Genomic DNA, 144179 nt, shown 5'->3' with positions numbered 1-144179 from the left:
ATTGTGGTTACATCCATAAGTAGCTTGGTCCATCTTTACTCCATTTCATATATGTCCGCGGATCCGCATAGCCCTCGATTTATGTGTTATTTATCCATTCTTACTTTTTTTTTATCTGGAGATAACTCTCTTCAATTATTCCTGGGATGGGAGGGAGTAGGTCTTGCTTCATATTTGTTAATTCATTTCTGGTTTACATGACTTCAGGCAGATAAAGCAGCTATAAAAGCTATGCCTGTCAATCGAGTAGGTGATTTTGGATTAGCTCTTGGGATTTCGGGTTGTTTTACTCTCTTTCAAATAGTAGACTTTTCAACCATTTTTGCTTGTTCTAGTGCCCCCAGAAATTCTTGGACTTCTTACAATATGAGATTGAATGCCATAACTCTTATTTGTATTTTACTTCTTATTGGTGCTGTTGGGAAATCTGCACAAATAGGATCGTATACTTGGTCACCCGATGCTATGGAGGATCCCACTCCAGTATCCGCTTCGATTCATGCAACTACTATGGTAACAGTTGGCGTTTTCATGATAGCAAGGTGCTCCCCTTTAGTTGAATACCCACCTACAGCTTTGATTGTTATTACTTTTGAGAGCCAATCTTCGTTTCTTGGTGGAGAAGGTGTTTCCTTATGGGGAAGATCCTCATTAATACACGTATTTTGTGAGATCCTTTCCTTGTAGAGACTTCGCTGATTAGGGTTAGTCTTAGGGCACAAGAAATTTCCATATGAGGTTCCTTGGAGACCACTTAGGCCACGTAGGTGCCTCGTGGCTTCACTACCCATCTCCCTTGTGTCCGTCTTGTTGGAGTCTGTCCGCTACGAAGAGTCCGTCCACCATCCTACCCTTCCATCCGGGACACGATCCCTTCTACCAGTTACTTGACTATCAGTCCTTTTAGACCGTCCCTTTTCTTAACACAATTGCTTATGACTGACTCAATTAATTGGATCCATCTACCTTGGGTTTTATCCCCTTCAATTTCAATTTTTAATGTGTTAAAATAGAAGATCTAAAAGTTGATACATGAAATTATGTAAAAGTTAGGTTTTAATTTTTACAAAACCTAGCTTTTAGATCTTCTTTACTCTTGATTTTTTAGTTCTTTAAATTTTGAGATGAGAGAGACATAAAAGGGTAACAAAAAAAAAAATTTACCCTGTTTTTAACAGAGGTGGGTAATAGGAGGCAAACGAAGCTAACCCCAAGGGCATAAAATGCCAATTTTTAAACCACAGTTAGGAAAAGTTTTTTTCGGGTAAACCATAGGTGGGCTAAGTGTAATTTCCCCATTTTTTAAAGAATTACTTATTATATGAAAAAACTCAAGATCTTCATCAGATCTATACATATTCATTTATTATGCTAAACTTATCTTGGTGCGTGCAACATACAGTGTAACCTTTCTTGTGTTCACTATTGGGTTCCAAATAATATTATCACAAAAACTATTAATTTAAAATAGCAATCACACGCAAGAACACAAATATTTAGGTCGAAAACCCTTTCTCCTTAAAGGGAAACACCACAGGACAAATTTCGAATAATTTCATTATTATTAAATCAATTACAATAACTCTTATGTATTTCTCATGGTTAAAGAAAAAACTCTCTTATTTTTATTTACTCTCACACACACTACTCAAAGGCGGCAACACTTTACTCTCTTCTTTCTATTTTTCTTCTCCACGCATAGCTCTCTCTCTTGGCTATCTTCTTTTTCTCTAAGCGGCTCCCTCTTGGCTACGCTTTCTTTTCTCTTGTGTGGTTTCTTCTTTCTTTGTTTTCTATTCTATATGCGGCACACCCTCGTTGTTGCTCTCACCAATTCTTATGGTGCACACTAGTCCTTGCTTTTATAAGCATGTCTACCGCCCTACATGAATCCTAGGAACACATGGATTCCTAACACTAGTTTAACTAGAATTCTTGTCATGTACGTGGATACTTGTTTGCCAACTTTGGACAATCCCATTAGAAGCTCTGGCCTTATGTGGGATGGATCAATGTGCGTTGATGCACCCAACAATCTCCCCCTCCAGCCCACCAATGGGAGGAGATCTTCATTTTATCTCTTCAATTTAAATCCACGATAGTCAAGTCAACACAAGGCTTGACCTTCTTCATTATCTTCACTAGCACTAAGAGCACCTCATCAATGTTAACACCTTTCATTCTCAAAGAATTCATCTCATCTTGGATTTCCTTAATCCAATTTCTTGGCTCCCCCTTATTAGAAGCCCAATTATTCTCAAAGCTTACAGTTCGAAGTTCTCCAATAGTCCTCTTCTTATGAGGTTCATCAATCTCTAGTTAAGGATATTGCTCCCATTGCTCAAGACCTCTATGATCTTTCACTTCATCATCATCTCATGTATTTTTAGCATCTTCATATTCTTCATCACCTATTACTTCCTCATCTGAAGCACTATTAGGCAATGAGAATTTCACCCTCTTGACATCATCACCATCAATCCCAACTCTCATCTTTGGAGTCCTCAAAATCTTTAATCTCATTGAGCTTCTTCTTACAAGTCTTCACATGAGTCTTGTACATACCACTGCAAGCATGTCCTCTTGCAACAACCAATGGCCCATTAGTAAGTTTCCATCGTCCATTACCAAGGTGGTTACTATAACCCGCTTGATCCATAGCCATTGTAGAAAACACATTCATCCTTAAATCTGGAACATGTCGCACATCATTCAACCTTGTGGTGCTACCAATATTGGTTTCGATGCGCACATCACCAATTCCCACAATTTTTTAGTAACTGGAATTACTCATCTTCATTGTACCAAAGTCTCCTACTTTGTACATGGTAAACTACCCTTTCTTAGGGATAACATGGTGGGAGGTATCAACAACCCACTCAACATCATTATTAGCAATATGCTCACACTTTTGCTCTTCAACAGAGAGCACCACAACGTCCTTAGCAATACAGCAGCTGTAGTATTTTTCTCACTATCATTCTTTTTATCTTTGCCTTCAGTTTATTCTTTATTCCAATGCCAACAATCTCTTCTTATGTGACCCTTTTTCTCACAATAGAAGCATTCTCTAATTTCCTTAAACTGAGATCTATCTCTTGATTGTGACCTACTTTTAAATTTTCAATCATTAGGTCCTTTACTTCTACCTTTGCTTTTGTTCTCCATGACAAAAGCTTGATCTTGTACATTGTCTATATTTGCATCTTTCCTACGAACCTCTTCACTTAAAATCAAATCTCAAATATCATCATACTTGAGTTTGCTTTTCCCTGCAGAATTACTCACTGTCATTCTCATAGCTTCCCAACTATTTGGTAAAGAAGCCAAAAGAATCAATGCACGAACATCATCATCAAATTCAATTTCCACCAAGGATAATTGATTTGTGATTGTATTGAACTCATTCAGATGCTGCGCTACAGGAGTGCCTTCCACCTTCTTCAAATTAAATAACTTCTTCATCAGATGCACCTTGTTGTTAGCTAACAACTTTTCATACATGCCAGACATAGCCTTCATCAAATCCACTGTGGTATTTTCTTTCACAACATTGTATGCAACTGATCTTGATAGAGTTAATTGAATAACTCCCAATACCTGTCTATCAAGAAGGTTCCAGTCTTCATCCTTTATAGTTTCAGGTTTCTTCCCCAAAAGAGACAGATGCAATTTCTTCCCATAGAGATAATGTTCAATCTGCATCCTCCAATATCCAAAGTCTGTTCCATCAAACTTCTCAATTCGTGAAGCCTTGCCTTCTTCTCCAACCATTGCTTCCACTTAAACCTTAACTCTGATACCACTTGTTGGGTCCTAAATAATATTATCACAAAAACTATCAATTTAAAATAACTATCACACACAAGAATACAAATATTTACATGGAAAACCCTTTCTCTTTGAAGGGAAAAACTAGAGGACAAACTCCCAATAATTTCACTATTATCAAATCAATTACAATAATTTTTGTGTATGTCTTACAGATAAAAAAATAAATAAATAAATAAATAAAAACTCTCTTGTTTTTCTTTACTCTCACACACACTACTCAAAGGCGGCAACACTTTGCTCTCTCCTTTCTATTTTTCTTCTCCTCACATAGCTCTCTCTCTTGACTATCTTCTTTTTCTCTAAGTGGCTCCCTCTTGGCTGCACTTTCTTTTCTCTTATGTGGTTTCTTCTTTCTTTGTTTTCTATTATTTTATATGCGGCACACCCTTGTTTCTCTCACCAATTCTTATGCGGCACACTAGTCCATGCTTTTATAAGCAAGTCTACCGCCCCACATGAATACTAGGAGCACATGGATTCCTAACACTAGTCTAGAATTCTTATCATGCACATGGCTACTGGATTCCTAACACTAGTTTAACTAGAATTCTTGTCATGTACATGGCTACTTGTTTGCCACAACTTTGGACAAGCCCATTAAGAAGCTCTAGCCTTATGTGGGCTGGATCAATGTGCGTTGATGCACCCAACATTCACTTCCCTATCTATACTATATATAAAAACGGAGGCCTTTAGCATTAATTATGATTGCATCCTGTTGAGCCAGGTAGGACTCCATGCTTAGTCTTCTCTTAAGAAGCTTAGCCGTGTCTTCTTCTTCAAAAGTTAGTGGTTTCAGATTGCCAACCTCTCTTTCTTCTTCATTAAATGGTTGTTATTACGTTCGAGTTTTCTTTTATTAACAGTGAAATGAACCCGTTTTTATTAACAGTGAAATGAACCAGTGTAAGGGTCGTTTTCAAAATTTATCTGAATTGAAATACTCCCCCCACACCCCCCCCCCCCACCCCACACACACACCCCCTTCCCCTCCCCTCCCCACCCCTCTCGGCTTTTCTCATCATCAAAGATTTGTCAAGAAAGCCATCAAATGAGACTGCACAAAAAAAAAGAAAAAAAAATGACAGATGATTACTAGCCAGGAAGAAAGAGAGAAAGAACTTAAAGGCTAAGAAAGACAGTCACAGATACAATAGGAGCAATCTTCAAAAACTATTAGTGTTTTTTGGTCAAAGATTCTTTTTCTTTTTAATACAAATGTTGTCTCTCAATTAATATACAATTTTTAACCCTTTCATTTGCTTATCCTACTTGGAAAATTAACTTCCAATTGACCACAAGCATTGAAATTTTTCCTTTGCTAAGTCTTGCATCAGTTTTGCTACTTTTGGGATTTTTTTGTAGAAAAACTGATCCTTTTTTTTTTTTTTTTGAGGAAACTATTGGTTTCATTTGATAATAAATGAGTTGTTTTGGTTTTATGCTCCAATACATTTTTTTTGAGATTTGGCTGTGTTAAGATTGGACTAATTGTTTTTATTGTTGGTGCATGCCAACAACTAATTGATTGGCTTTCAACTACATGTCAGAATTTGTTATGGTATTATGAGAAGGGGAAAGAATGGTATGGAAAATATAATTGACAGATTGGCTTGAAGGCATTGATGCTTTGTGGTTGTAGTTCTTTTATTGACAAGGTTTGAGTTCAAATTAAAAATCCAGTTTTGAACAGATTGAAGTAAAGTGAAAGATGTATCTTCTTGGTAGGCCATTTATCATGAATTCTATATGAGCATTGCTCAAAACATCTGCCTCTCTAAATCGGAGATGTACCTGGAAGTTACAGTAAACAAAAAAGAAATTGTAAATCTTCTCTTTACTTTTTTTTCTTTCTTTCTCTCGGGGTTAATAAGGAGAATTAGATTTGGTCACATGTATTTGGAGTACACTAAAAATATCTAAATTTTTTATATTCTTATACCATTCCTGCATTATATTATTAACATGTGCTTTTTACAATTTGCTCTAAGAAATTTGGGCAAATTTTAACAATGTAGCTGACTATTCAACACTTGGACTATAACATGCTTCTACCTTGCCAGTCTTATTTTTGTTTTTCTGTCCATTTATTAGGAAGACAATCCATCTTTTCTTTATTTAAATATTTTTTGTATAGAAAATCCAGTTATCTTTGTATAGCATTACTGAAATTTTGAATTAAAGACGAATGTGTCGGTGATCAAGTCTTCAATTCTTTGATTATTGATATTACGAACATTGATATGTTTGGCTTTATATATATTTTTAGAATTAAATTTGTTAGAAACTGAAAAGAATATGGATGGACACCCAAAGTTGGCATATCCTTCTGTATACCTCAGATTATAACATCTAGGAGATATGGAGTAATGGTTTAGACTGTTACTCTATCCCACTAAGTCCACTATTCCACTCAATATTAATGGAGTGGTGTGTATATAAATACCAAGAGTGGTACCCATTGTACAAAAAAAACGAATTCCATATTTTTCATAGTGTTTACAGAGTGTTGTGAGGCTCTTAGATTGTGGGTTATGTTTGCATCACTCTAGTAGTGTGCAACACTGTCAGAGAAACATTTTTGGTTCGTGGGTTGCACAAACTGGAATTCAAAACGTATTTGGATAGCTGGTCTACGTGGAGACTAGCCCTAGACAGCGTAGAATAATCTCAAAGCTTCTGTGTGATCATCGGTTTAGGCCAAGAGAAATATGTCGAAAAACCGATTACTTATATTCCGCTGCAAGTTTCTATTTCTTACATTGGTATCAAAGCGTTCATAGGTTGTTCTCAATATCATAGGCATATATGATTAGTTCTTAATACGTTTTATACTTCTGTGATATGCTATGAATTTCTATGCACCTCACATGGCCTTCAATGACAAGTTTTGATTCTGAGCATTTCGTGCCTTAAAATTAATATATGTTGTTTATATTACATGTATTAATATCTACCTTAAGTTTTGTAGCAAATCTCTAAGTGTGCCATGAGATATAGTTTCACAAAGCTTAGAACACCGAAACTTTAAGGACAAAACTGCTCTTATATGATTTTTGTTTTCAAAATATGATTTCATATTATGAATCTATATGTTATAAGCTTTAAATCGGTATATGGTACGTTAAAAATGGACTTGAAATGAAGAAGATATAAAACTTTGAAACTCATGTCTGAAACACATTTTTTTTTGCTGAAAAAAAAATTTTTGAGCGGAGCGGATGAAGGTTGAAGACAACATTACGTGTTTCACTTTTTTTTATGGGACATCACGTGTTTCACTTGCCAAATGGGCTGGAGTGATAGCAAATTAAAATATATAATAATAATAATAATAATAATAGTAAAGAAGAAGGAGGTCCCAATTGCTTCTTAAACACCTATTTTTTTTTCTCTTTGCTCTATTAGTGTGCACTGCTCAGTGTGCACATGTGCTCTGTCTGTTCCACCATTATTTAAATAAATAAATAAAAAGGGGTTTCACAAACAGTTTATTTCCTAAATATATTAGCATGACACGTGAATGGTGTTTAAATATCATGACGATTCGTTCTTCTTACATTTAAAGGGCTGCTGCAATTTACTATTGTTGATGCCGCTCTTTATTGGTGGTGTATATATATTTTTTTAAGAAATATTTAATGATATGGGATTGATTGATTTAAATTATTTAATTCTGTTATTATTTCTTAGTGAAATATGGTATTAAAAATATTTACACAACGTTAAATATTATATTTAACACGACAAAATAATAATTATTAAAGCAATAATTATTTCTTAGTGAAATAATGATATGTCTATATGATTTATTTTCATGAGTTTAAATTGTGATAGCATGTTTGGCTTAATAGTTAATTGATAAAATTGGTGAATTATTTTCAATACATATATTTTGTAAATATGTTTAGAATTGAAATATGGAATAATGGGAGTATGGTTGAGTTGCGTTATCTCTCATACATAATTTTGCACGAATAGATTAAAATTAAGCTTAGTAATAAACACTAGTGGCGCAAGAGATGATTAAGAAGCTTAGCGAATTTTCGATCTTGTGACGTGTGTTGATTATCTAAGTTCATTTTAGATCGAACATCAAAATTTTTGAAATGTGTGTGTAATGTCCCATTTGTGAAATTTTGTAGTGAAATGGCTTCCAAAGGTATAGTTGCTAATCTCAATAAAGGAGAGAAACTGGATAGTGAAAATTACAATATTTGGCACTGCAAAATCCAGTATGTGCTAAATGAGCAAGAAGTCCTAGAGACTCTAACTCATTCGTTGAGTAAACCCGATGAGGGAAGCACTGAGCAACACCAACGTGATCTTGCTGCCTATGAAAGTTGGCGCAAGAATGATTTGTGTGCACGCTTTACAATGCTAAGCAGCATGCACAATGACTTGATTGGTGAATTTGAGCAGTATACAACTGCACAAGACATGTGGAAAGCTCTAAAACTAAGATATGGAGGGACATCAGCCACTAGACTGCGTGGCTTAACAATGAAATTTGATTCATATAAGATGCACTCTAAACATACGATGAAGCAGCATATTAGGACGATGTCCTCCATGATTCGAGAGCTCAAATCAGCTGGAAACAATCTTACTGACGAACAACAAGTCCAGGCAGTGATTCGTTCACTACCAAGTTCATGTGAGACGATGTGTCAAAACTTGACACATAATGAGAACATCAAAACATTTGATGATGTGGCTCGTCACTTGGAACTTGAAGCTGAGCGCCTTGAAGCAACCAAGCCGATTAGTTCTGTGCACATGGCTGAGACTAGCTTGCGTAAGGCATCTAGGCCTAAACGCAAGCAACCTGATTACGCTCCTGGACAAGAGAGACCTAATGGGCCACCGCCTAAGAAGGCTAAGTTTGTCAAGCGCAATACTAGAGGAAAGCGCACAAAGAAGGACAAGTCTAAGTTGGCTTGTTATAATTGCGGAAAGAAAGGACATTTTGCTCGTGAATGCACTGAGCCATCTCACCATGTTTTTGTAACTAGTCATGTCCTTGTTGCTAATTCTGCTCCTATGTGGACTATAGTCTCAGCGGCAATAGAACATGTAGCGGGAGATAGAGTGGGATTTGTGGAGTACTGCCGGATTGCTATTGGGTGTAAAGACATCAAGGTAGGAAACAGAGCTAGCGTGGAGGTACTTGGAATTGGTACCTACAAGCTAGAATTGCGAGGTGGTCGCACTTTATTGCTCCATGACGTGTTGTATGCTCCAGAGATCCGGAGGAACTTACTTTCCGTAGTTACTTTGTTAAGACTTGGTTTTCGGTTTATTTTTTAGAATAATTATGATTTATTGCATTTGGGAACAATTTATTATGGCTGTGGTTTTATTTCAAATGGTTTTTTAATTTTGGATATTGAATATTATAATAATGATAGTTCAGTTTTTTTTACTTCATCTGATAATGCTTCTGATAATTCAATTATATGGCATGCCAAGCTTGGTCATATAGGGCAAGAAAGGATGACTAGGTTAGCTAGAGAAGGCCTTATGGGCAATCCCGCTAAGGTCACTTTGTCCACATGTGAACATTGTCTTGTGGGAAAGTCAAAAAGAAAACCATTTGGAAAAGCCACAAGGGCATCTTTTCCATTGCAACTAATACACTCTGATATATGTGGTCCAATGAATGTGAGGGCAAGGCATGGAAGTTTCTACTTCATCACATTTATAGATGACTATACACGTTACAGTCATGTCTATTTGATTTCTCATAAGTCTGAGACTTTAGATTGCTTTAGACAATACATGAGATTGGTTAAGAATCAATTAGACAAGAGCATTAAGGCTCTCAAAACTGATCGTGGGCGTGAATATCTATCTGAGCAATTTAAGGAGCTCTATGATGAAAAGGGAATTGCAAGGCAGTTAACGATGCCTTATACACCGCAACAAAATGGTGTGGCGGAAAGGAGAAATCAAACATTGCTAGAAATGGTTAGGTCAATGATGGTGCAAGCAAACTTACCGATTTCGTATTTGGGGGATGCACTTTTGACTGCAGCTTATATACTTAACCGAGTGCCCTCTAAATCAGTATCTTCCACACCTTATGAACTATGGACCGGCAAGAAACCTGACTTGAATAACTTGCGGCCATGGGCTTCAATAGGTTATGTTCACAATACTTCTCATAGACATGGGAAGTTGGGGCCTAGAGGAAAGAAGTGTATCTTTATAAAATATTCTGAGCATTCCAAAGGCTATGTGTTGATAGGTGAACAACCTAATGGAAGTGTAACTGAATTGGAGTCATGTGATGTTGATTTCATTGAAAGTGAATTCCCTAACATAGGTGAGGTTGAAAAGAACTTAACTCTTTATGAAATGATGGATCAAAAGGTAAGCGCCCCAAGTAGACTATTAGAGGACAAGGAAGAAATTCCTGAAACTCCTAGAGACAGTGGGAGCGACTCACAACCTAGTGGGAGCACACCACTAGAAGTTGATCCACAACAACCTCAGCCACGTAGAAGCAACCGTGGAAATATTCCTCGTCATCGTTTTAGAGATTGAAGGGGAAGCTTTCATGATTGCTTCACAGGATGATGATGAGCCAAAAACTGTGCAATAGGCTTTCTCATCTTCTGTTAATGATGAGTGGATGAAAGCAATGAATGATGAAATGGAGTCTATGAGGACTAATCAGGTCTGGGATCTGGTAGACCTACTGTCAGGGCGTAAAGCAATTAGGAAAAAATGGGTTCTTAAAATCAAACTCAAGGCGAATGGGTCAATAGAAAGGTATAAAGCTCGATTAGTGGCAAAAGAATACACCCAAAAGGAGGGTGTTGACTATGAGGAAACCTTTTCTTTGGTTATGAGGTTTGCCTCTGTTCGACTCATTCTGGCCATTGTTACAAACTTGAATTTGGAATTATACCAAATGGACGTTAAGACAGCTTTTCACAATGGAGAACTAGATGAAGAGATCTATATGGATCAACCTATTGGCTTTGCGACCAAAGGTCAAGAGCACAAAGTGTGCAAACTTAAGCGATCCATATATGGTTTAAAGCAGTCATCTAGACAATGGTATCTGAGATTTCATCGAGCCATTCTATCGAATGGGTTTACGATGATCGAAGAAGATCATTGTGTCTACGTAAAACGATCCAAGGGAAGTTTCATTATTTTGTCATTGTATGTCGATGACATATTACTGGCCGAAAATGACATGGAGATGATTATCGCCACAAAAGGGTGGTTGTCCTCTAACTTCGAGATGAAGGACATAGGTGAGACCGATTATATTCTAGGGGTTAAAATCCTTAAGGATCGCTCAAAGAAAATTTTAGGTTTATTACAACAAACCTACATTAAGAAAGTTCTTAAGCGTTTCCAAATGCATAATTGCAAACCCATAGATACTCCAGTTGCATAAAATGAGAGCTTAAGCCTTGATATGTGTCCTAAGACTCAAGATGAAAAAGAAAAGATGGCTCGTGTTCCCTATGCTAATGCAGTTGGAAGCTTGATGTATGCAATGATGTGTACTCGGCCTGATATATGTTATGTTGTTGGATTAGTCAGCAGATTTCAGTCTAATCCAGGACTTACTCATTGGAAAGCTGTCAAGAGGATATTAAGGTATCTAAAAGGAACAGCGAACTACGTCCTTTGTTATTAGGGTTCAGATTTGCGTATGATTCGCTATAGTGATGCTGATTGGGGTAGTGACCTAGATGAATGCAAATCTACATCTGAATATGCTTTCTTGCTAAATAATGGCGCCATCACTTGGAGTAGCAAGAAACAACCCTGTATAGCATTATCAACTATGGAAGCAAAGTATGTAGCATGTTCAGTAGCTGTTCAGGAAGCAGTTTGGTTGAGGAGGTTCTTTCAGAATCTTGAGGTTGTCAAGGATGCCTCGGATCCCATTACGGTACATTGTGATAGCATGGTAGCACTTGCCTATGCTAAAGATTCTAAGTATCATGGTAGAACCAAATACATTGATATACAATATCACTACATTCGAGACATGGTTGCTCACAATGAAGTGGTTCTAAAACACATTTCTACAAGCCTCATGATTGCTGATCCTCTTACAAAGCCTATAGGAAGGGATGTCTTTCAGATTCATGTTAGGAGTTTAGGGCTACGTAGAATATGATGATATGTTGTTTTTAGTTACCATTTATTGTACTTTTTTGGGTTATTTTGTTTTAAATACATATGATGTTATTCAGTTAATAATATGTATGTTTACACACACATATACCATATGATGAATTCTGTGGTATGAAAGGTATGTCAGCAGGTTTAGGTCGGCTTACTCACACGAGCGATCGCCTCTGGCACTTGAGTAGTGAGCAAAGATGAGACATTGTGTCATTCAATGCTTATGTAGCATATATAGATGGTTGACACAAACAGATGTCGCCTTAGTTGGGACTAAGATGCGGTCTATAATATATTTATCTTGATTAGACAGTACATGGATAGCCCATGATCCATGTAGCCTGTGGTTAGCCAAATGCGAGAACTTATTTGATGCCTGAGGTGGCAAGCGAATAAAGGACTTGAGTTAGGCACTTGAGTAGCGACTAGACTAAGATTTGTACAGTGTATTGAGTTAAGACATATGCTCTTGCTTAAGAGAACTCCACCGTAACATGTATTTCATACTACATGTGCTTGCTTGACCAAAAGCGGAGGTGAGAGAATAAATCCCTGCTTCTTCACCGTGTGAGTCCCATGGATCTTTCATTAAGATCCTACTTATGCCCTTGTTACTTTTGACTATGTCATGAAGTTGAGGTTTTGATGTCTGCTACTTTGGCATGTTACCCATAGCCATGTTGGATTCAGTCTAAAGGGACATTGCTGGGAAAGCGATTGGACTAAAGTTGAAGGACATAAGTGCAAAGGGAAGACTATTTTTTTAACACATCCTTATATTTGTACTCATTGTCAACAGGTTATAGCGCTTAAGGTAGCGAAATAATCGTGAGTACATTTAGATAGTTATGATGGATCAAGCATAAGTCTGAGTATTAAACTCAAGAGGGGTTAGAGATGCTTGATTCGATGTGTTAATATATGTCTAGGGCATAACGAGACATTTTAGGGATGTTGCTATGCTGGTCTTGGTATAAGATTCAGTATAGTGCTCCCAAATTTGTTTTTTTTTCAAGTGTGCTCGGCAATCGTACAACCTATTTGCCAGTATGAACGCACTGAGAAACACATTAAGAGATGGATAATAAGGCCATGCCACAGTGGATGAGTGGGAAATGTTAGAAACTGAAAAGAATATGGATGAACACTCAAAGTGGGCATGTCCTTCTGTATACCTCAGATTGTAACATCTAGGAGTTATGGACTAATGGTTTAGACCGTTACTTTACCCCACTAAGTCCACTATTCCACTCAATATTAATGGAGTGGTGTGTATATAAACACCAAGAGTGGTACCCATTGTACAAAAAAAATGAATTCCACATTTCTCATAGTGTTTACAGAGTGTTGTGAGGCTCTTAGGTTGTAGGTTATGTTTGCATCACTCTAGTAGTGTGCAACACCGTCGGAGAAACGTTTTTGGTTCGTGGGTTGCACAAACTGGAATTCAAAACGTGTTTGGATAGCTGGTCTACGTGGAGGCTGGCCTTAGATAGCATAGAACAATCTCAAAACTCCTGTGTGATCATCAGTTTAGGCCAAGAGAGGTACGCCGAAAAACCGATTACTTATATTCCACTGCAAGTTTCTATTTCTTACAAAATTGATTGGAAGTGGAGAGGTATTCAATGAGGACCTTTTCCAAATGATATATGTTAACGATATAGTAGCCCAATAGTATAGGCTCAAGCTCTACCTACTTTGTGTCCTAGCCAAATCTTATACTTGTACCACAAGCCTATTAACCATAGATAGTGTATGGTTAGTCTAAGATTTAGCCTATTATAATACCCATAATGAGTTCATTGTAACACATGATTTGTATTTAACTCTTATAATAAAGATGTAGTTCTTTTTTATGTTTCTTTAGCAATTTAGATATGAGATTTACAACCAAAAAAAAAATCTGCTAGAACTACTCATTTCATTTGTTTGAATGATAGCAGTTGCTACTTTTACATTTTGCAGCATTCTTGAGGATTTCATGCAATATTATGTATCATATATCTTGCATAAAGTTAATTGTGGGTCATCTGGAGGCGTATATTAATTAGTTGCTGATCTTATTGATGGCACTATAGCCAAATAGAATTCAGAGTTGGTGAAGGAACTTTATGGGGGGGGGGGGCGGGCGCGGGTGAGGAAATGGTACAGATTCTTAATCCACATCTCCTTAAGTTTTTGACTTCAGATCAGGTTGTTATGAAGTTAAAGGAGATTATCAACTAATCTGTCCCAATGAAGACCTGTTAAGTTAATAGGCCAAATAAATTAAATGGAAATTTCATAAAATTTGGAACCTCAAACTTCCTTTTAAGGTTATGACTTTACTATGGAAGATTTGCTCTGATGGTCTTCCTGTTAAGGCTGAAGTGGGCAAGGGAATTGCTTTGATTGAAATCTTATATCCATTATGCTCCTCTAATACTAAATCTCAAGACCATCTGTTCTAAGGCGTAATTTTGCTAAAGCTCTTTGGTATAGCTTAAGTAGAGGGCTTAAAACTAATACACTAGGTGTATGAGTGATTTTGCAATAGAAATGCTAACTAGATTGATTCTTTAGAATTTATTACTTCATGTGCTGCATCATGTGGTCAATCTGGATTACTAGAAATGAAGTTGTTTTTACAAGGAAAATTGTTTCTCTGAATCTACTTTAGCTATGAACAGAAGGTGCTTTGTTGGCAAGAACAGATGGGGGGAAATATGGTAGTAGGGTGTCATGACGGGGAGACACAAGACAAAAGCTAACGACATGCATCAAGATCAGAGAGCTATTATCAATTCTGCAGCGAGGCAATTCAACCATCATCTTCCTTCTGTTGAATAACATTGTGGTGGAATTTTGCAAAGGCAACAAAATTCCCTGATGGATGCCTCATTTTCTCTTTAGTGACGTGAGACAATTTAGTTGGTAAATAGATATAATGGCTTTTAAGTAGGTCAGACTGTGTTTTCTAAGAGCCCCATCAGCTAGCTACTTCAATTTGCTTTGAATTGAAGTAATTTGCTACTATATTATTATATGATATATGTATGTGTGTCTAACGTAGACTGTTTGTACGATTGTATCCTAGGCCTTCATGCTGATGGTTACAATCATTCCATATCATTGTAATTTTGAGATGAATGTTGTATATATGACCAATTTCTTTAAATCTATTTTGTCAACCTTTATTTGAACTATAATTTTTTAATCCATTTGCCTTCATGTGATTTTACCATTGAGCAAAGTGATTTTTAATATCTTACAAATTGGGTTTTAATTATTTGTGAATTGGTTGAGCATTTCTTGAAACTCTGATCATGAATTGGGGTTCAATTACTCTTTCATATTAGTTCAATGGGTTTCAGTTACATAATTTGTGATTTTAGTTTGAGGAAGTTTTTTGATAATCTGATTAAGAGTTGGATTACTTATTATGTGAAAATTTTAAAATTATTTATGAATTTTGATTTGCAACCAAATTTTTTTTTTTTTGAATAATATTCATATTATTTCAATGGGTTCAATTGCATTTTTTTTTTTAAAAGAAGAAGTTTCTGTTTATGTTTTTTTTTTTTTCATTTAATATTTTATAGAAAATTGGATATCAAAATTGTCATGGGGAAGAACTCATGTTTTCTTTTCATTTCCTTCCCTTTTTATTTCCAAGCTTCCGTGTGTGTATGAACATAACATTAGATGTCTACATTGTAAGATAATTATTGGTCATATAATTTTGCCGACTAATTGAATCGAATAACAAGTGGGTGGTGCCAAGAACAACTAGATGTGGCGGATTAGTTTTATTTTGGAGAAACTCCGTCAGATTAGATGCGGTGGATTCTTATAGATACTATATTGATGCGGTAATCAATGCTGGTGGGGATGATGAATAGAGATTTATTGACTTCTATGGTGAACCAAAAACAGCAAGAAAAGGTGAGGCATGGGAGAAACTGAGAAGACTTAACCGAAGCATAAACAAACCATGGTTATGTGTAGGGGATTTCAATGAGATTATTGGTCAAGATGAAAAATTGGGGGGTACCTTGCAAAGCCACAATCAAATGCAGTTATTTAGGGAGGTAATCAATGAATGTAGCTTTATGGACATGGGGTTCGTTGGCTCTAAATACACTTGGAGCAAACATTTCGATAATGGGGTGTCTATTTGGGAGAGATTAGATAGGGGCTTGGCGAATAATAACTAGTTTCTGAAATTCCCAGAGGCCAAAGTACACCACCTTTCATGCAACACTTCGGACCATTTACCCCTGTTTTTCAATCTGTTTGGTTTGGAGATTCCTGTAAGGCACAAAATATTCAGGTTTGAGGAGATGTGGTTGTCTGATTCAAGATGTGGGGAAACCGTAGAAGCAGCATGGAGGCATTTGGAGGGACAGAATTTTGATAACATAATTTTACAAAAAGTGGCAAAGTGTGAAAAAGACCTTACCTGGTGGAATAACAATTGTTTTGGGAATGCCCGAAAAGAGTTGGAGAAAAAAAAAAGAACAACTGGCAGAAGCAAAAAGAATAGCAATGGTGAGTGGAGATAATTTTTTAGTTCAAAAATTGAAGGGTGAGATAAATGTTTTGCTTGATAGAGAGGCTAGAATATGGAATCAGAGATCAAGGGTCTTATGGTTGAACAATGGGGACAACAATACTAAGTATTTTGATAGCAAGGCCATAAAGAGATTTTGAAGGTATTCTATAATGGGTATTCAGGTTTAGGATGGAAGTTGGGTGGATCAATTGAGGGATATTGGACAATGCTTCATTCGGTACTATACTGAGATGTTCACCAATTCAAACCCTCCAAGAGTTCAAGAAGCAATCCAAAATATTCCTCCAATGGTGACCGAATCCATGAATGCTAATTTGGTTGGTACTTTTCATGAGTGGGAAGTTGTGGCGACCCTTAAGCAAATGGCTCATTTGAAGGCACCAGGTCCCGATGGAATGCAACCCTTGTTTTACAAGCACTTTTGGCAAACGGTTGAGGGTGATGTAAACAGTTATATCCTCTTATGGCTTAATTCAGGTACTCTACCTTCACCTGTTAACCATACTTTTATCACTCTCATCCCTAAAGTTGATAGTCCTGAATTAGTCACTAAGTTTCGGCCTATTAGTTTGTGCAATGTCTTGCATAAGGTGTTTTCAAAAGTTTTAGCAAACCGCTTGAAAAATTCTTACCAACCATTATTATTGAAAATCAATCAGCTTTTGCGAAAGATAGGTTGATATCTGACAATATCCTTATAGCTTTTTGAGACCCTACATTGTATGAAAAATTATAAATCCAAAGGAGATGGTTTCATGGCGATAAAATTGGATATGAGTAAAGCCTATGATAGGGTTGAATGGGGGTATTTGGAAAGTATTATGAGGAGAATGGGTTTCTATGACAAGTGGATTAATCTAATGATGATTTGTGTTAAAACAGTTACTTATTCGATTTTGGTGAATGATGAACCCCATGGGCTTATCCAACCTACTAGAGGGATTAGACAAGGGGACCCACTATCCCCCTTCCTATTCCTTTTATGTACGGAAGGACTGCATGGGCTTATCACAAAAGTAGCAGCTGATGATGATTTGAGGGGCTTTTCTATATGCAAGGATGGTCCTAAACTAACCCATTTGTTCTTCGCAAATGATAGTTTGTTATTTTGCAAGTCAAATGAATCATAATGTCAAAAAATTCTAAATTTGTTGGATATGTATGAGGCAGCATTGAGGCAGAAAATAAACAAGGAAAAAACAGCACTTTTTTTCAGTAAGGCGACTCCTTCGTCAATGAAAAATGCCTTAAAAAACCTTCTTGGAGTACAAGAAATAAATTTTTATGAGAAGTATTTGGGGCTGCTATCTTTGATTGAGAGGAGAAAGCGTGCAAGTTTCAATTACATCAAAGTAAGAGTTTGGAGAAAGCTACAAGGGTGGAAGGGAAAATTACTCTCACAAGCTGGGAGAGAAGTGCTCATTAAATTTGTGATTCAAGCCATTCCAACTTTTACAATGGGTTGCTTCAAATTGCCAATAGGGTTGTGTCATGAAATTGAAGCCATGGTGAAAAAATTTTGGTGGGGACAACGTGGGGAGAGAAGAAAAATTCATTGGATCCAGTGGAAGGAGTTAACAAAATCCAAGTTTGTCAGTGGAATGGGCTTCAGAGATTTAATCCTATTCAATGATGCTCTACTTGCTAAGCAAACATGGCGCCTCCTCAACAACACCGATTCTCTCTTCCATAGAGTCTTCAAAGCAAAGTTCTTTCCAAATTGCTCTATTTTGGATGCAAAGGAGTCAAAGGCAAGTTCTTATGCATGGAGAAGCATCCTCAAAGGGCGAGATATGATTCTAGAAGGCACTTGTTGGAGGGTTGGCGATGGAAAGTCCATCAAAATTTGGTAACACTGCTGGCTACCTACAAAACACCCAACCAAAATTCCATCCCCTATCCTGGATTTAATGGAAGAAGCAACGGTGGAATGCTTGATTAATCAGAACAATAGAACTCGGAATAATGAAATGATTGATGGGATTTTTGCTCCACAAGAGGCGGAATTAATCAAAAGAATTCCCTTAGCAAAAAATGCAGCCAAAGATTCAGTGTTTTGGCCTAGAGTTGAGAATGGGCAATACTCTTGCAAGTCCAGGTACCAATTTTAAAAAATCAAGGTGCTGGTTTCGCTCATCCAGATCCACCAGACCCTGCTCAATCTCTTTGGAAAAAAAATCTGGGCTCTTGATGTTCCAAACAAGGTGAAACACTTCCTCTGGTCTGGCGTGCCTGTAGAAACACTCTACCAACGAAATGCAATCTGGTTCGTCGACAGGTGCTCACTGATCATCACTGTGACAGGTGTTCAACATCTCAAGAAGATATGCTTCATGTACTTTGGTCATGTCCCGAATTGGATGGGGTGTGGGATGCTACAGAATGGAATTTCAGGTCTTGGGTACATTTCCAAAACTTCAGGGAGCTACTGAACTAGATTTTTTATCATGGCAAGCGACCTGAAACTTTTTCAGTGACAGCGTGGTGTATCTGGCAGCAGCGAAACAAGATGTGAAATCAACAGCCCCACCATCCTATTGATCGGCTGTCTCGGGTTGCTGCAGAATGGCTCGCTGAATTCGTTGTTGCCAGGCCAACCACACGTATACGGACTGCACAACCCAGAGGCATAAAGTAGAAGACCCCTCCTCCTAGTTCCTTCAAAGTCAATTATGATGGAGCTGTTTGTACAAGCTCAAATTGTTCAAGTATAGGAGTTGTTATCAGAAATCATGATGGTTTGGTTATCGCGTCACTTGCTCAAAATCTCAGTCAAGCTTACAAACTGGTGGAGATCAAAGTTATGGCAGCAACCCGAGCCATTGAGTTTGCCGCAGAAGTTGGTGTGGATAGAATTGTGATTGAAGGGGATTCGAGTGTGGTTACGGAAGCATTAAGGTTCAACAATGCAGGATTAGCATCATATGGTTAACTCGTTGAAGATGCTAAGCTATTAGAGAAGAGCTTTTCAGAATTATCCTACTCTCAAACAAAGAGAAAGGGTAACAAAGTGGCACATGGTTTGGCGAGATTAGTACTTAACTTGTATGGATGGAGGATGTTCCACCATCAATTTCTCATTTTATTCAAACTAATTTTACAGTTTCTTTGGAATAATATAAATGAACTTCTTCTTTCTCAAAAAAAAAAAAAAAAAAAAAAAATTGAATCGAATCAAGTTTTTTTTTTTTTTTTTTTACTACCTCTGTCCCATTTTATTAGGCCTGTTTAGAAAATCTACATTTTTAAAGAAACATCTTTCATGCATTGTTTTTTACATAAAAATGTACAAGTTTCTAAAACTACCCTCCCTAATTTAAACTTTAGCGAATGAGAGGTATTGATATATATACATATATATATATATATATATTAATAGCTAAAATTCAGAGAAAATCTAATTAAATTTTAATAGGATTCTCAATTTTGCACCACATGTCCGATTTAATTTTTAATTTTGTGCAAAGTGAGTATTGGCTGTAAAAATTGAAAATTCCAAGTCCAATTAGATTTTAAATTGAATTTTTAATTGGAGTCTAATTTTCCGCCATGTATCCATCTAAGTCTTTAATTTTTGTTGTAAGTGAATTATTAGGTGCAAAAACTGAAGAGTCTAAATCCAATCAAATTCTATATATATATATATATATATATATATAGAGAGAGAGAGAGAGAGAGAGAGAGAGAGAAACCATTACATATTTTAGAAATTTATGGTTTAAAAAAAAATGTAAACTAATATCATGTATAATTTAAACCTCTTCTCAAAAAAATGTATAATTTAAACTGTATTCTTGTGATTATTTTTAATTGTATTCATATATATACTTGAGACTACACACTAGTTTTAAATAAAGTGAAAATTATATTAAGAAATTTATTTATTGACTGGAATAGAAGCATCACTCACATCAAGAATGCTAAAAAAAATATAGCATTTAGCAACTCAAAACACTATTTATCTATTTTAACACCCCACTTTATAATATACCCAATATCAAAAGTTTTATATTTTTTACCACTTCATTCAAATATTATTTCTTTATTATTTTGTAATTATTTTTTAATTTCAATCTCATCTCTTCCTCTCTCTCTCTCTCTTTCTTCCTCTCTCTTTTTGTACGTGTATCTCTCTTCTCCCAAACAAAAACACCCAACCCACTGCCACTAGCCACCACCGCCCAAACCACACCCACTACCACAGCCATCACCATCGCCACCCACAACCTCAACCCTCAACCCCCCAACCACCAAAATCACAAACAAAAAAAACAAAAAAACAAAAAAAAAAAACCCAAAACCAAATCATAACCCCAAAATCAAATCACAAACTCAAACCCAAACCCACACCCACACCCACTACCACCAGCCACCCTAGCCATAGCCACAACAGTCACAACCATCACCAACGACGACGAACCCACCCATACCACAACCAACAAAAACCCACCCACAAAACCCAAACAACCACCACCATTCCACACCGATGACCTACACCGATCTTCACGCTGATCTCACCTCGACATTGATGCCCACGCTAGTCAAAGAGTTTCAAGCTTGGGTTTGGTCTTAGGCATGGGAGAACGGAAGGGATGGGTTAAGGGAGAACCAACTAAAAAGATGTGGAACAGGGTTCAATGTGAGAAAGAGAGAGAGGGAGAAACCTAGAGGCATGCTTGAGGGATTAAATAAATATTTGTTGGCAACTCACTGTAGCTAAGTGTCAGAATTTGTAACATTTGAGAGCTTTAATTTAGTAGGTATTTTTGTGTGTAGGTTGTTAAATGGCTTTTTAGCATTTTTAGCACTCTTGATGTGAATGCTAAGAACACTAGCATTGGGAGTGTAAAACCCCAGGTTGCTATTTTACAACCAAATTCACTAAAAACTCACTGCATCGGGGCATGTAGTTGTAAAAATATATGCCACCTTGATACAGTAAGTTTGCATATTTGCAACTTATTGTAGTTGGGTAGTAAACTTAAATATTATTATTTTAAGTAGTGTGTAGGTTTGGTAGAGAGAGAGACAGACAAAAAGGTAGAGAGATGGAAGAGTTGTATTATTTTTTATATTATTTTTTGGTATAATTTATATTATTTTAATGAGTTATATTTAAAAATAAAAACTGAGATGTTAGATAAATTGTAAAATGAGATGATAAAATAAATAAAGTAATGTTTGAGAATGTAAAATATATATTTTTTTACGTCCTCTATTGCTAGTGCTCACAATTTAGTACCGATAGGGTATATAAATATAAATTAGGCCTCGAGAAGAGGGATAAATGAAAACAGATTAAATTAATAGCTTTTTTTCTTAAAGAGCTTTAATCTATGGTGCGTCCATTCTTAATATAACTTTTTACCATCAAATCAAGATATCACTTAATTTATGGTATAGGGGTGATCAAACTCCAAATATCTTATTTGTAATGACAGATTCTATTGAACCACAATTAAATTAATAGCTTGACTTCGTAGTGCTGTGCCACTCCAATCCAAACAATTCATTAAGATAAGTTCTGGGAGACACCAGTGGTCGGGCTTATCAAATATCAACGACTTTGAATTTGAAAATAAATACTCACCAATTTTTGACATTTCAGCTACTGTTCATCGCTATTCGATACATAAAGAGAGAATTTTTTTTTAAATTCAATTTCTCACAGCCCCTCTCTCTCTCCCCTTTCTTTCTTCGTCCGACTCAGTCTGTCCCTCTTCGTCATACAACAATCACCACCAAATAGGCGGAGTTTCTGGTGGGCGACGGCGGTGGTGGTGATTGTGCAGTCAGATCTGGTGTTTTAAGTGGTGTTGCGATCTGGGTTCTTTGTGGAAGTTGAAAGGAGCAGCGAATAATAATAATAATAATGTCAGACAATTTACCTGAACTCTCCAGATCTTTCCCTGAAGAAGCGATCATGTGTGACTCTCACTCTCTGCCTCCAGAAATCCTACTCGATATTATCATACGACTACCCATCAAATCCATCATAACTTGCACCTCTGTTTGCAAAACATGGAAATCTCTAATCCAAAACCCTTCTTTCATTTCCGACCATCTCCGCCATTCCACCACCAAATACCTCCTTTTCAGCCTCTACTCTAAGACCGCCTGGCAAGTATATAGAATCCCCCACGAACAAGGAAAAGAGCACTACGCATTGCATTGGGACGACGACAACCGAGATTTCAATGAATACACCAAGTTTTACTTCCCTCTTCTCCATGGTCAGGTGAGATTCTGTGTGGTGGGTTCTTGTGACGGCCTCATCTGCCTTGCCAATTATACATGTTGTGACACTTTCATCATCTGGAACCCTTGCATCAGAAAGTTCGTCCAAGTGAGTAAAGCTCTAGCTCTACCCAATATCCCACCATTCAGATACAGTGTTTCTGTTGGGTTCGGAATTGATTCCAAAACCAGTGACTATAAGGTGGCGAGGATTCTGAGTTTTCGAGATAGAAAAAGCGGGTCTCCACCCAAGCTTGAGGTTGAGGTTTACTCACTTGCCACTGCTGAATGGAAAACGCTTACTACAGCCTTGCCTCCCACAAGTACTGAATGCTATGGTAACCCACATGCTTCTTCTGTCAATGGGGCTCTGCATTGGGTTGCTTCCAGAAGAACTAAAGACAATATGCTTATCAAGTTTGTTATGGTACTCGATTTGGAGGATGAGGTTTTCAGTGAGATAGCGATGCCGAAATTTGCCGAAAATGAACGTAACTTGCCCTCAACTATTTCAGCATATGGGAATTCCCTTGCCTTGTATCAAGAGGTTTCTATGAACTATCTCAATATATGGCTGATGAAGGAGTATGGGAATGCGTCCTCGTGGACCAAAATTGTAATTTTGGCTGATCAAGGTCCCAGATATTACAGACCAAGTGCAAAAGGTTTTAGGAAGAGTGGTGAGGTTATATTGAAAATGAATGACACAAAATTCATCTCGCGAGACCTTGAGACCCAAGAGATTAAAGATATTGGGAATGCTGGATATTATCATACTTATGTTGATTATTATGTTGAGAGTCTAGTTTTGAATGACAAAAAATCCCAACTGTGCAGTTACTGAGAAAAATTAAAGAGGAACAACAATAGGCAAGGTAACATTCTATTTTAATTCTTATTTTTATGATTTTCCATTTTGTTATTCATATATACTTGGCATTGATTATGATTTGGATGTGAATATATATGACACTGTTCTTTAAATTCTTATTTATGATTGATTACCTGAATTGAGTGGCTTTATATTTAAAATAGATAACTTATCAGTTATCTATGTTATAATACTTGTGAAACAAAAAACAAAACAAAAAAACTAACTGTTTCATGTTGGTTATTAACTTTTGCATGCTTAATTGTCAAGTGCTTAAAGATAAATGGATTGTGTGAATTTCATGTTTCCTACCACTTATAAATTACATTTTATAGATAGATGTACTCAACTTTTTCTTTCTTGATAATGTTATGGTGACCTCTTTTTAACTTCATATTCTTACACTTTTACTGAATGTTCTTCATAGATTTTTTTTTCCTTTTAATTTAAAAAAAAAAAAAATCTTAATTTGTTACTTATCAAAACTAATCTTAATTTGTCAATAGTGATCTATTTATGCTAAAGATATTTCATACACATTTTAAATCTTCCATTCCCACATCTTATTGAAAACATTCAAAAGATCAATGTTCATTGACAAACCAGCTATACGGTGGTTATTGCTTGCTTTGGATGTTTAAGAATTGAAAATGACTTGTTTATGATCCTCGTCTTAAACTATTTTTGTTATCTTAAGTTCCTTTGCATAATTTAAAAAAGAATTTTAACCCAATAATGTAGTTATGCTTAGTTTTATTGTTTTGTTGACTCTATTTTCTTCTGTTGTTTTTCATTTCCGTCTTTTAATTGGTGATGAGTTAGCATTTTCTATCACACAATTATACAAAGTAGAAGTAAAGGGTCAACTGAACACTAGTGGAAACGATAAAGAGTAAATCTAGGTACATATAAGACTCAACTTCAAACTACCATACTTGCAAAGAAATAAAACTTCGTCCCATAAAGGTCAATGTTGAATGTATGATCTTTGTCCAAGTAGCTTCCCAAGGTCCAATGCTAATCATGTTTAATGGTTTATGCCACCATTCTTGTAACCATTTTCATGAATCCCTTTATTTTATTTTATCCAACCATGATATACTACAGTTGTTTAAAGGCCATTCTAATAGCTTCTTTTTTTTTTATTAGTAATAGAAATTTTATTGATAAAAAAGTATTTCACGTTCACGATGATGAACACAAAGTACTTGAAACAATTACATGCAAATCAAAAAGAAATTCTAGTCGAATGTTGGAAATCAAGAATGGAAGTTCATTGCATAAGACCCCAAATCTGAGACCACTCAAACAAAGTCCCAATTAGCAAAGACTTCAAATGATCTAGAGGTCTCACAATATCTTCAAATGTGTTGGTATTGTGTTCCTGCCAAATTAACCACATTAGACAAGTTAGTACCAAATTTCAAATATTTGAAGAATGTTTTCCCAACCAATTCCTCCATGCAAATAGAAAAGATGCAACCGTCTCCAGCATTACCCACTAAATCCCAAACATCAAGAAAACTTCACTCCACAACACGAGCAAAATGACAGTGGAGCAAAAGATGATCCACAGTTTTCCCATCACAACAACACTCTTACCTTTGATTTTTTGTTTTTTCCTTGAACCAATCTTGTCCCATATTCATATTACCTGCAGGTCTGACATTGGAAACTCCAACTCAAAACCTTGCTACATTAGTCCTTGGAGATATCACAACCAAAACACACATAATATCCTTATTATAGTTTTCTATCTCTAGTGAGGCGCTCGTTTTGAATAGCCAGCCAAGCTATATAAGAGTACTTGGTAACAGGCTAAGCATACAATATAAGATCTCATACCAGTTCACCATAGGTAATCTGTGTCAAATTGCATTCCATATTCCTGTACTTCTAGACCTCCCTGACTTTCTAGGTTTCCAAATCACTGTATTCACAATTAGCATTTAGTTGAACATTGCATTTTTGGACCTTTAAAGAAAATTAAATAATTGCAAAAACAGAATTAATCTAAATCATATTCACAACTCAGCTCCAAATGACAATGTTGTCTGATCTTGTGGTTGGCCAAGACCAGTCTTCTCCTTCAATGATGCAGAAATCTCTGCATGTGATACAATTAAGGTGAGGTAAGATATGTTAAATTGAAGAACTACATGATCATCATTTGAGTTTTAATCCTAAGGCCTGTACCATCTTTATCCCTCCCCTTCATTATCTAAGTTGAGATCTTGGAGCCAGGACCTGAGAACTGTATAAACCTTACAAAAATGAACTTTTAGTGATCTCATCCTTCATATATTGGAGATTGTAATGTATTTACTGATTTGAGGACCTTATCTACCTTACAAAAATCAGTCAGTGTCAATGCTGACGTCTATCTTTAGAAATTCTGTTTTTTTTTTTTTTCCTCGCAAACGAAACAGAGGGGATTGCTTCAAAATTTTTTATTTATGTCAAATTTCCAGCTGTGTAATTTCTGTTCTAGATGGTTCTATTGTTTTCTTTTTTAAAATCCAAGTGCCTAGTTGTGAATCCACTGAACTTGCAATCCTTTTTTTAGTTGTTGCCTTTTCATCTGTATTTCATAGGTTGCTTGTATCTTCTTACTCATTCTTAGATTCTGTCTCAAATGCATATTAGTGAAGCCATCAATAGGTATATTGATACTTAAATTAATCATGAAGAAAATGAGGAAGCTCTATGTACATGGATGCACATTTTTGTAATTCAAGTTTCACTACAAGATGATCATCATATCTGTACATATCAGCTATTTTGTGAAACATATCTTGGTGCATGCAACATACCATGTATCCTTTCACGTGTTCACTTTCCTAGCTAAAGTATATATAAACATGGAAGCCTTAAGCATTAATTAAGATCACATCCTGTTGAACCGCATAGGACTCTGGTTCTGCCTTCTCTTAAAAAGCTTATCTGTCATTTCTTCTTCTTCTTCTCAAAAGTTAGTCGTTTCAGGTTGCCAACCTCTCTCTCTTCTTCATTGAATGGTAGTTTTTACATTCCACTTTCTTCTATTAAAAGTGAAATGAACTGGTGTACGGGCCATTTTCAGAATCTATCCAAATTGAAATAATCCCCCCCCCTTTTTTTCTCTGGGCTTTCTATTCATCAAAGATCAGTCAAGAAAGCCATCAAACGAGATTGTACAAAAAAAAAATTGATATGATTACAAGCCAGGAAGAAAGAGAGAAGAACTTAAAGTATAAGAGAGACAGTCACAGATACAGTAAGAGTAATCTTGAAAGACCATTAGTGCTTTCAGGTCAATGATTCTTTTTCATTTTAATACTAATTTGTGTGTGTGTGGGGTGGGTTGGGGGGGGGGGGGGGGGGGGGGGGTTTGATGCTGCAATCGTGTTTATGCCACCATTTTTGTAACCTTTTTTATTGATCCATCTATTATTACAGTTGCTCAAGCCATTCTAAAAGCTTCTTTTTTTTCTTTTTTTTTTACTAAACTCTTACCTTTGAATTTTTTTTCCCTTAAACCAAACTAGTTCCATATCCATATTACTTGGTAACAGACTTTGCATTCCATATAAGATCTCATACCCATCCCCCACAAGCAATCTTTGTCTAATTGCATTCCATGTCTACTTCTAGACCTCCCTGAGTTTCCAAGTTTCCAAATAACTATGTTCACAAGCCCCTCAAGGACCATAAAATTGAAATATTGGTCCCTTAATGAGCCATCTATCACCTTCCATTGTTCTTCCCTTTCTTACATGGAATATTTCAGTTTTCTGGTTGTTGAAGAGGCAGTACTTAACAGCTTAATTTCTTGATTTAATATTATTAGCAAAAGAGATTGGTTTTTTTCTTTTTATGGTTGGTGTGTTTGTGAGACTCCTAGTTTGGTTAAGTAATGGAATTATAGTAGGGTATGCTTCAAGTTTCAACTGTTCAATACAAAACAATGTGGAGGATTCTTTCAAACAAGAAATATAGGTTAAATAGAGTTCATCTTTTAATTATAGTACTGAGATCAGGGAACTCCCTCACTAATTGGTATCAAAAGGAATTAAATTCTTAAAATTCATTTAAGCTAATTTCACTATTTCTAATTGACCAAGTTTGATCATTGTGGGGTATGTTTCTGTGGCTGTCTCTTGTTTTACTGAAGGATTTTGAATCCCATATTTATGGGAGGAATTTTCTTACATAAAATATCTTCCAACTTTTTAAGCATAGAACAGGGAACTCCAAATCTGCTGCAATGGTCACAATCTGGACTAAAATTTGTGATTTTTGAGTGAGGTTGGCTTTCATTTTTATATAAATCAGTCTCTAATTCAGTTTATGATGTAAGCAAAGCCTAAAATTTTCTTTCAGTATTATAAGCTCCACTAATGAAGTGGTGCTTGTCATTTTAAACCCAAACGATAGCAGAGCGGAGGTATTAGTAATGAAATTCTGTAGTGGGACTAGCAGTAATGGTGGAGAAAGTGAAGGTGGCTTATCTGTTGGATGTGACATGCAACCTGTGTTTGTCTTCTTCAGTCTTCCTATAATTTTCAGAAGCGACCAAAACATGATGGACCTGGCTGTAAAATACTAAACATACCCAATTAGCCTTGTTGTGTAGATGCCCAAGGCACTTTTAAATGTGTAATTGATGATTCTCATATGGAGTCTGATTTTCTTATCAATTGGGTGCATAAAGTTCAAACTCAATGGAGATTATCTTGAAATTTATTGATGTAGTGAAGCATTTTTCTCATATAATAACCTGATCTCTCATCATCCCAAGCTCTCCCCTCTTCTGGATTTCAATTTTATAATGTCATTCTTTATGTGATGTATATAGTTTCTTTGTTTCCCCTTTTTCTTTGTATATAAAATATATAAGTGAAGTCTCATTTCAAGGTGGTTTCATAATATCTTGTTTTTGTATTTGCAGTGGGGGCTGTGTTTCCTGCTCTGTGAACTGGTAGATTTGTATCAACTAGTATATGCTAAGAATGATTTATTACATAAATTTTCTTGCTTGTAGGGGTGTTTTGATTTTCTTGTTTGATAAAAAGAAATTCATATTTTTTTTATTTGTTAATAGGTTAATTTTTCACCGTATATGTCTCTTATTGATCTTCATATTCTGTTTGTTAACTAGCAGTTGTTTTATGATCTGAATTTCATACAACTATACAAGTCATTTTCTTGATCTTCATATTAGTACTTATCTTAATCTCTGAACAGGTGCAGTTGTTTGCTTTGTTAGATTAATTTAACTCAGATTTCAAGGCTTATAGTGAGACATCTTCTCAACGAGGGGAAATCATGATAGCGCTTAAAGCTCTCAACTGTGGCCCTGTTGACACTGATAAGCTTTATGCAGTGGTGATGGCAACAGAAGCTTTTGATGAGCAGATGCTTGCAACTACATATGATCATTTGGTTTATGATGAATTAGCAGGAAGATTCTTTTGGGTTTAAAATGCTAAACTGTGAAAATTTTGGGTAGAGAACTTTTTCACCAAAAATGGCGGTCACCAAACTTCGTTAAGCATTATGAAACAATGTTAATGGTAGTATTATGGCTATATATTAGGGAACAATGTGTCTTTTGAATATACTTGGATGGTGGTAGTATTTTGGATGGTTATGTGTTAAACCAGGATGGGAATGGTATAATGGTTGTGTTATGGAAGAATTTTAAGTGTTTGGATGATTATGAATTGTAACTTAGATGGTGGTGGTATTATTGTTATGTATATGTATTACAAATGCTTTCATTTTACCTAAGTGTGTCAAAGTATATGTTTCAGAGGTAGAAGTGCAGTCAATCCATATGCCTTGTAAAAGAAAAAGTACTTTTTGGGATAAATTTATTTGTTATGTATCAATATTTATAGGTATTTTTGAAGTTTTTAAAATATTTTACAACAAAACAACAGAGTCGTAGTTTCCTATGAGAATCAGTTAAGCCTCGCACAAAATTCGTGTTCAACCTATCTGGTGAATTTAGCACTTTTCCAAGCAATATGGTACCTTGCATGGAATGTACGGTTGTGGCGACTGCTTGGATAATAACACAAGTTGAAATCTTAGTTAGAAGAGCCAAGATATCTAATAGGGAAACAAAGATATATTTTCCAAGGTTTGGTCTTGTGTTAAAAGTTAAAACCAATTAGATTACTCAATTCATTGCGCAAAGTCACGCTAACATTTAGACTTCCTTCAATTCACTTTTCTAGCATACATTTCACAAAAGGTATCCAACACCTCTTGTCTTATATTTATTTAATGTTTTGATAGTTCCAGAGCTAATTCCATGTATGTTGTGGTCGACAATTTCAAGTGTCGTATTTTTCTATTAGTATTTAAAATCAATTAAATAAATTTTTTTAATTTATAATATAATATTTTCATTTAGAATCTAGTATTCTTGTCTTATTGACTTTTGAGATGCAAAATTACTAACTAATTTTTTTTGTATTAAAGTTCCCTGACATTTGCTTTTCAATTGATACATGACTAATTCAATTTATTGTTTCTTGTAATATAGTTGATTTTAAATAGTTTTTTATCAAATTTTATTTTGAAAAACTTATTTTTGTACTATAACAAGTATTGTAAGTAATATTTTGTAAGAAGTACAAGTATCTTTAAAAGAATCCAAAGAAGTTTGTTGATACCCAAAATTTGAGGGTTTTACCAAGCCCAAAATCAAGAAGAAGCCGGAGGTCTATGAATCTACAAAGGTACCTAGACTAGCAAACTACGATAGCCTCAATAATGGGTAAGAATAACTAACACAATGAGGTTGGGTCCCAGCAACAAAATCCAAGGAGAAAGACGACATCCATGATACATGGAGAGAGGCCAACCTTTGGGAACCAGACATGGTGGTTCAGCGGAAAAGAGCTAACCAACTAAGGAATTTCATGACCAACGCACACTTTGGTGGGATGATCACTCCACAAGTATAAGTACTTGTTGGATGTGGGGGCAAGAGTCGGGGTTCAAGTCTCTAAGAAGAAACTTCATATACATATACACTTAAATTAAGTTAGAGTAGAATTTTATCTATCTCAAAAGAAGAAGAAGAAAAAAAAAAAAAAAAAACCCTAAGGAATTTAGCAAGGGAATTTTCTTTATAAGGCATCTATGCCATTAATGAGTAAAGCCCAAAATTTGGATAGTCAATGTCGTTTCTACTAGACTGGGGCTAGAAAGGCCACTTCATCTTGTCCCCACAATTCTACAGGAGGAACCATACTCACAAGTATCACACCATTGGCCATCTCAGAGAAAAACCATTATATTAGGATAGGACGAAGGGTACTTTCAGAGTTAGAGAGCCCTAATATCAAAAACGGCAAGAGTGGTTGGTAGGCAGAGATAGCTCTGAACTTCACCAATACAAAGGAAAGAAATAATCCGTGGACTCGGAGCTATCACGTGGTCATAGTAGTAAATTTTCTACTCGAGATAGCAATAAGATGTTAGTGGACTAAATTCTATTGTAAAAACTCAAATTTTTTCATAGTAGATCTGTTTTACCTTAAAAATAACTAAGTTAAATCTTCCCTAAATTTTTTACCTGTTAGGTTTTCCCAAGTTATCATATCTTTATATTCTATACTTTTCCGCATTATTTACATAATATGATTTTATTGTGTTAATCTAGAACTGAATAATTTATCTAAATAATTACTTGGCTAAATAACTAAGTTAAGAGTCTAAAAACGTACAACAACAAAATCCATAGCATCAATAAAACTAGAGGAAGTCATCATAGGTCATAAAGCAGAATAAATATAAACACAAATTGGGAGGCCCAAATAGCAGTCCATGATTGCAAATGGATCTAACCCATCACCATTGGACTCAGGAAGATACGGTTTGGTAGGAAGGGGAGGTTAATTTAATTTCCTGTTTCATTCGTAAGAGCCAATAACAGCATGAAAGCAAAAACAAATGATAAAAATTCACAGGTATATTCACAAAAAAAAATACCATACTCAGAGAGAAAGAAACACTTCTCTACAAACTGCTTTTGCTCGATCTCGACAACCGTTGACTCACTGCCCCCAAAACAGAGACCCATGAGGGGGTTAGAGAAAAGCAATTTTATACTTCTCTGTTTTTTAAAAATTATTTACCTGAACGAATTGTACATTGTTTTAAGTGATCAATTTCTTTTATTAATTGAAAAGTGATTTTACATTGTAATCCATACAGTTTATAAAACTTCAACTTGGATTGCATCTGACGTTCATTGAAGAAACATGATATTCACATATATCAATTGATTGAATATAGCTAATAATACGAGTATTAAGCTAGCTCAAAGCTCATATAGAAATCATCAAAATATTTATTCATATGGTTACCATATTTCTGCACTAAATATTAAGAAACTTACAACATTTAGTTACACTACTACCAAGTTTGTGCCACAACACTCCAAAGCTTGTACCCTAGGTGATTAAGGAATTGAAAGTACATGATTCTCCACTGCTTGTACAATAGTAAGGGGCCCAACACAACCCAAAACCCAACCACAAATCCAAGTGCCATGCTCACATAAAACCAATCCAGCTTAAGTGGATGAAAATGCTTGCTCCATTTGTTTTCAAATATGGGTTTTACATCCTTTATAGTACAATTATCAATAAGTGGAGGTCCACAAAGTTTGTTTCCAAAAAAACTGGACTCATTGAGGCTTTGTAGCTGAGTGCCTGAAGGAATTCTCCCAGTTAAATTGTTGTTTGACAAGTTCAAGTGACTTAAAAATGTCAAACTTGACATACTTTCAGGAACTTGACCTGAAAGTTGGTTTACTGAGAAATCAATAGATTCTAATGATCTCATATCACCTATATTCTCAGGAATCCTTCCAGTCAAGATATTAAATGACAAATTCAATGATTGTAATCCTGTGAGACTAGTCACTTCTCTGGGGATCTCTCCAGATAAATTGTTCTTGGAAAAATCTATAATTTTTACCATTTGAAGAATGGTGGAATACTCAAGAACTTTTCCCTTAATCACAAGCAATTCACTTTCGAAAGGTATAGAATTATATCCTAGTGACTGCTGATATAAAAGAAAGGGATAATTTGAGCTGTGATATGTGGCTTGGGTCATAGAGCTAAAATTGTAAACACATTTAGGTATGCTTCCAGATAGCTTATTATTTGAAAGGTCCAAGATTTGAAGTGAAGTTAGAAGGCATAGTTCTTTCGGAATGTAACCGTGAAAATTATTTGAGTGAAGGTTGAGAATCACCAACTTTGACAAATTATATTCCATCCATGAAGGTATGCTTCCAACAAACTCGTTCTTAGCAATATCAATGGCCACCAACTGTTCACAATTTTTCAAAGATAGTGGTATTTTTCCAGAGAATTTGTTGTCTTGTAGGTGCAAATATGAAAGAGCAACCAAAGAACCAATGGATATTGGGATACTACCAGTAAAATTATTGTTTCCCAAATTTAAGGCAAACAAACTTTGCCACATCTCCCAACAATCACTTATTTCTCCTGATAAGAGATTTTTTCTAAGATTGAGAAATTTCATATGTTTGACCTCATTCATCTTGTAACACAAAAAGTGAGAAATAGATCCAGACAATTTATTGTCAGAAAGATCGAGAAAACTCACATTAGGGGATATATAAGGTAATGAACCTATGAATTGATTAGAACTCATATCAATCACTGATGACATGGACAAAAGCATTGGGATATGTGGAATATTTCCATGAATGTGATTGTGAGAGATATTCAGATAAGTAAACTGAGAAGACAAGTTCCAAAACAAATGAGGAATCACATCTGAAATCCCTGTGTTAGATATATCCAAAAACTCAAGATGCTTTTGTGAACAAAACCATAAAGGAAATTTTGGCCCTAATATCCATGATCTCAAATATAAAGCATTTAGTTGAAAAGGAGGGACCCATTTGTCACTTACTTCTAAAGTCAGCCGATTTCGAGATGCAACAAGTGTTGTTAGTCTCATTAAATTGGCAAAATGGACTTTAGATACTACACCCTCCAATATATTTGAATCAAGATTTAGATACTCTAATTTGGATAGCTGTCCAAAACATTGAGGGAGAGTTCCATTAATTTGATTAGTCTCAAGGTTCAAGGATCTCAAAGATGAAAGATTTCCTATAGACCATGGAATTGGACCTGAAATTAAATTATACCCCAAAGACAGCACAACTAGATTTTTAAATTGCCCAAGCTCATTGATCAAATGCCCAGAAAGTCTAGCATCATTCATTTCTAAGGTCTCTAGTCCATGTGAAACACATCTTGATAAACTTTCTAAGAGTTCAAATATCTTTTGATTCCATTTGTTATATGAAAATCTAATTTCTCTTAGGTTGCAGAGATTACCCAAAGATCTTGGTACCTTTCCATTAAGTTCGTTGCCGGAGAAGTCTATTCTAATGGCAGATGTTAGGTTTCCAATGGCACTAGAGATTGTACCTTGAAAATTGTTGGAGCCAAGGTTGAGGAATTCAAGATGACTAAAATTGTACAACCAATTGGGAATTGAAGAGTTGAAGAAGTTGTAAGATAGATCAAGGTGCCTAAGTGAAGTCATGTTCTGTAGATCAATAGGAATTGAACCATGAAACCCAATGGAAGATAGATCAAGAGAAACCAAATTATGAAGACCAAAGACCCATTTTGGAATCAAGTTGTTTTCTAAAGTGGTGGATGAAAGATCAAGGGTGGTGAGAGATGAAAAATTAGTATTGGGTATTAATGGGGTAAAACCAAGGTAGCAACCTGACAACCACATCTTTAACAAGGAAGGGAGTTTGTTTGTCACCTGTAACCAATCAGAGGCTTGGCTAAGGTCTACATAACTCAAATCAAGGTGTTGTAGTAAAGGAAGACCAGAGAGCCATTGAAGGCTCAGGACATATAAATTATAGCCATAATTACCTCCAAGATCAAGATAGTACATATTTGAGAGATTCCCAAGTTGATGAGGTACCATTCCTCCAAATCTTGCATTGGAGAGGTTAAGATAACTTAAACTCCCCATTGAACCGAGGAATTTGGGAATTTGAGTGCCACAAAAATCATTGTAGCTAAGGTCCAAGTAAGTCAAATACTTCAAATCAAGTAGAGAAGGATTTATCTTACCAACAAGCCTTGACCGCTTATAAGCTTCTAATTGAGCTCCATATTGATCATCAGTTGTAAACTGGTCATCCGAAGGAGGAACGCTTCTGAGATGGAGTTGGTGGACATGACCAGTAAGGTTGTGGCAGACAACTCCCAACCAGTGACAACAATCCTCATCAGTTGTAGCCCAAGAGGCAAGCCGGTTCGAAGGATCTTCAAGGTCTTGCTTGAACTTGAGAAGTGCTTGTCGCTCACTTTCAATGCAACGAACCTCAAACTCACCGCTGCAGAGCTTAGGATGAAGAGTCACTATAGTGAGCAACCAAAGGAAAAGGGTTAACGTAATGGCTATTGATCTCAAGGAACCGTCCATGACCATGCTTTCAAAAAATAAATTATTATGATTTTGTAATGTGATAAACGTTACTTATGGAATGCTTATTTATAAGAAACGCAGTGTCTTTTAGTATTGTGTTAAATCGGATATTTTATGCTTTAGTTTTCTTCCACAAATTACGGATTGACTCTGTAAGTCTTGTAGATGGACCGTCCATTAGGTTCATTTGGAATTTTGGATGCATACAAATTTTCAAACTTGTGAAACTTGTAGCGTATTTTAGACGGGAATTTGATTGGTCATTCAAATATTCAACAATCTTTAAAACGGAATATGCCCCATTGTGACTTAAATCTCTGGCTATTACTACAATGATTGTTTAGCAACAACGTTTAAGGTGTGATATCACTACTTGGAACTTTAGAACATATAGTATGCTAAAATTACATAATAAATAATAATAGTATATTGTGTGGAGTTTAGCTGGATCTTACTAAAATGTAGCAAAGAAAAAGGGGACAAATTAAATTTTATGATATCGTAGGCAAATACTCATTATTGAAATTACAATTATGCTGGATTGAACTAATTTTAAAGCTCCAAAAGTAAATTATCATTAACTTGACTGATCAATGGGCTGAATTTCATGATTTCAACCTGCAATTGCAAAACAAATTTATTGCATTGGACGTCAAGCTGCAGCTACAAATTAGTGTATTTGTAAGTGAATCATTGTTTACTATACATGGGTCAAGCATAGTGCATTGAACTTTGAAATGCAGGAGCAGTGTTAATTTTATCATCAAGAAAATCAAAGTTCATGAATGCGTGAGTGTCAAAATCTAAAATACTTTGACACAATGATTTTGATATTAGTGTTTGTATCTTGGAAGTCTTCCTTTTGCTTGGCACAATTTTCTCAGAAAATATTTAACTAGGAACAAATTTCTTCCCATGTATACTAACGTTGAATATACTCTCTCCTTCTGTTAATATATTGTGGAAATTGTCATTCAAGTTAATTGAAAATGTGTAATGTTCTTGCCTAGAATCTTTCCTAATCAGTACTAGTGTGAACAATTCAACATGACATTGGAATTTCCTATCGTATACAGTGGATTTGTTTGATATTGTGAAATTGCTTTAGCTAGCTATTGAAACATCTATGTAAGGTTGAATTTAATCAACCATCTTATTGGCTTTATTCCATGTCAAATTTGCTTATAATTTAGCAATTAGTAATCATGCGTTTAGGTGGGATTCATGTAAGGATAGTGTGTGAGAGAGTGTGAAGAAATACTCAAGACTGTGCAGTGAAGCAAGGACTCACGGCTGGATCTCGCGGGTGGCTCGCGGCTTGTAAGTCGCTAGATGATGCACACAAGTGAAGCATGCGGAGAAGCTGAACCGTCATGCCAGTTGTAGCACTATAGGACAACAAGTCCAAACTGACCATTCAGTTAGCTCACGGCTTGGACTTGCGACTCAGTCAAGTCATGAGGCTAAGTCACCAGTCCACTCTATTATACTCTTCGCATTCCTTTCTCACTCTAGTATAAATACCCCTTATACCCACGAAATATTGAGAGCTTCCAGAGAGAATTTTGAGAGAGAAACCCTAGAGGAAAACAAGATCGACTCATCCACAATCTTTACATAGTGACTTTTCAAATTCCTCAACTCTCACCCTCTTCATTGTTACATCCTTAAGAGGTATATTAGCCAAAACATTTTCTCACCATACCCATATCTGTGAGAATGTTATTTAGTGCTTGGGAAGTAGTTAGGAAGGGACCAATTCATATTGGTTGATGCTATGAGTTATAACGGAATCCAGTAAGCTAAAGAAGACAAAAGTTCGGCGTAACCTCGTTGGAGCAAGAAGTTTGAAGGGCTTGGGTACATTGGGCAGATTAGGCTTGGAGGGTCTTCTGCTGTTCATATATCCCAACTTCATTTTTTAGTGGATTATTTACCGCTTGGAGGGCGACAGAGAGGTTTTACGCCGAGGGCTTCAATTTCCTCTTCGATAACACATCGTTGTGTTGTCCTTGTGTTTGCATCTCTCTTTCCTTAATCTTTGTCATTTAATTTCTGCTGTAAATGTGATTTTATTTGGTTTAGATTGTTTATCAATTTTGTTATAAGTTTATGTTCATTTTCCGCACATATATTGTTTTATATTAAGTTTGAATTGGTAATTTGTAAATTGGTGGTCTAAGCGTTCAAGGTGTTTTATACACTATTTGAACAATCAATCTAGTATGAGTCTAACCAGTTCTAAAAGTCATGTGCTTTACTAGTAAAGAAGTGAAATGATTATTAATCAAAATTGTGATTATTTTAGGACCAAAATTGAGATTATCAAAAATGCATTTTATGAACGTGTCATGGATGAGAGCAAATTTTTTGATGTTAGGTAGTAATTGGCCTCCTGTCTTGAATTCATTGTAGGCACTACTGGTCGTTTAACTAATTTCAACATAATGTTTTGATGTTAGGCGAAATGAAGTGGTGTCCTAGTTATTATGTTTAGCCCAAGAGGCAAGCTGGTCAGAAGGATCTGTAAGGTGTTGCTTGAAGTTGAGAAAGGCGTGTCGCTCGCTTTGAATGCAACAAACCTCAGAGTCTGCAGTGAGCAACCAAAGGAAAATGGTTAGAGTAAGGGTTATTAATCTGAGAGAAGCGTACATGATGATCACGGTTTTAAAGAAATAATTGATAGTGATTTTATTTATGATGTAAATGCTACTAATCGCACGCTTATTTATAGTAGCCATCCGAGTCTTGTTCTGCTGAATCTGATAGGTCATAGGAGTTTCTTTCAGCTTTCGGGTTTTTTAATTTTTAATGCTTAAAATTTTAAAATATATTATTATATCGAAGACTAGATGTCAAGCACGGGGCTGAGTTTTAATTTATTAATTAATATTTCACAGTAAGATGGAGTTGAAAAACAAATTGGGTGCGTTGAAAAACAGTTTTTTGGTTTAGAAATAGTTATAACAACACAAAAAATTGTTACAATATTTTCATAATTGTTGAGTTGTTAGTGTGTGTATATATTTATATATATATTGAGTTTTATGTAGTAATCATGTTTGGGAAGTTGAAATTGTGATATAAGGTGTTATATATTTATATTTGTTACTTAGAGAACACTAATATACTAGATTTTAATCTTCTAGACCTATAATTTTATCTAACAAAAACTTCAATTGTACATATGCATTTCCTTATCTTGTTATTATTATTATTATTATTTTAATTTATCTTCTTGCCTAAAAGGGTGTTTATTAAAAACTAAGTAAATTAAACATCATTGAGACATATAAAATATAGGATAATGATATTCATTATTATTCTTAGAAGTTTTTAGTGAATGGATATTTCCTTTAGAAAATAGGTTATAAAAAACTATCATAGAAAAATTGATATTTCATATGTTAAATAGTTGCTCTAAGTTTGTGTGTAATCAAAATTTTTATATAAACGAGATTAACATTGTATGACACATATTTTTGAGTATATGATGTCATAGTACTTTAGATAGAAGCTCTGTCTTAATTTTTACAATCAAGAGACAGCATGTAACTTGCACGTGCCACCAAAACTAGTCTCCTTAAAAGTGATGTGCTTTATGTGTAATAAGCAAATGAGTCCAATTGGTTGATTAGGAAGAAAGTAATCAAAATGAAATTTTCATTCAGAAAAACGTAGGACCAATTATACACCGCCTTCCCTAATACATTCAGTTTGTAAGAAAATATTCATTCAAGAAATAATCAATTGGGATAATAGTAATCCCAGATTAATATAAATTTTGGAGGAGAAGTCAGTCATCTTATAACTAACAAGTAAGTCCTCTCTTGGTGCATTTCGTTTTGTTTTGGACTAAATGTGGGGTTAGGAGTGGGAGTCTAGGAGAGGCATCAAATCAGAATTATTATGTTTTAAAGGGTTTTTACAAGGCAAAGTCTCGTAATCCCCATGAAATTTCTCTAGGAAAAACGAGTAAAGTTAATTGAGACTACCAAAGAAAATAGACCAAACTTTTCCTATGTTAATGTTTTGGAGAGAAATTTGGCTGCCCCATGGTCCCATTGGCCATTAGGAGGAAAATAAGGTGCAAATCGCGTTGCACCTTTTATATGTTGCGACACTTTCATCATCTGGAACCCTTGCATCAGAAAGTTCGTCCAAGTGAGTAAACCTCTACCTCTACCCAATATCCCACCATTCAGATACAGTGTTTCTGTTGGGTTCGGAATTGATTCCAAAACCAGTGACTATAAGGTGGCGAGGATTCTGAGTTTTCGAGATAGAAAAAGCGCGTCTTCACCCAAGCTTGAGGTTGAGGTTTACTCACTTGCCACTGCTGAATGGAAAACGCTTACTACAGCCTTGTCTCCCACAAGTATTGAATGCTATGGTAACCCACATGCTTCTTCTGTCAATGGGGCTCTGCATTGGGTTGCTTCCAGAAGAACTAAAGACAATATGCTTATCAAGTTTGTTATGGTACTTGATTTGGAGGATGAGGTTTTCAGTGAGATAGCGATGCCAAAGTTTGCCGAAAATGAACGTAACTTGCCCTCAACTATTTCAGCATATGGGAATTCCCTTGCCTTGTATCAAGAGGTTTCTATGAACTATCTCAATATATGGCTGATGAAGGAGTATGGGAATGCGTCCTCGTGGACCAAAATTGTAATTTTGGCTGATCAAGGTCCCAGATATTACAGACCAAGTGCAAAAGGTTTTAGGAAGAGTGGTGAGGTTATATTGAAAATGAATGACACAAAATTCATCTCGCGAGACCTTGAGACCCAAGAGATTAAAGATATTGGGAATGCTGGATATTATCATACTTATGTTGATTATTATGTTGAGAGTCTAGTTTTGAATGACAAAAAATCCCAACTGTGCAGTTACTGAGAAAAATTAAAGAGGAACAACAATAGGCAAGGTAACATTCTATTTTATTCCTTATTTTTATGATTTTCCATTTTGTTATTCGTATATACTTGGCATTGATTATGATTTGGATGTGAATATATATGACACTGTTCTTTAAATTCTTATTTATGATTGATTACCTGAATTGAGTGGCTTTATATTTAAAATAGATAACTTATCAGTTATCTATTTTATAATACTTGTGAAACAAAAAACAAAACAAAAAAAACAAACTGTTTCATGTTGGTTATTAAGTTTTGCATGCTTAATTGTCAAGTGCTTAAAGATAAATGGATTGTGTGAATTTCATGTTTCCTGCCACTTATAAATTACATTATATAGATAGATGTACTCAACTTTTTCTTTCTTGATAATGTTATGGTGACTTCTTTTTAACTTCATATTCTTACACTTTTACTGAATGTTCTTCATGGATTTTTTTTTTCTTTTCAATTTTTTTTTTTTTTATAAAAAATCTTAATTTGTTACCTATCAAAAAAAAATCTTAATTTGTCAATTGTGATCTATTTATGCTAAAGATATTTCATTTACATTTTAAATCTTCCATTCCCACATGTCTTATTGAAAACATTCAAAAGATCAATGTTCATTGACAAACCAGCTAAACGGTGGCTATTGCTTGCTTTTGATGTTTAAGAATTGAAACTGACTTGTTTATGATCCTCGTCTTAAACTATTTTTGTTATCTTAAGCTCCTTCGCATAATTTGAAAAAGAATTTTAACCCAATATTAGTGAAGCCATCAATAGGTATATATTGATACTTGAATTAATCATGAAGAAAATGAGGAAGCTCTATGTACATGGATGCACATTTTTGTAATTCAAGTTTCACTACAAGGGAATTTTTTACGGAGTTACTTGTTATGTGAAAAAACTCAAGATGTTCATCATATCTTGGTGCATGCAACATACCGTCCTTTCACGTGTTCACTTTCCTAGCTATAGTATATATAAACAAGGAAGCCTTGAGCATTAAGATCACATCCTGTTGAACCACATAGGACTCTGGTTCTGCCTTCTCTTAAAAAGCTTATCTGTCGTTTCTTCTTCTTCTTCTTCTCAAAAGTTAGTCGTTTACGGTTGCCAACCTCTCTCTCTTCTTCATTGAATGGTAGTTTTTACATTCCACTTTCATCTATTAAAAGTGAAATGAACTGGTGTACGGGCCATTTTCAGAATCTATCCAAATTTTTCTCTTGGCTTTTCTATTCATCAAAGATCAGTCAAGAAAGCCATCAAACGAGATTGTACCAAAAAAAATAATAATAATTTGATATGATTACAAGCCAGGAAGAAAGAGAGAAGAACTTAAAGGCTAAGAGAGATAGTCACAGATACCGTAGGAGCAATCTTGAAAGACCATATAAGATCTCATACCCATCCCCCACAAGCAATCTGTCTAATTGCATTCCATGGTTATCTACTTCTAGACCTCCCTGAGTTTCCAAATCACTATGTTCACAAGCCCCTCAGGGACCATAAAATTGAAATATTGGTCCCTTAATGAGCCATCTATCACCTTCCATTGTTTTTCCCTTCCTTACATGGAATATTTCAGTTTTCTGGTTGTTGAAGAGGCAGTACTTAACAGCTTAATTTCTTGATTTAATATTATTAGAAAAAGAGATTGGTTTTTTTCTTTTTATGGTTGGTGCGTTTGTGATTTGGCTTTACTTTTGTATTTTGGTTGGTTTCTGAAATTAATATCCAGGACTCCTAGTTTGGTTAAGTAATGGAATTATAGTAGGGTATGCTTCAAGTTTCAACTCTTCAATACAAAACAATGTGGGGATTCTTTCAAACAAGAAATATAGGTTAAATAGAGTTCATCTTTTAATTATAGTACTGAGATCAGGGAACTCCTTCACAAATTGGTATCAAAAGGAATTAAATTCTTAAAATTCATTTAAGCTAATTTCTAATTGACCAAGTTTGATTATGGTGGGGTATGTTTCTGTGGCTGTCTCTTGTTTTACTCAAGGATTTTGAATCCCATATTTATGGGAGGAATTTTCTAACATAAAATATCTTCCAACTTTTTAAGCATAGCACAGGGAACTCCAAATCTGCTGCAATGGTCACAATCTGGACTTAAATTTGTGATTTTTGAGTGAGGTTGGCTTTCTTTTTTATATAAATCAGTCTCTAATTCAGTTTATGATGTAAGCAAAGCCTAAAATTTTCTTTCAGTTTTATAAGCTCCAATAATGAAGTAGTGCTTGTCATTTTAAACCCAAACGATAGCAGCTGTAGTGCAGAGGTATTAGTAACGAAATTCTGTAGTGGGACTAGCGGTAATGGTGGAGAAAGTGAAGGTGGCTTATCTGTTAGATATGACATACAACCGATGTTTGTCTTCTTCAGTCTTCCTATAATTTTCAGAAGCGGCCAAAACATGATGGACCTGGCTGTAAAATACTAAACATACCAATTAGCCTTGTTGTGTAGATCCCCAATGCACGTTTAAATGTGTAATTGATGATTCTCAAATGGAGTCTGATTTTCTTATCAATTGGGTGCATAAAGTTCAAACTCAATGGAGATTATCTTGAAATTTATTGATGTAGTGAAGCATTTTTCTCATATAATAACCTGATCTCTCATCATCTCAAGCTCTCCCCTCTTCTGGATTTCAATTTTATAATGTCATTCTTTATGTGATGTATATAGTTTCTTTGTTTCCCCTTTTTCTTTGTATATAAAATATATAAGTGAAGTCTCATTTCAAGGTGGTTCCATAATATCTTGTTTTTGTATTTGCGGTGGGGGCTGTGTTTCCTGCTCTGTGAACTGGTAGATTTGTATCAACCAGTATATGCCAAGAATGATTTATTACGTAAATTTGCTTGATTGTAGGGATGTTTTGATTTTCTTGCAGGGCCGGCTGAAGCTATAGGCCACTTAGGCAGTGGCCTAAGGCCCCCACTGATAAAGAGGCCCTCAAATAGTAATAATATATTATATAATGTCCCATCAAAAAATTGTATAGTTTGAAAAAAAATTGTCTTAATCTTGAATATTTTCTCACACATGAAACTTATTCCAATATTGATGGTTTAGATTTATTTTCAGAACTAAAAGTTTTAAAAGAAGTTTTGCAAATAAATGAAAACTCTCCAATTAATGTACTAAATTATATAAAGAGGCTAGAATCTTTTCCAAATGCATGTGTTGCTTTCAGAATATTACTAACTATACTTGTTACAGTTACTTCCGCATAAATAAGTTTTTCAAAATTAAAATTAATAAAATCCTATTTAAGATCAACTATGTCACAAAAAAGATTAAGTGGATTAGCCATATTACCAATTGAAAATGAAATGTTAGCGGAACTTGAATGCAAAAATTTAATTAGTAATTTTGCCTTTCAAAAAGTAAGAAAAATAAATTTTAACTGAAAAAAATGTATGAATTTATAATTAAATATAATAAAAGGCCTCATTTAAAGATTTCACCTAGAGCCCCCAAATTCATTGAGCCGGCCCTGTTTTCTTGTTTGTTAAAAAGAAATTCATATTTTTTTATTTGTTAATAGATTAATCTTTCACCATATATGTCTCTTATTGATCTTCATATTCTGTTTGTTAACTAGCAGTTTTTTTATGATCTGAATTTCATACAACTATACAAGTCATTTTCTTGATCTTCATATTAGTACTTATCTTTGATCTCTGAACAGGTGCAGTTGTTTGCTTTGTTGGATTAATTTAACTCAGATTTCAAGGCTTATAGGTGCAGTTTGGAGCTGAAACGCGTTCAGCGTTTTGCGTTTTTAGCTTCTTTTTTTTTTTTTTTTTATACCAGCAATTAGGCAAATGAAAAGTACCCGGCCAATGAACAGTAACTTTTTTATTATTTTTTTTATTGTTTTTAGTTTTCAATAGAATAAGTTGTATCCAAACGGACCCATAGTGAGACATCTTCTCATCGAGGGGAAAACATGATAGCGCTTAAAGCTCTCAACTGTGGCCCTGTTGACACTAATAAGCTTTATGCAGTGGTGATGGCAACAGAAGCTTTTGATGAGCAGATGCTTGCAACTACTTATGATCATTTGGTTTATGATGAATTGGCAGGAAGATTCTTTAGGGCTAAAAATGCTAAACTGTGAAATTTTTGGTTAGAGAGCTTTTTCACCAAAAATGGTGGTCACTAAACTTTGTTAGGCATTATGAAACAATGTTAATGGTAGTATTATGGTTATATATTAGGGAAGAATGTGTCTTTTGAATAAACTTGGATGGTAGTAGTGTTTTGGATGATTATGTATTAAACCAGGATGGGAATGGTATAATGGTTATGTGTTATGGAAGAATGTTAAGTGTTTGGATGATTATGAATTATAACTTAGATGGTGGTGGTATTATTGTTATGTATATGTATTACAAATGCTTTCATTTTACCCAAGTGTGTCAAAGTATATGTTTCAGAGGTAGAAGTGCAGTCAATCTATATGCCTTGTAAAAAATAACTAGACTAGTGTTCAAGATTAAAACAAGGCAATGGACCTTAATGTCTCTCTTGTGTCCTATTCTGCAATTTTTCAAAAAAATAAAGGACACAACCGGAACAAGTGTGTAAATGTCTCAGGTTGTCCCATGTCCTACACGATACTGCACCTCGAATAAAGTGTTCATGTTTTCTAGCTAATAATTACTCAAAAATTGTAGTATTGTTGGAGATTTCAAAGAGAGATATGGAGCAAATAATTATTGGACTATCAAATCGTTGTTTTCAGATTTGAATTGTTATTATGTAGTTGTTCCAAGTCCATTGCATTGGAAATAGTTGAATAGGTAACTGAATAGTATACGTTTTTGTCATGTTGCTTATTTTTAACACCATTTTGCTTCCAATTGATTTATCCAAAAGAGGGCAAACACGCTCTCCAACCGAGTCTCTCTCTCTCACTCCAACTATTACTGTTAAAACTCTTCTATTTACTATCTCTACAATCTCTGATGATGCCGAAAATACCACTAGTAAGCCGCACAGTCCTCGCGCACTACAAACGGCACCTGCACAATGAAAAGAAAGGACCTAGCAGAGAGTACCGGTGTGGTACCGGCCAAACACCCTTCAAAGGTCAAGTCAGAACTATTCTCACTGCTCTAGAGTGCTAAAGAGGGTCAATTATGCGTACCTTGGTTTGTGAGGGAGCATGGTTTTTATAGTAGTAGGGCTTGCCTCCTTTTCCTTGGAGTAGAAGTCTTTTCCTTGTAGGAGTCTCCTTGGGCGTATTTTGCGGGATTCTTTCCATATAGGAGTCCTTAGGTTTCATGAAGCGTGGGGAGCAAGTTATTTACTTATACACGCAAACGTGGTGATCAAGCATTCAATGACTGACGCCGTCAGTCTATGTTGTTCCGTCAAATTAAGCACCGTCAGCTTCAGGATGTCCAGTTTTATGGTACTCTATACGTGGAGTTCTTTCACACCATATCGCCGTCAGCTCTTTAGAAATGCTGACGGCAAAACATGTCCCGTCACCATTGTCCTTCACTTATTTTATCCTCATCACTTGCCCCCTACTCCATACCTCCGTCAATCTTTATACTGACGAGTTATGGAGTTTATTTTCCAAAGAGGCAGGGATATTGTTCGTATGGATCTGTGTATGTAATGCTTTGGACAGGTGGCTCGTTTCTATTGGCTCTGCTTCTGATGAGGTGTCGCTTCGTCTTCCGCGCCTTTTTTCCCATATATAAATAGCATCTCTCCCTCATTTTTCACTATTTCAACCCTGCTGATCTTTTGGAGAGAGAGACCATCGCCCACTTTTCGCCATCTTTACTTCCGTCAGCTTATCCGTCGCTGTCTTTAAAGCCATCCAAAAGGCCACCATATCAGTAAGTTTTCATCTCCTCTCTTCTTTATTCTTTTTTATTTTTGCCTCATTAGTGAGGACGTCAGTCTAGGTACTTAGATTGAATCTGTCACTTGTAGGTAGTCAGATGTCAAGTGACGCGTCTTGTGAGGAGTCGTCAGTCCGCGAAGGAGCGGGCTACGACGAGGCCTTTGGTTCTGGAAATGAGTCAGAGGACTCATCAATTCCGTCAGAGAGAGAGACGTCGGCCCAATCTCCTGACGGCGATGAGAGTTTCGCTGAGGGAGATAAGGATGAGGAAAGAGGGGATGGAAACGACGGGGATGAAATGGATGTTGACGGAAACGATAGTGACGGGGATGAGGGATCTAGTGAAGGAACCTCGAAGGGTCCCGGAGATAACCGTCCCTTCATTCTCCCTGAGGATTAGGTCGTTAACAAATTTTTGCCTAGGATGAGTGGTAAGGTTTTTAGGGAGTTGCGTATTCGTTACCAAATCCCAGACCACATCCCAATCCGTCTCCCTAGCGAGAATGAGAGGTGTTACTCTGGGAGGACTGCTGACGTTGGCATGTATGATGCCATGTTTGCTGCGGGCCTGAGGTTGCCATTGACGGCTCTACACCGTCAACTTGCTGACTTCCTGGGCATATCCGTCACCCAAATTGCCCCAAACGCCTGGAGGACTTTCATAGGAGCTGAAATCTTGTGGGGCAATTTTAGTGGAGGACACCGTCAGCTTACGCTAGGCGAATTTTTTTCTTGTTATAGGCCCCATCATATTGCCTCGTCTAAGGGGACATATCACTTCAATGCTAGGGAAAAAGGGTTACGGCTTGTGTCAGACATGCCAGATTCCAATAGGAACTGGAAGAGTAGGTATTTTTTCGTTAAGGGGACAGATTGGGTTTGCCGACAGGAGGAGTGGGCGACGATGCCCCGCGGCTATTTTGACAACACCTGGGCCTTTGTCAGGGACTCAGGTTGATCCCGTCAACTATGTTCCTTCTGTTTTTTTTGAAGTAACGCTACTAACACTTGCTTTTGTTTCTTTCAGCCTATACCCGTCCGCACGTAACTGACGAGCAAAAGGAGTTCATCCAACGGATTCTGGAAATCCCTTTGGAAGACTGTAAGTGCAGGGATTTGATCACCCTTGACACCCTTCACTTATACTGTGGGGGTCCAGAATCGTCAGCGGTAGCTCGAAGGTTGGAAGAGTTTGCACGTCGACGTGAATAGACTTTTATTTGCCCCGTCAGTTTCATTCCTCCGTCCCTTGCCCTAACAGTCTTTTTTGTGTTGTAGAGATGGAATCCGCGAAGCAAAGGATAAGGGCTGCCACAGCTCGTCAGAAGGAGGAGAGGAAGGCTAAGGAGGCAGGGGGGAGGCCTCGTCAACCCTCAAGGCCGTCGCTAAGATGACGAAGAGGAAGCCTGACGGGAGTGACAGTCGTCCATCAAAAAAGGCTGCCGTCACTCCTGGAGACGAACCACTGAAGGAGAAATCCCCTCCGAAGCCTAGCCATGGCGCGGGCAAGAGGGTGATGACTTCTACTAGTCCCGTCAGCGTGGGTCCCTGCCGCCTCCTAACCCATAAGGACTATGTCGTCGAGGAGATTGAGTCCCTAATAAAACCGACGGACATAGAGCCTTGTGACCAGGTGGGGACGGAGGATTTAGAGGCGTCGGCCCTCTTCGATCTCACCAGGGTATGTTTATTACAGTTTTGGTTGAGAAAGCTTCATTTTGCTTTGGTATACTTTTTGACTGACAGACATGCTCTCTTAGGCCTTGGTGCGCGTCAAAGCCCTTCGAGACCGTTGTGCGGCGAAGGAGGGGGTCGTCACCCGAGTTCATAAACACAACACAAACCTGTTGAATCAGCAAACTCAGTACAAGAAAGCCGTCCGTATCCTCAACCAGGAGCTGCAGGAAGTTAGGAAGAAGCTGACGGAGGTCACCCGTCAAAATGACAAGCTCCAGGAAGAGGTGACGGATCTGGGCGAAAAGTTGCAAACGGCGAGGGCTGACGCGATCAGAGACTTTAAAGCGTCGCAGTCTTTCATTGACTCATGTGCAGGATATTATGGCACTGGGTTCGATGATTGCCTTCAGCAGGTCGCATCGGCCTTCCCGGAGTTGGACTTGTCTGGGATTACCATGGATGATGGAGATGACGGCTCTCCTCAGCCTAATCCTACCCCGGAGCATAACGACAGTGTAGTCCTAGCTCAACCTGCTGCCAACCCTACTGCTTCTGATTCTCCAGTCGTGATTGTGGATATTGAAGACCACCAAGCTGACGACAACCCTGCTGACGCTCCTGCTGCTTAGTTTTCATTTTGCATTCTAGCCGTGTATTTATTTCGTAAACAATTGTTGTATTCTAAACATTTGGCAAACAGTTGTAGTTTTAAATATTTAGCAAACAATGTTTAAGTGCCCTTTTGGTTTTCTCGGGCTTTAGTTTATATACAGTTATGTATGCGTTTATTTCCATTGCTTTTATATCTCTTTATTGATGATGGCCATAGACGAAATTTTGGTAAAAATTCCAGTCTGTTTGGGAACCCGTCAGCTCTTTGAACTGTTGGAAGACTCCGTCGGCATGACTTCGTGCCTAGTCTTCTTACCTCATTTGTTTTACGGGTTTCCTGTTGGATTTTCGGCCTTATTTATTATTCCCCAAGCTTCGTCAGCTTGGTGGCCATCCAGTTTTCTATTCCGTCTGCTGGAGCCCGTTGGTTTACAGCTTCGTCGGTTGGTCGCACCGTTTAATGGTCTTCAAAAATTTTTAGCCATCTTACGGGCTTGGTGTAAGTCCGTGGGCTCCATACCGACCTGATCGTGTTTGGTGGAACCGTCAGCCTTTTTTTTTTTTTTTTTTTTGAACTTCTCCTTTATAGGCTCGTATGTTTTTGGATCTTGTCCGTATGGTGATTCCCTCACCACTTAAGACCGTCAGCTTTTTAGCTTTGGCCTTGATGACTGTCATCTTTATAGGTCCTTTGGTTTGAAGGCCTTGTCCATATAATGATAGCTTCATCTATGGGACCGTCAGCTTTCTAGCCTTAGCTTTACTGATCTTGTCATCTTAGTGGGTCCGTTGGTTTTAGGACCCCGTCCGCATGATAATAGTTTCATCTATGGGACCATCAGCTTTTTGGCCTTAGCTTTGCTGACCTTCTTTATGGGTCCGTTGGTTTCAGGACCTCGTCCGCATGATGATAGCTTCATCTATGGGACCGTCAGCTTTTTAGTCCGTGTGTTATGGACTTAGTCGTTTGGTTTGTTCACTTTTGCGAACTTAGTTGCCCATTCTATGGACTCTAAGCCGTAGGTTTCTAAAATAGATACATCAGCAATTTTGAATAAACTCCTCTTATTGCCATGCATTTGTAAATAAAAGTAATTAAAACCAAATCCTGCCCTTTGGGCTTAAAAAAATAATTGTTGCAAAAAACTAAAGTAAATGATAGTTCTAAGGAGTGAGACTAAAGTTTGCTGGAATGTAAAATAAATAAATAAAAGGGTTGATCTTCATGCTGCTGCTCCTACTGGTAATACTTTCGTAGGTGCTCGGTATTCCATGGGTGTGGCAGTTTCTTTCCTTCCAACGTCTCTAGATGGTATGTGCCTTTCCTCTGCCACGACGTAACTCTGTAAGGTCCTTCCCAATTGGGGCCGAGTTTCCCTTGGGTAGGGTCTCTAGCGGCACCCATGACTTTTCTAAGAACAAGGTCTCCAACTTGGAAATCCCTGTGTCGGACCCGAGAGTTGTAGTGTTTGGTCATGCGGTCCTGGTACCGAGCGAGCCTTTGTTCTGCTACTGCTCTGATCTCGTCTACTAGGTCGAGCTGTAGTCGCATAGCCTCGTCGTTTTTGTTCTCATCGTGGTTGTGCACCCTGTAGCTTGTGAGCCCAACCTCTACCGGGATGACCACTTCGCCTCCATATGTCAGTCGAAATGGTGTTTCTCCTGTGGGTGTCCTTGCCGTCGTCCTGTATGCCCATAATATGCTCGGCAATTCATCGGGCCATATACCCTTTACCCCCTCGAGCCGAGTCTTGATAATCTTGAGTAAGGATCGGTTCGTTACTTCGACCTGGCCATTAGCTTGAGGGTGGGTGGGGGAGGAATAGTGGTTCTTTATTCCTAACTGTGAGCAGAAATCCCGAAAGGGTTCGTTGTCGAATTGCCTTCCGTTGTTCGAGACAAAGACTCTAGGAATGCCAAACCTGCATATGATGTATCTCCAAACAAAGCTTCGCACGTTCTTCTCTGTTATTGTGGCCAAAGCTTCAGCTTCCACCCACTTTGTGAAATAGTCAATGCCTACCACCAGGAACTTCAGCTGTCGTACTGCTGTAAGGAAGGGTCCCATAATGTCTAACCCCCATTGCGCGAATGGCCATGGGGCCGTCATCGGGGTCAGCACTTCGGTTGGTTGTCTAATGATATTGCTGAACTTTTGGCATTTGTCACAGGACCTGACGTAGGCTTCGGTGTCCTTCTGCATGGTGGGCCAATAGTACCCTGCTCGTATAAGCTTGTGTATCAATGATCTAGACCCTGAGTGGTTTCCGCAGATTCCTTCATGTACCTCTCTCATGACGTAATCTGCCTCTTCTGTACCCAAGCATCTCAAATATGGTCGGGAGAAGCCTCTTTTATACAGGACGTCTTTTATCATGACAAACCTCGCCACCCGGACCTTAAGTTTCCTTACGGCCTCCTTCTCGTTTGGTAAGACCCCGTCTTTCAAATATAAGACTATCGGCGTGGTCCAGCTGTTTTCGGAACATATTTCCTACACGTTGCTGGGATCTATTAGCGGAGAAAGATGAACGAAAGAGAGTACATTACCCGGGATGACCATTTGTTCTGCTGAAGCGGCCTTTGCGAGGCGGTCAGCTCGTTCGTTTTCTCCCCTAGGAATTTGGACGACTTTAGCTTCCAGGTCATCCACTCTCGCCCTTACTTCATCAAGGTATTTCTTCATCCTTTCGCCCATGCACTCATAGTCTCCATTTATTTGGTTAGTGATGACCTGAGAGTCGCAGTAGATGACTACCCTTGCGGCTCCTGCTGCTTTGGCGAGGTCGAGCCCTGCTATCAGCGCTTCATACTCCGATTCATTGTTGGTAGCAGGGAAGTCGAGACGGACCATACATTCGATGGCGTCTCCTTCAGGCGATAGTAGCACAATGCTGGCCCCTCCGGCTTGTTTGTTGGACAACCCGTCCGTATATATGCTCCAATGAGGGGACTCTTCTGCCCCCTTGTCTTCGTCATGGGTGAATTCAGCTATGAAGTCTGCGACGACCTATCCCTTGATAGCGGTTCGCGGGCGGTACTGAATATCAAACTCGCTCAGTTCTATAGCCCACAACGCCAATCGACCCGCAGCTTCGGGATTGCTCATTGCCCGTCGTAACGGCTTATCGATCAGAACGTTCACCGTATGGGCTTGAAAGTACGGTTTGAGCTTGCGGGCTGCCGTAACTAACGCAAAGGCGAGTTTTTCCATAGGCGGATATCTTTCTTCAGCACCGCGAAGTGCTCGGCTTGCAAAGTACACGGGCCTTTGTACTTTTTCTTCTTCTCTGACTAAGGCAACACTCACAGCCGCAGGGGAAACGGCTAAATAGAGAAAAAGCTCCTCTCCTGACTATGACGGGCTTAGTAGTGGTGGGGAGGAGAGGTAAGCTTTCAATTCTTCGAATGCTTGCTGGCATTCGGCAGTCCACTCGAAGGATTTATTTAGCGTTCGGAAGAAGGGTAAACACTTATCTGTTGCCCTTGATACGAATCTATTCAGTGCCGCTATTTTTCCGTTAAGGCTTTGCACCTCCTTCACATTCCTTGGTGGTGTCATCTCCATGAACGCCCGAATCTTGTCCGAGTTTGCCTCGATTCCCCTTTGGGACACCATGAATCCTAAAAACTTTTCTGCCGTAACTCCAAAGGCACATTTTTCTGGATTGAGCTTCATGTTGAAGGAGCGAAGTGTGTCGAACGTTTCTTTGAGATCTGCCAGATGATCTTCCTCCCTCTGGCTCTTTACTAGCATGTCGTCCACATAAACCTGGACATTCCTCCCAATCTGTCGTGCAAACATTTTGTTCATTAGTCTTTGGTACGTTGCTCCTGCGTTCTTCAGGCCGAAGGGCATCACTTTGTAACAGAAGAGGCCTTGACTGGTGACAAACGACGTCTTTTCCTGATCAGCTTCGCACATTCTGATTTGGTTATACCCTGAGAAAGCGTCCATGAAGCTCAGCAACTGATGTCGGGCCGTTGAGTCTACAAGTACATCAACTCTGGGGAGGGGTAGCTATCTTTGGGGCAGGCCTTGTTAAGGTCAATGAAGTCCACACACATCCGCCATTTCCCGCTCGCTTTTTTGACCATTACCACATTTGCTAACCAGTCGGGATAGTACACTTTCCTGATGAAGTTTGCTTCCTGTAGCTTTCGGACTTCTTCGGCTATGGCTCGGTCTCGCTCGGGGGCGAACACCCTCTTCTTTTGTCGGATAGGTGGAAAGGCGGGCGATACGTTCAATCGGTGCACCATGACTGAAGGATCTATCCCCGACATATCTTCATGACCCCAGGCGAATACATCTCGATTGCCTCTGAGGAAGGCTATGAGTTCCTGACAGATAGCGGGGTGAGCAAGCGTTCCAATTTTGGTCGTTCGGCCAAGATCGAAACTGTCAAGGGGTATCTCTTCTAACTTCTCCACTGGCTCTGTTACCGTCCGATGCTCTTCTATGCTTAAAGCCTGAACCTGATCTTCCATTTCCATCATGGCCACGTAGCATTCGCGCGCGACCATCTGACTTCCGCGTAGCTCCCCTACTCCGTAGTCGGTTGGGAACTTAATCATCAGGTGGTAGGTGGAAGTTACCTCCTTCCACGAATTGAGCGTGGGTCGTCCGATGATAGCGTTGTAGGCAGACGAGCAATCGACCACCAAGAATGTCACGTCCTTGATTATCTGCTGAGGGTAATCGCCTACTATTACGGACAATGTGACCACACCCAGGGGGAATACCCAGCTCCCTCCGAAGCCAACGAGCGGGGCATTTGTCAGAACCAACCACTCCCTGTCGATCCTCATCTGCTGGAATGCTGGGTAGTATAAAATATCTGCTGAACTGCCATTGTCGACCAGCACTCGGTGCATGTTGTATTCTTCCACCCGCAAGCTGACGACTATCGCATCGTCATGTGGATGGTGAAGGCATCGTGCGTCTTCTTCTGAGAACCCAATTATGGGGCCTTCTCTTCATGCTATCTTCGGCACGACTCCCGTCAACTGAACATTTTGTACCATCCGAAGGTAGGTCTTGCAGGCCTTCTTGGATGACCCGGCGACAGTCGTTCCTCCTACGATCATCCTTATGTCCCCTATCGGGGGCCTCGGTCCCTCGTTATCCCGTCGAGGGTGTTGGTCTTGTGCGGGAGGATCCACCTTCTCCTTGCTAACAAATCTCTGCAGTTTTCCTTGTCTGATAAGGGCCTCAATCTGCTACTTGAGGTCATACCAATCAGCCGTATCGTGACCATGGTCGCGATGGAAACGGCAATACTTATCCTTGGAACGTTTGTTGGGATCACTCTTTAGCTTTCCCGGGAATGTCAGCGCCTCCTCGTCCTTGATCTGCATAAGGACTTGATCTATCGGGGCTGTCAACGGAGTGAAGCTCGTGAATCTTCCTCCCAGGAGCTTAGGGCGCCTCTCGTCCCTTCGGTCTCCTGTTCTTGTCTTCTTTCGGCCTTGGTCCTGCCGAGTGTCTTCTTGCCTTTCTCTTTTCCTAGGCCTCTCTTCTCGGGCTAAGAGCGCGTCTTCAGCGTTCATGTACTTTGTGGCATGATAAAGTACTTTTGACATGGTTTTTGGGTCGTTTTTGTATAGGGAGAACAAAAACTTACCCTTCTTCAAGCCATTCGTGAATGCCGCAACAAGTATCTTATCGTCGGTTTCGTCGATCGAAAGCGCCTCCTTGTTGAATCGGGATATGTAGGCTCTTAGAGTTTCATCCTCTCGCTGTTTCATGCTCATCAAGCAAGCCGTAGACTTCTTGTATCGATGGCCTCCAATGAAGTGTGCGGTAAACTGAGCGCTGAGCTCTTTGAAGGTGCTGATGGAGTTTGGTGTCAGTCGGATGAACCAAATTCTCGCTGCGCCCTTCAGCGTTGTAGGGTAGGCCCTACACATGATGGCGTCCGCTACTCCTTGAAGGTGCATTAGGGTCTTGAAGGTCTCCAGGTGGTCCAGTGGGTCCTTGACTCCATCATAACTGTCTATCTGTGGCATGCGGAACTTACTCGGTAAAGGGTAAGAGTTGATGATGGCGGTGAACGGCGAGTCAGTTCGGTTGACAAGGTCGTCAGGATCGCTTGATACTTGCCCCTTGAGAGCGTTCATCATAACCTCCATTTGTTCCTTCATGGCCTGCATCTCTGCGATAATAAGTGGCGGAGTGGTTTCTGCGAGGGAGGGGATGCTTATGTTCTGTCGTTCTGGTTTGCTCGGGGCGTTGCTGGCCTGGGGTCCCTCCTGGTTTCTTCTGTCGACGCTGGTTCCTTCTTGATCTGCTCCTTGGTTGTCTGGTGCAGCGTTCTTTTGGCGCAATTGCTCCTCTAGGTCGCGGTTTTGTCGAGTGAGGCGTTCCACGGCCACGGCGAGAGTCTTGACTTGCTTCTCGAGGGCGGTCGTGGGTGGTTCTTCTTCCTGAATGTCGTTAGTGGTTGCCATTGAGCAGGTGAGCACCATGCGACTTTTGTGCGGGAAGCGGTAATATGACTTTACACTACGCGTTTCCCTCAGACGGCGCCAACTGATGATGCCGAAAACACCACCAGTAAGCCGCACAGTCCTCGCGCACTACAAACGGCACCTGCACAATGAAAAGAAAGGACCTAGCAAAGAGTACCGGTGTGGTACCGGCCAAACACCCTCCGAAGGTCAAGTCAGAATTATTCTCACTGCTCTAGAGTGCTAGAGAGGGTCAATTATGCGTACCTTGGTTTGTGAGGGAGCATGGTTTTTATAGTAGTAGGGCTTGCCTCCTTTTCCTTGGAGTAGAAGTATTTTCCTTATAGGAGTCTCCTTGGGCGTATTTTGCGGGATTCTTTCCATATAGGAGTCCTTAGGTTTCATGAAGCATGGGGAGCAAGTTATTTACTTATACACGCAAACGTGGTGATCAAGCATTCAATGACTGACGCCGTCAGTCTATGTTGTTCCGTCAGATTAAGCACCGTCAACTTCAAGATGTCCAGCTTTATGGTACTCTATACGTGGAGTTCCTTCACACCATATCGCCGTCAGCTCTTTAGAAATGCTGACGGCAAAACATGTCCCGTCACCCTTGTCCTTCACTTATTTTATCCTCATCAATCTCTAAACCCTTTTCTCTCATTTCTCTCTCTTTGAAGCTTGAAATAAGCAAAGAATAATGTCAGACTACTTGCCTCCTAAAGTCTGCAAATCTTTACTCCCCAAAGAAGCGATGTGGGACTCTCTACCTCTTGAAATCCTAACCCATGTTCTCATACGTCTACCTGTCAAATCCATCGTAACTTGCACTTCAGTCTGCAAAACATGGAAATCCCTAATCCAAAACCCTACCTTCATTTCCATGCATCTCCACCAATCCTCTAACAACAACAACCATCCCCTCCTCCTCTTCAGACAAACAACTGACCAACATGAAAAAGAACACTACGCATTGCATTGGGACGACAACGAAAATTTCTATGAACACACTAGGTTTGGCTTCCCTTTCCATGATCGAAGCCCTTGCGAAATATACCGTGTGGTAGGTACTTGCAACGGTCTCATCTGCCTTGCTGATGATTTTTATATAGACTATTATAAATTCATTCTCTGGAACCCTTGTGTTAGAAAGTTTGTGGAACTTCCTCAACCCAATATCACCTTCCACACACATGGTGGGCACGATGCATCTGTTGGGTTTGGATTTGATTCCAAAACCAATGACTATAAGGTGGTGAGGTTTCTGACTTCTCTGGATAAAGATGACTGGGACTCCACCTGACGTTGAGGTTTACTCACTTGCCACGGTTGAATTAACAACGCTTACTACTTTGCCTCCCACAGGAGCTGTAAGTTTTTGCGACCCACAGGCTTTTGTAAATGGGTCTCTAAAAGAGATTAAAGATCTTAGGATTGTTGGAAATTGTCATAATTTTGTTAATTCTTATGTTGAGAGTATAGTTTTGCTCGACAAACCAACTGTGCATTTATGTAGAGAAGAAAATATAGGAACAACAACAGGCAAGGAGCAATTTATCATGGTCCTTACATTTATGTTTTTCGCTTTGATGGTACCTGTTTTCATTGCTCTCAAGCCTGAGGACTCTCGCTTATAGACCATGTTTCAATGTTTATTGAGTCATTTTCTTTTTGTTTTAGTTTGTAATTCCTTAGGCCACTTTATGCCATTTGTGCATGAAGTAGTCTCTTTTTATAAAATTTTATTACTTAAAAAAAATTAGAACATATATGGCACTTTTCTTTATATTCTTATTTCTGAGTGATTGCCTTAATTGAGTGGTTTTATATTTAAAATAGATAGCATATCAGTTTTATTGATGAGATAGTTGAGTAAATAGCATTTATTACATGTACTGCAGAGTGATTACCTTAATTGAGAATGTATTGATACTTGAATTAGTCATGAGAATAAAGAAGTTCTATCTACATGGATGCAAATTTTTGTAATTCAAGTTTCACAGCAAGGGATTTTTTTAAGAAGTCAAGATCTTCAAATATCTGTACATCAGTTTTTATGTGAAACATATCTTGGTGCATGCAGCATACCATGCATCCTTTCTTGTGCTCACTTCCCTAAAACTTTAATCTAAATCAGAATAAGTTTCAGGGAGACCAGCAAATTGGTATTTTCTTGGTGGATGATTAGATACAAATGCGCATCTGTTAGTTATTGTTGAAAATTGAATGATCTGGATCTGCTTTTGTTGATGGGGAGTGCATGTATAGTATAATCAATATTGTAAAATTATAAGCTACTTTTCATATTGACTTGTATCTAATTACATGTATGTGTTCCATCAAAAGAAAAATTATTGCATGTATGCGCCTCGGGTATGATGCCAGTACGGCAGTACTTGTCTGATATAGATGAATTCTGTTGGTATCTCACACCCTTGATCTGATGCCGGTACCTGTCTGATATCAGATGGACTAGTACAGTCAACAAATGCACACAAACCAACCAGATGGTAATGCATTTTCACAAGGTCAGTGGTTTTATTCAACAAACATGATAATTAAAAGCACTAAAGAGTGTATCCTATATTATAATACAGAAATTGAAGAATGCTTACATTCAAGAAATGGTATAAAGTCCAAAAGAGCTGTATCATCTGCATCATTTTTCTTCCATGGCTTAACAGGAACAAATTTCTCTTGTTGGAGGCAACTTTCTAGTGCATCGCCACTCAAAGAAAAAATCTTTGCCGGCTCTCTATTAGGTTTTGAAAGATACTACCCAGAGAAATTACATCTTATTATCTGCACTTTTCGATCTGGTCTAGCATCAGACTTGATATATTGACATGGATTCACTGCCTAATTTGATTCTCTACAAGTATATTATACAAAAAGATTAGTTGCTAATTAATTCCATATGAATGTTATATTCGATTTTTTCAGTCATTTCTGCATTTTTTTACAGAAAAACAAAACTAAAACTTAACCCCTGTTCATCTTTTTTCACCGATGTGCTCTTGACCTCCAACCTGTGGTCACTTAGAATCCAGGCTACTGATTTGTAGCTTGTTGGTAGATTTGAATCTTATAAGGTATAGTAGACCTATAGTAAAAGTTCTCCTTTCATGCCCAATTTCTCCAATGTGACTAGATTTTGATGCCAATAGTTTGGATTTGAAATCTCTCTCTCTTATTTGGATATGTACATGGAAGTGGACATCGATTTATTGAAATGCAAAAAATGACACAACCCTAGCACAAGGGAAGCATAAAAGGAGAATTGTGTACTAAAAAATATAAAAATCAAAGTTAACCCCAAATAAATCATGGAAGAAGAGAAGGAGAAGCAACTAGATCCAGCTATCACTCAAAAATCGACCACAAGTCTAAGCTTCAACTTATCACAGAAAGATGGAACCCCTCAAAGGTCCAAACATGTATATAACTGCCTTACACCCTTACCAAGGCCAACTGCAAGCAGCTGACATAAATCTACACCTGCAGCTGTCTTAAGGACCAATGTAAATCACCTGTGTTTGCAACTACACATTCAAGTTGACTATTGACAGATTATCACAAATGGAATTTGAAGTGATAATTGATTTATCTGTCGACATCTAAGGACCTCCCTAGTGACACAATTGTGAGAGACTGAGAGTTCAAGCCACCCAACTATATTTTAGCAAGAAATGATATCTGGGAATTAATGTAATTTACTGATTACCTTGTGCACTTGAAAAAGGCAGATAGGTTGGCGGGTGAAGGCAATTAAAGTTACAAGACCAAAAGTACTCACCTCTCCTTATGTTCAAATCTGCCATCTACATGGCAGCAGTAGGCAACTCTCAGAGATTCATGACAATATCATTCTGTGTGGCCTCCAGTGTCCTTAAACACTACTATTCAGCAATTTAATAGCTCACCAAAAATAATTAACTTTGTCAAACATTTTAAGTTACCTGGTTAACTTTACATGTTGGAGCCAGGCATAGAAATACAGAGAGATATTCAAAAGTAATGTTCAAATAAAATATTGAATTAACCAAAATAATTGAGATAAATCAAGAACAGATATTTGATTATATGGCAATCCAATTTGGCTCAAGATTTTTATTATGGTTACAGCCAATGGCATACAGCAGAGGCCCCTTTCAACAGATGGTAGAATATGCATGGCAAAATTCAGGCCCTGCACCAGGTATTATCAAGTCAAAAACTTTCAAAGCCTGAAAATGTATTGAAGACAATGTACAACTAACAGCTATGAATTATTCATTTTTCATCAGTTAAAATTGTTTTAAGTGATATATCATATATGAAATCTCATGGCCAACCACGATTACAGGTAGAGAGGACACTTGGCGGACGTGCTGATTGATACCTAAGTTTTCTTTTTTGGGTGTTGATTCCAAACTAACCTATATTTTATTTTATTTTTGGTTCTACAATCACCTTTTGCCATAACTTTGCCCGCAATTTGATATTATATTAATATCCGACTCATCGGACTGTAATTAGTAAACCATCACTTTCCCGTGAACCCCAAAACTCACAATCTCACGTGTCATTTTATATGGTAATAATCCAATTTGGCCAAGGTTTGCATATTCACCCTGTTGTAGGCCATATATTCCCTCTTCTTCTTCTTTCTTTTCTTGTTTTTTCCCTCTTATTAAAACGTTTAGAAATATTCTTTCGTTCAAAACAGAGGGGAGAGCGAGAGATAACTACTATCAGAATGAAAAGCAAAGGCATGACCACCCTCAAGCTCTCAAGAACAACACACCACTCCTTCTCTTCATCTTCAGCCTGGTACAAGTACACTCCTCCACCATCACCTCACCAAGAAGACCCTGTACTCTCAGCAATCTCTAAAGCCATTCTCAACTCCAAAACCAAGCCACTCCACCACTCCTCTCTCAGAAACCTCCTCACTTCTCTCACACCCCAACATGTTATCAACCTCATCAACCACAACCCCTACTCTCTCTCTCCACACTCTCTCCTCTCCTTCTTCCAATGCCTCTCTTCTCACCCCACTTTCCGCCACACCCTCCATTCCTATTGCACCATGGCCCACTTCCTCTGCTCCCACAACATGTTTCCTCAAGCTCAGTCACTCCTCCACTTCCTTGTCTCTCGGAAAGGCAAGGACTCGGCTTGCTCTGTTTTTGCTTCCCTCGTCGAAACCAAAGGTACCCATTACTCCGATTCTGTGTTTGATGCTTTGATGATTGCGTATACGGATAATGGTTTTGTTTCTGATGCTATTCAGTGCTTTAGATTGGTTAGGAAGCATAATTTTCGAGTCCCATTTCGAGGGTGTGGGTCTTTGCTTGATAAGATGATGAAGTCGAAGACAGCCTCATCGGCTTGTGCGTTTTATATGGAGGTTTTGGATTGTGGGTATCCACCAAATGTGTGTAACTTCAATGTTTTGATGCATAAATTGTGTAAAGAGGGTAAAATTAGGGAAGCCCAGCTTGTGTTTGAGGAAATTCCGAAGTGGGGTTTGCGTCCCACGGTTGTTAGTTTCAATACTTTGATTAATGGGTATTGTAAGTGTGGGGATTTAAAGGAGGGGTTTAGGTTGAAAAGGGTTATGGAGGAGAGTAAAATGCATCCTGATGTTTTTACTTACAGTGTTTTGATTCACGGGTCGTGTAAGGAGGGTAGCGTGGATGATGCAAATAGGTTGTTCGATGAAATGTGTGAGAGGGGGTTGGTTCCAAATGATGTTACTTTCACGACATTGATTGATGGGCAATGTAAGAATGGGAGAATTGATCTGGCTATGGAAATTTATCAGCAAATGTTGGGGAAAGGTGTGAAACCTGATTTGATTACGTATAATACACTCATCAATGGACATTTCAAGATTGGAGATTTGAAAGAAGTGAGGAACCTTGTTGATGAGATGAGTGCGAGGGGATTGAAGCCTGACATGATCACATACACTATTCTTATTGATGGGAATTGCAAGGAAGGAGATTTAGAATCAGCCTTAAAGATTAGGAAGAGAATGAGTGATGAAGGGATTGAACTTGATAATGTGGCTTTCACAGCTCTTATTTCAGGGCTGTGTAGGGAAGGAAGAGTTGTTGATGCAGAAAGAACAATGACGGAGATGTTGAGTGCTGGTATGAAACCTGATGATGCAACATATACCATGGTCATGGATGGTTTTTGTAAGAAGGGTGATGTTAAAATGGCTTTTAAGTTGCTTAAAGAAATTCAGAGTGATGGCCATGTTCCAGGTGTTGTAACATATAATGTACTTATGAATGGCCTTTGTAAGCTAGGGCAGATGAAAAATGCAAATATGCTCTTAGATGCTATGCTTAATTTGGGGGTGGTTCCAGATGATATTACATACAACATTTTGTTAGAAGGGCATTGCAAGAATGGAAACCCAGAGCATTTTGATAAATTACGAAGTGAAAAAGGCCTTATTTCAGATTACGCTTCTTATACTTCAATAGTTAATGAAATCAATAAAACTTTAAAGGATCGCCAAAGGAGATGATTACCGTATCTCTTGGAAAAATTACAAGTATCAAGGCTAGTTGGCTCAATAGACTGGTGAAGGCCAGTCTGGAACATGAACATGGGAGACTCAGATGATTTCTTTACTTTCCATCTGCTAAGAGAACAAAAATGAATAGAGAGACTTAAGATGATTGCCATCGTAGATATGGTTTTCAGTCATGGACATGGTTGCAGCTCTCTGACAGATTTTGAAACAGGAACAGAGAGTTGCTTTCATTTGGCTGTATCATCAAAATAAGGCAACGTTTCCTTTTGAGCCAAAGACACTATCTTGATAATTTCTTGATGTGTTTTTTATTCTATGTATGACCAGAAGCACTTTGAGAGATTTGATCATTGTCTCAAAATTTTCTGAGATGGAGAAGACTTTCTCTAAACACTCTCAGGTTTGTTGTGTATACATCCTAGAAGCTACATCTCACTTTCATGTTCTAAGCATCTTCATTCCTTGTATAATAGAAGGCAAGGCATATATATATGAGAATTGACAGATATAATCAGTAAATGACTATATGCAATTACATGGATCTTGCTTGCTAATTGATTTGTGCTACAGAGATGATGATATTTATGTGGCACCTCAAGTCAAATGGCTTTTAGATTATGTATACAAGAACTTGGGGGTTGTCATTGAAATAGGCACGAACATAGATGCTCAGAGAGTTCCTGAACTAGGACTGAGACACCCTCAAAAATCCCTTGGTTCGCTAGAATTTTAACCAATAGAGCACTAGGTAACTTGATTTTTAAGTTGTTCTAGTCTGACAAACATATGACTTGTTACTTTTCCCTTTTAATTTTAGTCTCATAATTTTTCTTATAAAATAAATATATTAATTATTTAAAGCTTCATGGCTGACATGGTTTTAAAGGAAATTGGGTACTTCTAAATCCTCTCATTAGTAGGACAGGGAACAAAAGTAAGAAAGGTATGAGAACATTAAGGAGTTTAGTCTCTTCCATTAATTATGATAGGAAGGCTGGTACAAACTCTAAAGGGAGTTTGAAATCCATTGGGTTGGGCTCAAATCAGTATCCATGAATTTAAAAATCCTATCCTAGTATGTGGGGTTTAAATAATTTTCATAAGAGGGGTGAAAATTTTTCTTAAGGAGTGGAAGGGTGATGTTATTTGTTTACAGGAAACCAAATTGAACGGTACAAACTCTACCGTTGTGAAAAGTTTATGGGGCAGCCCATTTGTAGATTGGGCAGTTTTGGTCCTTTTGGATGCAATTCACATTTGCTAGGGGTATTTGGTTGGCATGGGATAGGAGGTTGTTTGAGAAAGTTGATTTTTTTGTTGGTAGATTTTCTGTTTCTGTTTTGTTGAAGGGAATCGTAGACGGTTTTGAATGGGTGTATTTGGGAGTGTACGGTCCATTTGATGACATTGCTAGGAATGATATGTGGGTGGAACTTATTCTATGAGATTGCAGTGGAGTTCGGCTTGGTGTTTGATTGGTGATTTTAACATCATCAGATATCTAGTAGAGAGGCTTGGTTGTAACTCTTTTAGCTCAACCATGTTTAAATTCTCCAACTTTATTTCAAAACACAATCTAGTTTATCTGGCTTTGGAGGGAGGTTATTACACCTGGTTTCCTAATTCTAATAATCCTTCCATGTCCAGAATTGATAGGGCTCTGATTTCAGCTGATTGGGAGGATCATTTTTTGGATGTGACACAGAAGTCTCTTCCTTGGGTGGTGTCAAATCATTGGCCTATTTTAGTGGAGGCAAGAGGTATGTTGAGGGGGAAGAGTGCTTTTAAATTTGAAAATATGTGGTTGAAAGTGGAGGGTTTTGTGGATCGAGTTCAGCAATGTTGGAGGGGTTATCACTTTGTGGGGCCTCCAAGTTATGTTTTAGCTTGTAAATTGAAGGCTTTGAAAGGTGATTTGAAGCATTGGAATAAGCATGTGTTTGGGGATGTGGCTTTTAGGAAAAAATGTCTTTTGACTAAGTTGTTGGAACTTGATATGAGAGAAGAGCTACAAGTTTTGTCTCTAGAAGATAGATCTAGAAGAACTGTGATCAAAGTTGACATCGAGCATTTAGCTTCTTTGGAGGAAATTTCTCGGAGGCAAAAATCCAAGGCCTTGTTCATAAAAGAGGGGGATAATAATACTCGGTTTTTCCATAGGTTGGCTAACTCACACAGGCGAACCAATCAAATTAGGGGAGTGGAGGTTGAGAGTGTGCTTTATGAGGATGACAGGGAGGTTCAAGCTCAAGTAGTGAAATTTTATAAGAATCTATATCAAGAGCCTGAATCTTGGAGACCTACCATTATTGTCCTGGAGTTTGCTTGCTTGGATGAATTTGAGAGGCTATCTTTAGAGAGGGAGTTCGATAAGGAGGAGATTCTTTCAGTTTTAAAGGAAGTTGAAGGTGATAAGGCACTTGGGCCAGATGGTTTTGCTACAGGGTTTTTCCCAACGTGTTGGAGTGTGGTAGAAGAAGATGTTATGGCTTTTTTTGTGGATTTTCAATAGAACTTGCATCTTTGAAAAATCTCTTAATGCCACTTTCTTATGTCTGATTCCTAAGAAGACCAATGCTATTAACATTAAGGACTTTTGTACTATTAGCCTTGTGGGTAGTTTGTGCTATCAAAAGTGTTGGCACATAGGCTTCATTGTGTTTTGTATAAACTTATTTCTAATTCTCATAATTCTTTTATTGGAGGGAGACAAATTCTTGATTCCATTCTCATTACTAATGAATGTTTGGATGGTAGAATGAAGAGTGGAATTCCAAGTGTGATTGTCAAGTTGGATATTGAGAAGGCTTATGATCACGTGAATTGGAATGCTTTGTTTTATCTCATGGAGAGGATGGGTTTTGGAGAGAAGTGGCAGAGGTGGATGAAGTTTTGTGTTTCTATGGTCCAATTTTCAGTTCTTGTTAATGGCTCTCCAGTGGGTTTTTTTGGTAGTACTCGGGACCTTCACCAAGGGGACTCTTTGTCTCCTCTCCTTTTCCTGTTGGTGATGGAAGTTTTGAGTAGGCTGTTGAAAAGAACAGAAGAAGGAGGCTTTCTTAGGGGTTTTCAAGAGAATTCCCATTCCCATTCACAAGGATGTTTGCATATTTCTCATCTTCTTTTTGCTGTTGACACTATCCTTTTTTGTGATGCAACTAGGGAACAACTTTTATATATTCGGATGGAGATGATTTTCTTTGAGGCTATCACAGGCTTGAAAGTTAATATTGGTAAGAGTGAGATTGTTCTAGTGGAGTTGGTAGGGAGTTTGGATACTCTGGCTAGTGTCTTAGGTTGCAATGTTAGTAGGCTACCCATGATTTACTTGGGTATGCCTCTTGGAGCTCATTTTAAGGATCCATCAATTTGGAATCCTATTATAGAAAAAATAAAGAAGAAGTTTTCTAGTTGAAAACATTTATATTTGTCGCAAGGGGGTAGATTAACTTTATTGAAAAGTACCCTTTCAAGCCTTCCCACCGATTTCTTATCTTTGTTTACTATCCCTCCAACTATGGCAGATAGATTAGAAAGGATCCAGAGAAATTTCCTGTGGGGAGTTCTGAGGAAGCTTTCAAATATCCACTTGCTGCTTGGAATAAGTGTGTTAGCTAGTTGAAGTAGGAGGTTTGGGGAGAAAGAGGTTTGGTTTGTTTAATCAAGCCCTAGTTGGAAAATGGTTATGGCGTTTCGGAAGTGAAACCAATCATTTATGGCGTTAGGTTGTAGCTACCAAGTATGGGGAGTCTAGTGGAGGTTGGTGCACTAGAGTTAGTAGATGTGCTCAGGGATGTGGAATGTGGAAGAATATTAGGAAAGGTATTGAGAGTTTCTTTGGTCATGTGTTGTATGTGGCGGAAGAGGGTCTTCGTATTCAATTTTGGTATGATCTTTGGTGTGGGCACATTCCGGATCTTTACCCTGATCTTTTCTCTCATGCTATAGGTAAAGAAGCTTGGATTTCTGAGTTGATTAGTATTTCACCAAATGGTGGTAGTAAGAGTCAGAATATTCAATTCCACAGGGCTCCTAAGATGGTGGTAGTAGGAGTCAAAATATTCAATTCCACAGGGCTCCTGATGATTGGGAGGAGGAGAGAGTGTTTGCTTTTTACAAGCTTATTTATTCCAAAATACCTAGGGGAAAGGGGACTGATAGTTTGTTTTGGAAGTTAACCCCGAATGGTGTTTTTGATGTGCACTCTTTCTATAATTCCTTATCTACTCCTACCTTTCCTTTCCCGTGGAAATGAATTTGGAGTAGTAAGATACCTAAAAGAGTGTCTTTCTTTTTATGGACTGCAGCTCGAGATAGTATCCTTACTATTGACAACCTTGTAAAATGGAACTTGTCTTTGGTTAATTGGTGTTGCTTGTGCCGTTGCAATGGAGAAACAATGGATCATCTTTTACTTCATTGCATGTTCGCACACACCTTATGGAGTGAAGTGTTTTTGATGTTTGGTTTGCAGTGGGTGATACTAAGGACGGTTGTTTCTCTTCTTTTTGCATGGGAGAATTATTTGGGGTTACACCCTTCTTCGGTCTGGAATATAGTTCCAACCTGTTTGATGTGGCTAATTTGGAGGGAATCAAAAATACCCGCACCTTTGAGGATGTTGAGAAATCTACTAATTTTTTGAAGTCTTTGCTAGTTGAGACTTTGTTTGGGTGGTCTCGAATATGGGGTTTTACACAATGTATTTCCATTTCTGATTTCGTGCATTCTATTTCTATTTGATTTGTTTGTATTTGTTTCTAGTACTTTGTGTTCATCATTGTGAACGTACCTTTTTTAATGAAAATATCTAATACCTATCAAAAAAATAAAAAGTTTAACTGACATAAAATTTTCAACTTTCCTTCTGCCACAATCCTGCTGTAATTGATAATTTGATGTAGTTGATGTCATAAAAATAAATTCATTGATCAATTCTATATCCTTTGACCATAATTCTTCTTGTTTTTTCTTTGCTCCAGTTCATGAGTTTGGTAAATTATAAAAACTTGGACCTTCCACATGATGTTCTATCCTTGACATATCAGCAACAACAATTGATCAAGATGAGTCGAATGTTCAAAAGATCCTATCTGCAGAGAGTAAAGGTCTGTCAGTATGCACCAAAGATTATATACTTTTGTCAGTTTATCATCTGTAATGCATCATTAGCATATCCTCCCTCAAACCTACATTCCACTTGCAGGTTTTCATTTGCATGAACTTCAGCACAATTGGGGAACATTCTCTGGCTTTTCATAAAATGATTTCATAAGAATCAGCTTGATTGAAATATAATAAATATCACTTACTGGTCAAAAAGGAAAACGAAAAAGAAAATAATCCCCTGATTTACTAAAACCGTTTTCTTTCAAAATGTGTTATCTCTTTACAACAAGACCAATAAGTCTGTTTGGGAATTCCAGGATAGGTCAAAGGGCAATATGGAAGAGTTAATTGAATGAGTATGCCCTGGAATGAAGACAAGTTGTACTTCTTGTTTCATCTTGTCTATTGATAAACCTAAATGAGTTTTATGAGCACAAAATTGCTGATATGGACTTTCATCTCGTTTCTTTTCTGCCATACATTTATGCTTTAACCCAAATTACTCATTTCCTAAGCATATCTGATACATTAACTGAAGGAGCATTGTTGACACTGAATGCCAACCTTCAAATTGTGTAGGTAAAGGAGATACTAGTGGGAGAAAATGAGCTTGATCGGTTGAGAGCACACAAGAAATTTAGTGCATAACCCCAGAATTTTGTTTTATTCTCATTGATTTCAAGTTTTGGATGCTTGAGGGATGAGTAATACAATACGAGTTTTCAAAAAGAGAGCCTCATTTGACGAAGCTTCTAGGATGGGGTTCAAAACCCCACCCCGCCCTCTGCTCACATGCTCTCCAGGGAACCACCAAAAAATAAATCTGTATTGATGATGTCTGACGACCGAGTGTTTGACCCAAGATTGTCCAATTGCACGTCAAAGCATATCAGTCTGGCAAAAATTGAGCCATGTCTACGGCTTCCCTGGTTTTCATAAGCCGTTTGATACATCAAATAGATTGGATTGATGTTATCAACACGTTTGACTTAATTGCAATAGCAAACATTTAAAAGTCATTTTATATTTATATTGTCATTCCCATATCTTAGCATCCCATCAACATATCATATTTCGTTCTCAATATATGCAAATGTAAATCAGGTGATGTAAGATGAAACAATGGCTTATGATCAAAGATTCAAACTGGTTATGAAACAAGCAGAAGGCCAACCCCATAAATAGCAGTAGCTCTAAAATTTCAAGGTCACAAATCCTGATATAAATAATGTAATTGCCATTGTTCCCAATCATAGCATGATAAGCTTCCTGCCTTTTAAAATGCATGAAAAGCCAAATTATTTAATTGATTTCCTTGAATTAGATTGTTGGGGGGAAAAAACAAACTTGCGGTATAATATAATTAGGCATTGTAATTTGATATAATCTGTAATTAAGACAAGCTCCCAGGTATAAATACTCAAAACAAAATTTATTTTAGACATACAAAACTGCCCAGACTACAAAAATTGATAATCCCTCCGCACAAAAACCTATGACTAACTAGCAGGAAGCTGGCCGGCAATCTACCCTAGGTTGCTGGACAAAGTTCATGCGTATCGCCCTTAGCATCTGAGACCTGCTTGAATTTCTCACCCCCTTCCAGCTTGTCTGTGTCTCCCCTTAACTCGTTCTCACTGAAGAGATCCCTTTGAACAGGGACAGACATTTGCTGCTGGGAGGAAATAACATTTGCAATAGCTCTGAAAGCTGCTGCGGATGCCTGATTGCTACCCACTTCATCTTGGTCAGCACCAAAAACATTGGGTTCATCTGCCAACTTGTCTTCTTGTCGTGGAGGGGGCACAAAAAAGGGTATTTTACCTCTCTGCCAGTCATGGAGGACCATCTTTGCCGCAGTCATCAAGTCAGGTTCACCACCCTAGACAGCCCATTTGTAACATAGTAGTGTCAATAATGAACCACAGCTGTTAATTTCAAAAGCAAAAGTAAAAACATCAAGAGCCGAGTTGCCACTAATGGATTGGTGTTGTACGTATAAATCTAATGGCACATATGCTAACCATTCAATGTTCAACGGCGTGAGAGTTATGGACACTTGTTTTATGTCTCTTGAAGGAAAGTTGGGTGATGCTGAGTTCAGTGATTGCCCACTTTATATGCTGGAAAGGGGTAAGCATGACAGTAAACAGGCTTGGGAGTCAATTTTTCTGTGCTTAATGAGTAACACTGAATAGGTGTACTTTTGAGGGAAAGGATATGGCACATCTGAAGTTTTTGTTCCTCATCTATGAGTGGATGTTGACTTTCACCTCTTTTACCACCTAAACCTTGTTGACTTCCAAGCTGACATGAAGTTTTCTCAATACTACTGTAATTTTTTTTGTTTTTCTTTTTGGCTCTTCCTTTGTATATTTCCCATGTACTAGGGTTGTGCCCCTTCCTGTTCTTTTTTAATGAAATTACTTATAAAAAAAGAACCTAAAAGACACATAAGAAAAGGCACTAGAGTCTTCTAATCTTGTTAAAAATCATATCAAGCTGAATTGAAGAATAATTGCAAGCATTTGACAAAAGTGGTATCCTAACATCACCATTAAGCATTATAGCCAATATAAGTACCTTACTTATCAAAAATAATATATATATATATATATATATATCTCTATAAAAATTGTACCTTCAAAAGCTTTCCTGTCAATTTGCATAGCTGAACTAGAAAGTCATTATCATCATTCCTGAGATCACCACCAAACAAATAATTAGCATTCTGCAAACAATGTTGTATATTTCTCTTAAAAAAGGGAAAAGAAAAACAGTGCAAATAAAGGAATTAAGAGTCTCATACAGAAGCCTAGACAAGCAAGCCACATGCTATAAAACCCTAGAATAAAAACCAAGGAAAATGTTAAACTGTGCCCTTTTTTGTATTTACTTATTGTCAAATTCACTAAAATCAGACTCAAGGTAGCTATTACCTGAAATCCATTGATAGCAATCATTGATAATGATCCATGTGACTTTTATATCTAATATCCAATATTTGGTATTTTTAACACCAAGAAGACCCAAGAAATGATGGTGTATAATATAAAAAGCAAGAATGAATTCTGATGTTGTGAAGTTTTAGAACTTTGCTCATAGCTGCAGTTTTAACCTATGAAGCACGGGTGCGTTTCCGGATTCGGGTGCGGGAAAATTTTTGAAAAAGTAGCGTGCAGCAGGGTGCGATGATTAAAAAATTATTAAAAATATTTTTATTTATATTTTCTATATATTTTTACCATTAAAATATTCTTAAAAAACACATTACTATGGCCTTGGTTCACAAAACAAAGAAAGAAGAAGGCAAGAAACACAAAACAAAAAAGAAAACACAAAAGAAGAAACAAATATTCAAAATCAAACTGAGGAATGACAGATTTAGGATGTTTGGGCCTCATTCAAAGATTTCGGCTGTTCCGGCATGATTCAAGGCCAATTTCAGCCTTTCTCAGCCGTTTCGGTCAGTTTTGGCTGCCAGCCGATACGATTTGATTCGGCCGATATGACCAGATTCTAGCCGAATCGGCCCAAATCGAAGCCGAGTCGGCTTAAATTGGAGCCAAGTCAACGTGAATCCCAAAAAAAAAAAAAAAAAAAAACTCATACGCTGTACCAACACGGCGCGGGCAGCCGTGTCAGTGGCCGCACCCCGCGACAAACTCTGGTGCGGCAGCCTCCCAGCCACGTCGGTGCTTCCTAGGTTTTAACACCAACGAAAGCCCAAGACATTCAAAGTGGAAAGAGACCACTTGACAAATGAGCTCTAGCCCATCTAGCACCTCCTTCCCTGTTAAATGCTACATGGAGGGAAAGATCTTGGGTTCAAGACCCACCAAAAATAAAAGTGCAAAAAGACCTCTTGCAAGGAGACACATGGAAAGGCAGGATGCTCTAGAATGTCTCATTAGAATCATGACATGATATTTTATTAAAATTAAAACTATATAAGAGAGAGACGCACCAATCTTTTATCTTATATGCTCTTTCCAAGTGCTCCTTCTTCACACGTTTCAAAACTTCTCCAATGTGTTCAGAAGCATCCTGCAGGTTCGTGACACGTACCTAGAAACAAGGGCAAAATCCTTATTAAAAACAATATAAATGACTTATAAAATACCAATTTACTTAATAAAAACACACAAGCATTAATATGAAATAGAAAGAGAGATACAATGGAGTTCTCTACAGATCCAATAAAATAAAGAGCAATCATCAGGGAGAAGGACCTTATATAACAAAGCAAAATCCAAATAGGCTAGCCCCACGTATAATATGCAACAATAAGGTAAGATTAATTTACTGACATGATGACCGAATTCTCATAGATCAAGTAAAACAGATACATCATCTAAAAATTAAAATTAAAATTAATACAAAAACTTCAAACATATAAACCACAAATAAAATTAAAAATAAAAGGCACACGAAAACATGGCAAGATAGCAATCATTAGGAAGAAGGATCTTATATAACAAAGCAAGATCCAAATAGGCCAGCCCCATATATAATGTGCAACAATAAGGTAAGATTAATTTACTAACATGATGACCGAATTCTCATAGTCAAGTAAAACAGATACATCATCTCAAAAAAAAAAAAAAAAGTAATACAAAAACTTCAAACATATAAACCACAAATAAAAATAAAAAATAAAAGGCACACCAAAACATGGATAAAAGCAAAACTAGTTTGAAATGTTTGTGGAATTGTTATACAAGACTGATACCAAATAAATAGGATAAATAGCTATTGAAATATATATATATGAGGAAGATGTTTATTATAGTTGCATGAGCTTATATCAGCTTCTATGCCTAAGATAAACTAAATTAACCCTGAACAGTTTCAAATCTAGCTCAAGACAGTTTGAACATGATGCCCAATCACATGGCACATACAATACAAGTTTGACCACAACTTTACTGCATAATGTAACTCAATCATGATGATATTGCTTCAATGGCTCATTCCTGTATTCTACAGTTTAGAAACCAAAGGCATAGTTGAGAACAAATAAGGATAATTATAACAATAGCATCAGCAAATCAATGTTTCGAAATTGGTTAAAATTTATCATGGAAGCACATAATTAGAACATACCACGCCCTTCAGTACAACATCTGTTTCAGAGTCACTGCTCTTATAAACAACTCCAGGGCTGTCAATCAAATGGATCCTATTTGTGAGGGTGATATACTTCCACACTTTAGTCTCACCAGGAATAGGAGCAACATTGCAAACCTTAGAAGAAGAACACAAGTATGTTAGTAAACCAAACCATTAGCACAACCTTGTCACATAAAAGCAATAGATCACAAACATCATTAAAATCAAAGTCCTCCTTTTTCCTCATATCAGTAAACTGGATGCTCTCTCTCTTGACCAGATAAATTGGACTCTCTTGTTTTATGGATAAGAAATATTGAACTTGTCTTTCCTCCAGAAGGAACACAAGGATATAAATCCTAAGAATGGGACTCTTTACCAATGTCCTTTGCCGGCAAGCTTCTTGGTATTGACAGTAATGGTAAAATGTGTATGCAATGTGTAATTTGAGGCATCCAAAGAAATATTCTTGCAATGTAAGATTGAGATTTAATCAAAGAAGACACTACCAGAATTGCATAGATTTTACAAGAAAAAATAACTTGTGCTAACAAACAACAAAAAAGAAAATTCATAGCTTTAAACCACCATCACAAAATGCACAAAGCTTATTGCAGGAATTTGATTATGCTTTCTTATTTTGGCCTCCCAAAACATAGCTCCACACTCATGCATGTGTTTCAGGCAGTAGGTTGAGCTACAGCCCGGCAGAATGCCACCGCAAGCACACAGTAGGGAGGTTAAGGATGTTGTACAAGCTACATATCTCAATTCTAAATAACATGGTCATATCCTAACATTATGGGGCATTCAAAGTCTACTACAGCATAAACAGAACAAATCACAAATAAATCCAAAAAAATTTGAAAAGTAAAATGAGTCCAAATTTAAATGCAATCTACTTGCACTGCACAAAAGGTAACCAAATTGTTTAAGTTCTATTTTATAATCCAATGATCAAACTACTATAATATATCAAACATAACATTAAGAGAAATAAATATATGAATAGATCCTTGTTTATACAAACAGGTCTTGTATATACAATGTGCCCACACGCCCTTAAATTAAATTAGCAGTTGTAGAAGAAAAACACATTTTAGGCAGCAAAGGAGAAGAGAAATATTACATTCTTTGTGCGAAGTGTATTGATAACCGACGACTTTCCAACATTGGGATACCCAACAAATCCGACAGATATGGATTGCTTGTCACTTTTTATGCGAGCAAATTGTCTCAATACTGACAGAAGAGAACCCTAAGTCCAAGAAAGATATAAATTTGAAAAAGAACATATTAGAACAGCTTTTTAAGCTAAATCACACTAAGAGTTACACATATACAATGTGCCATTTATATATTCAGTGAATCCTAAACTTTGAGTATAAGGTCCTTCCATATTAATCATGTTAAGTGACCATTTGGGAACAACTTATTTAGTTAAAACTGAAAAAATTTTGCTAAAAATACTGTAGGTAAAGGTAAAAGTTAGATGAAATAGTAAAGTGAGACCCATAAATAGTACCAAAAAGTGAAGTGGGACCATAAATAGTAGCAAAAATAAGATAAATAGTAAAATAAACTCGCTTTTTAAGCCATTGCCAAACGCAACCTAACAGTTCCTTTGGATGTGGCTTGAAAATAAAAGAAGGAAATGAAAAGAAAAAAAAAAGTGTGTGTATATTTGGCCATAACATTATATGTCTACATTGTAGGATAATTGTTGGTCATATAATTTGGCCAAACTAATTGAATTGAATTGAGTTTTTTTTTTTTTAGCTCCCTCCATCCCATTTTATTAGGCCTATTTAGAAAATCCAATTTTTTAAAGGAACATCATTTAATGCATTGTCTTTTACATAAAAGGTAAAATTTTCCAAAACTACACTCCCTAATTTAAACTTCAATGAAAGAGAGGCATTGACATTTTAAATAAGGTAAAAAAATATGTTAGGAAATTTATTTATTGATAGTAATCGAGGCCTAAAAATTTAAAAGGGAGGGAGTATATAAGTTAGTCCCCAAGGGGAGGGGGGAAGATGAAAATACAAAGTAGTGATATTTGTTTCGTGAGATGTATGTAATATAGTAGTGCGTATAAAAGGGGAGGTAATATTATAGGAAACATCTGGAATTTGTAGTAATAATAATAAGTTCTGCAAAGCATACCACACATTGTTAGATATCAAGAAGTTAGCAGTTATCACAACCACAAAGTTACATGAGCCAATAAGGGTACCTTGCCAAATGACTTTTTGATGCTTGCATGGAATGCTAGAGTTGGATATTCCTTCGATAACACTCTAAGCCATCCTTTTGTAGCCCAAGCAGGAATAAGATCACACTGAGAAAACCGAACATTAGAATGTTCAAGCAGCAGGAGGGAACATAAAAGAATAAGGAAATCCTTATCATCTCACCAAACTCACGCTGTATAAAACGCAACAAACCTTGTTTAACAAAAAAATCAAGTTTTTATGCTTGCAATGCTCTTTCAAATGCTTCTCTAGATGGTAACATCTCGTACCTAGTGGGTCCCTCCCATCCAAAACCTGCAATGCATAAGAACAAATTGAAAGGAACAAAAGAAATTAGGAAGGGAAAGGGGAATGCTCAATCAAGCAAAATATGTCCTACCAGCAGTATTTTGGCATGAAAAGGCATGGCAAGCAAGCATAAGACAAAATAAATCACACAAAAAAAAAAAAAAAAAAAACTAAATTAGAACATTTGATAATTCCAACCATAGTAGTCAAAATGTAAATCATATCATGAATTGATTATTTATTTTTATGTATCGTGTATCATAAGATACACAAACACTAATAAAATTTATACAAAAATTACAGATATACATAAAAAAAAATTATATTCATTATAAATTTAGATTATATTCAACTAATTACTAATTTAATATCACTTTATGTAATAATATTTAACAAGTTGACTAAATAAATCAAATTAACATGTGTATAATATACATATTCAAATTGACTAAACTCAAAAATGATAATACATGACAAATAACCCAAAATAATAATTTATTTTCATCATATTCTTCACCTTGCCTAATCAATTCATCTACATCAATATTATCATCATGTTTATCATTTTGCAAATTTACTTTTTCATTGAAATTTTATTTATCATCATCAACTCTCTTATTGTTCTTTTATTTTGATAAAATTTTTTGTTTTTTTTTTTTTAATATTTCTTCTTGGCATACTAACTTCTTCAACTTATAATAACAATGACAAAAATTAAAAAAATCATTATATTGCCAATTAATACCTTACTCATAGTATAGAAAGAAATTTGCAAATATGAAAGTAAAGTGCAAGTGTGTAGTCCAAATTTTGTACAAGAAAGAGAGAGAGGAAAAAAAAAAACCTTATGATAAATTTAGTAACCTAATATTTTTGTGTTAAAAACAAATCTAACAACTTATTGGATTCAAATAAAAGCACAAATTTTAACCCAAAAAAAACCATTTTAAAGAACACGTCTATGTATCGTACAATTCATGAGCACTTACGATACGTCTTTACAATACAGAACTTTTTATACACAATACGATACTTATTGCATGATACATATCACGTATCATACAATTCTAACCACTATGATTCCAACCACCATGAACAAGCTCCTTTAAAAACATTGTCGCCAATAATTAACCATCCAAAATAATGCCTAGGAGTACAAAGCAAGCAATACCCTAAAAATAGAACAAGAATCAAAGCAGCTTGCCTGGAAGGTGAAATTTTATACATTACTTTTTATTATAAGAAAATAAATTTTAATAGTGTGTAGGCACCAATAGACGCAATCTGCTGGAAATCAAAGCAGCTTGCCTGGAAGGTGACCCTTTAATAGTTGATTTTTGAGAAGGGTCTCTTAAAAAGGCTAAATCCTATGCCATTTCCCTCTTCTCTCCCTTCTCTTTCAAACCCCCCCCCCCCCACGACACAAAATAAATTTATATAAATAAAACCCTAGAAAAATATAATGTGTGAAGTTCAGAATGCAGATTAGTCAACACTCTCAGCCTTCTTTTTTAACGGTAACTTCTCTCAGCCATTTGATATGGCATAAGATGCTTGGGCAATTCAAGATCAAGGGCACTGATCAAACTTCTCAACCTTCCCTTGGTACATGTAGCCACCCAATAAATCAATATCAAGATTGCAAAGGGCTAAAAATTAAAAAAATTAAAAAGCTAACAAAATATAAAAGAGTGTCTATGATAATTGAGAGAGAGAAACAAGACAGATATAATTTTTTTTTTTTTTGATAAGTAAGAAAAAAAAAAAGACAGATATAAATAGATTTATACATTTCAACCAATCAACAAAGAAACACTAACCTGGACAACCACATCAGAAGAGTCTACTACTTTATAGAGCTCACCCCATATACGCTTACTTTGACCCTTTTCAAACATTGTATGCCGAACCAGGTCCCGAAGTCCATCTTCTTCATTTCCTTCAGCAGAGGCATTAGCAACATGCTTCTGCTCAAATGCATCTAAGTAATCAATAAAAATAAATTAAATAAATAAACGTTTTAAATTCATAATATACTGAGCTATCACATGAAACTGCAAAAACAAAATGCTTTTTTCACATTTTAATCATGGCCCAGTCCAAAGAGGCCAACCAACTAAATGGAAAGAAGACCTAGAAGAGGGAGAAACAGAGGAGAAAGAGAGGAGAGAGGAGGGAAGAACATTCATGTACCCTGAGAACCATCAGCTTTCTTAACCAAGGAATCATAATCTGCTGCCATGAGCTTTGGACGCTTCCTCTTTGACTTAGGTCCAAATGTATTCTCAAATGGCTGAGTGTCAAGAAGATGAACTCTAGCTTGCTTCACAGATATATAAAGCACTCAATTAGCAAATGAAAATAAATAATACTTTCATCAATCTAAAACTGTGCCTACAAAACTTGCATGAATGGTAAAACGTGTTACTATTTCCACTAATAATTCACAAGATTTAGCATTTATCATGACTGCATGAATCAAAACCAACTAAATCTTGTAAACCAAATTGTTCAATTTTTTTTTTTTTTGATAGGTAAAAGTGTTAAACCAAATTGATCAATGATTTCAATGTTTGATCATGTATGCACTGCCAAATTGATTTTGATCAGTCTCGTTTTAGCAGTGACTATAGATATTTCCATTGTATACTTCCCATGTAATAGGGCAGCGCAGGTTTTTTTTTTTTCCTCTTTTCTATTGAATATTAATATTACTTATCAAAAAAGCTGTGACTATAGATATTTCCAAGGTGTGGAAGATAAATATGTGACACCAAACATAATGGAATAAGCAACTATAGTTCAGCTAAAAATGGTGTAAGTGATTTCCCTTTTTTTTTGTGTACCAGGTGTAAATAATTTTACGTTTCCTCCACAAAGTGGAACAGAAAGCTAAAATCTAGAAAGCTCAATACCTTTTGGTGATCATTTACGAGGGACCAGGGAACACTCTTCGAATTCACTATGACATGGTAGCCACTAGACATATGGTTTTGAATCTCTTCACGGCAAACTTCAAGCTTTTTCTGATCCACCACACGAGTATTCCCTGCAAATTCAGCCAAAAATTTTAATGAGAATTGCAAGTTTGTTAATTGTCCCCAAATTAGAGATTAAGTGACAATCACTGTGTAAATAAAAATTGCTATTTGCAAATACTTCTACTAACTTTGATCTCTTTTCTTTTCAAAATTACTTACATAATGTTTACATTATACCTACGATGTATGATATTATTTCTCTGAACCATAAATGCAGTATAGAGCTCTCCTCGTCACAAAACGCCAACAATGATGGACAAAAGAAATGAAAAGATAAGACCCCCGCCCCCCCCACTAGATAGGGCTTCTTTCGCTCTTTTTACAGAGTTGTGGATTGACAAAAGAAACAAATTTACACCTCATTTAAACTCTAAAACTAACCTAGACCTTAACACACAGAATTTCCATCAAAAACCAAAACTTCTTACTACAATTCCTTGGTTTCTAAGCAATACTTAATTTGAGTTACTAAAACGAATTCTAAAGCCGAAAAAACTCAATACAATCTATAAGCAGAAACCAAACCCTAATTACATTAATTCAAAGCATACGATATGATTTGCAATTCAAACTGGGGATATTTACCGAACCACTGGCGGTTGGGTTGGATTCGAGTGTCGGGCAACTCTTTGGATTGGAGGTCGTGCTTGAGGATCTTGCCGCCGCTGTTACGCTTGGGCCTGGTGTTGTACATCTTGAGGCGGCGCACGGTGGCGGCGCTACGCTTCGACCCATTCTTTCCGCCGTCGCTACGGTTGGCGTCCAGCGAGTGCTTCGGCTTTCCCGACACGTTCACCTTCTTCTCCTTCTTCTTCGCCATTGTAGGGAGCTTTAGGGATTAGCAGCTAAAAACTGAGGTCTAGGGTTTAAGAAGAAGAGAGAGGAGGATCGGTGCCTCGGAAAGATGGATGGAGCTTTAAAATATATGATCTGGTCCTCGGCTTTTAGGTTATTGCATTTTGGAACTAACAAAAATTTAAATTTGTGGCAATGTATTCGTGCTCCTCTTTAAACACGGTTCAATGTGGTCCTAGTCATTTTTCTGACTAAAAAAAACTGTTGAGTTGTGCTAGCCTAGGTCACAAAAAATTGTCACGGCATTTGAGATATCAATCTCTCATTCTCTCGGCAAAGTTTGGTTATAAACTTGATTGTAGCCTAAGTCTACTACAACTTCTTTAAAAAAAATTACATTATTACATATTTTGAAATTTTAACCATTAGATTGCATGTTATTTACGCTTTTAACACATATGTTAATTTTGTCGTCAATCGGATGTTATTTACTATATGATCCATAAATTTATTTTTTATGTATAATTTTAGACAATAAAAACTTACAATTTAAATAATTAATTAATGATATGGCTATTGAAATTTTGCAAGCATGGATTTGTCAAAATTCGCATTCAATAAAAAGATATTGAGTGAAGTTGTAGCATTGGACTACAACTAAATTTGTAACTAAACTTTGTCCATCCCTCGTAAGTCAAAATAAAATAATTAAATATTATAAAAAAATTTTGACATTTTGTTATGTACCTAAAATTTCTCAAAAACTATTAATATAGCTAATAAATTGCTTATATGTCACTCAGCCACAATATTAAAAAATAAAAAAGGTAAAGCTTATATAAAATATATTAGGTACACTACATTAAGTTTCTCACTTGAATTCAAGTATTTTGTTGTTTTAATTTTAATTATTCTTATAAAAAAATAACATTATATTATTTTTATATTATTGGTCAATGTAACCAAGTGTTTGAATTCAATTAGAAAACCTAATATATTGCATCTAATGTACTATGGGTCTGTTTGGGATCTGCTTATTTTACTGAAACTAAAAATTTTTTGTTGAAAATACTGTAGATAAAGGTAAAAGTTAGCTGAAATAGTACAATGGGACCCATGAATAGTACCAAAAAGTGCAGTGAGACACATGAATAGTAGCAAAAATAAGCTAAATAGTAAAATAAGTTGGCAAAATTAATCATGCCAAACGGACACTGTATATAAGTTTTCTCTTAAAAAAACATGTCAACCAAAAAATGCATAAGTTAAAAACCACACTCATAAAATGATAAATCAATTTACTTTCCATTGTTGTGCTTCATGTTCTTACACTTTATTTGCAATCAAACACCAACACACATGGCACATAAGTTGTTGCAAAACAATTAGCCTCACAAGTTGCATTGCATAATACCCCAAACGCTCACTTTCTTCACAACCAAATGTAATACTCATGTCGTAGATCCACTTGGTCCGGGTGCTCTCCCTTCGTCGAGTGCTCTCATGCTCATATGCTTGTAGAAGCAGTAAAGTGTCTTGCAACTACTTGCAAGAGTTTATGTGTCCTCCATAGTGCGAGGGCTTGTGGTGGTCCTCTCTCCCCTGAGAAAGGCCCTTTTTCACATATAGTGGAAAGTCTCGGTAGAGGAATAGCATGGCTAAGGAGCTAGAAGTGTTATGGAGTAAACTGTCCTTTACGAAAGAAGAAGCTGGAGGAATAAAGTTGGATTTTAAAAGTACAAAAGCTGCAAGGGAATTAGGGAAGAATTGTGTGGTGATGAAGATCATGTCTCATAAATTCATGAGTATTGATGCACTTAGAAAGAATTTGAGAATGCTATGGAAGCCAAACAAGGGTCTCCAACTCTCTAAGGTTGACGAGGACCTATTTTTGGTAGAATTTGGGAAGAAAAAGGTGCTTGATATGTGCCCATGGAGTTATGAAAAGCAGCTGGTCCTAATGCAAGAGTTCGATGGAAAGCAAACTCCGAAGGAGATAGAGCTTAAGTGGTCACCCTTTTGGGTGCAAATATTCAGCCTCCCCCTAAACTGTAGATCGAAGGAAATTGGATGGGCAATCGGGTTCAAGCTGGGACTGGTGTTGGATGTGGATGTCTCGGACTCTAGAGTTCAATGGGGAAGGTGCTTACGGTTGAGGGTGTGCGCCTAGATGTGTCCAAGTGACTGGTCCATGGAAAAAAGATCATTGTAGAAGGAGGGGAATGTAGGTAGGTCAATTTCAATTATTAGAGACTCCCTAACTTCTGCTATAGGTGTGACCTCCTTTGTCATGCACTAAAAGACTGCCCTGCAAATAGTGATGGCAACAAGCAGATTGAGAACATGGAGTTACAGTATGGGGCATGGATGAGAAGAGATATTATAAGAAGAAATTTGCAAGAACTGACAAAGTTTGGCATGGGGAGAGGAGATGGTATCGGTACGAGGCTGTGGACCACCGGAGTTGAACCTGAATGAAGAACTGAGCCGATAAGGAAACCGGTGGTTTCAGCGAAGGTTGGTGGGGCTCACGAACCAAGAGTGACATGTACAGAGTATGGTCCACTAACACAGCTAAAAGTAAAGGATGGGGCTTCGGTCAAGGAGCCAGACGATTTGCATGAAAAAGGAAGGGTCAACGGGTTGTAGGAAAACAAGAGGGGAAGCAAACGAAATTAGAAGATATTGCCTTAAACTGTCCCAAATCCCAGGCAAAGGTGGCAGAAAGCATGCAGTGGGAAAAATGTGTTGGCTTTCTAAAAAATGAGGAAAAGGCGAGAGGATTAAAGGTCTGTCCTAGCCTGGCTGAGCACGTTAGGCTTCATAGTATTGATGTTAATGTACCTGAATCCCCTCATATTAGGCCGAACCTGATGGTGCCAATGCAAGCCCAACTCGGTGTGGTTAAGGACAAGACTGTAATGCCCTATCAAGCCCTAACTATTAGGCTTGAGCCCCTTAAGTCTACACCAGAATTGTAAAGGAGAAAATGGGTTAGGATTGATTGCCCAGCCCAGGACTCTTTTAATAAATCTTTAAGTGTTGAAGTTCCACGTGAACGACCTAAACTTGAAGCTTCAGAGACCCAACCTGCGAAAAGAATAGGGGTTTGCAGTAACGAAGTCTCTACACAATCTGTATCATCGGCGGTGGCTGAATCCCAGCCCCGCCAGTCACCATGAATTATGTGAGTTGGAACTGCCGAGGGCTTGGGAACCGTCGGCGAGTTCAAGAACTTTCGGATATTCTAAAAGATAAAAGGCCCAACTTGGTTTTCTTAATAGAAACCAGGACGAAAGCTTCCTATCTAGAGAAATTGAGGTGCAAGCTGAAGTTTGATCATTTATTTGTTGTGCCAAGGAAGAACTGGGGTGGTGGTCTTGCCTTGCTGTGGATGAATGATTTAAATCTGCACATCAAAACCTTCTCGCCTAGACACATTGACGCGGTGATAAATCCAGGAATCAATGACGCCTAGCACTTCACGAGATTCTACGAAGCTCTTGAAGTGGCCAACCAGGAAGATTCTTGGTTAGTGCTTCACCATCTTACATCTCAGTTAAACTTACCGTGGGTGTGTATCGGCAATTTTAACGAGATCGCCAAAGTCAAAGAGAAATCGGGAGGAGCTATTCGACTTGAAAAACAAATGCAGGATTTCAGAGATTGTCAAGATTTCTGCGGGTTAAAGGATTTGGGTTTTACAGGCTTGCCATTTACTTGGTGCAACAAGTGTTTCAATGGTGATCTTATATGGGTTCAATTAGACAGAGCCCTTACCTCAACTGATTGGATCCTAAAATTCCTATCAAGTTGTCTCCACCACTTGCAAGGTTTGTCTTTTGATCATAAACCTTTATGGCTAGCCTCTAATGATGTTAATACTCACTTTTATCGAGCTCAGAAACCTTTTCAGTTTGAAGCCATATGGCTTAAAGATGACCATTGTGAAGATGTGGTCCATTCGGCATGGGATAGGTGCTTGGAGGGGGATGCTATGGGTAAAGTGTTAGCAAAGGTAGTTGATTGCCAAATTCAGTTGAAATTCTGGGATAAATCCACCTTTGGCAATATTCACATTGAACTCGCCCAAAAGAGAAAACAATTGTTGAAGGCAGAAGGTGAATCAATAGGTGGAAGAGGGCATACTCAGGTTAAGGCTTTCATTGATAAAATCCAAAAGTTGATGGACAAGGATGAAGTTATGTGGCATCAACGAGCAAAAAATGATTGGCTTAAGTTTGGGGACCAAAACACTAAATACTTCCACTGCCGTGCAACAAAGAGGAACAAATGGAATTTCATTTGGGGATTAGAAAATGAGCAGGGTAGCTAGGTGGAAGGGGAAGATCAAATTGGGACATTGCTTACAAGGTACTATTCCTCATTATTTACTTCGGCAAATCCCACACAATTAGACCCTGTGTTAAATGTGGTTGAAACAAGGGTATCAGCTGAGATGAATGCAAAGTTACTCAAGCCTTTTGTAGAGGCATAGCTGCAGCTTGCTCTTAAGCAAATGGATGTGAATACAGCTCTAGGGCCAGATGGCCTTCCACCACTCTTCTATAAGTAGTTTTGGGGAAAATTGGTCGGGAAGTCACAAAAACGGTCTTATCAGTCCTAAATACAGGTACTACCCCTACCAACCTTAACCACACTTTTATTACCTTGATTCCAAAAATTCAAAGCCCTAGAAAAGTCTCCGAGTACAGGCCCATTAGTCTGAGTAATGTTTTGTATAAGTCGATAGCAAAGGTCTTAGCTAATCGCTTGAAGTCGTTACTGCCCAAAATTGATTTCAGAAACCCAAAGTGCCTTCATGTCAAAAAGACTAATCACAGACAATATCCTTATTGCCCATGAGACGCTACATTACCTAAAAGAAAAAAGAACAGCAAAGATGGGTTACATGGCCTTGAAACTTGATATGAGTAAGGCCTATGATCGCGTTGAATGAGTTTACTTAGAGAGGATTATGGAGAAGATGGGGTTTAGCCAAAGGTGGATTAATATCATTTCTATGTGTATAAGGTTTGTTACTCAATTATGCTTAATGGTCAACCCCATGGTCTGATTACCCCAACTAGAGGACTACGTTAGGGTGACCCATTATTGCCTTATTTGTCTTTATTGGTGATAGAAGGTCTAAATGCTTTCCTCAAAGAAGCTGAGTGTGGTGGAGAAATAAGGGGAGTGTCTTTGTGCCCGGTTGGTCCTAGAATTTCCCACTTGTTGTTTGCCGATGACAGTTTGGTCTTTTGTAGAGCTATAGTCTCCAAGTGTGTGAAGATTCAATCTCTCCTTTACCTTTATGAACTAACTTCAGGTCAGTCCATTAATAGAGGGAAGACTAACATTTTCTTCAGCTCTAACACTCAGCCACATACTCAGGATGCTATCACTATTTTTTGGGGTATTCCGACAACCCAAAGTTATGAGTATTACCTCGGTCTACCTTCCTTGGTTGGAAGAGCAAAAAAGAAGTCTTTTAGTCTTATAAAGGAGATAGTATGGAAAAAATTGAAGGGCTAGAAGGAGAAGTTGTCATCACAAGCGGGTTGTGAAATTCTTGTCAAGGCAGTTATCCAAGCAATCCCCACATATACTATGTCCTGTTTCAAGTTATCAAAAAGGCTTATTGATGAGATTAAGATCCTCATTAGGAAGTTTTGGTGGGGATATAGAGGTGAGCAAAGGAAAATTCATTGGGTTGGTTAGGAAAAGATGTGCCGGCCTAAAGGTGAGGGAGGTATGGGGTTTAGAGAATTAGGGAAGTTTAATGATTTGCTTTTGGCTAAGCAAATTTGGCACCTAGCTAATAATGAAGATAGTCTTTTTTCATAAAGTTTTCAAGGCAAAGTTTTTCCCAAAGTGTTCTATCATGGAGTGTGAGACCTTGAACAAAGGATCTTATGCGTGGAGGAGTATCATAAAAGCTAAACATGTTATTGATTTGGGAAGGGTATGGAGAGTTGGAAATGGTGAATCTATCCAGATTCGTGGTGACAGATGGCTACCCCAAGTCTCAAGTGCTAGAGTCCTATCTCTAGTCACAGGGTTGGCCTTGGATGCAAGGGTTTGTGATATTATAAACCAGGATTCACATATGTGTAGGGCTAGTTTGATTGACCAAATTATTTTGCCTCATGAAGCAAAGTTGATAAAAGGCATTCCCTTGAGTTGGCAGGGTGTTTCGGACAAACAAGTGTGGCTGCCTTCCAATCATGGAGAATTTACAACATATTCAGCTTACCATTTACTTATGAGACAGGGGAGGAATTTGTTGCTAAGTAGTTCATCAAGTGGAGGTAATAAACAAATCTGGAAGGGTATATGGAACTTACAGGTTCCACACAAGGTTAATCACTTGATGTGAAGGGCGACAAATGAAGCCTTGCCTACCTTGCATAACTTGTGGCACTAGAAAGTAGTGACATCAACTTACTGCCCATATTGTAAGTCTGGTGGTGAAGATACGATCCATGTTTTGTGGAGCTGTAGAAGGCTGTTTGTGATTTGGGAAGATGATGTAGAGTTACAAAAGTGCAGTGGGCAGAAGTTCCTTCTTTTTGCTGATCTCTTAGCATATTTGTTCATGAGGAAGGATAGTTTGGATATTGATTTGCTAGCTGTGATAATGTGGCTAATTTGGGGCAGAAGAAATGCAGCACGTTTGGATGAATTTGTCCTTGAATACCACCAAATTCGAGCTAGAGCTTAATTGTACTTGTTGAACTTTAAAACAGCACAGAAGGATGGCAGAAGAATTGCAGCAGCTGTTATGAGAGCTCCCTGATGGATTCCTCCCATTCCCAATCATTTCAAAATCAATTTTGATGGGGCTATCTTCTCGGAGTTGGATGCGGCGGGATTAGGTGTGGTCATTCGTGATTCCTGTGGAAGGGTGGTTGATGCTTTGGCTGAGCGAATTCCAATTCCAACTTCAGTAGCTGTAGTTGAAGTTTTAGCTTGCTGAAGAGCCTTGATCTTTGCAAATGAGCTGAATTTAATGGATATTGTGTTTGAAGGAGATGCAGAGCAAATTATAAAAGCTCTACTGGCCAAAGAGGTGCATCAGCGTGAGTATGGACATGTTTTACAAGACTCTCTTGTTTTAGCTTCTGATTTTCGGGTTTGTATGTTTACCCATGTTAAGCGTGTAAGCAACTTTGTTGCTTATTTTCTTGCTAGACACTCTAAATCAGGTAATGAGTTACAAGTTTGGATGGGCTCTATCCCTAAAGATCTAGCCCCCTTTGTTTCAAGGGATGTTTTGTAATTTTCTATTTTTGAATGTTATTTGGCCCCTGGGTTTGGCTTCTCAAGAAAAAAAAAAATGTAATACTCATGCATACCCATTGTAAAATCAACCAAACCCCACGCCTACTGTCAAGTTCAAGTCGCACCCACCCAAAGACCATGAATTTATACTTGTCGTTGTGAACCCTTAGCAAAACCACCATAAACCACTAGCCATATCCCATTTCCCAAAAAAATCTAATTGGCTCTATCAACATCAAGCCAAGACTAAACCACACAACCACCATGAGTGATCCTAAATCAACTCTATGAGTGATTCATTCGTTGCCACCGAAATCCCCCTTCCTTGAAGTCCATATCAACCCCATCCACTAGTAGTGCTATGTGTATGATCAATTTTGTAACAATCCAAAATTGGAATAGGGTTTCAAGCAATCTTGGCATAATCTATGCCATTTTGTTTGTGGCAATCAAGGCTATAGTGGGTGTGCTAACGTTGCAATATGGGTGACTATAATAAGTAATCATTTACTTTAGTCCAACCAACTTGGCCCATTGTTGGCCATACTATTATGTGTCTGCAACATTTTCTTACATAAAAAGATAGGCTTATGTTCCACTAATAGCACCTAACTTATGCCAATTTTGGTGGACAATGCTCTGCCATAGTGAATTCATATAATTCTAACATACCGAAAGGCCATAAGCAAATTCATTTGTGGTCCATAGGACCAGCACCATTCAAAGGTAGGGGGCTCGCCCCACATTAATGAATAGTCACGATTAAGATTTTTATTTTAATTTTTGTGCTTTAATTGCTATTTTTATATTTATTTTCTCCTTCCACTTTTTTCATCTAAAAAAAGTTATTTTCTTAAGTGTTTAATTGACTTTTTATAAAGATAGAGGGCCAATGGGCTTGGTAGACCCAGCCTTAACCAATTAGGAGTTGTTAGAATCATCAGAATAAATGGGGGGAATTGTGTTTCGAAAATTATGATCTTTGTAGTGGGAAGTGGCATACACCTTATTAGGTAGAGTCTCCTTTAAGGTTTTGTATGAATGGTCAAGCCTTTATAACAATAGATTTTGAGATTATTTCTCTTTGAGACCAAGAACTTGAGATTTAAAGAAATACAAAAGAGGGGTGTCTATAGTAATGACTAATTGAATGATTTTTAGATAATTTCACAAATCTCATATACAGCACCATAGGTCTTATAGTTTCATATGTAGCAATTGTTGTGTTTAGATAGGTTTTAGTCATAACTTATGTGAATTTTTGTCACTTTTATTTAATAAAGACACAAATAGAGTGTGAATTGAATTGGATTACAAATTTATTGGTTCTAATTAGAATTTTTCTAGAAGTTGAGAATTAATTTAAAAACATGCAAAAGTATAGAACAATTACGTGAATCCAAGGTTGTCAAAATTGTTATCCTACTCAGGATAGTTTGAGGGTCAAATCGGATCAGATTGTAAGATTATAAGATCCCACTCTTTTTCTTATATATAAGAAAAAAGGAAAATTACAGTAAATCCATCTGTGGTTAGGCCTGTTTTCACTTTGCTTACCCGTGGTTCAAAACTTGATACTTTGCCTACGTGAGATAACTTTCGTTAGGGATCTATCACCTACATCTTCCTTTGACGCTAGAAAAACATATTTTTAGGGAAAAACAAACATAACAAAAATAAAAAAGTTACGGTTTTTGATTGCTTAGAAACTGTAATGAGAACAAAGTGGAGGAATAGCACACAAATCAAAGGGCTTAATGAAATCACTTTTAATCTATATCAATATCAACAATCCATAACAACTCAAAATTGTGAACCAATTTTTACAAGAAGACCAACAATCTCAAAACAACCAGCAACGTTATTAACAAAAGAAAGTGAGATAGAGATAAGCAATCAACAACCAAAGAATGAGGTAAAGAGAAATCCATCCGTGGGATTGGATTGTGGTAGATCAGCCATGAGTTTGGTGGCGTGGTGGCGACCCTAGGTGCTGCTTGTGCCTCTCCTAATTCTCAGTCCTTTTCTGTACAAACAAACACAACCAATCAAGGAAAGGGAAGGAACCTTCCAACTTCAAACCCACCCCCAATTCCAACTTTAAACCCACTTCGAATCCCAACCACAGTAGCAAACCCACCCCCAATTCCAACTTCAAACCCACTATAAATCCCAACCACAGTAGCAAAACACTTGAATAAGCAATCCGACGAAACCAAATTCGATGACTCGGTGAATCTGACAACTCTCCTTGAACCTCCTCAGCCCAGATCATGATCATCTTCGGCTTTAGAAAGTAATGTGCGGGGCAACGACAATAAGGAAGAAGCTGGAAGTGGACACAACGAAGTTGTTGGATTGCATGAGAGGGAAGCATATAGAGATTCAGGAAAAGGTGTTCAAGTACTTCAACACGAGGCCCGAGCTTCAGACCCCATTGGAGATCTTGAAAGACGAGCATAGAGAGTTGTGTATGAGGTAGCTAATTGGGTTGGTGAGAGAAGCCAATATCAAAGTGGGATTTGTGTGCTATTCCTCAACTTTGTTCTCATAGAAGTTCTTAAGCAATCAAAAACCCTAACTTTTTGTTTTTATTTTTTTAATGTTTGTTTTTCCCTAAAAATATGGTTTTCTAACGGCAAAGGAAGAGGTGGTAACAAATCCCTAACAAAAGTTACCTCAAGTGGACAAAGTGCTAAGTTTTGAACCATGGGTAGGCAAAGTGAAAACGAGCCTCACCACAGGTGGGTTTACTGTAATTTTCCCATAGAAAAAAGAAAAAGCTATAAACAAATTGGTAGTGAATTTGTATGTTGAATAATCACATAAATTATGAATTTATCAATAGAGAACAAAATTCTGCAGCAATATACATGTAACTTGTATATCATACATCACTACATTTGTACTAAAGAAAAAATATATATACTTAATTTTTAATACAATTTATCCTAAAAGTCCAGTAAATGTTTAGTTAACAACCAAATACCAAAGCTGCAACAAGACCAACCATACATCAAGATACAAATTCTGGCTCAAGTTATGCTGAATAGCAACAGTAAAAAATATAGACTGAATTACCAAAAAGAAGAAGAAGAAGCCAAAGACATACTCAAAAGAAGAAATCTATGGAATCATAAAATAAGCAAACTCCTAAATAGACAAGAAAACGCAAGAGCATAGTGGCAACTTATGTTGTAGTCACGTTAGCGAAATGTATCATTCATTTATGAGTCCAATTGTTTTTTTTATTTATTTTTATTATTCAATCAAAGTTAATTATGAGTCTTGTAGGTAATTGCTCTAGCCTAATAAATCTGATCATCAGGTGATGTGAAGTCAATCTAGAGAGTTGTCATTTGCAATTTTGCATTAATTGGAAGTTTTCAAGCATTTAATTGTAAGCATTTCTTTTACATGTAATGTATTTACCTGTAAATATCAATGAGGAATCAAAAGAAGGTAGGGAGTTTTTATTCAGAAAATTATTTGCAAGTGTCATTGCTTTGGAGTTAAGTGACTCCTAACAATCAAATGTTTGACTAGATTGCGTTGAGTGACATCCTCAATTAGTAGTGTTGAATGACATCTACTACCTCATGTTATGTGGCATTTTGGAACTATCCATCTTATCATTTGTTTGAATCTTTGATTTTGCCAACCCAACGAGTCTCGGCCTGCATCAAAACAAGCAAACATGATATATAACATCCAACACCAAGCATAAATGTTGTCACAATCATTTGAAATAAAAATTTTGAACCCTTAAATAGACAAGAATCAAACATAATAAAATTATTTATTATAAAATGCAAACACTAAGCCTAAGCAAATTCACAAGAAAATTAATTCTCGATCCAATATCCATAAGTTTTCTAAGTAAAAAGCCAAGCATAAATGTTTTTCATTTATCCTAATAAACAACACAAACTCAATTTTGGGTTTTCTAATTTAGTGATTTGGATTTTTGAGAGGAGAGAAAGAAACTAAGAAAGGGATTATGAGTATTGATATTGTCATTGAGTTTTTTATTTTTAATTAAGATATTTTTTATATTATCATTTTTCAAAGGGGTAAGCTTCTAAACATACAAGGGCCTATATATTGGATGGTTGTTTTTTTTATTGGGGTTAACTGGACTACTAGTAGCCCAAAGAAAATTTGGTTTTAAGTGGGATTGTATGATCGGATCCTACATGCTATCCTTGAGTCCAAACCATATGCATTGATCCTGAATTTTTGGGACAAGTAGGATTCTATGATCTATAATATGGATCATGATTTTAACAACAATGCATGAATATCTACTACTTTTAGGTAAAAGAAACTCTTTCGGGGTGTTTGGTTCGTCGTGATGTTACATGTTATATTACACTGTAATATTACATTATTATAATATTACATTAATTGTAATGTTTAGAAAGGTTATAAATTAAGGTGATGTAATATATTTTGTAATTTTAAATTATGGTAATGATAAAAAAAAAAAATAAACAAAAAATCATAGAAATGTTCTAACATAGAGTAGAATCAAACATAGTAAAGCTTAGTTTACAAAATGAAAAAGGTGGGTGCTTAATTCCAATACAATAGGGATCCATCAATGTAAGTCAGCTGAACATTGTGATTGATGAGTGGGCAGACATTACATCAAAGACACATTACAGTGAACCAAATGCCTAATTGAGGTTATGAAAATAAAATGATTTTGAAAAGATGATGCTCTTATAGTTATGAGAAGTGCTTTCTCAAAAAAAAAAAAAAAAAAAAATGAGAAGTGCTATCAACACAAAATTTTCATAATGCTTTCACAATAAATTATAAGTAGCAAGTTGTTACGAGTTGTTATTAGTGAACAAAAAATAATTTCAGTGGTTGGTTCAAATTATAATCAATAACAACTTACCACCTATGATTTGTTGTAAAAATATTGTGAAAATATTATGAATATAATACTTCTCTATAATTATTATATATACTAGCCTCTGAGCACGTGCTCATGCGCGTGCTCAGAGGCTTTTCTATTTTTTGGGTAAAGATTAATAATTTACATTTATTATAATTTGAGATTTTTACCTTTTCCAATGAAAAAAAAAAAGAATAAGTGGGGTGAGTTTTGTAGATTAGAGGAGTTTTAAAACTAACAAAAGAGTGATCCTATTTTGTAGGGAGTGAGTGAGTAGAAGTAGAAATTTAAATCAACGTAAAAGTAGGAGTTTATTAGAGATGCTACGACCACAATATTTTTACAACAAATCATAAATGTTTAGTTGTTATTGGTTTAAATTTGAACTTAACATTAATATTACTTTTTTAACCCAATAATAACAACTAGTAATAACCTGTCACTTAGGATTTGTTGTAACAATATTGTGAAAATATTGTAAATACATTATTTCTCGAAGTAGGAAGACATTTCAACGTAAAAGTAAGAATTTATTATTTTTGTCAATTTACTATTTTTACCCAATTTTTAAGTTTTAGGTAAGAATATTTTTGATAGTAAAAAAAGCAACAATTAACTTTTTTTTTTGCCAATTTACTATTTTAACCCAATTTTAAGTTGTTGGTTAATTTAAGTTAAGGGTATTTTTGATAAAAAAAAATATTAACTAACTTTCTAAATATTCTTAACATACCAAAAAAAATAAAGAGATAATATCATATTTTGTAAAATAGGTCACTAATAGGAATATTAAATACTAAAAAAAGAGAAAAAAAAAAAAAAGAGGAGGACAAATATATTTAAAATAAACAATGGAAATGTCCGAAATACCCGGTTCAAAATTTCTATCTGACACTTCTGATCTGATAGCAAAAACTCAACTGCCATCTTTCTAAAGTAAAATCAAATGTACCATCTCATACTTCTGATCTGAAAGCAAAACTCAAACTGCAGTGCATGTTCGAGGAGCCTTCTCTTCATGGATCGGCTGCTAAAAGCTGCACGAACGTCCGGCTCTCTCAACCTATCAAATCGCTCCCTCAGGCAAGCCCCCACCAACCCATAACTTTTTAATTCTTCAAAAAAAAAAAAAAAAAAAAAAAATCAAATTCAACCAAATATTTCATGACTTTTCATCACAGTCCAAGAAAGTTCAGAAAAATCTATATCCATCTAACATGCAATTGTGCTGTGTATGATTTTTTTTTTTTTTTGAATCACTCTGATTTTTTCGTGGGTTTTATCAAATGCATTACGAAGTAAAATGCTTAATGTTATTTTATGCTAATCTGTTTGATATTTTAGAGTTAATTTTGTAAAATTATGATTTATAACTATATTTTATGTTGATTTTATTTTATGACAAAAAGTCAAAGTATTGTAATTGCTTTAATTTTGTTCATTGTATTTTGTGAAATTTTATTGTATTGGGTTTAGTATTAAGTTGGTGAAGAATTGAGTATGAAATGAAGATTAGTGTATTTCGTGATTAGCTCGCGAGAAGTTTGCGAGAAGGGTTCCTGTGAAAATGGCATGTGAGAAGCACATGACTGGAAGCTGAAGAGTCATGTTAGGCTGTCAATTTCGCGAGTATTTTGCAGGTAAGACCTTCCAGCGAAATACCCGCGAGACTCTCTACCTGAAGGATTTTTAAGTGTGATTTTCTTACCCTTCACTCATATTATATATACCCTTATTACCTAAAAATGTAAATGAGGTCATTCAGAGAGAAAAACCCTAGATAGGTTTTCTACAACACTCACCCATCTCTTAGAGAGAAAGTTACTTATCTTTAGTGAGAAATCATTGTAGCCTCTTCTCCTTCCCTCTCCCATTGTCATAATTTAAGAAGAGATTTGTACCCAAATACAATCCATACCTATTCAGAATATAGAGAATGTTTTGGAGCTTGGGAAGTTTTGGGGATTTGCTAAAAGAAGCCAGTGAGATTTGGCGGATGCAATCGGGCTTATTGCGGGATCCAAAAAACTAGACAAGACACGGTTCTGAGAAACCTTGTTAGAGTAGGAGCTTGAAGGGCTTAGGTACATTGGGTTGATTAGGCTTGGGGGGTCTCTTGTTATTATTGTATCCCAACTTATTGTCTAGTGGATCGATTTACCTTTTAGAAGGCAGCGGAGAGGTTTTTCGCCGAGTTCTTCGGTTTCCTTTTCGATAATACATCGCCGTATTATCTTGTGTTTGCATCTCTCTTCCCTTACTCTCGTGCTTTACTTTTATTGTTTGATATTCTTATTTATGCACTAGAGTAGTATCGGTTGATTGCGCTTCATTTACTCTTATTTCTGCACTTAGATAAGTTAGAGTAAAAGCAATCTAGCTGTAATTTTTAATTGGGGGTCTAAACAAGCTCTTTTGTTTTAACACATTTTTGAGCTTTCAAATTTAGATTGCATTATCGACTTTTTAAATCGAGTCTTGATTTGGGATTTTCGATATGAAGTTATTAAAGAATGTTAATTCTTAATTCTTTACAATACGACGTGTGAAACAGGGAGTTGGATCCTCCAAAGTTCTTACAAGGATAACTCAACTATGGAGTTCCTAAAATTTTATCCATTCATTTTGAAATGAGTGGATTGAAATTTGCTACATCATCAATAATTTGAATAAATACCAAAATTGTGATAGTCAATGTTTTTTTAATTTTATTTTATAAATGTTGATGGCATGGGTAAAATCTAATTTACTCATTTTAAAATGAATGGATAGGATTTTAGGAACTCCAAGGTGGAATAACCCTAAGAAATATGTTAGGTAGGTCGGCTGCCTTGTACCTTAGAATGCCTAGAAGATTTAATATAAATTGATCATGATTACTTAAAAATATCATGTATGTAGAGATTGTGGTCCGTGTGAAAGATAAGAGTGGAGAGGTCTCAACCACTTCAGAGTATCAAGTACGTAGAGATCGCAATCCAAGTGAAAGATGATAAAACCCATAACCGCCTAGTTTCATGAGTATGTAGAGGTTGCAATTACAGTCACAAATGATGGGAGAGTACTTTTTTTTTTTAATAAGCCACAAATGAGGGAAGATAACTTACTCGCCTGAGATGTAGCAAACACCTATCAAGATTTAAAATTAGAGTGCTCAAAGCAAGCATACACTTTGAATACACCAGCATGGGATAACATCATGTGATTTTGGTTCTATTGTGTTGGCATTCAGGGTTGGGGTAATGAATAATAGGGATAGTCTACCTAGTGGTTGGAGCCTTGAGATGAGTTGTAGACTCAAACATCTTGGGTTCAATTTGCACTACAGCTCCCCTGGATTACCTAATACAAGGTTTTGGCGGGTGGGGTCGTGTATCTGTGGTTTACTCCTCAGGAGTTGGTGCAAAGGCCCTACCTTGGTGAGGTTCCACATCATAAAAGAAAAATTAATAAGGACAATCAAGGGCAGTTGTATTTAATAGTTATAGGTGAAATTTAGTTTTATGAAAACTGAATAATTGTGAAAGCATTTACCAATGATGTTTTCATTAATCAAGAATGTAAGTTGGTGACTTGAAGATGATCATGTACTGTCCTAGTCTCAACCTAAGGATGTCATCTCCCTAAATGCTTTGGGGGGTTAGGAAGGTGCAACTCTAGTGGCAGAGCCAAGATTTTAGTTTAGAGGAGGCAAGATAAAAAAATAAAATTGAAAGTAAAATTAATCTAAAAAATATTAGTAGATATAAAAAAAAGAAAAGAAAAGTAATTATATGCTAATGTAATTGTATCCATAATCTCAATTAAATAAAATGAGAAAATACATCAATATAACCTAGAATGCTTTTAAAATTTTATGTAGAATTCAACCTTTCTTCCTTTATTATTCTCTCTCTTTTTATTTTTTTAAACTCAGCATTTGAAATGGTAAAAAAGTCAAGAGATGGAAGAAAAAAATATTAGTGGAGACTCTAGAGTTTTTAGAACTTTGTGTTCAATAATGCTACGAATAGAACTTTTTTCACAATAATATTCTTGTTTTTTTATTTTCTTTTTTACTTATCAAAAAAAAAAGAAAAAAAATTCATGATTTCTAAAGTGGTCAAGTGTGAGTTGTGTTGAAAAGTGTTGAGTTCATGAGTGTCAATTGTGTCCATCATTCTCAGTTAACCACTTTAGCAATTGTGAAATTTGTTGTGAAAAAAAATGATATTACTATTGGTTTTGGTATACTAAGATACATTTTTTAAAATTATTTTGTAGGACCAACTAATCAAGACTTCCCGTGAGAAGAGTGACAACAAGCAAATAAATTATTAAAATATCAGTTTTACGTGGACCCATTATCACCATCTTTTGATTAGGAAACCACAATATATGTGGTTGTTTTATGGCAAGTAAATTGCTGTATGGGAGGGGGCCAAAGCCAAATACTTAGAATATACTAAAGCATCAGTGTATGTATCAAATTTTGGGGAGATCAGGGGGCAATTGCCCCCTCTCGCTTGGATCTGCCATTGTGCACCTCCACAAACTCAAGAAAGGTGCCTTTTGTTTCATAGGACTCAATGACATGGGGCAAATGCCGCAAATCTATCTATTTTACATCAGACACTGTCAAGCAATAGTTATATTTAGCCGCTATTGCAAAGTGATAAACGGTGCTAAGCTCTTCAAAGGGCTATATGCCTCACTCTTGCCCTATGATGGTAATGTGCATGTAATGCAAGCTTTTTGTGAATGTTGGTGCCCTGCTATGAACATGCTGCATACATTTATGGGAGAAATCTCCCTTACCTTTTGGGACTTACATATGATTGGTGGATTTTCCATTTGGGGTTCTTTCTATGATGAAGTAGTTCCAGGTGAAAAGGAGATGCTGTCCTTTCCCTAAGTTGTCAACATCTGTTTGTAACATTTGTATTTGTTTGTATTAAAGTACCTTGGAGTTATTTGTCTCGTTTTGTTAAATACTAAGAGTAGAATTTACTTTCTTTGTGCATTTTTCTTTTATAATTTTTGGTTTAAATTCTTTGACATGTTGAAACCACAATTATTTTCTTCATAGAGGATAGGCCAATGGTTCATTATTTACTTATTCTCTTTATATTTCCAAAATGACAAGAATAATAAAAAATTTTAGGAAAAATTTGTTAAGTGTTGCTTCATTGCAGTTTGCATAATCACAATTCATCATAGTAGAGCATGATGTAATTAATTCTGTATTACTAACTTTTATTTCTTTGTGCTTCTGTTATCAGGGATGTGCCAAATGAGGTCTACCAAAGTTTGGATGCCGTTGGAAAGGATGAAAATTGGTGGGAGGTAATTTATTTTGATGTTTTCATTTTGTTCTTCCTTAACACATTTCATTAAATGTTAGCTAGAGATTAAGTTGCAGACAATTATGAAAGATATGTAAATCCAACTGATGGCTTCATTGCTTGTATGACAGGCTGTGGAGCTACAAAAGCTCATTTTGGCTCATAATAATATTGAGTCATTGAAAGAAGATCTTAGGAATTTACCTCAACTTACTGTATTGAATGTCAGCCACAATAAACTTTCCGACCTTCCAGCTGCAATAGGAGAGTGGGTTGTCTGAACATACTTATTTATCATATTTTTCGAGAATGTTTTCACATTTCTTACTGTTTTTTACTAATGTTATGCATTTTTTATTGTTTTTTTTTTCTACACATTTGACAGGCTTCCTATGCTAAAATCATTAGATGTGTCCTTTAACTCAATACTAAAAATACCTGAGGAAATTGGATCGGCAACTTCTCTTGTCAAGTATCTTTCTTTCTTTTTCCTCTTCTTCTTATTCTCTTTCCCCCTCCCTCCTCCCTTTAATTTTATAAAATCTGGTAGATTTTCTTCTTCCTTGTAGCTGTTTTTATGTGTCTATGTGTGGATTTCTGTTTCTTTATGGTTCTTAGTATTTGATATATCTGAGTGAAAAACAAGAAATGCCGAGCGTATATTATTTGTGAGCATCACTATAGCAATAACCTCCTACTGATTGAATTTGAGGTGGCTGCATGCCTTTTTCCGCTCTGTTTCCCTTTTGTTTTGTTTTTCTTCTGTCTGTGTGGGTGGGTGGGTAGGGTGGTGGGGTGGGGTTATATAATGCAGCCTAAAGAATTACAAAAAAATGGAGAGGATTTCATTATATTTCTTTATAATTAGTGAATTTTAATGGATAAATGGAACTACTTCTGCACACATTGCATGCATATAATACATCCTAAGGTTACACAAAAATGGGAATTACAATTGAAAAGAGAGAATCAACAAAATCTACAACAGATTGGAAACTGACAAGACCCAAAGCAAGGGACCATTCAATCAATTTTCTAATGAAAGATGACTTCAATTGAACCACCAAGGCTTCCATATCTTCAAATGGACAACAATTCCTCTCTTCGGTGTCCACGACAAGCATAGGGGTTAAATTCCAGATAAAGGAAGGGTGTTTACCAAACCAATTCCTCCAACTAAAAAAAAGATCAACGGCACTCCTTGGCATTACCCAATGAATCCCAACATAGAAAAGACAAAACTCCAAAATCATGTGCAACAACAAATGTTTTATAGTCTCCCCACTTTGCCTACACATGTAGCATCATTTAGCCAGAGTAAGTCCTCTCTTCATAAGGTTATCACAATTAGAATCTTCCCCCTACTTGTTGTCCACGCAAAGATGCAACCCATTTCGGAGCCTTGGCACTCCAAATGCTTTTCCCCAGGAAAAGCACATCACCTAAGCCTCATAATCCCTTATAGTATGAAGTACAAACGAACATCAAAGTTGCCATTGCAACCTCCACCTCTTGGCTTGATTTGTTGGATTACAAAACATCCAACAACTAACCAACTCTAATGATCATTGAAATCTCTTATAAACCCAAGATTCCATAACTCCATCCTCCATTTTGACTCTCTGCATAAGAATTAATTGAGGCATCTTATCAGCTGCATATACAAACAATTTCTGGTTTATCTTCATCAAAGATTGACTTCTATCTTACTTGTCATGTCAAAATCTCACTCAGTTGCCATGCCTTACCTCAAGTTGCTTATGACCGATAAATACCTACTCAAATATTCCTCCATAAACTACAATCGTGGGCACTTCTAACCTGCTTCGTTGACCAACCACTCCAAACCTCCCCATATTTTAAAACAACCATTCTCCACAGACCAGTATTTTCCTCAATAAAATGTCATATGCAATAGCCATTTAAATTGGGAGATTTGTCTGTGTGGTACTGGTGGGCTTAGGTTTAGGAGAATTTGTAGATCTCGGGTTTACAATTGTTGAAGAAAAGGTGATTAAGGGTCAAAATTGACTAGGTTTTGATGAGCTTTATATGGTTATTTGATAGAGAAGACACATGGGTTTTTAGGGTTATTATGGCTAAAAGACAGAGCTTGAAATGGGGTTGTAAAGAAGAAGAAAAGAGAGAATTTTATGCTGTTTAGGGGCTGTATCAACAGCATTGGTGATTAGTACTCATGGTCGGATCCTCACTTTGGACAATCTAATGCTTAGGGGTCGTCCGTTGGCTACTTGGTGTTGTATGTGTTGTTGTGATGGGGAGTCAGTAGACCATCTTCTTCTTCACTGCCCTATTACTCATTCCCTTTGGACTTTTATGCTTCGGGCCTTTGGTATTCATTGGGTTATGCCAGGATTAGTGGCGGGTTTGTTATCTTGCTGGCATCAATGGCTCGGGAAACATAATTCAGACATCTGGAATTTGGTTCCAGGGTGCTTAATGTGGATTGTGTGGTTGGAACGAAATCGTCGTTCCTTTGAGGATAATGAGAAGACTTTGGACGAGTTAAAATTTTTATGCCAACGTAGTCTTTGGGAGTGGTCTCGGTGTTGGGGTTTTACTGAATGTTCTTCTCTCTCTGAGTTTATGTCTTCTCTTAGCTTAGTTTCCTAATTTCTTGTTTTGCTGTGTTTTTTTTTTCTTCTTGTTCATCATCATGAACAACTTGTACTTTTCTTTTCTTTTTTCTCTTTATTAATAAATTTCTGATTACCTATCAAAAAAAAGAAAAAAGAAAAGAGAGAATTTTATGTTGTTTAGGGGCTGTCTCAACAGCATTGGTGATTCGTACTAGAAGAAAGAGAAGAAGAAAAGAGAGAATAGTAAGGGAGAAAAGACCGCACAAGGGCCAACATGCTTCAATGCTTAAAATAATTAATATTTTATTGATGAACTCATTTCTTTTTTATTTATTTTTTGATAAGTAAGATAAGTGTATATTAAAAATGTTGCTTTATGCAAAAAAGCACAAAGAAGTCAAATGGTACAAGTGGGAAAAAGAAAAGAACAGAAAACTAGTTACGAGAGAGAAGAGAACTAATGAATAGAGGTAGGCAATCACTAGATGCGAGTCTCAAAGCCCGAGACCAATCAAACGGATAAACACCAAATGAAGCAAGCAACTGGTCTCTCGAACTATCCACATTATCAAAAGTATGTCTATTATGCTCTCTCCATATACACCACATTAGGCACAACATAACTAAATTCAAAATGTCTGATGAGTGCTTCCCTAGCCAATTCCTCCAATCAAAAAGAAGACTTGGTACCATTCTTGATAGAACCCTAGAAACTCCAAAGGATCTAAAGACAAAACACCATGATTGATGAACCTTCTCACAATGAAGCAGTAAATGATTCACTATCTCCCCACAACAACAACACATAACGTTCCAGTCAACAAAAGCGAAACCTTCCTCAAATTCTCACAATTGAGCATCTCTTCCCAAACTCCATATCTTTTTTAAGATAGTAACTCAAATTTTGGCTTAAGTGAAGGACATTGACGTGAAAGTTAAATCCAAACGCTTCAAGATTTTAATGATTTAATTTTCCAACGAACTTTATTTAACTTTTCATTCATAATCAATATGACATTTTATTGATTTCAAAATGATATTGTGATGACATTCCTAGCCAGGTCACTGTCCATTGTTTCTTATTTACTTTATTACAAATACATTTTGATGAAACAAATTTGTGCTATTTATATTACAAAACCATGGTGTTCTCAATATGCAGGACTGCCACTTGTTTTTATCTGTACACAACTTTTTATGTTTTCATTTTCCTGGCAGTGAACATAGAGTTGATTTTAACCTTTAGCAAGTTTATTTAAAAAAAAAAAAAAAAAAAAAAAAAAAACTTTAGCATTTGATAATAATGTTTTTTATGTGATCATTCCAGGTTTGATTGTTCTTGCAATCGGCTTAAGGAACTTCCAAGCTCCATTGGACAGTGCGTAGAATTATCAGATTTGAAGGTAATGCTTTAATGTAATTGAATTGCAAACATCCAGGAGTGGCTATGCCATCGGTAAATTAAAAAAAAAAGGGCTTCTGTAGAGTTTAACCTTTGGACAGAATCAGGTTGAGAATTCTAGATGTGGATAAGTTGGCATTTGGTTAAATAGTCCATGCATTATACCATACTAACAATCAGAACATGTTATATTTGTATTATTAAGTTCAGAAAAGGAGATACATAGTGAACACAATGATTATGTTATCTTCGTTATCTCTCATTATGCCTCCTAATGCCTGTTACAGTTATACTGTACGTTGAAGGAATATCATCTGTTGAATTTAATTTTGACCTTGTTGGAACATTTTTGTTTTATACGAATCACAAATATAGAGCAGATCCTGACACCTTCGTAAGTGGATGCAACCTCTGAGATTTTAGCTAAAATCTTTTGTAGGGTTTTGTTAGCACTGTATCTGCATTACTTTCCTTTTATTTTAAAATAAACCCCTTTCATACTCTGTAACATGGTCCTGAGACTGTTGCTTATGTATGACTAGTAAAGTTGCTCTAAATTGGGATATTCTAAATTTCTAATTCCACTAGTTGATTGGTTGTCCCTCCCAATCAGCCTTTGAAACATCAATGAAACCTAATGTTGCGCTTTGCTATTTTTATGATCTGCTAAGCCTTCTTGACATAAAAGTCTTTTTTTTTTTTGGCTTGTATTTTCTGATGACATGTGCCTTATGATACTCTCTCTCAGGCATCAAAAAATGTTATCGTTGGCTTGCCAGAAGATCTAGTAAACTGTTCAAAGTTGACAAAACTAGATGTGGAGGTATAAGTCAGGTTTATAATCTGAGGAATTAGATGACTGGTCTGCTTGTTTATATACTGTAAAGTAATTATTGTTGATGTATTTGTGGCTACATATGTGTAATTCATCTTCTATCTCTGCCAGGGAAACAAGCTAACTATGCTTTCAGAGAATTTGATTGCATCATGGACAATGCTTACTGAATTCAATGCATGTAATTATCTTCTGTTTTACCATCCAAGTGTTAAGTCATACATGTACATTTATGGATATGTTGAAATGGTGCTTGTTACTGTATCTTTGCAGCAAAAAATTTGTTGAGCAGTATACCAGAGAACATTGGGAATCTTTCACATCTCATTCGTTTTGATCTTCATCAGAACAGTGAGTAAATCAAGCAAGAAGTACCTTCTTTTTTATCCTTTTTTTTTTTTGTTTCATTTAAGCTCATTTCTTCCATGTCTTCTAAAAATTTCTCTATGTAACGATTTCTGCAGAAATTTCTTCAATCCCACCATCAATAATGGGATGCTCTTCTCTTGTGGAGTTCTATATGGGGTTTTATTCTCCTTTATTCTTAATTGATAATATTAAAATTTTAGTGGCATTTGGAGTGTATGGATTTTCTTCTACTTGAAAAATCTGCATCTTTGATATTTGTTTGGCATTTGTGGCATCAAATTTCAGGAATAACTCACTGTCTTCATTACCAACAGAGATTGGGGTGCTTTCACGTTTAGGGAATTTAGATCTTCACTCAAATCAGGTAACTTTTTTGTATGTAAAATTAATTCTATTCCACATGAAGACTAAAAAAAAATACAAAATATGTCTTGAAATTTACATATTTAAGTTTAACATCCTAATACAACATGAGGTAGTATATCCTAATACAATCATTTAATTATACAAACATCGTAACATTTTTAGATGGGGATAGTCGACTTTCCAAGCTTTAGAATATAGAGATATTATTTGGGAAGATCTCCCTTCTATTAGTTTGTTAAGGTAGATGGGCTTGAGTAATTTCTTTATTTCTTTTTTTATTATTAACAAAATAAAAGAAAAATCTCCATAGGAAGAGCTTCCCAACATTTTGTTCCCTCCAAATTATCCTCACAACACAATGAGGAGTTGCGGACTAAACAACATTATTGCTATGCCTCCCATATAACCTTTTCCAACAAGATAAAATATCTGTCACCTTGTGCAACATCACCCAATGCAACCCAAAAACAAAGAAAATAAAGGTTCACAAATTAAGAGCAACTAGACAATGAAGCAGAAGATGATCCACATATTCTCCACTATCCTTACACATGCAACACCAGTTGACTAGTATTTTGTTCATATCAGTAATTCCTTATGTTTATTTCTCTTCGAAATCTGTTGCTCATTTGGTAATAATTATTTTGCATGTAAATTCTTTAGTCCTTCCTAATATTATATGTACTCTATTGATTTAATTGCTTGAGTGGACTTGTATGTAGAATTAAGTATCAAATTGTGGAGACAATTTCCAGTAGTGCAGAGTCAAAGAGTGATTTTTAATAATTAAAAAAAAAAGCTATATCACAAATATTTAAACCATGGTTTTGTAGAATACCATGGTTTATGGTCGTTTTGCAATACCACGAGCTATTGTAGTTTTAGGGTTACCATGCTGGGCCCTAATATTATCCTATATAAGCCTATGTCGGGTCCATTGTAATTAAATTAGTCTATATAGCAAAGATGTAGCTTTTTAGAACTTGGATGTAGGTTGTTAAGCTGAACCACATTAATTTTGCTTTTGCTCTATATATTTCTTTATTCTCTCTTAATATTAATCACAACAACAATTTAAACAAGCTATCAAAGTCAGGCCTTTTGTTGGTTCCCCAAAGGCTGTAAACTCGTTCATATCTCTCACTATGACATTTTCCTTTGTTGATGTCTTCCATTTCCAATAACGCTTCTCTTTGCTGATGTCCTTTGGCCAACAGTGCCACTCTCCTACGGTCATTGGTTTCACCATCCTTCGGTCACCGATCATTGGGGATTTTCTCTATTGCCTGTGTTTGTCTCGATTATTCCATCGTTTGGTCATTGTTTTTCTGCCAATGTTCTCTAGCTATGGTGCATTCATTCTCCAATCATAGTAGTCATCCTCTAGCCACTACTTTAGCTGTCCTCCAGCCACAACAACCATTTTCTGGCCTCCATTTGTTGCTGACTGTCATCATTTGGTGTCACCTGTGGCTAATTTGTGTGTTCCATCCTATGTTCAGCCAGGTAGCATTTTCTCAATGGTCTCACATTCCAAAATCTAGTTTCCACCTTTGAGTTTAAGATGAATAGGATGTACCATAAATATGTGGACCATGGTTTTGTAGAATACTATGGGCTACAAGGTTTTGCAATACCACTAGCTACCGTGGTTATTACTAGACATAATATTTTAGAGGTCAAGTCTTGGTGCGATGGCAAGTGCCTTCCACCAAATGCAACAGGTCCGGGTTCAAGTCTGAAAATCAGCCTCCAAAACATGGGGATAAGGCCGCCTACCATGACTTCTTGCAAAGCCCACAAAAGTGGGAGTTTTGTGCATTGGGTACGACTTCTTATACTAGGTATAATATTTTCCCATTTTTACTCTATATTGGGTCCATTGAAATACAATAATTATATAGAGCAAAGATGTAGCCGCTTAGGGCTTTCCATTGTGGATGTAAGTGATTAGGTTGAACCATGTTAAATTATGCTTTTGCCTACTATTTCTCTCTCTTCTCGCTCATTATCAAATATCAATTCCAACAATATTCTAAAAGTATTATATGAGTTGTAATAGATCTATGAATTTGTATTCTAGCGATACATTTGAGTACGTACATGGAAGGAGGTCCATGCAAATTGTTGTCCGTGTTTGATTTATTTAATTATTTATTTTAAAGTAGTATGTTACACACACCTGGTAGATATTGAATCCATGACCTCATCCTCCACCTTACTCTTGCAATGGGAGGAGGTGCTTTATGAACTAGAGCTTATGGCCATTGTTCTTTGGTTTCTGAGAAGAGTAAGTAGTTATGCTTTAATGTGTTAATTATTTATGTTGTTGTTCTTTTATGTTTTTGTCTACCCTTGCCATGAATTCTAGTTCAGATCTCACTTTCTCCCCTTGTAAGAATAAGGTGGAGTGTAATGCCACGGATTTAAAAAATTATTAGGTGCATGTCTAACTTACCAATAAAAATATATTATTGTTTGCCAAACGTCTTCTTTTTTTTTTTTTTTGGGTTGGGGGTGAAGGAGGGGCATTTTAAAATACTCAGGCGTTGGATCTCTAAGTTTACACTTGCCTGCTAATTGTTCATGCAGTTGAAGGAATATCCTGTAGAGGCATGCAAATTGCATCTTTCGGTTCTGGATCTTTTAAATAATTCATTGACTGGATTGCCCCCAGAAATGGGTAAGGTTCGCAAGTTGTAGTTACGTAGATATAAAGTCTAGCTCTGGCATATTTTCTTAGGATTCTTAACTTCCTGAATAGCTTATGAGGCTTTGAAGAGATCTTTTCACTTCTAAATTATTTCAAACAAGATGAAGATATTACAATTTTACTCCAATTGGTCCAAACTGGAAAATCTTTTAGGCCAAGATAAACCATTTGGTTTAACTTCTGGCTATTCTAATGCTGGATCTTGGACTTTTCTTTTTTCCCTTTATTCTTCTTTTTAAGTCACTCAACTGAGCTCAACAAAGCCTTACCCCTTATCTTTTAGAAAGTTCTTTTTTAATGTTAGTTATGAACTTAAACACTGTAAACAACTCAAAGATTGGGAATTAATATGATCAGTATATAATGGAGAATCTAATTAATTTTTTTTTCTAGGCAATATGACTACCCTGCGAAAACTTTTGCTTACTGGAAATCCTTTGCGAACTCTTCGAAGGTGTGAGTCATTATGTTGGCCTTTAGCGTGTCATATGTGTCTTATAATTAAAGGATTATCCAACTGAAACCTTTTCTCGTCCAGTTCATTGGTTTCTGGACCAACACCTGCTTTACTGAAGTATCTTCGAAGTCGACTTTCTGAGGGTGAAGGTATGTTGGTTTTTGCTAAGCATGCTTCTGTGTGATGGTCTTTAACATACCAAGCCCTTTTTTTTGTCCTTTATGAGTTATCTTCTGTTGTGAGTAATTAGATTCAAAATGTTATGTAGACTCTGAAATTACAACACCAACAAAAGAAGATGTAATTACCAGGGCAGCTCGATTGTCTATCACTTCAAAGGTATCACTTGTTATAGCTGTAATTTTTTTTTTCTTTTTTAAAGACAATATTCTTTTTTGAGAGTAAACTGTCTACAATTTCACGTGTTATTGATGTAATTTAGTTGCTTGGGTCTTACCTGGAAAACTACTATTTTACTGGTACCATATAATCTGATTATAGTCAATAGTCATTTTCGTCTAACTGCTTTTTCTGTGGAGCTTGCTATTTATCTTTCTGCTGGTGGAGGCCAAGTAGATTTTGTGGTGATGTATAGAACCCACAAGAATTGAATATATTGCTAGAATGATCCTTGTGAAGTGGGGAACATCTAATACTGGGATAGCCTCCCAACCCCAAAAGGAAATCTTCATAAAATTTATACAAGGCCCTTGCATATAATGTGAAAATACGGTCATTAGTTAAATATTCAAATTCCATTTTGTAAAAACAAGTTTAGGAGAAAGCAAGTAGAATCTTCTAAATACTATCCATAGCACTATAAGTTTCAAACTATTGTTTTTTGATTGTTAAGTAGCAAATGACAAAATTTCCACTTATCCCAAAAGTTTAACTATTAAGAAATGATGAACTTAAATCATTCAACCATTATTCTAACACCCCCTCATATGTGGGCCTGGACTTCCCCTAAGTAAAGTCAAACACATGAGATTTTTAACTTATTAAATGGGGGGTAAAGGAGATAGGTTTAAACTTAAGACCACCTGTTCTGGTACTATGATATATTAACATTTTTCCCAAAATCTTAAGCTATTAGAAAATGGTGAATTTAATCATTATTCTAACAATCACTAGGATGGGTGACCTCTTGGAAAGTCAGTCTTTGTGTTGCACTCATTTGCTTTCATTTACTTATATATATATATATATATATATATATATATAAACCATTATTCTAACTGCATGCAATACGTACCCATTTGGGTTTTGGACTCATGACCTCACCTTCCACTCATGCATGTGAGAGAAGGAATTGCTGCTTGAGACTTGGCTCATTGGCATTGATTTCAAACCCTATGCCAATCTATATAGAATAAATCAATTTTTGTGGGACTGGTACATACAATACTACTTTTTTTTTTGGGGGTGGGGGGGCAGACAAAATTACTTAACTCAACATTGGCTTGATTATAATGTCACTCAAAGTTGCTGTTAAGATAAATCTTCCAAGCTGGAGTAACCTCCTTTTTGAGCCTAGTATATATGGGTTCCTAAACAAAAGTAAGGAGTTTAAGGAGTTTAGTCTCTTCCATTAATTAAGATAGGAAGGCTGGTACAAACTCTAAAGGTAGTTTGAAATCCATTGGGTTGGGCTCAGATCAGTATCCATGAATTTAAAAATCCTATCTTGGAATGTGAGGGGTTTAAACAATTTGAAAATTTTGCTTAAGGAATGGAAGGGTGATGTTATTTGTTTACAGGAAACCAAATTGGACAGTACTAACTCTACCGTTGTGAAAAGTTTATGGGGCAGCCCATTAGTAGATTGGGCAGTTTTGGATGCAATTCACACTGCTGGGGGTATTTGGTTGGCATGGGATAGGAGGTTGTTTGAGAGAGTTGATTATTTTGTTGGTAGACTTTCTGTTTCTGTTTTGTTGGAGGGAGTGGTAGACGGTTTTGAATGGGTGTGTTCGGGGGTGTATGGTCCATCTGATGACAGTGCTAGGAATGATATGTGGGTGGAACTTGATTCTATGAGATTGCAGTGGATTTTGGCTTGGTGTTTGATTGGTGATTTTAACATCATCATATATCCAGTAGAGAAGCTTGGTTGTCACTCTTTTAGCTCAGCCATGTTTAAATTCTCTGACTTTATTGAGAAACACAATTTGGTTGATCTGCCTTTGGAGGGAGGTGATTACACCTGGTTTCGTGATTCTAATAATCCTTCCATGTCCAGAATTGATAGGGCTCTAATTTCAGCTGACTGGGAGGATCATTTTTTGGATGTGACACAGAAGTCTCTTCCTCGGGTGGTGTCGGATCATTGTCCTATTTTAGTGGAGGCAGGAGGTATGTTGAGGGGGACGAGTGCTTATAAATTTGAAAATATGTGGCTGAAAGTGGAGGGTTTTGTGGATTGACTTCAGTAGTGGTGGAGGGGTTATCACTTTGTGGGACCTCCAAGTTATGTTTTAGCTTGTAAATTGAAGGCTTTGAAAGGTGATTTGAAGCATTGGAATAAGCATGTGTTTGGGGATGTGGCTTTTAGGAAGAAATGTCTTTTGACTGAGTTGTTAGAGCTTGATATGAGAGGAGTTGCAAGTTTTGTCTCTAGAAAATAGATCTAGAAGAACTATGGTCAAAGCTGATATCGAGCATTTAGCTTCTTTGGAGGAAATTTCTTGGAGGCAAAAATCCAAGGCCTTGTTCATAAAAGAGGGGGATAATAATACTCGGTTTTTCCATAGGTTGGCTAAGTCACATAGGCAAACCAATCAAATTAGGGGAATGGAGCTTGAGGGTGTGTTTTTATGAGGATGACAGGGAGGTTTAAGCTTAGGTGGTGGAATTTTATAAGAATCTATATCAAGAGCTTGAATCTTGGAGACCTACTATTGATGGCTTGGAGTTTGTTTGCTTCGATGAGGAGATTCTTGCAGTTTTAAAGGAGGCTGAAGGTGATAAGGCACTTGGGCCAAATGGTTTTACTATGGGTTTTTCCCAAAAGTGTTGGAGTGTGGTAGAAGAAGATGTTATGGCTTTTTTTGTGGATTTTCATAGAACTTGCATCTTTGAAAAATCCCTTAATGCCACTTTCTTATGTCTGATTCCTAAGAAGACCAATGCTATTAACATTAAGGACTTTTGTCCTATTAGCCTTGTGGGTAGTTTGTATAAGCTGCTATCAAAAGTGTAGGAAATTGATGGTCATGATGGCCTTGTTGGATATGTTGTTTGGACTTAAAACCTCTATACTGAAGGCTTTATATGATTGGATGGTTGCCAATTCTTGTTTTACATTTTCTAATCTGTTAGAATTTTTTGATCTTTTTACATTCTCTTGACTTGTTGGGGGAATCTCTTGTATACTTCCTGTGTACATGGGTTGTGCCCTTCTGCGCTATTAATGAGATATGAATACTTATATATAATTTTTTTTTTATTTAATAAAAGATAAAATTATCTCAAAGGTTACAAAATCCTTGACGAGTGGAAGAAGTATTCTATATGTTTTTTTTTCTTTTTTCTTTTTTGGACCAGAAGTATTCTATATGTTTTAGTATAAGAACAAAGGTGACTGCAAGGGTTGCACCAATTATTTTGTCATCAAAGTTATGAATTTTTTTGTTTATCTTTTTGATAGATTTTAATGAATTGCCATAAAACATCATGCCTATAAAAGGTGTGGAGCATAAATGAGAGGTTTTGGATGGTTTCAAGATTTGAGTAAACAATTGAATGCTGTTATGAGAAGTTAGAGGTAAGCTCAGATAGATGATAAGAGCAGTGTTAGCTATGCGTGCAATATGGTTTTGATCATTTACAAGATCTGTACTGGACCTGAGGTGAAGTTAGTGGAATCTATGGCAGCTTCAAAGGACATGAACCTATTAGAGCTGGATGGCTAGCTGATCCCAAGTAGCAAGGTTTAAACTCTGTTGGATTGAATAATTGATACTTTTCCTTTTTCGTTTTGTTAATCCTGTATTCATGGTATTTGAAAGTTTAATTTGCTGGATGATATTGTTTGATACACACTTTCTGGTATAGAATATTGGAAATTTGGGCCTTGGGCAGTGGCTTTGGTACTAAAGGGTGGGGTGGGATTTAAATTGGTCTTAGGTTCAAATTTTTTATTTTTGATATCAACTGTAGGGTTTCTTGTGCTGCCTTTGATTCTGGTCGTCATGTTGTGCTATGCATACTTATCCCTCCATAGTGATCTTAGTTAGCATGGAGCTTCTGATTTGCCTTTCATTTAATCTTTCTGTCTTCAAATAGGAAATTTCACCTTTATTAATGTGGGAATTTCAGGAACTTTCTTTGGAAGGGCTTAGTTTGAGTGCTGTTCCGTCAGAAGTATGGGAATCGGGTGAGATCATAAAAGTTGATCTTTCTAGGAACGCCATTCAAGAGCTTCCAGTTGAGCTTTCCTCATGTATTTCACTCCAGGTAAATTTCTTAGTAGATCCTGGTTTGTACAGTTTTTTTTTTTGGTTTTGTTGGGTGGGGGGGGGGGGGGATAATGATATAGTGAAATGCTATTTGTGTTGGCAAGTCTAAGTGACTGCTAACCTCCTTAAATGATGGACACAGCTGTCTACATCTTTTGATTAAATCCAGAAGCCAATAAACTCTAGATTAAAATGTCAGCTCCTCTCCTTATAAAGAACAAGGTGGAGGGTTATGTCTTAGTTCAAGACCTACCAGGTGCTTATGTAACTTACCAATAAAAAAGAATTCAAGAAATGTTTTTGGTTCCAGAGTATCAGAATCTGAGTCAGTTTTGTTCCTTCTGCTTATTTAATTTGTTGTATGTCACTACATTATGCTCTAGGAGGCCCGGCTACCTCAAATTAGCCAGATATTTTGTTCTTTTCATCTTTTCCGATCATATATGGGGGGCTATCGCAATTTCTTCATTGAATCCAACTTTTTTCAATTAGTTATAGAGGGAGGGGGACGTTATTTCTTGCTACAGATTTTCGAGCGTGGCAAATACTCTATGAGGTCAGTTTTCATGGGGAAGAATGCAGCACAATGGCTGATGAAGAATATTGAGCACATTGTCATTGGGGTTAATTTCAAACAGTTTTTTACATTTAGGGACTGTGATATTGCTTATACTCTCCAAAGGAGTGCCAACTCTTTTGGGCAGTTCTTATTATTGACTGAACTCAAAGCTGGTGGCTTTAGGAGGTCGGTCATTATCCCTGAAGGCGGAGCAGAAAATGGTTGGAGGATGTTCGGGATTGAATTAAGAAAGATGATGTATCCTTCACAATATGTGGTGGGTGGCTCAAGCCAATTGAAATTGGTTGCTCCACTGCACAGGTAAAATTTGGAGATTCAGAATCTAGAACTTTTGCTGAAATGGTGCTGGTGGAGGGGCTGTGAAACCTTGGAGCATTAATGGGGATATTAATTTGGGAGAGAAAATACCGGCAGGAAATAAACTGAGATTTCCGTTACGGTTTAATTCTAATTCAAAAGAAGCTGTTTATGGAAATTGGGAGTGATTTAAGGACTGCATACTGGGCAGGGAAAGGGTTGACTCTGGAGATAGATGAGAAAGGAAAGAGGAGGGTTTCATGGGATTATAACAAAGGTGGACCAAAGTGCTTTAATTGGGCTCCACGGGAAACAAGTAAAAAAAAAAGCCAACTGTGGGCTTAAGTTTGAAACCCAAGTTAGCCCAACCTGGTTTGGGATCTACTTAGCTGACCGTAGCAAACTTCTCAAGCCTAAGCTCTCATGAAATGGTTGAGCCATCTGCCAAGGCCAGTCCGACACCCTTGGCCCACTTAGTGACAACAGCAGAAGCTTTCTCAGACAAACCCAAGTCCTTGATGCTCACTGAAGTGGTGGCAGATTGACAGGCAGAGCCTTTGATGGTTGTTCAGCGCAGTTGTTTGTATGGGACTAGCTCCGATAGTCTCATGGTAGGTCAGATGCAGGTTGGGATTAGTGCCGATAGTTCTGCGGTGGTTCCGATGATGGTCAATAGTGGTTTATCTGTCGGTCTTCACTCCGATAGGCTTGTGATGGGTCATATGGAGGCTGGGATCAGCTCCGATAGAATTGCAGTGGCTCTGATAGAGGATAATAGTAGTTTCTTTGATGGTTTCAACTTCGCCGGTCTCACGGTGACTCAATTGGAGGCTGGGATTAGCTCCGATGGAAGTGCGGTGGCTTCGACAGAGGTTGTCTGTAGCTTCTCAGATGGTTTCAACTCCGACGGTCTCGCGGTGCCTCAGATGGTGACTGGGAATAGTTTTGTTTGCCTTGGGGTGGCTCTGATGGAGGTTAGATGTAATTCCTCTGATGGGTTTAGCTCCAGAGGCCACACAGTGACTTAGATGGTGTTGGATAGTGTTGGGGTCAGCTCCGATGACTCTGTAGAGGCTTTGGGTAAGGCCGAGAGGGTAGATACGCCACTTTCTATGGGTATTTTCTTGGCAGTAGCCCTTCAAAGAATGATGGATGCTGGGTTGGTGGATTTTGGTGTAAATGGTGTGGATAAAGCTGGAAGTGGGAGTAGAGTGCATTTGATTTAGGGGGTGGATGACAAGTGCACCAGGTAGATAGATGTTGTTGAGACTGATCAGCCCAATTTAGCATTGATTGAATCAAAGTCAGTTTGTGGCATATTTGATTTGGGTGTCTCGATGGAGGAGGGAGGGGCTATCTCATAAGTAGCTTTTTTGGGTAAGGAGGAGAGTTTGGCAGATTGTAATCAGCTATCCACTATTGCTCCTTCGGGGTTGGACCTGTCGATAGAAATGCACAAGGATATTAAGGTGTTGGGTCTTGGTAGTAGGCTGGATGTCTCAAGTTGGGTGAAGCATAGGATCCTAGGTTTTAGTAAAGTGGTTGGGCTTTTTGTGAACCGTCATGGGAGGTTGTGCATTGACTATCTTCAAAGGCTAGAAACGGAGATGGAGGTAGTTAACGAATGACGGAAGAAAGCAGCGGTTAACCAAAAGGCAGCCTCCTCTACAAGTAAAGGGAAAAAGGAGTTAAGGAATTTAATTTCCTCAGTTAATTATGATGGGCGATAGAGTGTTGGTAGTGCAGTAGAAGAAGCAGTGGGGAAATAGAAGTATTAATGAAGATGAAAATGATTTCATGGAATATTAGAGAATTGAACGTCTCCCAAAAATGTTTGGTAGTTAGAAACTTGTTACGGGAATAGAAGTGTGATGATGTATGCCTTCAAGAAACAAAGCTTGATGGCATGGATAGACAGATGGTTTGCAGTTTGTGGAGTTGTCTGTATGTGGATTGGGCGGTTCTAGATGCTGATCAGATGACTGGGGGAGTCTTGATTATGTGGGATAGAAGGGTTTTTGAAAAGTTGGAGGTTCTGGTGGGTTTGTTCTCGGTGTCAATTCAATGGAAAGGTGTGGAGGATGGTTTTATTTGGGCATGTTCAGGAGTGTATGGCCCAAATGACAACAATATGAGGAGTTATATGTGGGATGAGTTGGTATTCAATAGTACTGGAATGTTCCCTGGTGTTGTTTTGGGGATTTTAATGTTGTTCGTTTTCCTAGTGAATGGAGTGGTGGGTCTCGGCTTACTCTGGCTATGGATAAGTTTTTTGAATTTATCGAGGACCTAAACTTGATAGATTTGCCATTGGAGGGAGGGAGTTATACATGGTCTAGTGGTACTAACCAACCATCCATGTCCAGAATTGATAGAGCTCTGGCGTCACATGACTAGGAGCAACACTTTCTAGATGTGATCCAGCGGATTCTACCACGACCTATTTCAGATCATTTCCCAATTCTTTTGGAGGCAGGGGGTATGGCGAGGGGGAAAAGTCCCTTCCGGTTTGAGAATATGTGGTTGAAAACGGATGGGTTTGTTGATAGAGTTGATTCATGGTGGAAGCGCCATTATTTTTCGGGTACACCTAGTTATGTGTCTGCTAAAAAATTGAAAGCTTTGAAAGAAGACATTATTTAGTAGAATCGTCGAGAATTTGGCAATGTTGGTTGCAAGAAGAAAATTTTTTTTTGGGGGGGGGGGGGCATTAGAGTTATTAGATGCTAAGGATAGGGTTCTTGGACTCACTGAAACAGAGATGAATGAGAGAAATGAAGTGAGATCGCATAGAGGAGATCTCATGGAGACAGAAATCAAGGATGTTGTGCATTAAGGAGGGTGATAATAATACTAAGTTCTTCCACAAGATGGCTAATTCTCATAGAAGGTATACCATTTGAGTTTCTTAGAAGTGGATGGAGTGATTTATGACGAAGGAGCAGAAGTGGCTGCTCAGGTAGTTCAATTTTATAAAACTCTGTATCAAGAGTCTGAAGAGTGGAGACCTTTTGTGGAAGGTCTAGAGTTTGATCAAGTTGGAGAGTTGGAGAGGGGCTGGCTAGAGAGGAGGTTTGAGAAGGACGAGATACTATCAGTGGTCAAAGATATGGAAGGGGATAAAGCTCTAGGTCCAGATGGCTTTTCTATAGCCTTTTTCCATCATTGCTGGAGAGTTGTAGAAAGAGATGTTTTAGCAGTTTTTGAAGAGTTCTATCAGCATTGTAAGTTTGAGAGATCTCTTAATGCTACCTTTATAGCTTTAATCCCTAAGAAGAAAGATTTTAGACCTATTAGTTTGGTGGGGAGCATGTATAAGATCTTGGCTAAGGTTTTGACAAATCGATTGAAAGTGGTGTTAGATCAACTGATATCTAAATCTCAGAATAGTTTTGTGGGAGGTAAACAAATCCTTGATTCATTTCTCATTGCCAATGAGTGTGTTGACAGCCGGACGAAAAGTAAGATTTTGGGGGTGATCTGTAAGTTAGATATTGAGAAAGCATATGACAATGTGAATTGGGAGGCACTTCTGAAGTTGTTGAAGAAAATGGGCTTTGGGGAGAAATGGTGTAGCTGGATTCGAACTTGTATCTCTATAGTTCAGTTTTCTGTGTTAGTTAATGGGTCTCCAGCTAACTTCTTTGGTAGCTCTAGAGGTTTAAGAAAAGGGGATCCGCTGTCTCCCATGTTATTTTTTAGTTATGATGGAGGTGTTTAGTAGGATGGTGAAGAGAATGGAGGGGGCAGGATTACTTAGTGGCTTTAGGGCAGATGGTAGGAGGGGTAGAGGGGAATATATTTCACATTTGCTGTTTGCGGATGATACTATTTTGTTTTGTGATGCAGTAGTGGAACAAATCCTACATGCTCGATTGTTACTACTTTGTTTTTTGGCTGTGACCGGTTTGAAGGTTAACATAGCTAAGAGTGAAATGGTTCCTATAGGAGAGGTAAATAATGTGCATGCTTTGGCAGAGATATTGGGTTGTAGGGTTGGGGCCTTGCCAATGACTTATCTTGGTATGCCGTTGGTGGCGTCCCATAAATCCCCCTCTATTTGGAACCCTATTTTAGAAAAAATTGAAAGAAAGTTAGCAGGGTGGAAGAAGTTGTATTTGTCAAAAGGTGGTAGACTGACATTGCTTAAAAGCACACTATCCAGTCTCCCTACTTATTTCTTATCTCTTTTCACCATTCCTACACATGTGGTGAACAAAATTGAGAAGCTGCAAAGGGATTCTTTGTGGGCTGACTCTAAGACACATTTGTTGGGTTAGGATAAGGTGTGTATGCCTATTGCTAATGGCGGTATGGGTATTAGGAAGTTGACCACTTTCAATAAAGCCTTACTAGGAAAGTGGCTTTGGCGTTTCGGGATCGAGGAGAATAGGCTTTGGAGGAGGGTGGTAGCTTTGAAATTTGGGGAAGAATTGGGGGGATGGACCTCTAAGTTAGGAAGGGGTGGGTGTTCATGGGTGTGGTTTGTGGAGAAGTATCTGGATGGGATGGGAAGTGTTTAGCAAAAATGTCCAGTTTAAGGTTGGGGTGGGGGATAGAGTGAAATTTTGGATAGACAGATGGTGTGGATATCTTCCTCTTCATTTGGCTTTTCCGGTCTTGTACAATTTTGCTGTAAACAAAGAGGGTTCCGTAGAATCATCTTTGATATGTCAAGGAGCGAGGAATAGGAGAACTTAGGATGTTCGTTTCATTCGGGGTCCTAATGATTGGGAGGCAGATGCAGTTGATGATTTCTTTCGATTCTTGGCATCCAATTTACCTTTAGTGACTGATGGTGATCGTATGAGATGGAAGTTGACAAAGAACAGGAATTTTACTATCTGCTCGTATTACCATAAGTTACATGGTTCTTCTTCCATTGTTTTTCCATGGAAAGGTATTTGGAAGGTTAAGGCACTCCGGCGTGTCTCTTTTTTTGTTTGGACAGCGGCATGGGATAGGATTCTCACGGGAGATAAGTTGCGGCTTAGGGGCTTTGACTTCGTTGACTAGTGTATTATGTGTCGTTGTGGGGAGACAGTGAATCATTTGTTGTTATATTGTAGAAAGGCTTATTGGCTGTGGTGCTTTGTCTATAGAACTTTTGGGATTTTATAGGTCCCCTCATGTATTGTGTCGGATTTTCTTTTTGGTTGGTGGAATTAGTTGGGGAAGCATGCATCTCATATTTGGAATTTAGTTCCATTGTGTTTGATGTGGTTCATTTGGAGGGAACGCAATCGGCGGACGTTTGAGGATTTGGATAGATTTGATGACCACCTGCTTGCTCTCTTTTCTAGTTTCCTTTTTGATTGGAATAGGGATTGGGGACTCACATCTAGTGATTCTCTTCCTTTATTCCTTAGCTCTCTTCTTCTTTGTAATTAGTGTTTTTTTTATGTTTTTGCTTTTCCATCTTTTTTTGTACTTTTGATATGCTGGTGCTACTTTGCATATAGCAGTTTTTGAATATATATCTTTTTTACCTGTCAAAAAAAAAAAAAAAAAATCAGAATCTGATTCAGCCTATTCCTTGATTTAAAAAAAAAATATATGTATTTCTACATATCGAAAAAAGAAAAAGGTATATTTGTATTACTTGATTAGTGGATTCATTAAATGGTGAATACTAAAATTTGAAATTAAAGCAGTTATTTTGTTGTAATAAGGTGCAAGGGATAATAAATTATGTGGACATGCTTTTTGGAAGCTCTTCTTGGTTGAGAAATTATTCACTTCTCCAGGAGGAGCATCCTCAATGCTGGTGGCTCCTCCACCACCATCCCCAACTCCAATTAGACAAGGCATAGGCATCTCTCTCTCACTCTGTCTCAGATCTGTGCATCTGGGGTGTGTGTTGGTGGAACCTTTTTGAACCTTCTCCAAATAGCAGGAAGAATAGATGGAGCGGGATGGCAGTAACTCACCTGATTTGAAGATGGGGGGCTCCGTGGAGAACTTTCTCCAAACAGCACCATGTGGGGTTCGCCATTATTATACTTTAATTGACCTGCTATTTCCACAGAAATTTCCTAAGTTTTTTATTGCACAGCTTGAAATTGGTTCACCCTCATTTTAATAGTCACAAATTGATACTCACCAAGAAGAAATTTATGTGAGACTTTCTAATTGTCTACTGTGACCAATAAAATGTCTTTCCTTTGGGCTGTTTGAATGGCTGACTTGGTTGTGGATTGAAGGATATTTCCACGATGGATGGTGGCCTTGTCTGATTGGAGTTGGGGATGGCGGTGGAGCCACTGATAGTGAGGGTGAGGGTGAGGGTGAGGGTGAAGGTTTTTAATTTTTTATTTGATTATTATTTTTTCCTAATCTTAAATTATGACTGGATTGGTGACTAGAATGTGACTCAATAAAATTGTCACACATGGAAGACGATTATCTAGTGGAAGGACCACTAGGCATTACTGATGTGGTCCTCCGGGAGTGAATAGATTATCCTTTTAGTTTGATGTTATGCAAGGCTGGAGTTAAAGCTTTAATATTTATCCGTGTCAAGGGGGCGGTACGTTACTAAATCTAGGGCATGCGGGCATGCAAACGAAGAGTTAGATGTTTGCAACCCCCACCGTTACCACCACTGCAGTAACCACACCCACTCCCAAGCCTACCACCTCCACCATACATATACCCCACACCACACCCAGATTAGTTCAAACATGTGCTCAGCTCATACCAAGTGTGAATTCTTGGCAAACCCCCTAGTCTAATACTCATACCAGCATGTGACTCAGATCTACCCCACACCCAGATTAGTTCAAACACGTGCTCAGCCCATACCAAGTGTGAATTCTTGGCAAACCAGGCCATGATATTAGCAACCTAGTCTAATACTCATACTTGCATGTGCTCAGATTAGTTCAAGCATGTGCTAAGCCCATCCCAAGTGTGAATTCTCATCCTTTTCTTTTGTGGATTTGACTCGCCATCTGAATATTGTTCTAAATTTTTAGATGCTTGGTTAATTTTATAAAAATAAGAAGAAGAAGAAAGCCTTAGTCCTAGAATTTGGGGTTGCCTATGAATCCTTGACAAATTAGACTGGGTCGGCCACTTGAATTTTTTTTCTCCATTCTATCTTATCTAAAGTCATACTCTGTTAATTCCCTAATTGACATGTCTTTTTCTTTTCTTTTAAAAAGAAGAAGAAGTTATTTTGACCTTTCTCTACCTTTTTTTGTTCCCTCAATTTGGATCAATTCACTCTTTCTTACCGGTTCATTACTCATGACTCGCTCTCATCTTTTCGTCAATAGGGGCTACCCCTATCTTTAAACCTCATTGTGTTAGACATAGTTAATTTATAGCTTGACTTCGTTAATTGATATTTAAGTTGAAAATTTTGATTTGTCTATCATTGAGGGCAAGCTACTTCCCAACCAAAATTGCCTGGCTCATTTCAATTTGGATCTTAGTCTAGGGCATTGTTTAGACTATCCAAACCATATTAAACTCAGGGAACCTAGAAACTCTAATGGATGGGTAATAGTGAACATCAAAGTTGAGACATCTAAAGTGAGTGAAGTGTGCGTTGTCAAAACCTAAAGAGACAACAAAAGAAGAGGACTGAAACACTACAAGCCCAAAAGAGTCTAAAAGGGAATCGAACAAAGATTCCATTTTTCCTGAAGCCCAATGTACACCAAATATTGTCAATAGATCCATAGGCATGCATCTATTTGAAGTGCTTGGTTACAAACTTATGAAGCATATAGATTTACTCCTTAGTCCCTAGAGATTTTCTTTGAGATTGTTCAAAGTGTTAGATCCTGGTGGAAAGAATGCATATTTCGTTGACATTCCATCTTATAAAGGTCCAACAATCATTCCATAAGCCCCTTTGATGAGTCTTTTCATGACCCAGTTAAAAATTTATACTTGATCCAATACCGCTAAAGTCTAAACCCTCCCCCATCACATAAAGAACATATAGATGCTAATTTGCATGAGCAGATTGTTTTCACTACCTAGTATATTGCAAGATGCGACTGAGTTTTGACTACACATGGATTACTAGGGCCTAGTTGTATCATCTGGAACTTGATCTGCTAGAGTACTATTTAGAGCTATACTTGATGGGGTTGAGTCTCTACACTCTGGGAAAGTTGGTGCGCACCAGATTAATACTGATTGATTCCATTAGTCCAAATTATGAGTTTTGAATTAATTTGAATTATTTTGAGAGTCTTTAGGAATTTGACTGCTATCTAGTTATCATTTCATTTTCCTTGATGTAATTTGGAAGCCTATTTAAAGTCCCTAGAAAAAAATATTATGGACAAATGATTGTGAATAAAATTTTATGTTGACAATTTTCCAATGGCTTTGTGCCGATTCCTGGTAGCTTAGGTGTTGATTTCTAGGTTTTCCTGCTTAGTGTTGATTCCAAGCAACCCTATGTGCCTATTCTTATGTTTATCCTTGCTTTTCTTGTTCTATTTGTTTTCCCCATATATCCTTTGAATTTTGTCCTGCATCACCAGGTCCAGTTGTACAGAAATTCCTCTTTAAAAACTTTTGGTCCATCCCATTTCAGATCAGCTTTGGTTAGGAATTTAAGTTAATCAGGGATTCTTCTATACTGATCATTTGGCTTGTTTGAATCTGATATTGTCTATTAATGCATCATTTTTTCCCCAAATGTACAGACTTTGATTTTATCCAGGAACAAGATTAAAGACTGGCCAGGTGCAATTTTAAAGTCACTTCCTAATCTTTTGTGTTTGAAGTTGGACAATAATCCACTCAGACAGGTAAAATAGATCTAATTTTATGCTTCTTTCTTGAACCATATGAGTTAAGGTGTTGCTGTTGAAAAAAATGGACAGTTTGAAACTTTTTTTTCCTGTCTTTTGTTAATGAATTAACTTTCATAACCCCATTTATTAAGAGCTCCAATGGAAAACATGCAGGGGACATAGTCCATGACTGATAGGTCAATTAACTTGGCACCTCACCATTGCTGTGTCTCCTCCAACAACCCCCCCCCCCCCCCCCTTCTTTTTCCTTCAAATAAATAAATAAAGCATGCGTCAAGAACATATGGAAAAACACAAATTAGCTAAGTGTATGCCACAACTTGAATCACAAAATGATATATTTAAAAAATAGAAACCTTCATGATAGCTTACTTACCCAGACTTTGGCACTGGACTTTCCCAACGTGGATAATATATGGCCTTAGTTCTTTGGCATAAATGTATCTGTCAAAAAGGTTTGGACCTTTTTTCTTAACACACACACACATAGCAAAATAAGTACCCTGTCAATTTAGACGCATGGTACTGTATATCAATTGTCTGATATCGTCAGTTCAACATTATAGGTATTTTCTGGAATTATTTTGCTAAGATATCCATATTTAGAGAATGTTTTCTGAGACTTTGTTACCTCTATGATCTGACTACCCTCTTATTATTTGACCGGCAGATTCCATCTGATGGATTTCAAGCAGTCTCTAGGATTCAGGTTCTGGATCTAAGTGGTAATGCATCTTCATTACCAGAGCATCCAGCATTTTCAAGCATGTCTCATTTGCAAGAGCTTTACCTGAGGTCAGTCAGCTGGAAATTCCAATACAATCACACACATTGATGTACATGCACACGGTTTTATGCCCGAGTCTCCTTATTTGCTTCTATGCTTGATCTTATAGTTATTTTCTCTAATGTCTAAGCTATTATTCTTGCATCTTATTCCACTTGACAGAAGAATGCAGCTGCACGAAGTTCCCTCAGATATATTTAACTTACAGCAATTGCGGATCCTTGACCTGAGCCAAAATTCCCTTCAATCGATTTCAGTGGTAATATATGTCTTTCTTAAAAAGAAAATATTTCAACCTGTATTATGACACCTTCTAATTTAGAACTTGTTAAATTCTATTGATTGCCTTTGATTTAGTATTGGGGCTAGACAGACTTGAAAAAAGATCCATGTTGTATATAACAGGCTTCAGGATTTTATTTTTCTTGATTGGTGGACAGGAATGTGTTCTTTTGGTTCATTCAAGTTGAAAGATTTTTTTCTTGGTCATTTTATTGTGTATGGAAATAGATATGACAGGCCAAGGTCTGTTAGGTTTTACAGGTTAAGAGTTTCGGTTTCAACATTGGAGATGGACATGGAAGTGAAGCGATCATTTTTAGTTTAGTGGATTTAATATTTTTTTGAACACGGTTAGAAGGTTATATTTTTCACAATGACCATATAACTGGCTCATGGTTCATGTTTTTTTTTTTTTTTTTTTCCCTAATTTTTTTATTTATTGGTAAATTGCACATGCATCTGGTTTGTCATTGGACCTATGACCTCAAATCCATGGGAAGGTGCCAGTTGAACTAGAGCTCATTGGTGTAAGTGATCCCCGAATCTACAAATTGATGTATTGATAGGAGGTTGATTACTATGGACATGCTAGGAACCCTACAAGTTGACATACTCAATTTTACTGGTTCTATCTATCTATTGTTTACTGAGATGAATCCTGAATTCATAAATTTTGTTTATGGATGCCAACTTTCCTCTTTTGGGAGCATCAACTGCCATCAAATTTGTGATGGTGTTTGTTAATACTGGCATGCAGGAGTTCCAACGTCTTATTTCACTCTCTGAGCTTGGCCTATCTGACAACAACATCTCAGTACTTCCCCCAGAGCTGGTCAGTATATGGAATCCTTTTTCCTATGGTGTTTTCTTAGATATTATGGTACATAAAATCTGTATGGTCCATCTAGTGTTTAATGTCAGCAGCGAGAAATGGGAAATATCATGTTCTCAGCTGCATACATCTCTGAACGTCCACTTGACACCTGTCTTAATGATAAACAACTCATCTCACTGTGACCTTCTCTTGAATTCTCAAAATTTCTGTCTTTTTAGTGATCAAATCACAAAAATAACTCATGATTTTTCTATCTGATCAATGGGCTCATCAAGTTAGTATACTTCTAGCATAATGATTAGTTTTTCTTTCATCCTACTTTTTTTTGGTGAGAAGCAAATAGAACAAGGAAATGCCCCGTACTTTGCCCCACAAAGCATTTCTGGGGGCAAAATTCAGACTATACATTTTCATATCACCAATAAATTGTTCCGTGATGGTTGGTTTAAATCGCATAACATATGGTATAAACAAGTCTGTTATCACATTTTTTTTATTAGCTTAACTGATTATTTTTGTTTGTCTTTCCTGTCTCGATTTTTAAGTAATAATAACTTGTTCTTCAATGCATTACACACATTAATCAATAAGCGTTTGGCTTTAGGATATATCTACTGCTTCAAATGATACATTTTTCTGGACATATTTTCAAGGATTTTTTTACATTATCTAAGTATATAGAGTTTATTTTGGTCAGGGTTTGCTTGAACCGAGCCTACAGGCTTTAAGACTTGACGGAAATCCAATGAGAAGGTATGCTACATTTTGCTGTTTCTCCAGCTTTTTTTTTTAACACTACTTAATTTCTTTAGAAGTTTCAATAGCTTTGCTCTAGTTTTCTGGTTTTTGCGATATTATAAGTGATATTGGTTTAAGTGTAAGGGTAATTGTGTCATTTTCTATTGTGTGGGTTAAGATATTAATATCCTCTGTATGTTAGGGTTAAATTTTGATTAGGCAGTAATTATAGAAGTTGTCTAATTCACAGGCATCATTGTAGCCTAACAACTTCCCAGGTGAAAAAGGGCATTGACTTGATAAACGTACAAAGCCTTCCAGTTTCATCTAGCTTTGTCACTTCTGATCTTGTTGATTTGGGTGAAACTTGCAATCTTTTTGTAGTGATGCATCAAGACAAATTATACACATTTTGGTGCCTATGATACAGTGATCATAATTACAAATCAATAATACTATTAGTTTTGGGATAATGATGCACGAGTACACAATAATGCCAAGTGAAGTTAAGGGTCTCATCTAAAGCTCTGAACATAACCACTTTCTGCAACTTCAGTACTTAAAGCATTATGGGGATGTTAAGTCTCATGGAAATAAGAGTACTTAATTTGATCTATGGATTGAAACTCCTATTAGAGACCTAGTACAGCTCTCCCTGGAGCATCTATGAGAATCAGATCCTTAATAATTTGGAATCTGAAGCTCGTGATTAAGCAACAATATTTTTTGACCTGAAGGAGCACAAGGGAAAAAAAAAAAATTCTGCTAGATAATTAATTTTTTGGTTTGCTTGAGATTTAGAGAGCTTCATATCATGACCACAATTCCTATGTGTTGAGCCCAAAAAAAAGAGAGAGAGTACCCTTCCTATGTAATTCTTGATATATTATTTTCATGAACTTTTATGGACTCCTTTCACAATTAGCTTCCCATGGTCTGTACTCTGTGAAAACTATAGCATCTGGAAGAAAGAGTAAAAACAAGTAACAACGTTTCAAATATTTTACTACTCATGTTGCCAGAAATAATTTCATTGGTAAATAATAGTATGATAAAATTATGTGTATTACTAAAAGAGAGTATAGAATGCTGTGATAAATTTTTGTGATGCTCTTTTCTTTCTATATCTTTTACAGTATCCGGAGGACAATTTTAGACAGAGGAACCAAAGCTGTTCTGAATTATTTGAAGGACAAAATTCCACAGTAGAAGTTCATTCACATCTTACTCCCTCGCTTTTCTTATTTAATTTTATATTATTATTTTAAGCTTCTTGTTAAAGACCACGTACTTGTACATGTCTTGTGTGTAACAATATGTAACATATGACACATGACTCAATTCTGGTATTCAATACCCATATACTTTTGGGTTTTACTGTTTGTTTCCTAATTTTGCTTTTGGTTTGTTCTCTCTCTCTCTCTCTCTCTCTTGATGAGTAGGATCCTCGTCATATCAAGTGATGGATAGAGTACATTTCACAGTTAAGAATTTATTTATTGTATCTACCTGTGTTAATGGTCACGCCATTTAAAAGTTTTTAAGGTCCATTAGATGGAATGGATTACGACCTTATTCACCAATTAGATTATGATTCTACTGTAACTTGTTCACTTTGCTAAGGTGTCTCGTTTTCTCCTATTTTGGCAAATTCTTTTCCAGTTTCGATCAAGGTTTGAAATGGAAAAGAATGAAAAAAAAAAAGTTGTATATTACATTACCTAGACTGTATTATGCCGGTACGTTATCTAAAGGTCTCAGCTCATGTTTTTGCTCTTGTTGCACCTTTAGTTTCAACTTTCAATTAAATCATTCATAGTTTCATACAGCAGATTCTCAAATAAAATAAAACAAATAAAAAATCATTCATACTCTGGGTGTGGTAAGTGTTGCAATTTCAATAAAGTTCCCAACTGAAAATTAGTGCAAAGTGATAACTTGACGAGTCAGAAGTCGATTCTGCATCAAGGAGTATTGATTAACAATTCATAAGATAGATCAAATTAAATCAATAAAATTTAATTGAAGTGAAATTGCAATTATTGATTCACCTTCGAGGGGGTATTAGCCTGTGAGAAAAATGAGTAAAGCTAGGACATCTCTCAATCTTACTAGACTCAGGTTTAAGGTAAGACTTGTCACTATTCATTACTTTGTAAGATTTATTCTGTTCATGGCCTTTGAAAATGTTCTTTTCAATTACTTTTCCACTTTGAGGCATGATGATAAACTTATGAGGTTCGGCTGCAATCATTTTCTTGCATGCTCAATGATGTGGTCAACTTAGTGAGAGTACTTTTGACATTTATGGCCTATGAGTTCTGATCATGCTTGTGCAATAACCCGATTATTCCGTCCAACCATTCAACCTGCCCAGCCCTGCATTGTCCTATATGGATATGATATTGATATTGATTTTCAAGTGGGTTGGGTTGGATCAACTATTAAAGGTAGCGGGTTGAGTATTTTTAAATCCACCAAGACTACTCCAACTATTAAAGCTAGCAGATAGATTCTTTTGGTGAATGTTTGCTCTGATTTGCAAGAAACATTATTTAGGACATGGTTCTCAATACTTGCTTATGGCCAATCTGTCGGGATAAGCCATAACATAAGACCAGAATCAACGAGAATTAAACTTAAATAAGGTTATGCAATTCTTTAGACATTTACGCTAAGTCTTTGCTGTCGTTCTTAGGCTGAACTGTTGTTGCTTGATTCAAGTGTTGCATTGTGGTAGCAGTAGATGTGGGAGGGTCGTTAGGTTTAAATCCTTTTATCATTTTAGCCTTGTAGCTCTGCAGGGTTCCTAGAAAAGGGAGTTAAAAGGAAAAGTACAAATGAAGCGTCTCATATAGTATGAAATGTGATGAAATTGGAAGCATCATGGTCCTTATTTTCCTACAAGGGTGACTAGGTTTGTGTCCTAAATTGTTGTGCTCTCGAGACAATAGAATCTTGGTTCCACCCGTGTGCTTGGCCTCGTTGTTGCTTGGAATATAATCGTGTCTACATTATTGAGATCTTGCCAATATTGACAGTTTCTTGAACTATTGACTCCGCTTTTCGTAGTTTAAGAAAACTCCAAATTATGATGTTTAATGGGCCAAAAAAGTTGTTTCAGTGAAGCCTGAAAACTAAAGTTTTTTTTTAACAAGATTTCTATTTGTAATAAAGTTTCTTGGCCTATTTAAAGGCTTTTTAGATAATTAAAAAAAAAAAAATCAAAATGAAAAAAGTGGCAGCACTAGAATGAAATTAGTTATTTCTTATAGTGTTTTTTTTTTTTTTTTTTTTTTGGTTTAATAGCTTGTTAGAAGTCTTTCTAAAGCTAAAGGTGAAGCCCAAACTTCTACCGGTATGTTATTAACAATACTTTTATGATTTTAATGTTTCTTTTGTGTGTGTGTTTTTTTTTATTTTTATTTTTATTTATTGAATTACTTATCTAAGAAAATGTTTAGTTTTGTATAATTTTTAAATTTAACTTAGATTTAATAGACTTCATGCACTTTAAATACTTAGGATTCCCTGAGAATTAAAATACTAGTTTTGTTTGCCTAAAATCAATATAATTCGTATAAATACCTTTAGAAGGATAATTATTGTGTTCTTAGTGCTAAAATCAGCATTCGTATGAGTTTTAGTTGAAGTATAAAATCATCATCCTTCAATTTTTTCTGGCCCTATTCCACAATCTATGCGAGTAATAGACCTCCTTCACGAAGGTACTATGCAGTGGGACTGCGGAAAAGTCCATGCTTTATATTTGTGCAGAGAGCATGCCTCAACATCCTACCCTCAAGAGATAATTTACAGAGAAGAAAATTAAAGGTGGAACCGTGGTGTGAATTTTGTTGTCAGCAACCAAAGAATGTAAACCACGTCTTGTGGGAATGCCTTTCGCTAGAAATGTTTGGGAATGGTCAGAGGGACTTGGGACTCCCATAGGATTTTTTTTTCTTACTGTTTCGGTCGAGAGAAACAAGTTAGACCTGCCAGAGAGCTTGAGATTTGGACGGTCATCACTTGGTCTCTATGGAACACTCGTAACAAGTTCTATTTTGAAAAAATTCATTTACAACCGAAGGCCATCTGTGATGGAGCTACTGTTGTTTTTCTGGCCGAGAAACAGCACTTCACAGAAGCACAAAAAGAAGACATAGCCGAACCCCTTATGTGAGTTATGTCAAGTTTTGTTTTCTCTTTATATGGCTTTGTCATATTATGTGTTTATCTGCTATGCTCTTTCATTGAGCTGTTTTCACTCTTTCGTCTGTTTTGTCCTACAACGCTAGACCCAATTTGTTTACTTTTCCTTCATTATCTATATAAGTTTCTGATCTTCTAACTCAAAAAAAAAAAAAAACAAACAAACAAACAAACAAAAGAAAACCAATAGATGTATTGTCTGGATCTCCCTAAACCTTAAGAGCCTGTTGGATAAGAAATTTATAGTAACGTTGTTTAAGTGTTGTCAAAAATACGTGTGGATGAAAAAGTGTAGTGAAAATACGTGTACTGTTGTTTAAACAACAGTTTTCAGTATTTAAACAACATTACATGTATTTTCACACACTTTTTTACCTATACGTATTTCCAAAAAATACAAATGAAGTTACTAGAAAATATTGTTGTTTTCCTCAATTTAATTTTTTCCTTATCAACCCATCATAATTTTTAATAAAATTTTATTTGTTTTATTTTATTTTATTTTGTGAATTGCTAATCAACTCATTTTCCTTGTGGAATTGACCTTGGGCTCATCGAGTTATTATTTAACTACAGTCTTGCACTTGGAAGCAATGTTAAAGAAACAACAATTTTTCACCCATTTTTATTCATTCACCAACTCAATTTTTTTTGGCTAAAGTACACCTATGCACCAGGATACCTGAAATAAAAAGCATATATTCAATAGATTTAGGGGTCTAGCCTCTCCAATTTGGTTATGTACTCTTTTAAACCCTCTTCCTTCCTCTCTCATTTCTCTCTTAGATGGGTTGTATTAGGTATATCATGCCATGTACCATTCATCCTCATCTTTAGAGTATGGCGACCCTTGTTTACTTTCTTGCACCTACCCCATTAGAGCAATAGCCATACCCCCCTCCCTCTCAAACATTTAATCAAACCGTTGTATATCTCTCAGGCATTTAATCAAACAGCTCTATAGCATACTCAAAAGCTACAGCTCTCTATCATACTAAAAAAAAATCAAACAAACAAAACCAAACCAAACTCACAGAGACCTAACCCAAAACTTAAACCAAACCTAGAATTTCTATTATAGAAATTCGCACATGGAGATTAAAAAAAAAAAAAAAAACAAAACAAAACAAAGTTCGTTGTGGATTTGAACTCAGGGAAATAATGAAAGGAAAAAAAAAATACCAGGATTGAATGGTGCAGCGAAACCACCAAGGTGCTATCGGGATAAGGGCGGTGAGACAGCAGGGAGAAGCTCTACAGTGGCTCTGAGAGGTGTGGATTTTGTCTCTCTGCATTGAACCTGTTTCTCTTCTCTCTTCTTTCTGTTGGGTTTGGGAGCTTTGGGTGATTAATTTTGTTTTTTAAAGGACACGTGAGTCTCACATGCTTTTATTCTGTTAGTGTTTTAATGTGAGACTAACTGGAGTATTGATTTGGTGGTTTTGAATAGTTTAAGGAGTAAGTTGGCCAATATAAAAGTTGGGGGGGTCTTTTGGCCAGTAGTTGAAATTTTAGGGGGTATATGGCATTTTTCCTGATATAATATAATGAAAAAAACATATTAGGGACACTAAAAATAATACCATAACACTTAACTACACATACACCAATTGATACTTCATTGGCTAAATAAAGTATGAATTTTGAACTACTAACATCATAACTTTGTTTCTTTGAATTATTTTTACTTACATGTTAGAATAAAAAAACATTTATACTCTTATCCCCTTCTATTTTGTTTTTCTGCTTTTTATAACTTTTTTTCTTTACATGTTAGATTTCAAAAAATATTTTGTAACTCAAACATTTGTTATGGCATAAACTCTCAATATTTTCTCCTTTATGTGTATTGCATAGTACAAAAAAAAAAAAAAAATTGTACACATAGAATGAACGTAAAAATTATGTTTAATGACATGTTTATGTTTAGGTTTATAAAAATGTTTTTATAGTATGCATTGCTTCAAAGGTTCATTCAATTAAGACTCTCCCCTTACGACTCACAACATAGGGGTTATGACCTATGACTCTAAATACTCTATGCTTGAGTGTGCAATGATTCTGCTTCTTTAAAACAATTCTATCTCATATATATATATATATATATATATTTAAAAACAATTCTATCATATTTTTGGACCTTTAATCATTCCAAACCAAGTACAATAGTAGGAAATCTTCAAAAAGTATGATACAAGCACCGAGGTAATCATAGAAATTGAAGGTAAGTCAATGTAATTTCATGTTAGCTTATCTATACATACCTACTCTTTAACCAAATCTTGGGGGAACTTATAGTACGATTTACATACATAGACCTACATGTACAATTTTGCTTTATTAACCAAATAATAGGTTGAGATCACTATATTGTAAAGGATCCACCTATTAATCCATCCACATAGATGACATTATGATAACAACAAAAGCAACAAAGCCTTATTCCCGGTTTTTTGAGTAAGCTAGATGTGAGATTAAATTTGAATTACATCTTAAGATTACAGTTAGCATTGCAATTTAACATAGGATCCCTTGTAAACGCCGGTGATACAAGAGTGTTAAGCTGATTCAATATTATGTGAAAATTTCTCTATGGCTAATGCAAGGTATCATAGGTGGAGTAATATGGTTTAAAAAGAAAGAATACTACAAGGTACAATTTCTATATATGAATAAATATATATTATGCAGGTGGTGCTTACATTTTTATGAGGAAATATTAAGACTATTACAGATTCTTGTGTACATGCATAAAGGTTATCATGGTTGGTGGTTAATTTTTTAATATAATTTATTTATTAAAAGGTTGATAGATAGTAGATGACTTCCTAGTATTAATACACTATTGCCGGCATGTGAATGGTAGGGTTGTTTGGTGATGATTAGTGTATCTATCTTTCCTAAAGTCATCTATCCTAAAATTTTGCTCTAAACTTGATTGTACCCAATAATTACAACTTACATATTTTGAAATTTTAACTATTAGATTGCATGCTCTTTATGTTCTTAACATATTGTAGGGGCCTTTTTTGTGTATGGTGTATTGGGCTTGGGCTGCCTCCTGCGATAATGGACTGGGCTGTCTCCTGCGGTGATGGGCTCGAATATTTCTGAGTAAGGGAGTTGGGGGCGGTCCAATTGTAACTCAACTTGGGCCGGTTTGTGCATAAACTTATGTCTTGTCTGCCAGGAGTAAACTTACGGCAAGCAGAACTGTTGTAAACGAGTTACGGCAGACAGATATAATAATAATAATAAAACAGAATATTCTTGACTATTTAAACAAATGGTTATGTAATCCCTACTTATAAAACATGATTACAGTCATGGTAATGTCAATCACAGAAAAAGTGAAGAAAATAATACGAGCTAATCAAATGGGCATAAATCAAGTTTTAAACTTAGTCTGCCGAAGCAAAGCCAAAAAGGGGAGAACGCCTCTTCTCAATGCAAATAATCTCCCAGGAAAAAGATCCTGTTGTGGGGATTAATAGCTTTGAGGGAGTCGGACCTGAATGGTTATTGCCTAAAAAAGAAAGAGTCCTTGTTTACATTTTGGAAGAAAGCAAGATTTGAAGGGGGAGAGAGGGAAACCGGTCTATTAGTGCATGCCCATTGAACTAACTCTCTTTTTTTCCTTAGTTTCCTTTCTTTTCTTTTCCGTTTTTCTTTCTTATCTTTTTTCTTTTCTTCTTACTCTGTTTTTCTTTTCACTCTGTAAAAATGCTCTATTTTTCGATCCTTGTTTCAGGACACGGCAAGGGCCCTTTTATAGTGCTTGCCGTGACCAATGTTTTACTGTTTTGCCCCCTTAACTGCCTTTGTCTGGCCTGGGCGTACTTGCCGACCACCAGGTCTGTGCGACATCCACCATTGCCAAACAGAGGCAGGTTTGTTTCATTCCTCTGTATTACCGTAACACTTCTTCCTGCCACGGTATAAATACTTTCTCTCTCTACTCTCAAGGCATGCACCCAACAGTTCCCCCTCAAACTTGCCTCTTTTGGACGGTCTGTCATCCCAGCAGGATGTACCTCCCAAAAGGGCTTGAGCAGGAGCTGCAAAATAGATCTGTTCACCTCTCTCCACCACCAGACCATACCCCCCTTGCCTCTTACCTCTAGCCCATGGCCCCACCATGTCCTATATTGGTTAGGTACAGGCTGGGGGTGCTTGGGCCTTGCGCGTGCTTCCCTTTTAGATATGTCCAAGAGTCTGTCTGCTGCTCATGAGTCTGTCGTGATCTAGAGACTCTCCGTCTGTGTTTTCTAACCTTTCATGTGGTCCTTTCTTTGGTTTCTCGCCCTGTTTAGGAGCTGGGCTTTGTATGACGATGGGCCTTATATTTCTTTGGCCCACTCTTGATTTTCTTTATTTCCTGCAACGTTGAACTGTTATTCCTGCCGTAATAACTTAATCCTGCTGTACCTTTTTTGGGCCAGCCGTTCATCCCTTTTCTCAGTGGCCTGTTATGGGCACTGTTTTGCTTTTACTCATGGGCTCCTATGTCCCTTGGGGCTTTCCTTTGGGCATCCATGGCCTGATTGCTTTCTTTGGACTTCCTCGGCCCATTTGCTAATTCCATACTCCCATGGGTTTTTTACTAACTTTATTGGGCTTCTTCTGCCCAATAACCTTATTCTTATTTTTGGGGTTCATGGGCCTGCCATAAACCCCTTACTCTCTTAGTTTGCATTGCCTCGGGTCTACGGTAGCCCTTTCTCACTTTTTTACCTCATATACTGCCCATGAGATGTTATTTCTTTCTTTCCTGGCTTCCTTGAGCCCGCTTGCCTCTTCAAGACCTATTTATTTATTTGTTGGGCCTATGATCCATTATTCCAGCCGCTTAGGCCTAATGGGTTTTTTGCTATTTATCTTGTCAATTCTTTGTAGCCCTCATTATTGGGCTTTTCTATCTGTCTGGGCTTCCACAAATGGCCCTCAACACATATATATCAAATTTCATGTCAACTAGATGCTAATTATTATTTAATCAATAAACTTATTTTTTATGCATAATTTTAGATTACAAAAACTTAAAATTTAAACATTTGATTGATGGTTTCTAAAAAAAAAAAAAAAAAAAATTGATTGATGATATAGTTACTAATCGTTGATCTTTTGGAAAATTTGCAAGAATGAAGGATAAAAAAAAAAGTAATCCAATAATGGATTTGTCAAAAATCACCTTCAATAAAAAGATATCAAGTGGAGTTGTAACCAACATTCTGTTTGTTTCAATGGAAAAATCTTGTATAAAGATATTTTTCCATATTTTTTAGTGTTTGGTAGCATTAGAAAAAATACATCGAAAGAAAAACTATCTTTGGTCAACATAAAAAGGATGACTTATTTATAGAGATTGTTTTCTAATATTTTTTTTTTTGATAAACAACTCTCTCACAATAAGCAAAATAAGGGAAGTTAGGAGATTATTTTTCAACTCATTTAAGGTCACTACCAAACATAGAAAAGTGAGAGTATTTTATAGGTAATACTTTTTGAAAAATGACTCATTTTTTAGAAAACATTATTGTTAAAATAAATAGAGCGTTGGAAGATAACATTAGTCCTTGTTAACAATACATAGATGATATTAGTTCAGATTATGTGCAATATTGCACATACTCACTTAACCCAACCAACTAAGTGAGTCATTTACATTACGCATACCAAGATACATGTTATCTTCATATTGGTAGTTGAAGCTTTCTTAGGCTCCAACCATATTTTGAACCAAATCTTTTCTGTATAAAAATAGTTTTTAGAATCTTATTTTAATATGATGTATTGTTAAGCAAAGTTTGGGATTTATGATGTATTATTAAGGCAAGGATGTAAGATAGATTAATTTAATTAATTTTGCATATATGAAAATTACTCACGTCACTATTATTATCATTTCCACCCATTATTCTTTTGCCAATATTTTCGTGTACAACTCAAGGCCTACCAAGTACCAACGATACACGCTACCTTCCATTCGTTTTGATTCTCAGCTACTGCACTCTACTCATTCGTCCTTCTTCGTATCATATCTGGATATTGTAATACTGGGTCCTCTGAGTTTTCTTTGGTTTGTTTAATTTGATCAAGAGAATTAGCCAAATTTTAAAAGGATATGGTTTAAGATGCATGGGGTCATAATGGGTTTGCAAAAATTTGAACAAGACTGATGGGTATCATCTAGTAGCGTTTGTGATTTTGTTATGTTCAATTTTCAACATTTTTTAGTTGGGTTTTAGCATTTTTTTTTTTTTTTTCTATTATAACTTATTAGAAGCTCTTCTTCTTCTTCTTCTTCTTCCTGGTGTTGTTGTTTTAACACGCACTCGTTGATAATTATTACTTTTTGAACTTGTTATTCAGACTTGTAGTTTTGATTTGTTGAGCATATTATTGAAATTCATTTTTGTTTCAAGTGACACTTTGTTACCTGGTTTCTTGTATTTAAAAAATGTAGAGTATGTCTCACTTATAAATTCAATTGTGATTTCAAGAATCTTCCACCTGCAATGCATTTCATTTTTTGTTTCAAATGGGTGGAAATAGGTGCAAAAAATCGTTTTTAATTTTTTCTTAAATTACTACTAATTAATTTATGTCCCATTTAGCTTTTAGTTTACCAACCACAAACAAAGAAAATAATATATGCGTTTTTTTGTTTTATTTTCCTTTATAATGAAAAAACTACTCTTTGATGAGATAATGTGTTCTACGGAGCTCTGTGAACTTGAGTTCTATTTTAGAATTTTTGTAATTGAATTCAAGCAGTTTGTTAATTCTATTTTGGATCTATAATTGTCACTGATGAATATTTTGCAAGTCAAACCTTAATTTCTTATATGGGTTGTGGTTTGTGAACTTAATTGTTAATGGTGTTTTATAATGTGATACACTATGCTACTACTATGAATGAAAAATGTTGTGTTAATTCCAAAATTTGGCTTAACTAGGGTGTTAAATTCAGTTTTCAAAGTTTGGTAATTTGAAAATTAGTTTTGGTCAAGTTAGAATAATAGGCCCAATTTTGTAAATTATAATAATTTATTGAATAATGAACTTAACTAATTAAATGAAAAGTCCAAAAAGGTTTAATGTTGGTGATAGTGTGATTATTTGCTCCACAAACTTAGTATGTTTTTAGGGCTTATATGTATCTTTATGATTGTTTGTGCTAGATTTTATTTGAGATATTAGCACCTAAAAAGACTTCTGACCAAAAAAAAATCATGGTTACAGAGCAAGTCTTCAGCACCAAACTTGCACACATACGGTTATAAGTACGAATACGGTACAACGGTAATTTTTGAAAAATAAGATATGGGTACAGTAGAGGTACATATATTAACTAATTAATTATATATCTATCTATACTATTAATAATAGGATTTTTTGTTTAAGTTTTAACATTTTGTGCACTAAAATACCTTTATACAAACTCTTAAACTCTCTAAAATTCCCTTATCTTTTAATTAAAAAATTCTAAAAAAAAAAAAATGGATTAAAAGAGTAATTTACTGTTTCTAAGTTTTAGGTTTTTTCTTTTTTCTTCTCCATTGAGCCTAAAACACAAGACACTATATCTATCTTATTTTTAAACATTATTCCGTGTTATCTTACATCTTTCTTTAAAAAAAATACACATGGTTATTTATATATCACTTTTAAACATTATAACACTCAACCAAAAAAAAAAAAAAAAAATAATAAATATTATTGCACGTGAAAACACAAATTCTTAAACTCTTTAAAATACCTCTATCTTTTAGTTAAATAATTATAAAGTTAAAATCACAAACTGGTTAAAAGAATAATTTACTATTTTTAAAAGTACTTTAGTTTTAGGTTTTTTCATTTCTCTTCTCTAATTTGAATTACCACCTTTTGTTTTAAATTCAAAATTTCAAACTTTTATAAACTCTCACGTAGAGAAAGATAAAAAAAGTAGGACACCAATTCTATCTCAGTTTTAAACACTATTCAAGAGTTTCAGCTTCAAATAATATATTCCATTCATATCAGCTACTAACTCGTACAAATAACTAAAAAAAAAAAAAAACTCATGTAAAGAAAAATCTTAAGAATTAAGACACCATCTTTATCTCACTTTTAAACATTATGACACTAAACCCAAAATAAAAAATAAAAAAGAGTCTCAAAACGCGTGAGATAAGACTAGTGTGTGTATATATTAGAGCTTATAAAATTTGTTTTGTAATTTTAAACAATAATTTTTTTTTCAAAAAGATATTAAAGTTTAGCCACTAATAATATATACATGTGTCTATTCTATTGTAGGGAACATGGAAAGGGAATGGGAAAGGGATCTTAAGAATATAAAAAAAAAACTTTAAAGCGTGTGCGATGAGGCTAGTTTGTGTGTATGTATATGTATATATATATATATATACATATCATATAACTTCTAAAATTTGTTTTATAATTTTAAATAATAATTAATTTTTTTTTTAGAAAGATATTAAGGTTTAGCCACTAATAATATATACGTGTCTATTCTATTGTACGGAATGAGAAAGGGGAATGAGAAAATAAGGAGTGAGAGGACAAGACTTACAACACTAGAACTTATAAGATGACTTAACCTAGCTAATAAACCGAAGACTCACTCGCTCACTCACTAACTAATTGATGTGGTACTTTAGACTTTTTTTTTTTTTTTTTTTTGGTGGAGATCTCTCTAAATATAGACAGAAAACATAGGAGCAGGTGTATGGTGTACCCGGCAGCATATAATTTTCGAAAACATAGAGAACGATGAAGGAGGGAGGTGGAAAAGAAATAAAGAATTGTCCTTTTTTTTTTTTTTTGATAACGAGAAAAGAATTGTAAAAGATAAAAGAAATTGTTTTTGAAAAGATGTATTTATTTACACATGAAAAGGCACGGACAAACAAGGGCAAAGGGGGAGAACCATAAAAAATGTGAGGGTAGATTCGGAAGAAGGAGAAGGAAGAAAATCGGCTCTCACACGGAAGAAAAAGAAGAAGATCGGCGTTGACGGCGTGAGACTGAGAAAAGGAGAGGAGATCGGCGTTTCAGGTTAGAATTTTTACCCTTTTTTTTTTATTCCCTCTCCTCGCCGTGTCCGATTTAATTCAACTTATGATAATTGATTGACAGGTTCAATGTCTGAATGTTAACTTGTGAATTTTCAGATGTTCATATTCAGATTAGTAGATTTTATTAACTTGTGATATTCGATTGACACGGACTCTTAACTTATAAAATGTTCTGATTTTCAGTTTCAATTGTTTTGGTTGAAAACCCAACTTTGCCACAATTAATAGGAATGGAATACATGTTTAGCTATGTAAGTTTAATATGGGTTCGAATAAACAGGAGTGGATTTTAATCTGATAAGCCTCTTAGACCAAATGAGAATGAAAAAAAAAAAATATAAAAACAAACTCTCAAACTCCTATTTGTTTGGTAGTTCTTATCAACAGCAACTGCAAAGTTTAAAATTTGAAATGTTTTCTTATGCAATGATAATTGTTTGAATTCATTTGGGATATATGTGCTTTTGCTCAAGGACACAATAATGTTTGTGTCATAACTTCCTTTTTTACATGTTTTTTGTTACTGTTTAGGATATGGAGGTGAATTCGGTACAACGCCATCGTCAGGATGAGGAGGAATTTGTATTGCTTGATCTTAGCAGTGTTTCTGGGGAACTTGACATCCCGGCAAATGCACCGTATGTTCTATCTGTATGTTCCAAACCTGCAATACACATTTCTTTGGGACTTATCAAATTAAGTTAAAAAAAAAAAAAAAAAAAAATTAACACACAGTCACATACACCTAGGAAGCACGGTCACTTCATTTAGGGTGTCGTACCCGTGTCGTACTGGCCATTTTATGTTATAATTTAACACACACACATATAGTGTGTGTGTCCATGCTCCCTAGACACACACACACTATATGTGCGTGTGTTAAATTATCTCTCTCTCTCTCTCTAACCAAAGTTTTTATTACCAATAGCTTGAAAGAAACTTCAACCTTCTGCAGAATTTTTTAGTCTATTTACTTTTTGATGGTGTGATTTTTTTTTTCCTTTAAAGTTTTTAATGCAATATTATTAATTGATGGCTAGAATATCTTGCATGGGTGCCATTATTTCTTTCTACCTACTTCCCTGCAAATCTGCAGTGTTTTTCAGATGTAGATGATGATAGCTTCTTCTTCTTCTTTCTCTAAGTTATCTAACTTGTCAATTCTTTAGGATTAATCTTCTTTCAGTTCTTTGTTTTCATTAGTGAGTTCTACACAATGATTTTTTTTTTTTTTAATTCCCTTCAAATTTCATTAAAATTCGTTTTTTCTTATCTGTAGGGTCTGGACACATTGAATCCAGTATTAATTATAGATGGCAAATTGAAACTGGTGAGTTAATTGCCTGTAATAATCCTATATTTGATTTGAGTGTGACAAATCATTTTCTAAGCAGTTTTCATTCTTTTTCCAATCAGATTGTGAGTATATGCACATAAAAGTGTCTCATTTTCTTTGTTTCTTGTTTGAGATGTGTTCTCCTCTCCATTAAATTAAAGTTGTTTTGTGCTTTCTCCAAAGTACTTATTATTTTTGATAAGTAACGAAAATTTTATTAAAAAACGAAAAACAACCAACCTGAGTACATTGGGAATGTACCATGGGGGCATAAATCAATAACCAAGATTACAATGATCAAGTAAAACAGGAAGGGAAGAACAAGAAAAATGACAAAAGACCACACTCCAGTCAAGGAGAGTGTGTAAAAAAAAAAGACTTAATCTCTAACATAGAGCGTTCACATCCCTCAAAGTTTCTAGCATTTCTTTCGTGCCAAATACACCATAACAAGTAATGAGGCACAATTCTCCACAACTCTATATTTCTATGTCTTTCAAACCTACCCTACCAAGACTCAAACAACTCAATAACCTTCTGAGGCATAATCCAATGAATTCCAAACAAACAAAACACCAACGACCACAACTCACAAGCAATGGGGCAATGAAGAAGAAGATGATCCACTGACTCCCCACAATTCTTACACATATAGTACCAATCAATAACTAGCACTCGTCATTTGCGAAGGTTATCTGTTGTTAAAATCTTACCTAAGGAATCTTACCAAAGTACTTATTATTATTTTCTGCCACTCAATCAGAGAGTAGGAGTGGTACTGTAATGGGAATATCTTAGATTGAAAACTATTACAAATTTTCATTATTGTATAGCAGCATTTAAAATGAGTTCATATATCTCAAATTTTGTTGGTCTTGTGTATCTGACACGTTGTTCATCTTGTTTTTTGTGGAATGAGTTTTTTATTTTTTTTTTATTTTTTAACAATAGATGCATGTCAAGATTTCAAAAATGTTTTTCCTCCATGTTTAAGTGTTTCTCTTGACCTTCCATGTACTAGTGTGTGCCCTTGAAATATATAGTTTGGGGACATGGAATGTCAACAAGGCAGCAGACATTGGGGAAAATGGTAAATTTCAAGAGTTATTTCACTTTTTAGAATAACATCAACATGAAAAGGGAATATGTTTAGTCTATGAACAGTGTAGGCAAAGGCAAAAGGCTACCTCAAGAGTGAGGTGTTTTTTGCTGACTGTATGTAAAGTCTTAAGAAGCAGGTTTTAAGTTTTAAGGAAGATAATATCCATGTGAGATACTTTGGGGTGCCTTTTGTCACTGGTAAACTCTCTTGGGAGTGATTTTAAGCCCCTCATTAAAAAGATTATTAACAAATTAATTCTTGTAGTACAGAAATCTATTATTTGTTGGGAAACGTCAGCTCATTAAGGTCGTGGTGTTTAGGATGCAAGTCTACTGGTCTAGCATTTTTGTTTTACTTTAAAAGGTCACTAAAATGGTGTAGAAATTGATGAGTGCTTACCTGTGTCATGGGTCCGAAGGGAAAGCTTTTGGTGCTAAAGTAGCATGGAAGCTGTCAGTCCCAAAATCTGACGGCAGCTTGGGTTTGAGATAGCTATGGCATTGGAGTAGGGCTGTTGTGATGGGTTTATTTGGCTTCCTTTTTTTCAGGGTGGTTTCTTGTGGGTAGCTTGGGTGCCTTCTTATTAAAAGGAAGGAGTTTATGGCAGTTCAAACTTTTAATGGTGGTTCATGGTGTTGGCATAAGATTTTACAACTGAGATCTTTGTGCAGGCCTTTTATGAAGCATATACTTGGTGGTGCAGGGAGCTTAATTCATTCACAGCATTATAATTGGCATGTGGAGGGTCCTTCATATGTGAAGGTTGGCCATAGAATAGTATATGATTATGCTGTTCCTTTTTCTGCAAAGTTGTCTAGTGTTATTACAAAGAGTGATTTATTTTGGCTTGCTGCCAGGTCTGATGAGCTGGTGGTGGTGAAGATAGTGCGTGTGTGTGTATATATATCTGTAGAATCTTCTTTGACAAGATTGGGGGCGGGAGAGAGAAGAAGTTGGGATGTTTGTTTTACCCGGGAATTTAATGATTGGGAGATGGATGAAGGGGTGAACTTTATCCGTATCTTGGGAATAAATATTCCTTCAATGGATGTTGGAGACTAGATGAGCTGGAAGTTGAAGCCTAATGGGGATTTTGACATCGGTTCGTTTTATAATAAGTTGCGAGGTAATCCTTCTATTGGCTTTCCTTGGAAAGGTATTAGGAGAGTTATGGCCCCTTGGCCTGTTTCCTTTTTCGTTTGGTTTGTAGCTTGGAATAAGATCGTCATAGGTGATAATTTGAGATTAAGGGGTTTTGATTTTGTGGATTGGTGTATTATGTGTCATCAATGTGGGGAGACGGTGGATTATTTACTACTTCATTGTGAGATGGCTTATTAGTTGTGGAGTTTTGTTTTTATTTCTTTTGGAATTTCGTGGGTCATACCTAGAGCGATTCTAGGTTTACTTTTTGGCTAGTGGAATTGGTTGGGGAAGCATTCGTCTAATATCTAGAGTTTAGTCCCTTTGTGCTTACTTTGGTGTCTTTGGAAGCGTATCTTTGAGGATTTGGATAGTTTTGGAGATCAAATGCTTGCTTCTTTTAGTGGGACATTTTTTGACTGGTCTCGGGCTTGGGGACTCACATCTAGTGATTCTCCCTTCTTTTAATAGCTCTCTTCTCTTTTGTAATTAATTTGCTGTTTGGTTTTTTTCAGTTTCCTCTCTCTTTTCCTTCTTTTTGTTTGTTGGTGTGCTATGTGCTTTTTATGCATACAATAGCCTTTTGGTATACATATCATTCTTACTTATAAAAAAAAAATGTATACGTTTATATATATTGTGGCTAATGAGGGTTTCCAAAGCTCTTCAAGCACGTAACTATTCCCCTGGGGCCTGGGGGGCATGCTTGGTCTCCCTCTGCTGATTATAATTTCAGCTGCTTTTTGGCTTGGCAGCAAATAAGTGAAAGAAAGCTTGAGGTAGGATGGAGGAACCTCATATGGTTTTCAAAGCATGTACCAAATCATGCGTTTTACCTCTCAGAATAGACTCACTACCAGATATAGATTGGTCAAATGGAGTTACAAGGTGGATGTTTTGTGCTCTTTCTGCATAGCGAAATGGAATCTGGCTACCTTGAATTAGCCACCCAAAGAACCCCTTTCCCCATATCAGGTTTTTAACAGAGGTCATGTTAGATGTTGTCCAACCAGGGTCAGTTCTGTGTACTAGTAAGCCATGAGAGGTCGCAGGTTTCTGAGAATCGAATCCAAAACTTTGAACTGATTCTCAAGGAAGGAAGTCAGACTTATGAACCTTCAGATTATTGAACGAGGAAAGAAAGCAACGTCTTTCCTTGATTTTCTTGATTCTTGTAATTTTTGTACTTGATTGTTGACCCTGTACACTCCCTGTGTACTAGGATGTCCCTTTTGATATCAATAAAACTTATTACTCATCAAAAGATATTTTGAATTTAAATCTAATAATATTGAATTGGAATTTCATGTTATTACTTAACAAAAAAAAAAAGACATGTCAGATTACACATGTAACACTTCCTTTAACTGCTCAATTTCTTGGGAGATGTCTACATCTTTCATAAAACCATGGCAGACATTTATAATAGCCCTTGAGCTAAAATGAAATTATCTTTGTTAGAATTATGGTTAAATGATTAAATTCACTTTCTCCTAATAGCTTAAGTTTTTGGGACAATCTGTAATTTAATATGGTTTCAAAGCAAGAGATCTTAAGTTCAATCTTTATCTCCATCCTACCTCCCATTTAAAATGTTAACAATCCCACGTGTTGGGCTTCACTTATTATAGGGACTTTGGGCCCACACGTGAGGGAAAGTGGTAGACTTATGGTTTAATGATTAAATTCACCATTTCCTAATTGCTTAAGTTTTTGGGACAATTGCTAAGTTAACAACTTTCATCTACCATTCTCTTCACTTCCTCCTTGATTCTCAATGGCAATTTTAGCTTTGATCCATTCATTTTATTGTTAATTAGCATGTTACATGGAATAAAGATTGGGAAAGCTTGATGTATTGCTTGAATGACCTGAGTAGAGATTAGCGCTTTGATTTCATTAAATGATGTTGATTTTTCTTTTGTTTTTCTCATTGGTCTCATGTTAAGTTGTGAGGCTGGCCTCATTGTTCCCTTTATGGATATTGGTCTTTGTACAGATTGGGGAATATGAAGAAACAATTGGCACATGCTTGGTCTTCACAGAAGAAGGTGAGTGTTCTGGGACCCTTGTAACGTAACAAGCTCTAAGTTTCTTTGCCAAGAAGGTGAGGGACCAAAGCTTTTACCCCTTCATAAATGAGAAACCAATAGAGGAGTAGATTCTGTTACATAGGAATGATCAGATGCATCAATGTGAGGAACATTCAGTCGGTGACATGGTTTCTCTATGCATGTTGAGTGTTTATGTGGTATAAACTGTCACAGAGTGTGGTCTCAATGTTACAAGTCAAATGACTTATGGCTTGTAACTACTTCCATTGGCATCAGAAATTTTAAGTCACAGTTCAACTCAGATAAGAAGCTTGATTTTCTTAACTGAGGTCTGAGGAAGTAACGACCAGCTCTTCAACAATTTTCTCAGTTTCCCTTTAGCGAGCATCATTTTACCTGAAAGCAATAATTTTCAAGTCATTCATATAGTAGTCTTTTATTGTTGCTACCTCCGATGCATGCTATAATTGGGAACTCAGGCTCGACAAAGACTTTTTGGATAGAGTTATTGGGAAAGGCCTCAATGAATTGCCTGTTTGACAGTGTTGTACAGGGCAAGTTACTAGTTGTGTTGCTAGAATCTTGGTAGGGTCAATACCACTTGAATGATTATTAAAGCTGCCTTTCCTTCCACAGTTGAGCCAGTTATATTGTAGAAACCATTAATGAGAGATGTAGTCTTTAAATTAATTAGTTGTGTATGTTTCACATCTGCTGAATGGAGTTATGTTGTACAAAAATATTCTTATATTTCCCTTATAATGAAGATTTATACTAAAGTCAGGTTCTCTTTGCAGATGGTAATCCAGTGGTTCATGAAGAGGTAGGACCATCTGAGGCCAACCTTTTCTCAGGAAAATGTATAATAGATCCTAATCAAACTCCAAGCAAGCAAGTGAAACCGGTAACTCAGCTTCAGAAAATTCTAAAGTTTAGATTGGCCACAGATGCTGACATTCAATGTTCGACAGCTGAGCAGACTAAATGAGTAAGTTTGAAACAAATTTTCCTTGGTGATTCCTTACAGAATCTTATGCTGGGATTTGGATCCATTCAACAGTCAAGGAATGTCAGTTAGGGAATTCCATACTTAAGGATGGTTTATAGAAACCTACAGAAATGCAAATTCAAAGCAGTAACAATGCCTAGGTATTTGTTATTAGTGATTCTCTGGATGGAATCAATGGTTTTACAGGGAACCTTGTCCCCCTAAGTCCCAGGCCCTCCAAAATCTACAAGTCATGGATAGAATTCTGTGCTAGTGTGATTTTGATTCTTCCAATTTTGTGATGAGGCATCCCAATCGTTTAAGAATTATCATGTATCCTTTGTAAGCAGGCAGGAATTCAGATGAAACATGAACAAATTGATCAGTACATTTTTAATATTTTTGTAAGCAAACCAAAAAATTCAGTAAATGTTCATAACACATCCAACGGTAAGTGTTAATAGTCACAAACATGTGAAAATCTTTCAAACAAAATATTGTTTTAATAACTTTCAGTAACTATACTCAAATATAAAATATAAAATAATAATTAATTTAGGAATAATATAATTAGTGCAGCATTTCCTTGCATGTTAAGCAAAAATTGAATTCAACTGCCAGCCTTGTTGCTTGAGCTGAGTGAAGTTTAGCTTTGCTGTACTTTGTCAACAAAATGATAATAAATACAAAATGAAAAGACAAAGGCTTAGTCGCAAAGGCAGGATCTGGCTAGCACTTCAGTATCTAACTTTTAAAGTTATTTTCGTATGAACTACGCGTTTGCTTGACTGGAGGGAGGGATGATTGCAATTTGCAAATTGAATTTTTTTTTCCAAATAACATTAAATATCAAAAAATTTAGTTAGTTGTCATGTTTCAAAACAATGCTGGAAACTAATATTTTCAGTATCTAAAACTTGAGTTCCAAAATAAAACTCGAGCTTTTAAAGATCCATTTGTAAGCGGCTGGGTCTGATGTGGAAAAAAGTCCACCTGGAATCCTATGTGGAACTCGAGTTTTAAAGACTCGAGTTCCATATACAGCACCAAAATAGAAACACGAACACCAGAACAGATTCAGCAAAAAGAAGAACACTAGAACAGAAACACATAGAAACATGAAGAACACTAGAATAGAAACACGAAGGAATAACCAACAAATTAGAAGAAACATGAAGGAACAACAAATTAGAAATCCCAAATCGAAAACACTTACACGAACCCAGATCTCCCTAAACTAGGAGCGACGGAGGCCACGGTGGCGAAACTCCGTCATGTTCTTCATCATGTTCTACCGTGGGTTCCCTGGGCATTGTGTTCTACCGTGGGTTCCTTGGGCATTGTGTTCTTCCATGGATTCTTGTTCTTCCTCTGTTCTTCGTCGTCAGATCGTTGGTTCTTCTTCAGGTTGTCGTTCCTCTCTTTGTCGTTAGATCGTTGGTTTTTCTTCAGGTCTGTTCTTCTTCAGGTTGTCGTTCCTCTCTTCTTTTTTTTTTGGTAAAAAGACGATTTCATTAAGACTCAAACAACAAGCTCAGAACACAGTCTGTTGGAGGCAACACCATTACAATCATCCTCCAAAGCCTTAGCTAAGTCCACAGGCGGACTAGAAAACAACCTATACTCTATATCTTGTTCAGCCCCTAGTCTAGCCATCAAATCAGCACAATGGTTAGCTTGGCGGTAGCAGTGATTCACTTGGACTTGCTGAAATTTAGTCATCAAATTTCTGCAATCATCCAAAATAGGGGATATTATATGATTTACATAGTCAGAATTTTGTAGAACATCCACTATCACTTTGGCATCTAGCTCAATGGTAAGGCAGGAGATATTCAAACTGCTGCACAGAACAAGACCATCCCTAAGCCCCCAAAGCTCAGCAGCAAAACTATTGGTTGCTCCTACATGTCTTGTGAACCCGGCAACCCAACTCCCATGCTCATCCCTAACTACTCCTCCACAGCCAGCCCTCTCCACACTCCCTAAAACCGATCCATCTGTGTTCAACTTTTTCCATCCTACCGGCGGCTTTTCCCATCTGATTCTCTTGCTGATTTTACGGACTTGGTTACGAGGGGAAGCAACACAAAACATGAACTCAGTAGCTTGGTTATAGATCTCCTTATGCAGATTCGGATTTGGGCTCTTTCTATTAAAAACACAAGAATTTCTGCTCTTCCAAATGCTCCACACAGCAAAGTTAAACAAGATTCTCCATGGTGGCTTCCCTTGAATAGTACTACAACTCCCTTTCCCATTGTTTTGCAACCAATTATGCAGGTTGCTCCTCCAAAAAAGATTACTATCTCCCTTTACACCCAGCTGAATCCATATATGCTTTACCCTTGGACAGTCTCTAAGGGCATGTAGAATGGTTTCCGGTTCTCTATGGCACACGGGACACCCTTTATCATCCATAAATCCTCTTCTAGCAAGACAATCTTTAACTCCTATGCTATTGTGCACACATCTCCATATGAAATTCTTAATTTTTGGGAGAGTTTCTAGATTCCAAATCCAACCAGCATCTATATTTTCCACATCATCCACCTCTCTAGCAAAGGAATAGGCACTTTTGAGATCAAAGCAACCTCTAGCATTACCTCGCCAACCAATCCTATCCCTACCTCCATCCGCTAAGGAAATAGGAATGGCTTGGATAGTCGATTTAATTTCAGGGGTAAGCTCAAAGGGAATTCGGTTCCAATCCCAACCTCCACTCAACAAGACATCTTTAATCTTCTATTGGCTTGCATCACGAGTTAAAGGACCATGAATGAGGCTGCGGATAGGGCCTTTACAAGTCCAATTGTCCATCCAAAAGTTAAGAGAACTGCCTCTATGAACCACCCACATGCTGCCTTTATTGAAAGTATCTCTACCCTTTTTTATGGCTCTCCAAATCTGTGAGCAAGGCAGCCTATCCATATTGACAACATTTAGTCTCCTGTTGCTACAATATTTTCCTTTCAACACTTTCACCCACAAGGCATCATCTTCCGTATGTAACCTCCAATTCAGCTTGGCAAGAAGAGCAGTGTTTCTGCCCTTTGCCTCTTGCAATCCTAGCCCACCTTTCCTCTCTTCGTCGTTAGATCGTTGTTCTTCTTCAGGTGTGTTCTTAGATCGTTGGTTCTTCTTCTTCGTCGTTCCTCTCAGTTTTGATTATTAGAACTCGAGTTTTTTAGACTCGAGATCTATGTGACATTTTCTGTCCAACTCATCCAACCAAACACTCGCAAAGCGAGTCTATGGGAGTCGAGTTTTAATTTGGATCTCGAGTTTTAGAAACTCGAGATGCTAGTTTACTTATTCATTTCAAACACGTATGAACTTACTATATTGTAGACCTTTATACAGTTAGTCTGCAAATATCCCCTTTGCAA

The 144179-nt window shown here is 36.7% G+C and overlaps 6 protein-coding genes and 1 pseudogene across 11 annotated transcripts; 5 read left to right on the top strand and 2 right to left on the bottom strand.

Moving 5' to 3' along the window:
- The first annotated feature begins 22060 nt into the window (after positions 1-22060).
- LOC115957784 (F-box protein CPR1-like) lies at positions 22061-29482 on the top strand. Of its 2 annotated transcripts, none has more exons than XM_031076107.1 (2): positions 22061-23664; positions 28909-29482. In XM_031076107.1, exon 1 carries the CDS (start codon positions 22425-22427, stop codon positions 23631-23633), a length of 1209 nt encoding a protein of 402 aa, XP_030931967.1. In that variant the 5' UTR covers positions 22061-22424; the 3' UTR covers positions 23634-23664; positions 28909-29482. The 2 variants fall into 2 exon arrangements, with proteins under 2 accessions (XP_030931967.1, XP_030931966.1); XM_031076106.1 differs by having other exon boundaries at positions 28887-29482.
- On the bottom strand, positions 28910-35171 carry LOC115956562 (annotated as a pseudogene).
- Positions 35172-59358: 24187 nt separating this feature from the next.
- On the top strand, positions 59359-67449 carry LOC115954778 (putative pentatricopeptide repeat-containing protein At1g09680). 4 transcript variants are annotated; one of them, XM_031072711.1, is made up of 4 exons: positions 59631-59908; positions 59997-61648; positions 66231-66356; positions 66937-67449. In XM_031072711.1, exons 1-2 carry the CDS (start codon positions 59733-59735, stop codon positions 61237-61239), a joined length of 1419 nt encoding a protein of 472 aa, XP_030928571.1. In that variant the 5' UTR covers positions 59631-59732; the 3' UTR covers positions 61240-61648; positions 66231-66356; positions 66937-67449. The 4 variants fall into 4 exon arrangements, with proteins under 4 accessions (XP_030928569.1, XP_030928568.1, XP_030928570.1 ...); XM_031072709.1 differs by having other exon boundaries at positions 59359-61648; positions 66896-67449; XM_031072708.1 differs by having other exon boundaries at positions 59359-61648; positions 66937-67448.
- A 206-nt stretch (positions 67450-67655) lies between these two features.
- LOC115954780 (nuclear/nucleolar GTPase 2) lies at positions 67656-78130 on the bottom strand. Its single transcript, XM_031072712.1, has 11 exons — positions 77642-78130; positions 76931-77064; positions 76209-76338; positions 75836-75996; positions 73920-74021; positions 73709-73813; positions 72599-72727; positions 71464-71604; positions 70325-70425; positions 68999-69056; positions 67656-68239 (listed from the first exon to the last, which is right to left on the bottom strand). Exons 1-11 carry the CDS (start codon positions 77874-77876, stop codon positions 67889-67891), a joined length of 1647 nt encoding a protein of 548 aa, XP_030928572.1. The 5' UTR covers positions 77877-78130; the 3' UTR covers positions 67656-67888.
- A 2450-nt stretch (positions 78131-80580) lies between these two features.
- Positions 80581-82187, top strand: LOC115956561. The gene is made up of 2 exons (XM_031074899.1): positions 80581-80769; positions 81411-82187. Exons 1-2 carry the CDS (start codon positions 80581-80583, stop codon positions 82185-82187), a joined length of 966 nt encoding a protein of 321 aa, XP_030930759.1.
- Positions 82188-90918: 8731 nt separating this feature from the next.
- LOC115955502 (plant intracellular Ras-group-related LRR protein 6) lies at positions 90919-122413 on the top strand. Its single transcript, XM_031073633.1, has 21 exons — positions 90919-91124; positions 95303-95366; positions 95497-95633; positions 95751-95837; positions 99293-99368; positions 100116-100190; positions 100314-100383; positions 100476-100553; positions 100667-100727; positions 100857-100935; positions 103530-103620; positions 104044-104104; positions 104189-104256; positions 104376-104446; positions 108428-108565; positions 118117-118221; positions 118898-119022; positions 119177-119273; positions 120054-120128; positions 120829-120884; positions 122006-122413. Exons 1-21 carry the CDS (start codon positions 91060-91062, stop codon positions 122076-122078), a joined length of 1752 nt encoding a protein of 583 aa, XP_030929493.1. The 5' UTR covers positions 90919-91059; the 3' UTR covers positions 122079-122413.
- Positions 122414-133897: 11484 nt separating this feature from the next.
- Positions 133898-141233, top strand: LOC115957985 (general transcription factor 3C polypeptide 6). Of its 2 annotated transcripts, XM_031076344.1 has the most exons (5): positions 133898-134147; positions 134699-134818; positions 135447-135497; positions 139748-139799; positions 140600-141233. In XM_031076344.1, exons 2-5 carry the CDS (start codon positions 134702-134704, stop codon positions 140788-140790), a joined length of 411 nt encoding a protein of 136 aa, XP_030932204.1. In that variant the 5' UTR covers positions 133898-134147; positions 134699-134701; the 3' UTR covers positions 140791-141233. The 2 variants fall into 2 exon arrangements, with proteins under 2 accessions (XP_030932204.1, XP_030932205.1); XM_031076345.1 differs by lacking the exons at positions 133898-134147; positions 134699-134818; positions 135447-135497 and adding exons at positions 135519-136593; positions 137277-137367.
- Positions 141234-144179: the final 2946 nt, after the last annotated feature.

Source organism: Quercus lobata, chromosome 8 (assembly GCF_001633185.2).
Source record: "Quercus lobata isolate SW786 chromosome 8, ValleyOak3.0 Primary Assembly, whole genome shotgun sequence".
NCBI classification, from domain to species: Eukaryota; Viridiplantae; Streptophyta; class Magnoliopsida; order Fagales; family Fagaceae; genus Quercus; species Quercus lobata.
The sequence above is the reverse complement of the archived record's forward strand: the minus strand, read 5'-3'. Positions and strand labels throughout refer to the sequence as shown.

What these genes read in the sequence shown, in the direction of transcription:
- LOC115954778 (XM_031072709.1), top strand. Translation starts at nt 59,452, where the DNA reads ATGAAAAGCAAAGGCATGACCACCCTCAAGCTCTCAAGAACAACACAC.
- LOC115956561 (XM_031074899.1), top strand. Translation starts at nt 80,581, where the DNA reads ATGCAGTGGGAAAAATGTGTTGGCTTTCTAAAAAATGAGGAAAAGGCG. An exon ending in GTGTGGTTAAGGACAAGACT is followed by an intron (nt 80,770 to 81,410) that starts GTAATGCCCTAT and finishes CTTACATCTCAG; the next exon opens with TTAAACTTACCGTGGGTGTG.
- LOC115957784 (XM_031076107.1), top strand. Translation starts at nt 22,425, where the DNA reads ATGTCAGACAATTTACCTGAACTCTCCAGATCTTTCCCTGAAGAAGCG.
- LOC115957985 (XM_031076344.1), top strand. Translation starts at nt 134,702, where the DNA reads ATGGAGGTGAATTCGGTACAACGCCATCGTCAGGATGAGGAGGAATTT. An exon ending in ATGCACCGTATGTTCTATCT is followed by an intron (nt 134,819 to 135,446) that starts GTATGTTCCAAA and finishes TCTTATCTGTAG; the next exon opens with GGTCTGGACACATTGAATCC. An exon ending in TAGATGGCAAATTGAAACTG is followed by an intron (nt 135,498 to 139,747) that starts GTGAGTTAATTG and finishes GTCTTTGTACAG; the next exon opens with ATTGGGGAATATGAAGAAAC.
- LOC115954780 (XM_031072712.1), bottom strand. Translation starts at nt 77,876, where the DNA reads ATGGCGAAGAAGAAGGAGAAGAAGGTGAACGTGTCGGGAAAGCCGAAG. An exon ending in GAAAGCTGATGGTTCTCAGG is followed by an intron (nt 75,997 to 76,208) that starts GTACATGAATGT and finishes TTGATTACTTAG; the next exon opens with ATGCATTTGAGCAGAAGCAT. An exon ending in TCAAAAAGTCATTTGGCAAG is followed by an intron (nt 72,728 to 73,708) that starts GTACCCTTATTG and finishes TCTTGGACTTAG; the next exon opens with GGTTCTCTTCTGTCAGTATT.
- LOC115955502 (XM_031073633.1), top strand. Translation starts at nt 91,060, where the DNA reads ATGGATCGGCTGCTAAAAGCTGCACGAACGTCCGGCTCTCTCAACCTA. An exon ending in AGGATGAAAATTGGTGGGAG is followed by an intron (nt 95,367 to 95,496) that starts GTAATTTATTTT and finishes CTTGTATGACAG; the next exon opens with GCTGTGGAGCTACAAAAGCT. An exon ending in GATTGTCTATCACTTCAAAG is followed by an intron (nt 104,447 to 108,427) that starts GTATCACTTGTT and finishes TGGGAATTTCAG; the next exon opens with GAACTTTCTTTGGAAGGGCT.